Source organism: Cornus florida, unplaced genomic scaffold (assembly GCF_030987335.1).
Source record: "Cornus florida cultivar Cherokee Brave unplaced genomic scaffold, ASM3098733v1 CherokeeBrave_3.0.0_Hap2_Chr01, whole genome shotgun sequence".
Lineage (NCBI taxonomy): Eukaryota > Viridiplantae > Streptophyta > Magnoliopsida > Cornales > Cornaceae > Cornus > Cornus florida.
The window spans coordinates 31,252,985-31,397,163 of NW_026775571.1; the positions used below are offsets into that span (position 1 = coordinate 31,252,985).

General features: G+C 37.3%; 2 protein-coding genes across 5 annotated transcripts; one reads left to right on the forward strand and one right to left on the reverse strand.

Moving 5' to 3' along the window:
- The first annotated feature begins 31,688 nt into the window (after positions 1-31,688).
- Positions 31,689-33,982, forward strand: LOC132294309 (uncharacterized). Its single transcript, XM_059792120.1, has 5 exons — positions 31,689-32,041; positions 32,177-32,283; positions 32,396-32,540; positions 32,856-33,050; positions 33,544-33,982. The coding sequence occupies exons 1-5, from the start codon at positions 31,826-31,828 to the stop codon at positions 33,772-33,774; spliced, it is 894 nt and encodes a 297-aa protein (XP_059648103.1). The 5' UTR covers positions 31,689-31,825; the 3' UTR covers positions 33,775-33,982.
- Positions 33,983-34,283: 301 nt separating this feature from the next.
- Positions 34,284-73,834, reverse strand: LOC132294285 (probable inactive ATP-dependent zinc metalloprotease FTSHI 4, chloroplastic). 4 transcript variants are annotated; one of them, XM_059792095.1, is made up of 18 exons: positions 73,456-73,833; positions 72,303-72,558; positions 63,209-63,575; positions 60,617-60,875; positions 56,055-56,186; positions 49,462-49,536; positions 49,246-49,371; positions 49,037-49,146; positions 48,875-48,953; positions 48,648-48,785; positions 48,433-48,544; positions 43,226-43,389; positions 43,011-43,116; positions 42,714-42,790; positions 36,852-36,995; positions 36,597-36,764; positions 34,823-35,285; positions 34,284-34,566 (listed from the first exon to the last, which is right to left on the reverse strand). In XM_059792095.1, exons 1-16 carry the CDS (start codon positions 73,717-73,719, stop codon positions 36,621-36,623), a joined length of 2,553 nt encoding a protein of 850 aa, XP_059648078.1. In that variant the 5' UTR covers positions 73,720-73,833; the 3' UTR covers positions 34,284-34,566; positions 34,823-35,285; positions 36,597-36,620. The 4 variants fall into 4 exon arrangements, with proteins under 4 accessions (XP_059648078.1, XP_059648068.1, XP_059648086.1 ...); XM_059792085.1 differs by having other exon boundaries at positions 34,823-35,274; positions 73,456-73,832; XM_059792103.1 differs by having other exon boundaries at positions 34,284-34,587; positions 34,823-35,274; positions 73,456-73,832.
- Positions 73,835-144,179: the final 70,345 nt, after the last annotated feature.

Below are 144,179 nucleotides of genomic sequence, written 5' to 3' on the forward strand. Positions count from 1 at the left end.
AATGTTCCATGCTTTTGAATACAAGAAGCATATGCTCTAATATTGTGGTGTAATGGAATTTTGAGCTTAATGAAGGATTAATGACTAGTTATGATATGTTGTATCTTTCACATGTGTTTAGACAATTTATTCCTCTCCCAATAGATATTTTGCACCTCTCACATGATGTTTAGATAATGCATGTTTAACTAAATCATCCTTTTGGATTGCTTGGACTATGAGCTTAATGAAAGGTTCAATAACTTGAATTGTTATTTTGTTATCTTCACATGATGTTTAGACAATATATTCCTCTACCAATAGATGTATTGTGGCCTCACACATGTTGATTGAGACAATTTGCACTTGTTGAGTCACCCTTACCAATTGAATATCTTTTACACACACAACATTGTTGCAACACATTCATTTCCCTCATTAGTCACTTGATTATGGTTTGGAATAGTATTGTTTGGTGGTGATCTCTACACCCCAAGACCTTTCCTTCTTACTTACTCTTTATCTTATTGCATTGCTTTATTATAGTTTAGCTCATTTAGTATAATCAAACAACCAATCAATTGTGTGATCACTCGACCTACTAACCCTAATTACCATAGTTTCACAATTCGATACACCATCAAATCCCTTGGGACGATCCCTACTCACCCTATCTATATTTTATATAGAGAAAGGTAGTAGTGGCTTTCTATAAATGTAAAACTTGGCCACATCCTAAATTCACAACTCTTCAAGCTTGACTTGGTATCGCGACCCTTGTAAAGGACCGGTCAGTTTAATACCCAATCCAACAGTTTATGCAAGGAAAACAAACTTCAGTTATTTATACGTTAATCATTTTACAGTCCGGCAAACATGCATCAAACATCAGTTTTAAAAATTGAGTTAATTCCTAGAGACCATATAGAATGCATAGAACACAAGTTTACAGGAAGGAGATAAAATGAAACTTGCCTTTAGGTTTCGGTTTGAAACCTTACAACACTGTCTATGGAGTTTCCAATGAACGGATGACTACTGGTAATCTTCCTACTACTCAGTTCTATCTCACAGTAAACCATACCTTCCTCCTTGACATGAGCTTCATTCCATAGCCGAAAACCTTTCCCAATTCCCTTAATGTTTTCCCCTCAACCTCTCTGTTTCTCTCTTCCTCTAGTTACGGGGAGAAGGGTTTGTTTTGTTTTTTTTAAAACCCTTGCAGACACCTATATTGTTCTATATATATAGACCCATGAAAACCCCTAATTCTAACTCCAGCCCAACTACAAGTCGGCTACCACATGAAAATAAAACCCTAATCCTAAACTATAAATACAACACACATAAATGATATAAACTACCAAAACTTACACATCAATTTAATCACTAATAATCACAAATTTAAATTAACCAATAATTAAATTAAAAACCATTATAATTAATTTAAACAAACACAATTCCCAATTAAGCAAATAAAACCATTACACATAGCCAGATAATCATATTTAAATGCACACAAACCAAAAAGCAATTAATCAATTAAAATACACCTAAAATAAATAAATAAATTTCAGTTATATCCTTTTGAGAATTAGGGGTATTACAGTGGGCTTATCGGACGGCATATAAGACTCCCATTGGCATGTCTCCTTATAAACTTGTATATGGAAAGCCTTGTCATCTTCCAGTTGAGCTAGAACATAAAGCCTTGTGGGCGGTTAGAAAGCTCAATCTTGACCTTGATAAAGCAAGAGAGAACCAATTACTCCAATTGAGTGAGTTAAAAGAGTTGAGACACAATGTTTATGATAATATCAAACTCTACAAAGAAAGAACTAAAGTTTTTCATGATAAGCACATTGTAAAGAAATCTTTTAAAACTGGTTAAAAAGTGTGGCTCTTCACCTCTAGATTAAAACTCTTTCTGGGAAAATTGAGAACTAAATGGGAAGGTCCATACGAGATCATCTCTGTTGTGCCTCATGGGGCGGTAGAAATTCAAAGTTTGAAAAAGGGAAACATTTTTAAGGTTAATGGGCAGAGATTGAAACCTTACATAGAAGGACAAGTCTTTTAAAGGCATATGGAAGCTGCACATCTAGTAGACCCTATTTATGAAGATATTTAGTGTTGTGATGCAAAATGCAAGAATTGTTGCTTGTTTGATCGATCTCAGTATAAGTTTGATCGATCAAACACCATCTCTGCATCCAATCACCTCTCTGTATAATCGTGCGAAGAAAACCTACATATTTCAGCTCTCTATTCCATCGTGCGAACTTTAGTTCTAATCGATCTTAAGTTCCAAGATCGATCCAACTTCCTCTTGGATCGATCTTCAGTTCCAACACATAGAAAAAATTCTAACCCCATGAAAACAAGTTCTCTGTTGCATCGTTCGAATATGTATGCAGGTTTTTTGCATGTTCGATCTATCTGAGCCTTTTTGAGATCGATCTTGGATTGATCGATTTATGCTCTTTGTTCACTATTGACTTTTACTTTGACTTTGTTTTGAATTTTAAATTTTAAATTCTATTCAAAAAAAAAAAAAAAAAAAAAAAACCTCTTTAATGCAGCATTCCGTCTAGCTAGAGACATTAAACTTAGGACCTTCATGACCCATTGTGTCTCTTATGTTTTGTATTATACTTTTAAATTTTCAATTCTGCATTTTTCTTGCATTTTATTTCATTGTACATACTTTTATACAAACTTGTTTATTCAAAAAAAAAAAAAACAAACAAACGAACGAACGAACAAAGGCTTTTCAACATTGTACCCTTATGCGTAGTCCTCCATGCTTTATGCTTTAATTAGGGTTTGATCTCATATCTCATATCTCTCTCATCTTGTGTTACATTGCCTTCGAATGCATGATTTGATTATTCTTATCCCATTTGATATTTGATATAAGTTTGCTAGTGTGGTTATTTGAGTAGGTTGTTAATTCCAAGTTTAGGGGAGACGTCTTTTGACTTGGATCATGATCGGGCTTCATGTCTTCACCACCACGGTATACTCTTTCCATCTTTTCCATTATTCTCATTGCACATTGAGGATAATGTGCGGTTTAAGTTTTGGGTAAGGTGTCTTTGTTGCATTCTACTTAAAGTTGAGTTTTAAATGCATGATTGAGATTTGAGATTGATATTAGCGATGATTTTGATCTTTTGAGGACTATATTGCTTAAAATTTAAAAATTGCTTGACTTAAGAGTCCAATACTCCTTGTATGCCTTGTGGATACCATTTAAGAGTAAATTTTTTAAAAAATTGATATTTTATTTACATTTGTGGTCCACATCATCCTAATTTTGTGATTGTTTTAAGATTCACTCTAGGATTCTACACTAGCACAGGAGCACACTAGCATTCATTTGTGGGGTACATGCTTTGTTGATTATTGAATTGGTTATATTCCAATTTGGCTAGTAGTGCATTGAAAGCTTTCATCTTGATAAAAGTGGATAACAAACCCTTTTCATTGAGTAGTCGGGATTCTAGCCTCATCAAGCACTGAATTTCACGCGCTGAAAGGTGGAGGGCCCAAATTCTAGGTTAATAATTGAATTAAAAAAAAAAAAAAAGTTGCAAAAGTAATAAAAAAGTGAGGACTTCTCCCAAAAGGTGAGAAGTGGGAAATGATTAGATGGAGGTTGTTTTGATTTGTAGCATAGTTGATGTGATCTTATAAGTCCTTAGGGGTGTTTGAACACCTAGTGCCCTAAAGCCATCTGGTTTAGGAGTCATTGACCAAACGCTCGACCTCATGGATCGCTAGAAAGCTTAATAGATTACTACATTGCACCATGCTTCCATCTTTGATCCTATAGGATAGTTATGAAAAAAAATAATAATAATAAATAAATTCGAGTGAAAGAATAAGCACACCTAGTTTAATAAAGCTTTAATAAAAGGTCCACTCTTTGTCTTGATGATCGGGACTAGATTTGTGTGCTAGTTTGAGGGTAAGGATGTGATCATTTCTCTAGTTGGCTTAGATAGCAACATAATTGATGCTGGTCCACTCAAAAAGGATTCTAGAGTTGTTTTGATTTGCATGATCATTTTCTTGATGTGTGGAGGACCATACTTGCTTGCTTGATGTTATAATTTTGGGAGATTGCTTGGAAATGGTTGAAAAATTGCATACTTGAGGTAGTTTTCTTTTAATGCTTGCTTGCAATATTGTTGCCTCTTTTGTGAGAATGAGCTTAATGTTTGTGGGTATCATTTCTGGAAACCCTCACAAGACTTTACTCGTCCACTAAGGGTAATCTAGGGGTTTAAAAGGCTTGTTGCATATGCTAAATGCAATTGTGTCCCCTATGAAAGTGGCGTTATCTATTTATTGTTTTCTAGTTCATAGTTATATAGTTGTTCATTTCATTCCTTTACTTTCTAGTTCATTGCTAGGGACTAACAATATTTAAGTTTGGGGGTGTGATGAGCAATGAAAAGTGCGCATTTAAACCCGTTAAGCTTAGGTACTCTAGGACCTTTATCTATCTTATTTTCTCGCTTTAGATTGATTTCATGTTATTTCCATTTTCAGGTACTTATCCCTAAAATAAGCTAATTCGGCTAAATAAGACAATAATTGAAGCAATCTTGAGATGAATGAAAGAAAGGAGCAAAGTAGAAGCAAAATGAAGCAAGTGGTGGAAGATCAGCAAAATTCAATCGATCACAAAATTTCTTCGATCGATCTGACATAGATTGATCTTTGCACTCCAAGATACATGATGAGCACTGAAAAGTGCGCATTTAAACCCGTTAAGCTTAAGCATTCTAGTACCTTTATCTATCTTACTTTACCGTTTTAGACTTATTACGTGTTATTTATATTTTCAGGCACTAATCCCAAAATTGAGCTAACTCAGCCAAATAAGAGCTTAATTGAAGCAATCCTGAGATAAACCAAAGGAGGAAGCAAAGTGGAGAAAGCAAGGAGCAAAAAGGAATCAAAGTTGTGCAGCTGAAAAGTTCGATCGATCCAACTTAGAGTTCGATCGATCGAACATCTATGATCGATCACAGTACTTCTCGATAGATCCAACCTTGGCCTTTGCTGAAATTCCAAGTTCGATGGATCCAACATTACCTTTGATCGATCGAACCCTATTTTGTCCTATTCAAATGATTGATCTTATCCACAACTGTACGCCTACCAACCACTTTTGTCCTTTTCCCCATAAATATCTTCGAAATATCTCAGCCTTGTTCTTATCCAGAGGAGTCAGACCACTTCGATCGATCCAAGATGCAGTTCGATCGATCGAACCCAACTTCGATCGATCCAAGTTAAGGTTCGATCGATCCAAGTTAAGGTTCGATCGATCGAACTTCCTCCAGCGAGAAAAAGTTAAAGTCCAGCTCATTTATTCCGTCCTTCACCCAATCATTGGAGAATATGCCTTGCACGACCACAGCTCATCATAGGGTGTATTTGACCTACCTATATAAGGAATATGATACACTTTTTGGAGGGGAGCCTAGAGTCTCTTGTCACACATTGAAAATCATCTTGGAGGCTATTCTTGGAGAGGAAGAAAGGAGGAAGCTAGAGCAACCATTGGAGGAGATCTTCATCTACAAGGAGCAGCCATGGAGTTAGCCCTTCAGGGTTGGATCATCACTACCATAAGTGGCTAGACATCTTCTTGGGGCTAGAGTTAGCCCCAAGCATGCTTTCTATACTCTAATCTTGTGTATTATTGAGGGATTAGTGTTGTATGATACATCTTGATATTCATGTATATATAAATCTTGATTATTTCATGGTTTATATGGTTTAATGCTTCCAATTGACTATTCTATTCTACCCATATGTCTATGTATGCTAGAGTAGGATATTCATGTGCTTATCTCTAGATTTAGTATTTTTGATGCATGTCTATGTGTATTGATGCTATAGATCTAGAGATTATCATGATGATATGCTTAATGAATGCTATTTTGGTTCATTTGATGGTTTATGCCTATTCTTGATGGTTTGTGCCTCTCCCCTAGTCTAGATAGCTTTATTTTCATGCTAGTAGTGTAGATTTAGTGTAGTGGTAGTATAATGTTAGATGGGAGGACAATCTACTCTTGATGTTTGATGTTCCATGCTTGTGAGTCCAAATGGCATATTCCTCTAATATTGTGTTGCATGTGGATTGTGAGCTTAATGAAGGATTAATGACTTGTTTTGATCTATTGTGCTATCCCTATGTTGTCTAGACAATATATGCTCTATTGCTTAGATATATTGTGCTCTTCACATGATGTTTAGACAATACTTGCTTGATTTGTCATCCTTGCCAATTGAATCAAGCTAATGCCACACACCCTTATCATATTGCAACACATCCATTACCCTCAATTGTTCACTTGTTAGTAGTATAGAAAAGTATTGCTTGGTGGTGATCTCTACACCCCAAGACCTCTCTCTCTTGTTTACCTCATATTATTTTATTTAGTTGAATTCAATTTAGCCTAATCAACCAACCAACCAATTGTGTGATCACTTGACCTACTAACCCTAATTACCATAGTTTCACAATTCGATACACCATCAAATCCCTTGGGACGATCCCTACTCGCCCTATCTATATTTTATATAGAGAAAGGTAGTAGTGGCTTTTTATAAATGTAAAACTTGGCCACCTCCTAAACATACACAACTCTCAAGCTTTGTTGGTTGTGGCGACTCCATCAAGAAAACCGACAGCAAGTTTTTGGCGCCGTTGCCGGGGATTTTAAATTAGCAACGTCGAATTGTGAAATTCAATTAGGATTAGTACTCTTTTAATCGTGTCTTTACTTTCTTTTTATTTTCTGTTTTTGATTACTTATTAAGTTTGTTCTTCATTAACAAGGTGCATTGAGCAAGGAGCTAGCAAAGAACTTCCAAGCTAAGGAGCAAAGCAAAGCAAAGGAAAAATGCTTAAAATGAAGAGTTGCTAAAAAATTTTTGCTAAGCTAAGCTTTTAAATTTGGAGTTGAAGTGCTAAAGGACTATTGTGAGACCTTCTTACTCAATCTCCTTAGTTAAATCGGGGGCCCACGTGAAGGCATTTATTTGACATACATTGCATTTGAAAATTGTGGTTGTGAAGTTTAATTGCATTGTTGAGAAAGTTGTTTATTCATGTTGCATTGTGCATGCATGGTCGTCGTTCATTGAGACCTACTCTTGTCCCTCTTGATTTGCATTTAGAATCCACTATTAGGAATCCAAGGGGAAGAGGAAGTTCACATAGAACCAATCTACCAATGGACGCTCTCAATGATGATCATGTTGAAGACCTTGGTCACATAGACCAACAAGGCATCCTTCACCCTAATGTGCAAAATGATAATATGCAAGTTCCATTAGGCATGCCTAGGCCATACATTCATCAACCTCCTCAACAACAAGGCCAAATTCCAATGGGAATTTCAAGGCCAATGTATGCACCACAACCCCCCATCATTAATCAAGCTCAATATAACCAAGGTGTCCATGTTGCACCTCAAGTTGCTAATCCACTACTCGCATTGAGAGATCACTATGTGCCTAATGAGTATAATGCACCCACATGCATTCAATTGCCACCATTTAGAGCACACCATTATGAGATTAAAGCACAAACTATCCAAATGCTACCTAACTTTCATGGACTTCCTAATGAAGAACCTTACAAGCATTTGGATGAGTTTCTTGAAGTTTGTTCTACCGTTCGATACACGGACATACCGGAAGAAGTTTTAAGGCTGAAACTTTTTCCATTCACCCTTAAAGATAAGGCGAAGTATTGGTTCAACAACCTTAGGCCTTTTTCTATAACTTCTTGGGCAGAAATGCAACAAGAATTTTTGAAAAAGTACTATCCGGTTTCGAAGACCAATGCTATGAGAACCGCAATTAGGGAATTCACACATGGGGAGGGAGAAACTTTCCACGAGGCATGGGAATGCTTCAATGAATTGCTTAGGAAGTGTCCTCACCATGACATGCCTAAATGGCAATTGGTCCAATTCTTCTTTGAAAGCTTATCGGACAATTATAAAGGCATGGTTGATGCTTCAATGGGAGGTTCTTATATAGACCGGCAAGAGGAAGACGTGTGGCGTCTTTATGAGAGCATGAGTGAAAACTCTTTGCATAGAACATTTTCATCTAGGAATGGTAGAAATTCTCAAGGTAGGAAGAGTGTTGGCTTACATCAAGTTGACCACTCAAATGATATAACCGCCGAGATGAAGTCTTTATCTCAAAAATTTGATCAATTGATCAATCAAAACTCGGCGAATTAAGTGTCTTCCTTTCCTAATCATTCTCCTAGAGCTCAAAATGAATCATGTATGACTTGTTCTAGTGTTCTTCATTCTACTTCTAATTGTCCTCATGGACAAATTCAAAATGAACCCATTGAGCAAGTTAATGCAACATTTGTGAACCAAGGGAATAATCCTTATGGTAATCATTACAATCCTGGTTGGAGGAATCATCCTAATTTTTCTTGGAAAAACCAATGGGAGGGCTCAAACTCTTCCCAAGGCGGTTTTCAAGGGAAATACATTCCACCTCCACTTCAAAACCAAGGATCCCAAGGTTTAAGACCATATAACTCACAAGGAAATCAATTTGCTAATTCTCATTTTCCTAACCAATCATATTCTCAAGGAAATTCTAGAGGTTCCGCTTTTGAGGAAAAGGTTTTAAATGCTTTGGGCACTCTAGAAGCAAATACTCAATTGTTGCATTCTTATTCTCAGTCAATTGCCAAGCTAGAAACCCAAGTAGGGCAAATAGCTGAAACACTTAATGCTAGAGAGAAGGGAAAGATGCATGTGAATGCCCCAATCAAACAACAATGTGTTGTAGAAACCAAATTCTCATTGGAAGGGCATAATGTTGAGCATGTCAATGCGGTAACAACCTTGAGAAGTGGTAGGGTAGTAGACAATCAAGTTAGAATGCCTAATGAAGAGAGTGAACCGGTACAACCTCAAGTTGTCACCCGTCCCGTTCCACACACTATTCCTCCTTCATTGCATGTGCATGATCTTGAGAATGAGAAGCCCTCAAATTGTGAGTTGAAAGATGATTTCCAAAGAGATTCATTAAAAACAGTGTTGAAAAATGTGTTTGAGAAAAGTTCTTTGAAAAATGTTATTCATGATTCTTCTTTGAAAGGTGATTTGAAATCCAATGAATCGAACAAGTCCAATACTAAAAATTCTTTGAAAGAAAATGCTGAAAGAGTTTTTGAAAAAGCTCCATTTCCGGACGCCTTGAAAGGGTCCATTTCAAAAGAAAGGCAAAAGACCAAGAACAATGAGATAATGGATATGTTTAGGCAAGTCACAGTTAATCTTCCACTTTTGGATGCAATTAAGCAAATTCCGGCTTATGCCAAATTCTTAAAAGACTTATGCACCCAAAAGTGGAAGAACAAGAGCCAAACATCAAAAAAGGTGGTCTTAACCAAACAAGTGAGTTCCATTCTACAACACAACACTTTGCCAAAGTTTAAGGACCCCGGTGCACCTACAACATCTTGTGTCATTGGTGAACATGTCATCAACCAGGCACTTCTTGACTTAGGGGCTAGTGTTAACCTTCTTCCCTATTCGGTTTATGTCAAATTGGGCCTAAGTGAATTGAAACCGACGTCGTTGGTTTTACAACTTGCCGACCGATCCATTAAGAAGCCTAGGGGGATAATTGAGGATGTGTTGATTAAGATTGATAAGTTCTTCTTCCCGGTTGACTTTGTCGTCATTGACACGGAACCGGTGCCCAATCCAAAGAACCAAATTCCGGTTATCCTTGGCCGTCCTTTCTTGGCAACCTCAAATGCCAACATAAATTGTAGGACGGGGATAATGAAGATTTCTTTTGGGCACATGAGAGTGAAGTTGAACATCTTTAACCCCACACCCAATCCATTTGACAAATATGAAAAAGAGGTTAATGTGGTAGAGGAATATCATGATCTTGCTTGTGAAAGAAATGAGCTTTTGTGCATGAACAATGTTTCAAAGCCTTCATCTTCATCTTCAGCATTGCATGCCAGAAAAGTGATTTCGAACTCTTGTTGTGAAAGGGCGTGGAAGCCCAAGGAAGGTTTTGACAAAGAACTCAAGACGTCTTTTGAGTTTACCCCAACAAGTTCTTCTAAGAACCATTTGTTGGGAGTGACTCGAAACATCTCTCATCCCAAAAAGGAGGGGATGCATTGCAAGATCTTTGATACGGGCTGAAAGAGCCCAAGGTCTTGCTAGAGACGTTAAAGACTAGCACCGAAATTCGTAGGATGTCAAAACACTATTCCTCCCTCATTTCTATCTTGCATTTTGATTCTTGCGAAGTCTAGATACTGTTTTTGTGGTTCATATACATTGGAAGGAACTGAGTAAGGGATTGCATGAGCATTCAAGTCATTTTGAGCATTTAGACATAATTTCGATCGATCCAAGTCTTGGTTCGATCGATCGAACTTTGGTTCGATCGATCCAACTATGGACTCGATCGATCCAGCTCTCATTTTGCACCCAACACTTAGAAAAATTTTGGACCTACATCCAAATTCCAAAATGCATGCTCTCGGGATCTCCAAATTTTCAAAAGTTCGATCGATCGCAAACCATTTCGATCGATCGAACTACCTTTTGATCGATCCAACATGTGGTTCGATCGATCATGAGTCCCAACACTTAGAAAAATTTTGGACCTGCATCCAAATTCCAAAATGCATGCTCTCGGGATCTCCAAATTTTCAAAAGTTCGATCGATCGTAAACCATTTCGATCGATCGAACTATCTTTCGATCGATCCAACATGTGGTTCGATCGATCATGAGTCCCAACACTTAGAAAAATTTTAGACCTGCATCCAAATTCCAAAATGCATGCTCTCGGGACTTTTCAAAATTTTTCATGTTCGATCGATCGAATTCCAAGTTCGATCGATCCAAGGTTCCAGCACATATCAACTCTTGAACCCTTAAACTTGTACATTCTTTATCCTCTTCGATTGATCGAAATCTTTCTTCGATCGATCGAAATTTGCATCTCATTAAAAAAAAAAAAAAAAAATTCACAAAAAAATGCCATTAACAGTGGAGACCTAAGTTCGATCGATCGAACTCCATCTTCGATCAATCGAACTCTGCATATCATGTTTTTAAAAAATATAACCGAGTTGGATCGATCACTTTAGATCGATCCAACTTCAAAAGGAAACCAAACCCTAGTCTCCCTCTTCTCTCAATCTCATCTCAATCCGGCCAACCTCCATTCTAATCATCTTCCCCATCTCCGGCGAGCCAATTCCGGCAAGGTAGAGCCTTATTTTCACCGCGGCTTCGCACCCTCTCTCTCATCTCATCCCTCTCGGTTTTGAGGTAAATCACGAGCCATTTCTTGATTTAAAAGTTTAATCAATGCATGATTCATGATTTTCTATATTGATTTATGTTGTATGTGTATTAATCATCCATTTTGAAGCATCAATTTCATGATTATGGTATACATATTCACACATGCATTCGGCTGAACCAAATTGGGGATTTTTGATTTGATTTGGCATTTGGGGAGTGTTTGGATGTTGAGGATGGGCTGTTTGGTGTGTAGATGGGCCCACAAACACTTTTGTGTGGGCCCCGTGCTCTAGATCTCACAGATCTGTGACTTTTCAAATTCGGCATTCGCACAGTTCGATCGATCGAACTTGTGCTTCGATCGATCGAAGTAGTGAACTTCATTTCACTATCTTCGATCGATCTAATCTTGTGCACTTTCATGCTTCGATCGATCCAAGTGTTGGATTGATCCAATTCACTTCGATCGATCCAACTTTTGAACATTTTTCACTTCGATCGATCGAAAATTTCTGTGATCGATCGAACTTTCACAAATCATACATACACACTCCATTCATCTTGTGTCGTTTTCATGCTATCTTTATATGCACAATGCCTGTGATATTCCACATTGGATGCATTTCATACCTACATTGCTTAGTATGATTCACATATCATCATCATCATAGATTCATGTCATCCGTATTTTGTCTATCTTATTTGACATACATGTTTCTATTATGCACTTAAATTCTTATATCTGGCACTGACTTATATTGAAATTTTCTTGTCTTTTTACAGATCATGCCTCCGCGGTACAAGAGTACAACCAGGAGATCTTCGGGGCCACAGCGACCTCGCAGACATATACGGCCCAGGATAGAGATGGTTGCAGAGCCATCTCATGCTCCGGCGGAGCCCACACAGGCTACTCCCCCTCAGTCCCCATCCCACGAGGCTGAGGAGGGAGCTGACCACATGCCATCTACATCCCAGGCTCCTCCAGCCTTCACACCATCACCTTTTCCTGTGCGCCATCAGGCAGATGCAGCCGCCATGCCATCACCGCAGCCACCTCTACCGGCTCAGCGCCGTGACCAATTGCTGCCGAGATATGCAGCTATGACCGTGGCTCAGAAGTCATACTTTGATACTGCGTACTTCTCCGAGTCTATCCTGACCCGGTCTGGCTATCAGGATATCATGCAGCGGGGCCTCTCAGCCATCTTTGCCCCAGTCACCGGCCTTGTATACCCGCGACTGGTGCGGCTATTCTTTCAGCATCTCCGGCCCTCGCCATGATCTACCGCAGAGATGATCACTACACTGGACGGCCACGAGATTGTCATCACAGTTGACACTCTGGCCCGTGCTTGCCGGTGCCCACACCGGTGTCCACCTGAGCTTGCAGAGACATACCTGAGGCTGCATAGGCCTTCATTTTCTGACATGGCTGTCTCCTTGACAGGCCATCATGCCGGTGGTCAGACATTCGCCACTAGGACCTTCTTACCTAACGACCTCTGGTTCATCGACACAGTTCTTTTTCAGAACATTTACATGGCAGGCCACAAGATCCAGAGGCGTCATGACTACTTGACAGCTCTTTACGCTTTTTACACGGGCTGCTAGGTATCTATCCCAGTCCTCATCTGGAGCGTGATGAGGTTGCTGTATGATTCTTTTATTTCCAGGAAGGGCCCTAAGTGGTCCAAGGTCCTGCCCTTCGGACACCTCATCACGCAGATCCTTCTTGACCAGCGCTACAGAGTGCCCCCAGATGAGGAGCCCCTTGCACGGTCCAGCTTCTATAGGAGGAGCGACTAGAATAAGAGCTACAATGCTCTTACTCTGAGTCTTCAGGAGCCAGCTGTAGAGGCAGCAGCTGAACTAGAGGAGGAGGAGGCAGCCCAGGCACAGCCGGCACCTCCAGCAACAGCAGATATCGCAGCGGACGACGCACCAGTCGGTCCGGCTACCGATCACATGGACATTGACCTAGAGCGACCTGCGGAGGAGTATGCCGATGCTGCAGATGATGCTGATGCCGATGATACCAGTGATCGAGCCGCTGCTCAGGAGCGAGTTCGGGAGTCTTCTTCAGAGGCATCTCTGCTTGAGTCTCCAGTTCCCACTCCCGGATTCGGAGCACGCTTGCAGACACTGGAGGAGGACGTAGCAGCCATGCTAGCCGACATCACTGCCCACCGAGCTGAGTTCACCTCTTTCAGGGCGGATGTCATGGCTTGCTTTGCCGATCCCTCCAGCCGACTCCTTGCACCTGCGCCCGCACCTGCACCTCCAGCCACTGCAGATCTTCACGATCAGGCCTCCTGAGACTTCACCTCCAGTTGTTCTATGTTTTCATTTCTTTTATTCTGGATCTGTATTATACTGTCACTGTTACTGTATTATATTTTGCGGCCGGTCTGTCGGCTTTATTATTTTATTGATGTACCTACACTTTATATTCTCTATATATTGCTTTTTGATTATGGATGTCTCTTAGTATCTCATATTTGTATGTTTGACACCATCAGGTACACCACAGTGACTTCAGTGAGAGAGTGCTGCCTAATTTTTCAGGACCACTCTTACACCTCTCTCTCTATTCTCTATTTATCCCATCTTACACTTGCATATCCACTGTGCACTGATTATCCTATCTTGTTATCTAATGAGTTTATCCGAGTGCAAACTTTTCAGGACCATAGTTTATCCCAAGTTTGGGGGGGTCATGCCACCCACTTTGGATACTCTTATCCCGATCATTCATGTCTAAAGCACTGGTATACTCTTTCCTTTGTTCTCTTCACACATTGAGGACAATGTGCAGTTTAAGTTTGGGGGTATTGGTGTATATTTCAGTGTTACTTTAAAATTCAAATTTTGAGCATGTCTTGTGTATTTGAGGGATATTTCTATACTTGGTCCATTTCTAGCTATGATTTTGATCTTTTGAGGACTATATTGCTTAAAATTTAAAAATTGCTTGACTTGAGAGTCCAATACTCCTTGTATGCCTTGAGGATGCCATTTAGGAGTAAATTTTTCAAAAGATTGATATCTTGCTTGCATTTGTGGTCCACATCATCCTGATTTTGTAATTATTTTGAGATTCATTCTAGGATTCTACACTAGCACCGGCGCACGCTAGCATTCAATTGTGGGGTACATGCTTTGTTGATTATTGAATTGGTTATATCCCAATTGGGCTAGTAATGCATTGAAAGCTTTCATTCTTGATAAAGGTGGATAACAACCCCTTTTCATTGAGTAGCCGGGATTCTTGCCTCATTAAGCAGTGAACTTCTCGCGCCGAAAGGTGGAGGGCCCAAACTCTAGGTTAATACTTGGTTAAAAAAAAAAAAAAAAAAAAAAAAAAAAAAAAAAAAAAAAAAGGAAGAGAAAAGAAGTTGCAAAAAGCAATAAAAGTGAGGACTTCTCCCAAAAGGTGAGAAGTGGGAAATGATTAGATGGTTGTTGTCTTGATTTGTAGCCTAGTTGATTTGAGTTTGTAAGTCCGTAGGGGTGTCTTAACACTTAATGCCCTAAAGCCATCTGGTTTGGGAGTCATTGACCTAAAGCTCGCTACATGAATCTTCTAGAAAGCTTAAGAGATCAACACATTGCACAATACTTCCATCTTTGATCCTCAATAAAAAAAAATAAAAATAAAAAAAAAATAGAGTGAAAAGAATAAGCGCACCTAGAACAATAAAGCTTTAATAAAAGGTCCACTCTCTTATCTTGATAATCGGTACTAGATTTGTGTGCTAGTTTGAGGGTAAGGATGTGATTACTTCTCTAGTTGGCTAAGATAGCAACACACTTGATGCCGGACCTCTCACATGGATTCTAGACTTGTTTCGATTTTCATGATCATTTTCTTGATATGTGGAGGACCATACTTGCTTGCTTGATGTTGAGATTTTGGGAGATTGCTTGGAAATGGTTGAAAAATTGCATACTTGAGATAGTTTTCTCCCAATGCTTGTTTGTAATATTGGTGCCTCTTTTGAAAGAATGAGCTTAATGTTTGTGGGTACCATTTCTGGAAACCCTCACGAGACTTTACTCGTCCACTAGGGGTAACCTAGGGGTTTAAAAGGCTTGTTGCATATGCTAAATGCAATCGTGTTCCCTACGAAAGTGGCGCTATCATTTTACTTGCTTTCCAGTTTATACTTATTTAGTTGTTCATTTCATTCCTTTACTTCTTAGTTCATTGCTAGAGACTAGCAATATTTAAGTTTGGGGGTGTGATGAGCACTGAAAAGTGCGCATTTAAACCCGTTAAGCTTAAGCATTCTAGTACCTTTATCTATCTTACTTTACCGTTTTAGACTTATTACGTGTTATTTATATTTTCAGGCACTAATCCCAAAATTAAGCTAACTCAGCCAAATAAGAGCTTAATTGAAGCAATCCTGAGATAAACCAAAGGAGGAAGCAAAGTGGAGAAAGCAAGGAGCAAAAAGGAATCAAAGTTGTGCAGCTGAAAAGTTCGATCGATCCAACTTAGAGCTCGATCGATCGAACATCTATAATCGATCACAGTACTTCTTGATAGATCCAACCTTGGCCTTTGCTGAAATTCCAAGTTCGATCGATCCAACATCATCTTCGATCGATCGAACCCTATTTTGTCCTATTCAAATGATTGATCTTATCCACAACTGTACGCCTACCAACCACTTTTGTCCTTTTCCCCATAAATATCTTCGAAATATCTCAGCCTTGTTCTTATCCGGAGGAGTCAGACCATTTCGATCGATCCAAGATGCAGTTCGATCGAGCGAAGCCAACTTCGATCAATCCAAGTTAAGGTTCGATCGATCAAACTTCCTCCAGCGAGAAAAAGTTAAAGTCCAGCTCATTTATTCCGTCCTTCACCCAATCATTGGAGAATATGCCTTGCACGACCACAGCTCATCATAGGGTGTATTTGACCTACCTATATAAGGAATATGATACACTTTTTGGAGGGGAGCCTAGAGTCTCTTGTCACACATTGAAAATCATCTTGGAGGCTATTCTTGGAGAGGAAGAAAGGAGGAAGCTAGAGCAACCATTGGAGGAGATCTTCATCTACAAGGAGCAGCCATGGAGTTAGCCCTTGAGGGTTGGATTATCACTACCATGAGTGGCTAGACATCTTCTTGGGGCTAGGGTTAGCCCCAAGCATGCTTTCTATACTCTAATCTTATGTATTATTGAGGGATTAGTGTTGTATGATACATCTTGATATTCATGTATATATAAATCTTGATTATTTCATGATTTGTATGGTTTAATGCTTCCAATTGACTATTCTATTCTACCCATATGTCTATGTATGCTAGAGTAGGATATTCATGTGCTTATCTCTAGATTTAGTGTTTTTGATGCATATCTATGTGTATTGATGCTATAGATCTAGAGATTATCAAGATGATATGCTTAATGAATGCTATTTTGGTTCATTTGATGGTTTATGCCTATTCTTGATGGCTTGTGCCTCTCCCCTAGTCTAGATAGCTTTATTTTCATGCTAGTAGTGTAGATTTAGTGTAGTGGTAGTATAATGTTAGATGGGAGGACAATCTAGTCTTAATGTTTGATGTTCCATGCTTGTGAGTCCAAATGGCATATTCCTCTAATATTGTGTTGCATGTGGATTGTGAGCTTAATGAAGGATTAATGACTTGTTTTGATCTATTGTGCTATCCCCATGTTGTTTAGACAATATATGCTCTATTGCTTAGATATATTGTGCTCTTCACATGATGTTTAGACAATACTTGCTTGATTTGTCATCCTTGCCAATTGAATCAACCTAATACACACACACCCTTATCATATTGCAACACATCCATTACCCTCAATTGATCACTTGTTAGTAGTATAGAAAAGTATTGCTTGGTGGTGATCTCTACACCCCAAAACCTCTCTCTCTTGTTTACCTCATATTATTTTATTTAGTTGAATTCAATTTAGCTTAATCAACCAACCAACCAATTGTGTGATCACTTGACCTACTAACCCTAATTACCATAGTTTCACAATTCGATACACCATCAAATCCCTTGGGACGATCCCTACTCGCCCTATCTATATTTTATATAGAGAAAGGTAGTAGTGGATTTTTATAAATGTAAAACTTGGCCACCTCCTAAACACACACAACTCTCAAGCTTTGTTGGTTGTGGCGACTCTATCAAGGAAACCGATAGCAATACATCCAAGCTCTTTTGTCTTTATCCAAAGATCCCATAATGTTCGAACGATCCAACATTTATCAGATCGATCGAAAAGATTCTATCTTATCCTGTTGTACCACCCCACCTACCACCTTTGTCTCTCTCCCAAAATATCTCAAAAATATCTCAGATTTGTCTTTATCCAAAAAGGCGCTGCCATGGGAGGATCAATCCAGCCAAAGTTTGATAGATCTCAGCTAAGTTCGATCAATCTTAGCATAGGTTCAATCGATCAAACCCCTCAAGTGCGAATTAAAGTAATTTCCAGATCATTAAAAGTTATCTCATGGTGCAATCATTGGAGGAGCCTTTGTGTACGAGCTTAGACCATTAGGTGTGACATTTGAGCTACCTATATAAGGATTATGAGTCACTTTTATACATATGTTTTGTTTGGGAGATATAATATTTGATATCATTCTTAGAGAGGAAGAAAAGAGAAGAGGAAGCTAGAGACACATTCTTCGGAAGACTTCCATCTACCTCAAGAAAAAAAGCATTTCTACCATGGAGATAGCCCTTGAGGGTTGGAGGACACCATCCATGAGTGGCTAGACATTCTTTTGGGGCTAGAGTTAGCCCTAAGCATGCCTTATTTACCTTGATTTATGTATTTTTGAGAGGATTTGTGTTATAATACATGTTTTGACATTTTTATATACATAGATCTTGTTTATTCAATAATTTGTGTGGTTTAATTCTTCCAATTGATCATTTTATTCTATCCATATGTCTATGTATGCTAGAATAGATGTTTATGTATTTATCTCTAGCTCTTGTGTTATTGATGCATGTCTATGTGTGTTAATACTATAGATCTAGAGATTGTCAAGACATAGTACTTAATAGAATGCTCTTGTGGTTTATTTGATGGTTCATACTCATTTCTTGATGGATTGTGCCTCTCCCTTAGTTTAATTAGTTTAATTTTCATGTCATTAGCTTAGATGTAGTGTAGTTACCTTAGTCGTTAAATGGGAGGACTATCTATGATTGTTGTTTGATGTTCCATACTTATGAATGTAAGTAATATATTTCTCTAATCATGTGATGTGTTTGGATTGTGAGCTTAAAAGAATGATTAATGGCTTAGTTTGATATAATGTGCTATTCATTGTGTTGTTTAGACAATATATACTTAATTGGTCATCCATGCTTGTTGAAACAACCACACACACTCACTATTGTTGCAACATATGTTTTCCCCCTCATTAATTATAAATTGAGTGTATAGAAAGGTGATGCTTAGTGGTGACCTGTAAGTCCCAAGACCTCTCTCTCTTGTTTTCTCTATCCTTTAATTACTTATTTTATATTGAGCTTGTTTAGTCTTAATTGTAGTTTAATCAACCAAACCAACCACATTTTTATCACTTAACCTACTAACCCTAATCTTATTTCCATAGTTGTGATACCCCTCGGATCCGAGACACGGGTTGATCAGGCCCAGGCCCAAACCCGAGGGAATATCAAACAATTAAAGTATTTTAAAGTGAACATAGACGACAAAATGAAATAATAAAGATAGAAAAACAAACTGGAAGAAATACTAATTAAAAAAAAAACCCCATGCATAATGAATAATAAAACTCCAATCCTCAAAAACTTCAAAGTTACAACTTGGGAATCGACTGGTGGACCACCAAAAGTTCAACTGAAACTGAAACTGAAAACAGATAATGCCAGAAGCATCGAGAGAAGTCCTACGTAATCAGCTGAATGTGAGACTGTCCTCAACAAGCACGATCAAGCTCTAAGACTGGAACCGTCCTGTACCTGAAAAGAATAATAAAGGAGTGGGTCAGACCCACGAGCAAGTTCTAATCTAACTGCAATCTATACAGTGACCCGATACGCAGATACACCGTAGACACCTCACAATATCTATCTAATCCATACATATAAATATATTCACACTAAGGGACATTCACTGATCTATAATAGGGGTCTCAACCTGAATAGAAGGCAACATGCGAATACGCAGGCAAAGGTGGGCATGAGTACCTAAACCTAACAGGGTACACCTCAACCTATTATAACCAGCTACGCATCCACCGTATATACGCACCCTAACCAACGAGTCTGAGACTCAAGCTCAACTCGTGGTACCATAAACATATATATAAAATCCATCCAAATCCAGGGTATGTAGTTCAAATATTTAATAAACTGACATACAACAAACCAACTGGTTAGTCACTCAACTTATTCAGTTGATGTGACTTAACCACCGTCCATTAATCTAGGAAGCCACTCAACTTAGTTGTAGTTGATATAACTTAACCAAGATTAGGATTCAATATTTATAAATCCATTCCTTAAATCCGTTAGGTTAGGTTTAGGTGTTTGGAGCTAAACCGTCACCAGTATGTCACCGTCCCATACCGGTGCATACAATCCTCCATATCCTTGTAAATTACATCATATATATAACAGTTTAGTAATTTACAATCCAAAATTAATATCTAAATAATTGCAGAAGGAATATTAACAATCTAGCAATTAAAATCCAGTAGTAATCCATGTAATTGTATCGAAGAATTAAATATTATAACAATTAACATCCAACACATGCATAGTTTAAATTTAATAAAACAATGACCCTATCATGTATTTAAGATTAGTTCTATAATAATATTATAGTCCAATAAATCGCTAAATTAATTTAAGCGATCTAATTCCCTCCATCCGGTAACAGAGTACTAAGTCATATACTTATATTTTGTTGCATCCTTTAGCACAGAGCCCCCACTATGCCACAAGTCCAATATATTACTTTAAATGACTTCATCTTGCATCTAAAATAAATTTAAAATCATTTTATAGCACCCTAAATCGTCAGATTAAAATTAATCAACAAATCTCCTTTCAGCCATTAACTGTACGCAAAGTTGTCAAATAGCGTACTGTTAATTCTATTTAAAACTAAGCGGTAAATTTATGCAATTCAAGACCTTAGTTACATGTTAAACTTATTATTTAAAAACCCAATTAAAATTTTAAAACTGTTCAATAACCCAGAATGCCCAAACAGTGACTGAAAGTCACTTTTACGCACAAAACAAAGAAAGAGCCTGCTCTAAAAAAGTGGAGCAGGCTCAAGGTGACATAGAGCCGGCTCTACCACACCTTGGAGCCCGCTCTAACAGGTGGGAGCCTACTCTTGGCATTCCAGGGCCGGCTCTCTCTCCCCCTGGGAGCTTCCTCTCTGTTTCAGCTTTGTTCTGACCTCTGTTCCAACTCCGGCCAACTACAACCCTTCTATTTGGTTTCTTAAACTGATCTTAAGCATCTTATTAACACCCAAGAACATCCCAAAGGTTTGATAACAACCATTAGACCAAATCACAGAGATTAAATTTTGCTACCAAACTAACATGCGATAGGAACAAATCTGAAACTATTTGACGAATTGAAACGGAACAAATTGCAACACATATTTAAAACAGAATAATAACAACCCTATGAGTTTTATATAACCCCAATATTGTTCCTATATTTTGTTTAATGTAGTTACAATCAAATACAAAGACTAAAGTTACAACAGAAACAATATAACGACCCAGTTATTTGCCTTCCTTTCCTTTTTCCTGAAATTTTACAAATGAAATTTTTTCGTTTAATTTTCTTTTCTGAGCTCTGTTTCATGTCGCTTAGTGTCATCTCGAGTGCTCGGAATTGGTTCCTGAGACTCTTTTCCGTGGAATTGGTTCCTGAGACTCTTCGGTTATTCATATTTTATCATTTTGAATCTTTTTCATTCACAAAGTTTTTCCATTTGAGCGCGTCTGCTCAAATTTTACTTTTTCGGACCTGACGGGCCCATTCGGGGCACTTTTTGAGATTTCTATAAAAGGGGGGTGAGATATTTCATTTTTCATCTTCTCCCCTCTTCATGCACGACCTGGAGCTCCCATGGCAGCCCAAGGGGTGCTGCCATCTTCTCTCTCCTCTTTTGGTTCACTTTTCCTTGATGGAAAGTGTTCGGCCTTAATGTTTGTTGTTCCCCTCGCCGTGCTCTACCTTTCCCCCTTATTATAATTCAGTTTTGACCATTTCTTGAGTTTGGTTTTGACGTCAAGTTATAATTTTGATGGGGCTTTCATGGGGGTTATGTTCACGGCGTTGTCCCCTACAAAACCTAGTAGTTTCGTCGGATTCGGAGCCGTTCCATTTTGGTGGGCCTTTGGGATTTTCATCTCAAATTGAGTTAGGAGATGTTTTATGTTTAAATTCTTGTTATATAGTATGCTTGTGATGCTTATACTACTTGTTTGCATGATTTAATATAAAATCCAGAGATTTTATTCTTTATTTTTCTTATACGGGATCTAATTTTTCCGGTTGCTCATGACTTAGTTTCAACATGTAGCATGATTTTATATTGGTCCTTGATATGCTCATTGTTGTGTATTAAAATTGGAACATTTGAATAAGTATTAAATATTTTATTTAATATTTATCTTAGGTGAAAAATTAATTCACATGGCCTTAACTAGTTCAAAATTAATATGTGTTAGCATATTAAATTAAGCCTTAGCATACTCTCCAACATAGTTGAATTTGAAAGTGATTGGAGGTGTTTTGAAAATTAGTAATTATTAATTAATTTGATTAATTAATTTGCCCCGAGTGCACTATTCACTCTATTTAAATTCCGACTTGATATTCTTGATTTACATGCCATATAGTTTCGCATATATTTGATTTAGAATATTCGGTTAGGTTTTGAAACCTTTTATTTAATTAAATTCCATGTTTAAGATTTAATCCTCATGGTGATATACAACTTGGAATTATATTGTGGCATGCTAGAAAATTAAGTTTTGGTATGGTTGTTCACATGTATTAAATTGGGATTTATTGCATGAGAATTACAACTTTTGTTTTATATTTAACTTTAGTGAAGGTTTAATTCGCATGGTCGTAAATTGGATGAAATAAACTTGTAATGTGATATTACATTAGTCCTTGGCATGCTTTCCAACATATGTTAAATTGAGAGCATTTGGTTAAGTTTGAAAATCTAGAGATTTTAATTAAAAGAATTAATTAAAATCTATTTTGTGGTCCCATTAGCTTAATTAAGATTTTAGCTTGATATTTGTTTTGGCCGTGATTTGTTTACTAGTATATATTAATTGTGAACCATTTGAAATTGCTTTAGAACCTTGGTAATTAAATTAGCATGATTTAATTAGAGTTCTACTTTATTGTTCCAATAACCTAATTGAGTTTTAGAATGGATATAGGTGATGATCTTGCCATGCCCTTTAACATGCATTAATTGAGGTTAATTGAAATTAAATCGGAAATCTAGAGAATTTAATTGTGTTTATCTATTTAAATTCTATTAATTTGCTCTATGATCTAGTTGTGTTTTAGAAGTAGTTTCTATATTCAAATCATGGACTTAGACTTGCTGTATATTCATTTGTTTATGTTTTGAACATTGGATAACATAGTTGCTATGTTTGTACTCATGAGAATATGTTTTTCTTATTGAATATATTGTTGCCTTGTGTAATGATTTGCACACTTCGTATTTAACATCATTCATGCATAGCGTGTAACGAATCGCACACTGAAAATTCGACTTTTATCACATCAAATTAGTTGTGGACTTAGAGCATGTATTGTATAGGTTTCCAAATTTGGTTGTGCTTGGTAGATAGTTGATTATCTTGCATAATCCTGTTGATATATGCGTTGTTGCACAACTTGTTGATTTTGGAAACTTGGGGATGTCGTTGTTTGGCTATGGCTAGGACGTGGTTCTAGTACGGAGGATAGTCCCTCTATATATAGTCTAGTGCGCACATAGGGAGGTTAGCCATGGGCTAGTAACCCTAAAGTAACTATGTTGTCGGTCTGATCCGGCATGACGTCCGAGTATACACTTTGTTTGATTTCGCATTTCATTTTCAAGTTGATAACTAGATGATGTTGTAACTTATTGTTTCTTATTTGTCCTTCCATTTTAAGCTACATGATGTTAACTTTACGAAATTGTGCTTTATGCGTTGTATTGGAAGTTCCAATGTTGGTTAAATTGCATCGATATTGAAAATTGTGTTTTGACGTTCTAACAAAGCTTAGGAATGATCCTATTGATTCATTTATAACTTAGACGTTAGGTGGCATGACCCACTTCTGTTGTTTTCGTGCTTTAGATTTCAAGCTGATAGCTTTAAGAAATTATATTTTGTTGCCTTGTATAATATGCTTTTATGTGGTTAGATTGCATTGAAATTGTAAATTGCGGTTTGATTGTTCAGCATGGCCTAGAATGATTCCTTAGACTTATTTAGAACATAGACGTTAGGTGACATGATCACTTTAGTTGTTTCTGTATTCGAGATTGCAAGTTAATACCTTTAAGAATGTATATCTTGTTGCTTTGTATAACGTGCTTCCATATTGTTTAAATGGCATAGATGATGTGATTTATGCTAGAAACACTCTAAGGTAGCTTAGGATGCTCCCTAAGTCTCATTTCGATATAGACGTTAGGTGGCATGAACCATTTTAACATGTTTCACCTTAAGGTAATAAATTTGTAAAATGTTAGGTCGATGCATGCTCATCTCCTACGAGTAGCTTTATGTTACTCACCCCTACGCTACTGGGGCATATTTCAGGTACGAAGACTTGGTTCGTGACGCCTAGCATTCCTTGGATGTCGTGTAGCTTTCAAGTTTCCATTTCATGCGAATGTTAGCATGAAATGTCATTTTGTAGACTTATATGTCAAAATATGTATATTTGATTCCATGTATGTAATGTGTACTTAAGTACACTCCTTTCAATGTATTTGATATGTATGAGATGAGGCCGGAGGCCAATGACCATTATATTGTATTCTATGTATTTTTTAACTTCATGAAATATTGTGAAAATCTTGAAAAATCGCAAGTCATTGCTTCACCATGGTTGCATCGGGTGTGGGAATTCCATTCTCATTCTTTCATAGGGTCTTATTAATCTTGTATGAAGTGTGGTCAAGGGCCAAATGGTCATTTGACCCCGTTTTGTGTTTTTGGATTCTGAGTTTTCATTCCAAGTTCCATTTTTGCCTTTTTGCCCGTTGGGGGGTCGGATATTGTATCGGTGGTATTTTTAAGTCGTGGATCATTGTAGCATGTCCAAATAGGTAAGTTACGTTTGCGTGCATGGTTGTTTCCAGGTAAAACCTTATCGTTTGTGTTTTGAGCCTCCTACGATTTCATTTTGCGTTTTTGTTGCATATTCTGATCTAAGGGTATTCTAGACTTTTAAATTCAGTTTTATTTCCTTCTTTCAACATGGTTGAATAGAAAACATGATTTTAGGGGGGGGTTTCTTTTTCGTGTTTTTCTAGAAAATATCGTCTTGGCATCGGAAATCGCTTACGAAGTTCAGCTTTCAGTTTTCTATTAAGCAACTTTTTCGACCCTCTGGACCAGATTTTTTGGGAGGGCATTTTGGGCATTTTACATTGCGTTTTTTTTTAATTCTTTCACGAGTCACGTAGAAAGCTCAATTTTGAGGGGGGTTTCTTCTTTGTGTTTTTTGCAAAAAAATTCATCTAGTCCTCCAAATTCAGCCTCTGTTCTGGATTTTTCTGAAAAATAACCCCACAGTAGCTTTATGGGCTGCTGCTGCCAGCCATGGTGCACTCAGTGCGTGCGCGGCGTGCATGGGTGCGCGCATGGGCGTGCGCATGGGGCTGTCATGGCCCCTCGTCGGGCCACCGCGACGTCAATTCTTGTTTTGTGCTTTTCTCCTTCGTCCAGACTCCGATTCAAGTGAATTTTTTTTTTAACTTGACTAATTTTTTACTGTCTTTCCAACGGTGTGCTCGGTTGCACCCGGTTCTTCCTGTATAATTACCAGTTTGCCCTTTTTGCCTTAAGTGCTCGTTTTTCTTCGTCATGCCGTTTCTCCTTCGTCCGGACTCCGAATCATGCGATTCTTGAGTCCATCTTGATTAGTTTTTCATTGCCCTTCCAGCGGTGTGCTCGGTGGTGCCCAAATCTACAATTTTCAGAAATGACTATTTTGCCCCTGGGGGCTTATTTGTCATATTTTCGATCTTTTGCTTCCGCATCAGTTCTTGTTAAGTTCCATGACCTCATGGAAGGTCACTTTGACTTCTTAGAGTCTTGTTTTCTGTTTTCGCTTCCGCATTCGGATCCGTCATCGGATCATCCTTACGGTTCATCACAAGACACGCTGGCCTAAAAACCAGGGTCGTCACAAACAGCATGCTTGAAGGACAGAAAACTGGAACGAAACTTGTATGCACTATAACAAATTTATTTTCAACACCACAGATCATCAATATAGCATAAGTTAAATAGGTAAATTCCAGTTACTGATTGATTAAACCCTAAAGATTATCTAGGTGCACAGAACACGAGCCAAAGAGAAGGAGAAAGAGAAGAACATGCATGTGATTTCAGTTATGAAATCTCGGCGTCGTCTCTAAGTTTTCGGCAACTACTGAACACCGATAAACCTTTTATTGCTCCGAATCTAACCTCAATCAACCTCCTTGGTCCTTTCTGTAAAATTCCCCTCAAGCCTTGCTCTGTTTCTCTCACGTCTCTGTTTTCTCTATGTGTTTCTTTCTTGTCTTTGATACGTGAACAGGAGTGGTATAAAGACTTTTTAAAACCCTAAATTGTCATAATGATATATTTATAGGTTTTAAACTAAAACCCTAATCCAAAATTTCTATCCAAGAAGGAAACACAAATACTGATATTCTCTACCTTAGTCAAAAATATGAAACCCTAAAAGAAAAAAAACCCTACGATAAACATTAATTTAATTAAATTTAATAAAACAAATAATTAATAATACAATTAATTAACAAACCAATACAATCAAAATGCCAATTCATTCAAACAGCAAGCAAATAAAGTTCAAATAAATCAACCAATGAAAACAAAACAAATAACACACACAATTAAACAATTAATTAAATAAAAATGTAATTAAATCAATTAAACAAATAAAAATGCAAATAAAATGTAATTTAAACAATAAATGAAATATCAGGATTATCCTTTTGAAATTAAGGGTATTACAATAGTAACACGACCCACCAATCCCTTGGGACGATCCCTACTCACCCTAACAATATTTTTAGTTAGAGGTAGTAGTGGCATTTATAAATTTAAAACTTGGCCACATTGTACACTTACACTCTTAGTTCATCTCTTTGCAAACTTTGGTGCAACGCGACCGGAGGACACTAATCAGCAGGTAGGAGGCCGGCCTCCTATGCCTCTAACCTATAATGAAGTGGCTTACAAACTGCTTACTTAGTTCTTCGGAGGTGTTGATGGTTCCTGGCTTCAGCTTATTGAACCATACGCGTGCCAATCCCTTAAAGGTCATAGGAAAGGCTTGACACATGATTTCATCCGGCACAACGTGTAAATGCCTAAGAGCATGAAAGGTCTCCAGGTGGTCGAAGGGATCTTTGGTCCCATCAAAACTTTTAAACGAAGTCATCTTAAACTTGCTAAGCACAGGGCATTTCATAATGGTGGGGTTGAACGGTAAGTTAGTCCTCTGCACTAGGTCATCTATAGCCGCAATACCTTTCCTCTTCATGGCCTACATTACATCTTCCATTTTCGCCTTGAGATCTTGGATCTGTGGGTTAAAATGGGTAACCTCCTCCGTCTTTTCATTGACTGTTGTGTCTCCATGAGGTCGGGGACTCCGTGGAAGAGATGGATGAGCCACCTCTTTATATTGGTTCCTAACCTGGCTTTGCTCCACTTTGGTCTCATTTTGGGGAGGATTGTTATCCCGCTCCTCAAGGTTTCCATTCCCATTATTTGGGTTTGGGAGATCTTGTCATGGGAAATTCTACTGAACCGGTGGACCCGCTGGGACAAGATGTTGCAAGACCACTACATTTTGTTGAATCAACTGGTATATACCCTGATTCAGAGTTTGGACCTGCAGTTCCAACGCTACAAGCCGTTCCTGGTCGTTTGGGACGTCTGGGTGTTCACCCAACCCTTCTCTTTGACCAGATCCCTGCAACGATGTTTCTTCTCTAGTAATCATACCGAACCATAAACGCATATACCCAACCGAGCAACTTATTGATTTAAGGGAATCATCGTTCCCACAGACGGCGCCAGCTGTTGGGGAAAAAATCCACACGGCCCGGTATGACACTGTTTCCTACAAAACAAAGACGGCTAAGTCGGGCACCGGTGTGGTGCCGGCCGAAGACCCTCCAACGATCAAGTTAGTGGGGGTTTAGGAGAGAGAATAAAATTGTCGTCAAATGAGAGGGTTTTTCCCATACCTTCTTTAATGGCCCGATGCCCTATTTATGACTATCGATTGGAATCAAGTTGGCTCAACCGATGTCGATGGTTGATATCTCCTTCATCATTAATGGAGTTCATTGAGCAGATGTCGATGGTTGAGATTTGCTCTATCATCAATAACCGATTTCATTTATCCTCGTGAATATAATGACAACATCTTTATCCTCAGCAAGTTGACGGGAAATAGTGGTTGGAATTTCATTGTTTAACAATCTACTATCATGTATGATATTGTTACTTGTCTAGTGTCCCCTGCAGGACCGGTCTTAGGGCAAGGCAACCACTTGGTTGCCTAGGGCCACCAATTTGAAAGGGCCTCAAATTTAGTACCATAATGTATTATAGTAGTCTATGTCTGAAATATCACTATTTCCCATAATTGAATGTAACTAACCTTTTAATAAATTAAAAGACATCCATTTCAAGCCATAATTTCCATTATTAAAAAACAATACACAATCATATACCATGTAAATTTATGGTAATAAATAACTTTTAAAAAAAAAATTTATGACAATAAACACGTACTTATAATAGCAATTTATATATGTAATACAATAATTTGTATGGTAAAAATAATTTGTTTCTATTATTTAAACAAGAAACTAATTTATTTTACCAAGATAGGGGAAATAAGGGAAGTGTTTTTTTTTCTCTTTCCCTCATCTTTTATATCCCTTGCTAAAACTGCAAGTCAAAAAAAATAAAATATCATAATTAAATGTTCTAGTTGGGTGGTATTTTCTCAAATTCTGAAATAAAAGATCAAGGGTTGATGTTCATGGTACATGATTCTTGTCAAGATATAAATATTATATATATATATATATATATATATATATATATATATATATATATCAAAATTATTCTCTTGCTCCCTGGTGTACAAGAAAATGCATGCACACCCGAAGTAATAACCGTTAAATTCTATTTGGTAGTTAAAAAGGTAGTTTATGTTTTTATATCCAACGGTAATGATTTAATTCGTGTATAAATTCCTTGCACACCAGTGAGTAGGTGAACAGCCCTCAAATATATATGTAAAAAAAAAAAAAAAAAGTTAGAATACTACAGTTGACTTTTCAAACTGATTTAATTATAACCATTCGATCATTTTTGAATCTGCATAAATAAATCTCGACCATAGTTGAGTCGTTTTAGGAGGTGAGGTGTTTATAAGCGCGAATCCTCTGAAGTGAGCTTCTCTTATTGTTCGATGCGGTGAGTTTTAAGTGGTCTATATTTGGTCACATTCTTCTTCATTTAACAATTTTTGAGACCGCATTTGGCAATTACAAAAAAATAAAATGTCATACAGATCTTTTAGTAAGCTCTTTTTTACTACCATTTATAAGTTCATAAGAGTTTAAAAAGTAACATCACCATTTACAAGAGGGTAACATCACCAATTAAAAAGTGAAAGTTGTTGATAGCCAAATACCTAATAATCCCCTTCAAAATCCTCTTTAAATTAACATGTAACTATTTTTTTTATGTTCTATTTTTTTATGATAAAATTTAACTTAAAAAGTATATAAATAATATTTTGAAATGAATTAGATTTATGTGTGACTATTAGTTATTCAACACTATGTGAATACCTTTTTTTGATAGTGAAGGTGGTGAGTGTGATAATTAATATTAAACTTTGTCAAATATTTTTCAAAGATATGTTAAATAATTTATACCTAAGTATATGTTTTTTTAGTATTTGAAAAAAAAAAAAAAAAAGATGTGACTCTTTTTATTATTTTTGGAAACATCAAGTGTTTTGTTTGTTGTTTATAGTTAATCCAAATGACTTTAATTTATTTAAATTCTTTAAATTAACAAGTTAAAGTGTTTTTAAAATACTTTAATTTCAAATAATAACATAAATGATATATTGAATTGAGTTACGTTTATGTGTGACATTATTTAGTCTGCATTATGTACATATCTTATGTTAAGAGTGAAGATGGTTTTCACTTTTTTGTAATTGCTGCATCCAAACGCTATCTCATTGTATGTTAAATGAAGAAGAACGTGGCCAAATATCGACCACTTCAAACTCATCGTGAGACAGTAAGGGAAGCTTGGGTCCGGTGTTTATTGGGCAAAATATTGATTATGTCGGAAGAAAAATAAAATGACTACTGTATATAGTACTGAATACTTTTTTTTATAAAAAAAATAATGACTTATTATTGGTCGGAGCATAACATTGTTTTACTTATTGATTTGTTTAGGGTTAATTACAATGACACCCCCTGAGGTTTATCGTATTGACAGTCATATATAAGTTAGGCCTTTTTTGAACAATAACACCCCTTAAGTTTGAAAAAGTTAACAAATACACCCCAATGGTCACTTGCCACCTATGAATTGACATTGTTGTCCTTTGACTTTTAAATTGACAAATTTAAATAATGAAATTACCTGGCTACCCTTGTATAATATTTATAAAAATAAAAAATCCAATCCCAATACCATCTGTTACCAGTCATACAGTGCTATCTATCACCACCATGAAGCTCTCTCACCTAAAATCACCACTTCAATTGATCAAAACCGGAATATTCAACACAAACACACACACATATATATATATCCCAAACCTTCAACATACATACATATAATGGTGGCCACTGCCGTCGGCACCGACTCCACCACCGTGAAGCCCTCACACCCAAATCACCACCAGTGGTCCAAAACCCGAATCTTCAACACACACACATAAATATATACCATCACTTTAAAAAACCTAAATCTTCAAGATACATACATACATATATTTATATATATACACCTCCAAGATCGAAACAGTGGCCACGGCAGCGGCAACGGTAGCGACGGCGCTGACTCCACCACATCCTTTACCCCCAAGCTCGAGAAGGATCCAAAGAAGCACTTGGTCATCACAGGGATGTGCCCAACGTCGATGCTGCGGCCAGATCCGAGGGTTCAACGGCGACGGCTTTCTTGGTGGTGATGGAGGCAACGACGATAAGGGATTAAGGGGTAGAGAGGTCTAGGGATTTGGTGGTGGGTTTGAGGGAGAGGCCGTGGGTTTGGTGGTTGCTTGATTAGGGTTAGGGTTTGAGAGGCCATGGCTGTTATTCGTTGCCTCTATTTTTTCTTTTGTGGTGGACCGTGGAGGTGAGAACCAGCGGCTGTGGTGGTGGTGGTCGATGTTTGTCTATGGTGATACAGGGAAAAAACCTTGATGCTTGATCTGTTGTCCCAGTTCTTTTTCTTAGTGAAACCTCCTTACCCGCGAGTGGATTGTTCTGGCACCGAATATATATATATATACTATCCATTACAGTTAGAGAGAGAAAATAAAGAGAGGTTGGTTTGGTTTTGTGATGGAAAAGTTGAGAGGTGAGAGTGTCAAGGGTAAAAACGTCATTTAGAATTTTTAATATTTAACCATTTAAATTAATAAAATATTGAAAGGTAATCTTGACTTTTTACATCTTTTAAGGGGCTACTTGGATTTAATTTGTGATAGGGGTGTCATTGTTAAAAAAATACCTAACTTATATATAATTGTAAATATGACAAACTTCATTATTTTGTTTATCAGAGACATAATACTAGTACGGGAAGAGAACTAACTGCGTACAACTTGAGCCACTCTGTTTATTGGAGACACGTGTGTTGCCGATGTAAATGTAGCGACTGCAGAGATTTCAGCCGCAGAAAATCCACTCCCAAAAAGTGACCGTTGCAGCAAAGTCCAACGTTCCAGTTTCAACTTTTTCCCTTCTGTATTTTTTTTCAAAATTTAAATTTCAAAGGAACCGCAAAGAAATATTTACCTCCCAACTGAACGAAGAAAAACATTACTCCCTCTCATTGCCAAAACCCTACTCCCCCCTTTCAATCAAAATCTTCCACACCATCTCTCTCTCTCTCTCTGTTTCTCTCTCTAAGAAATGGCCCTGAGATCCCTTGATAACGCTCTACCCATAACACCAGAAAGGCCCAAAAAGCAATCAAAAGTTGCAATTTCAATCCAAAAACAATCTGATCCCGCTGTAAATGACGAAAATAGGGCTCCATTGCCGCCGCCACCAACTGCAGATGCATCCATTGATTACATCTCCTCTGAGAACCTCAAACCCTTACCTGATCCAGAAATCAAGATCCAAGTAACCCCTCTCTCTCTCTCTATATATATATATATCATATCATATGTTGTGTTTTTACTTTTTTTGGACTTATAAGATGTTACAGAGAAAACCCATTTGTGGTTTTTATTTAATTTCTTTATCCTGAAATTACAGAGCCTAGTTGAAGCTTTAGAATCAAAGGATTGGTTGATGATATGTGAGTCACTGAACAATGCTAGGCGCTTTGCACTCTATCACTCCACTCTCTTGCTCCCCAATTTGTAAGATTCTTTTTTTTTTTTTTTCTGTTTAATTTATTCCTGAGTTAAAATATATATATATATACCATGAATTGAGAAAATGAGGTGTGATAAAATGTGGTGATGTCTACAGGGAAAAAGTTGTGTTGATTCTGGTGAAGTCAATGAAGAATCCAAGAAGTGCTCTGTGCAAGACCTCTATCATGGCTTCATATGATTTCTTCAATGCCTTTGGTGACAAATTGGTAGAGTCCACCTCTGATGCATTTGACCACTTGGTATGGACCCACAACATAAATACATACATACATACATATATATATTGTTATATTTTATAGTCCTTGTATATATGAAATGTACATTATGCTGGTGTTGGGAGGAAAGATTTGAGGCAGACCCAATCCAATTTTTTAGACTTGTTGTCATGACAAAGTTTTTACATGACAAAGAAACATAGGCCGAATTATAGTGACCCCTTAATATATATATATATATATATATATATATATATATATATGGTGATGATAAATTTGGAAATTTTAGTAAATATGTTGCTTGTTTTGTGATGAATGGTTTGTATGGTGGGTCCACAGCTGGTGCAGCTGCTGCTGAAAGCTTCACAGGATAAGAAGTTTGTGTGTGAAGAAGCAGACAGAGCACTGAAGGCCATGGTTGGGTCCATCGCGCCTCTCCCTTTGCTCCATAAGCTCCGGGCGCATGTTAGCCACGCCAACCCCAGAATCAGGGCCAAAGCTGCTGTCTCCATCTCACACTGTGTCTCTCATATGGTAAAAATACTAGTATCAACTTACTTAATATGGACATGTTGGGCTTTATTCAGTCAATAAGCCGGGCCGGACTCGAATCAATGGCCCATCACGGCTGTGTTTCGAGATTCTGGACCCGGGCCGGTTCTCCCGGAGAAGAATTGAAACCTAACTGAGTTAACAAAAAGTCCGAAATATAAAGAATCAAAATCCTCTCCAGTACACTCCTTTCTCCAGCAGTCCAAACTTTACTATGGTTAAAAAAACTTTACTGTGATATTTCCTTGCCTTTTAAAGTATAAGTTTAGGTTCCAGTACTCTCCTTTCTTTTGTCATCCAAACTTTACTTTGGTTAAAAATACTTCACTGTGATACTTCCTCGCCTTCTTAAGTGGAAGATTAGGTTCAAGTTCCCGTGGTTAAAAAAAAAAATGTTGTGCCATTTTGAGGTTGAAACATCTGAATGATGTAATGTTTGATCCTAATGTGGGTGAATTTCTTCATTTGTTTTTAGGGGACAGAAGGAATGAAAGAATTTGGGTTGGCTTCATTGATCCAAATGGCTGCGGATTCGTTAAGCGACAGGCTGCCGGAAGCAAGAGAAGCAGCTCGAAGTATCGTGATACGAATGTATGAATCCGTCACTGAAAATGAAGAGAAGCAGGACTCATGGCAGAGCTTTTGCCAGACTAATTTGCCAGCTATTCACGCACAAGCTATGCTTAAAATTGCCCCTTCTTCATAGAGGTTGACTGGTAGCAGAATGAATTTTAATAGCTTTTCGGTTCATGTAAATGTTGCCATTTTACATGATTATTGTAATGGAGCTTAATAATGGATCTTAATATGTGTTCAGAAAATAACATAATTTGATGTGTGTGTGTGTGTGTGTGTGTGTGTGTGTGTGTGTCTCATTAATGGCACGTTCTTTTTGCTTTTAGCTTGAAATATTGGACTTCCTCGTGCTCTCAATTATTCTATTAATCATGTCCCTAGTGGATCTCATGCCTTTCTTTATATTACATGAAGGAACAAAATAAAAAAAAAAGGTCCCGGACCAATCACATGACACACAAGCACAGATCAACAACCATATGAACTGATTGATAAAATCCTCAAGCTCTTGAGCCGGTTCGAGACCAAAAACCACTTCTCAACGCGGAGGTAACGCTACATATATATCTAACCCTCTCCAAAACTTGCAACAGCGGGAACTTCGTGCACTGGGCTAACCTACTATAAAATTGCCTCTAGTTTAATAAAACCATTGCACCCATTCTCATTGAATATTGCAAACAATAATAACAAAGTAGTTTCTTAACTACCTTCAAATTGTACACTTACTGCATAATATAAATGGAACCAATCTTATATATATATATATATATATATATATATATAATATTTTTACACGAACATATAATTTAAGTGTGAGAAAACAATGGCATCCTTGGTGCAAGTAATGACATCTCAGATCATTATCCCTCCATGGGTTACTACAGTGGGCAACAGAAAGTTCGAGTTCACCGTGGCTGCACTGGAGTTCAAACACCGATTTCTGTTAGTTCGTCAATGGCTGGTGTTATGCACGCTTTTAAGCTAGAATGTAATGAAAATAACAATATGATATAGAAGCTTGCTGATGCAGTCTGAGTCATAAATATACTCTGGCTCATAAATCAGTCAAAAAATAATTTCCCAAACTGCTCGAGGTCAGTCAAATCAATTTTTGTCATCTTCGACACAAGATTAGTTGAAAGTAGCAACTATTTTGAACAAAAATGAGTACTTACATTGTTCTTGTAATCCCTCTCACCTATGCAACGCAGGCTGTGAGCTGCTACGTAACATTCTTATTAATCACATCAATCCATCGGTGCTACCATTACTTATAGCAGTTTGTATCTTTGTGAAAGGGTGGTCCACTGGTGACTTCTCAGATTTAAATTATCACAATTGATGATTTAAGACCTGGAAGACTGCAAGAGCAGAAAGCGTCACACCAATCACAGGAACATGTAAAATCTTCATTGGAATTAAACACTTTCTAAGCCCCCTTCAGCTGAGCCTTCAGATACACCAGTTTATGCTTTGCAATCAGAGAACTATAGCCTGGTACAGATCCAAACGGATCTCAATAAATGAATGCAGAACTACTACCCGAGACAGTAGAAACCTCCCTTTTTCACTTGAACAAAATGTGTTTCTTTGTATATCTAATGATTCGAACACTTGCGAGTGCAGCCTGCAAATGGTCTAACATAAGAGTGAGAAATGGAGATCATTAAGAAAAAGGAACATAAAAAGGAAAGACATTTTAACTTTTTCATGCTTAGTTATAGGTTGGTGCCATGACAGACAATAATTTGAATTTTCTATGCCGCATCTTCAGGTACTGTGGCTCAAGGTGTACCAGTGCATGAAGTCTGGTGAACATTAGGAGCAAGCCTCAAGACTAGGTGCTAGCCTGAGCAAAGGTCACCCCATGTTTTATAAAAGTTAATAACTATCTTTTCACCAAGGGCAACAGTATCTTTTTTCATTTTATGACTTGAAGTGCTTGAAATGCAATCATATGAATCAAAACTATTTTTTAAAAAAAAAAAAAAAAAAAAAAAAAAAAATTGATATATATATATATATAAATAAAGGAAGACAAAAAAAAGTAGAAAAAGAAAAGGATTTCTCAAAGGCTTGCTTTTCTGGTGCCTTCGCTGACTAAATTTCACACTCATGCACTACAGAAGGAGCCTAGCAAGATGTAGAAGCAGCCCTTTGGTGTGTGTTTGACTGGACCTTGTGCTTTTCTTGTGTCTAGACGCGTTTCTCATTACTATGCCATTGGCATTGTCACCACTAAAGGTTGTAGCCTAGTGGTATCTCATTTACCTCTCATGTGATGAGAGGAGAGGGTTCGAGTCCCCTAAGAGGTAAAAATGGGTGTGAGTTTCTTGCCAGAGAAAAAAAAAGGCTGTCAATCAATCCTGCTTGAGGCTCTTTCACCTCCATAGAGATCATGGCGACTATATGGTGTTTAAGTGGGCTGGTGTATTCGGCCTTATGCTAGGCAGGGGCAGAACTTTGTGGGGACTATGGCCCACCCAAAATTTGGTAAAATCCCTAAAATACAGGTTACCTAAGAGAATTTCAAATACTAATGAGATTTAACATGTTGCCCAGTCAATTATATACATATATACATAAATATATAATCTCAACTGAATATTCATTTTAGGTCTTATTTTTGGAGGTCCACATTTACAGAGAAGTGCAAAAATTCCAAATATAGCTCCTGTATCTATTATTTTTCTCATTTTATGAACTTTGTGATTTATGAAATACTCTCAATTTATAACTGGCCTTCATAGATTTACTTTCCAAAATTCCATTGTCAAGAAAAACATACACAATAAGTTTTTTAAATTTATGTTCATACTACTAATTTGGCTCCTACAACCGAAATTTTTGGGTCCCTTGATCCTACGTCGATTTAGGCAACTATATGAAGATGTCCCATAACTACTCAACAGGAAGTACTATTCGGAACATAAGAAATTGCAAACACACCGATGAGAATATGTATGCTGAATGTCATAGGAAATGACTGGCCATCAAAAGCTGTGGCTTCTCCTGGTCTTCTTCAATCTCCATGGAGGCTTCAGCTTTAATTTCATTAACCCTTTTATCCCAAATATTATCAACTAGCTTCCAAGTTTCATCACTAATGATTTGGGTCTGCAAATGGAAATGAAAAATACCAGCATTGGTCATTATGAAACAAATCAGTGGCATGGGAATACCAAGTATTGTACTTTCACTTACCTGCATGGGACGAGGTGCACCAAAAGTTGAAAATCCAACATTTCCAGGGGCAAAAGTCACCCTTCCTGGAAGTGAAATGCCATGGATTCCCCATCTTCCAGCATATATTAGAGCAGCATATTCATCAACTGGACTCACAGCAGACTGAATAACGAGCATCAGAATAGAGTACCCAAGTTCTCATCATGTAATATAACATAAAATTTTCACTATCTAAAACTGTGATATTATTGGGTAAAAACAAAAACTTAGTGTCTTAAAATTCTTAACCACTAACTCCACAAACTGTTTTTTTTTTTTTTTTGATAGGTAAGAATTTATTAAAAGCGCTCAAAAGGGGAGTGAAGCCCAAAGAAAACAAAAAGGGCCAAAAGGCACCTTAGACCTTCAGAAAGGCCAAGAAAACAATGATTTCCTCCATAGATCTATAATCACTCCTTGAAACCCAACAAAAAAGAGTAGAAGTAGCAGAGAACTTAAGCATATAAATAGGCTTCTTTTTTCCGTCAAAATATCTCCTATTTCTCTCGAGCCAAATACACCACCAGATACAAAGCGGCGTAGCCCTCCAAGCATCCTTAACACCAACCCCAACAGAGACGTCTCTCCAAGCTTCAATCAACCCTCTAGAGGAATTGGGCATGGCCCAATGGACCCCAAATAAACGAAGCATCAAATCCCAGCAGTCTCTGGCCATACTACAATGTAAAAGGAGGTGATCAACTGATTCCTCATTATACAAGCACATATAACAATGATTGACCACCACCTGATTCCTCCTCCTCAAATTATCAGGAGTTAAAATCTTACTCAGGACAGAGGTCCAAGCAAAAAAGGCGACCTTGCGGGGAGCCTTAGAACGCCAAATAGACTTCCAGGGGAAGAGTTCACCTTGACCATCCGAAAGACATCTAAAAAAAGACCTAACCTCAAACCGGCCTTGCGAGTTAGGAATCCATAGCCACCCATCTGGCTCCCTAAAAGAAATCACCTGGCTATACAAAAGCTCCAGAAAACGAGAAACATCCTCGATCTCCCAATCCTGAAAATGCCTGCTGAACTGAACATCCCACGTCAGTCTCCCGTTATCAAGATGATAACAGTCAACAACCATGGCCTGTCGGTGAGAAGCAATCCTATAGAGCCGTAGGAAAGCGAGAGCAAGAGGGAGCTCCCCACACCAGAGATCCTTCCAAAAACTGATCCTCCTTCCATCTTTAATGCGAAAACGAACATGCTTACAGAAGTCATCCCAACCCCAACCCCTTCGAATGAAGTTCCATACTCCCACCCCCCTTGGACAACGCATCGCCCGAGAGCACCACCCCCCACGACCTTCCCCAAACTTGCTAGCAATAACTCTCCTCCATAACCAATGCCTCTCGATTCCAAACCTACAGAGCCATTTACCAATGAGAGCCTTATTAAAAGGCAACAACCTCCTTAACCCTAAGCCTCCAAACCGAATTGGACGACACACTTGATCCCACCGAACCAAGTGAAACTTGAACTCTTCTCCACAGCCGAAATCCACTCAAAAAAACCCAGCTCCACAGCCCTCTTCAGCAATCTACTAAGAGCCTCCATCACAAAAAGGAACAGGAAAGGGGAAAGCGGATCCCCTTGTCTCAAGCCCCTCGAGCTAGAGAAAAAACCCGTTGGCGCTCCATTCACAAGGACAGAGAAACGAGCGCTAGAAATGCAGAAAAGAATCCATCTCCTCCACCGCCCACCAAAACCCATCCTCTCTAACAGATAGAGAACGAAACTCCAGCTCACATGATCGTATGCCTTTTCAATATCTAGCTTGCAAAGAACACCCGGAACACCACTGCTCAAGCGGGAATCAACACATTCACTAGCAATAAGAACTGAATCCAGAATCTGCCGACCTCCCACAAAAGCATTCTGAGAGTCAGAAATGACACCATCCATCACCTTCTTCAACCTAGAGGCCAAAACTTTCGCAATCAACTTGTAAAAACATCCCACCAAACTGATAGGGCGAAAGTCTCTAACATCCATTGCCTCTCCCTTCTTTGGAATAAGGGCAATAAAAGTTGCATTTAAACATTTCTCAAAAGAGCCCTGCACATGGAAGGCATGAAAAGAGGCCATCACCTCCTCACGGACCACCTCCCAACACTCCAAAAGGAACCTCATAGAAAAACCATCAGGTTCAGGAGCTTTATTCCCATTATAGCTCTTCAGAGCAGAGAGAACTTCCTCTTCAGAAAAAGGCTCCTCTAAAATAGAGCACTCCTCACCTGAAATAGAATCAAATTGAAGCCCATCCAGCAAAGGGCGCCAATCGGCTGACTCAGTGAACAACCTCGAAAAGTACTCAGAAAAACTCTTACATATCTCCTCCTCTTTACTAATCAACACCCCATCCACCCTTATCCTCCCAATGTGGTTGCCCCTTCTGTGAGCATTGGCGAGCCTATGAAAGAATTTAGTGTTATTGTCTCCTTCCTTGAGCCACAAAGGTCTAGATTTCTGTCTCCATGAAATCTCCTCCATGACAGCAATCTCAGCAAACTCTGCTTGACACTCCACCCTCCTGAGCTTCAAAGGACCCATCAAAAGACCCTGATTCTCCATCTTATCAATGTCAGCAATCTCAGAGAGAACCCGGTTCTTTCTCCAAGCCAAATTACCAAAAACCTCTTTGTTCCAGACTTTGAGATCATTCTTCAAAAAACGCAACTTGCCTGCCAAAGAATGACTCGGAGTGCCAACCACTCCATACCCTGCCCACCAGGATCGAACTCGCTCCAAAAAGCCTTCAGCTCGGAGCCACATATTCTCAAATCTAAAAGGGGAACTTCTGCTGCGCAGCCCGCCACAGTCTAGCAACAATGGAACATGATCAAACAAAGGACGAGCCAGGGTGGCCTGAACAACATCAGAAAACTTTTCCTCCCAATCACTCGACACCAAGAATCTGTCAAGACGAGAGAAAGTGGGAGGAGAGCGTCCACTGGACCAGGTGAAAGGCTCACCCACCAAAGGCAAATCAAGCAAACAGAAACCATTAATAAACTCTAAGAAAGCCATCATATCAGCTGTCCATCTGCCCCCTGTCGACCTCTCAAAAGGGGAACGAACAACATTGAAATCCCCCCCTATACACCAAGGCAACGACCATCGCTTACAGATCTCCCCCAACTCCTCCAGGAACAAATGGCAATCACAATCCTCCGTAGGCCCATACACTCCAGAAAAAACCCAACGAAAGCCATCCTCCACCATGGATAGAACACAGGATGCCGAGAAACGCCCAACCTGAGAGTCCAACAAAGAGATCCAACGTACATCCCACATGATCAGAATACCACCCGAAGAGCCAATCGCATCCAAAGCAAACCACTCCACGAATCTCCCACCCCAAAAACCTCGAACAATCACATCCGTCATAGAGGCAATCTTGGTTTCTTGAAGACATACTAAATCACCACCCACTTTCCGAATCACCGATTTCACCACTTTCCTTCTAGCCGGGTCGTTGAGACCCCGGACATTCCATGAAAGAATTTGTAGCCTTATAGGGAAACAGTAGAATTGACCACCTCACCCCTCCTCCCACTGGACCTCTCCCTAGACCCCTCCTCCTTTCATAGGTAACAAGAGTCGAGGGACTTTGAATCCCTCTCTCCTCCCTCTCCACTGGAACATTCCCACTAACTCCACAAACTGTTAGCAATTGTGTAAGGTTCATATTAGATGGTACAAAATCTAAGAAATCAAAAACCATGTCTTTCTACCTTCCAGAAGAAATTTGATGGTTTTCAATCTGTACTTCTACATAATTTAATACTACAAAATAATTCCCCTATTTAATTACCATGTTGGCGCACACAATAGTCTAAAATTATCACTTTTCTGTAATTTTGGTATCATGAGAAGGTAACAAGCAAGATCACACATGCACGCACTCCTGTGGTGGTGTGCATGCGCACATGCGCGCACAGAGACTAACAAGCATTAGCAACTAAACTAGAAATTGAGGAGCCATGAACTACATCCAAAAGCATAAACATGGTAAAAGCAAACTTTGACGAAGTGCTTGTGGAGAAAAGTGGTGAGAATAATAATGGAGTAAGGAATTAAATATCTTAAAAGGTGATTCCAGCCATGGACTAAATGTATATAACTCACAAGGATTTTTCTGAAAGGGTGGGTTTAAATGGAACCTACTAAAAAAGACCAATGTTGGCGTGGGAGTATAAAAAAGACCAATGGACTAAATGTATATGACTCATGAGAATGACGTGTCTTTCTATGTTTGGAGATCAACTAAGAGAGTTCAAGGGTACTGAACAGACTTAGGTTGTGCATCTCTTACCTCATAGTGGATTAACTGGCCTGACTAGGTCCGGTGGTTATTTGATTCGCTGAAAGGGGGTTTTTCCACGTAAAATCTGGTGTCCGTCGTCTTACTTATTTTAATTACTGCACTTTAAATTGCTTATTATTGTTGCATGATTGATGTGATGACAACCATGATTAAATTATGATATCAACCTACATGTGCTTAAGTAGCAATTTATCAGATTATCCACAGAAGTGTGATTTGTTTATTTTTTTAACACCAATTAATTTATTAATTGGTGTTGCCTATGCAAGCAAGATGGTGAGTCAGTTAATCATATCCTCATGCATTGCCCTGTGGCGCACGACTATTGGAATCTTATTCTTGGGTCGTTTGGCATGCGTTGGGTAATGTCACGTTCTTCTAAGGATTTGATTCATGCTTGGAGAGGGTGTCGTGTGAGAAGAGGTGTACGCGATTACCGGAGAATTGTCCCACATTGCGTTTGATGGTGCATCTGGAAGGAGAGAAATAGCAGAATGTTCGAAGGGAATGAGTCGTCTACGACGATGCTGAAACTTTATATTATTCGTTCTCTTTTCAATTATGTGAAGAGAAGTTCTTGCTCCTCTTCCGATGATTTTATTATTTTTTTGGATTCTTTGGAGCCTTAGCCCCCGGTTCCACTTTTGTATAAGGGACGCATTCCCCTTTTGAACGCCTTTTTATTTATTTATTACTTATCAAAAAATAAATGTTCCATACCTGATCTATTCCTCCCTCCTCTTCTTCTTAGTTAGTTATGATTGCGATACTCATCATGTTCTTGATTGTTACCTTACCGTCTCAATTGAGACACTCTCAACTCATAGCTATCCATTTGAGTTGTAAAACTAGTTGGTAGCAGGGATATAGCAAATTATCAATAAAAATTGTCTTTATTTTACTTTTCTTTCTCCTTGTATTTTTCTTTTTACTTTGTGAAAACATTAATTTTTTTGCAGATAATTAGGGTGAGCCTTCGCGCAACGTTAAGGCTGCTCCATTTTGACCTGGACGTCACGGGTTTGAAATGTGGAAACAGCCTCCCCGCATGCTAAGGTAAGGCTGCGTATATCTGACCATCCTCAGACCCTGCAATAGCGGGAACCTCGTGCACTGGGTTTTCCCTTTTTGTTATAGAAAATTCTTCTATGTATTTGAACCCAATATCACTCTATGGGGTTCAGTGTCATGAAGTGATAAACAACTAAGCTGCTTCAAACAATGATGATATAAACCAATGATTGACAAAAGACCCCAATATTTAGATATGTCCAATTTACTCCTACTAGAATCCAAATTGCATTATGATAGAAAGATTATTAAGTTCAGAATATATATTATGAACCACTTCTCCTTTAGAAGAAAAACATGAATATCATTTCCTATAAGAATTTGGAAATTAAAAAATCTGATAATTAAAAAACTTATATTTAACAAGGTACAATGAAGCCAGGAGAACCAAACATACCATGAAAATTAAGATATTTAAGTTCAAGAACTACCTGAGGGTTCCGAACAGCCCTTCTATAAATTTCCCAAATTTCATCAGCTTTAATCTCTCCATTTTCAAGTAGAGTATCTACACAACATGGAAGTATGAAGACAGCCCACCATTAGAAGAAGAAGGAAGAAGAATGTAGTCTCATGATTCTGTTATATGAAATTTTGACTTATTTTATAACCCAGTAGTCACTTCAATTCATTTTAAGATAACTACTAAGCTTCATGGTCTGACTGGTAAACCCAGAAAAGTTATGACTAGGTGACTCAGTGAGGTAAGTAAAATGAACTAAACCAACCTGTGATAGTCTCTACAGCGGAACGGTATTCCCTCAGAACAGATGAACACTTCTCCACGGCAAAACGCATGTATTCATCTCTGAGTGCTTCAAGTTTGGCTGCAAGCTGCAAAAGAGGCATAATGATTTCTAATGCTATCTTGATTCAAAACTGACAATGAGCTACTACTCAAACAATGAGATTTTGGTGCTTAGAACCCATCCCATAAACTCACATTAGGCACAAGATCACCCTGATTTCTGTAATACGCTTTCCCAAAAGCTGTCATTCCTGTCTGCAAAATTAAAAACTCTGCAAGCCTTGAAGCTTCGAATGTAGCCTTTGCGGATATCCAGCACAAATTATCGACCCCAAACATCTCCTCCTCAATTACTCTGGCTACAGAACAAAGCCATTACTGAATAGTGGAAGAATTACAGAAACGGGAAATGAACTACGTAGATGTGTACTGTAACTAGCCGAATACTTTCCCTATGGTTGATTTAGAAAAAGTTAACATAAAAATGACTGTAACGCTTGTGTTTGAGATCTCAACATGAGCGTGCAACTCAAAGTTGAAGTGCACATGACAGAGTACCTCAAGTTTTGAGCCTTCGACGCCAATCATATCTCATACAAAATGCAAGCATTTGATACATTAACCAAATATAGAATTCTATCCTCAAAAGCACATTGTAGGCTCCAATACAACACAATGGTGCAAAACAACGCAGTAGTTAGTAGGAAGGAAATAATACACAGAAATCAAGAAATAAGTAGGAAATAATTCATAGAAAATCAAGAAATAACAAAATATTATTAGGATGAAAAGAAAAATAAACACTTGGCCATAAATGCTTCTCTGCAAGGTCTATGACAATAGTAATTACAATTTATATATTCAAAAAAAAAAAAATGCTGTCTCCGAAAAGGAGTCCTTAGCCATAAAAAAAGGAAAAAATAATAAATAAATAAACAAATTACTGTTCCTTTTACTCTCAAAATGGTCTAAAAATTCCCAACACAAGACCAAAGGAAATCTAAGAACACAAATCGATTCAGCACATAACTTCTTCTCTGGATATTCCTTTAATCATCACTCAACCCATATCATTTTGGTTTTCCCTTCAACCTTGCAATGCCTTCATGTGACACCCTGGATTTTTAATTAGGTTTCTATCATTATTAGTGGCTTGATTTCACTTGATTTTAATTTTGGAGACACTTGTGTGATTTTATTTAAGTATGCGATTTAAAGTGGAGGCCTTGGTGTCCATGATTTGTTGGTGGGATTTGAGGAAATAAGAAAAATGAGTTAGCGGTGGATAAAAATATAAATATAAGTATGGGGTTTCTTTGATGGTGGACATGTGTCACATCATAAGATTGTTAGAAAATCTTATACATGTAGTCTAAACACACTTACACTTGTGAGACATACATGTGTGCCATGAGATATATATATATATATAAAACAAGGAAACAGCTTTCTTTGGAAGCTTTGACAGATCACCTGAGCGTCTTAAGTTTTTGACGCGTAGCATGTATACATGTAACTGTATGCTAGTGTATAGAAAACAACATGAAGTCTATTATCTCTTATGAACCGAGACACCTAGCTGTGGCTTGTTGGAGAAAAACTAAGAAAACAAAATGGGAGATGAATGAACAGAAAGCTTAGAATGGACAGAGAAAGAAAAGGAAAGGAGAAAGTTGGAGAAGGAGAAAAAGGAAACTTTAAAAGGCAGGGTTCTCTATAACTTGAGTTGCTTGGAGTGGTTTTGCTTTTAAATTCCTTGGTTGAGCCGTGAAAAATATTTGTTTTTGTTGTTGCATGTGTTTTTACTCTAATTGATGTGTCTATTTAAATCTTGTTGTTTCTCCATCTAATTCTTGAGCTTCTTGTTCCAATTTTGGTGAAAATATATCTATGCTCCGTATAAGTGAGTATTTGATGTACAAAGAAATATGTGTGTGTGTGTGTGTGTGTGTGTGTGAAGCTTACTCGCCATCAAACCTCTTAGAAACTCTTGTTATGGCTTTTCTTACTAGGCTTTGTCTCACCAACCATTTTCCAGGTACCAAGGAGCTAAGTGGAAGGATTCGGGAGTTGCCGATTTGCTTTGTTTGGAGACTACACTGTTTTGTATGTAGGTGTTCGACGAAATGCCTGTATATAGGTTATTTGGTTATTATGATGTATTTGAGGCTAGATTGTATCGTGTATATATATTTAAGTTCTTATAATTATGTTTTTCGTGGGTTTTGGGAATTTTGGGTCATTACACTTCAAGTTGGAGCATGCCACTTATTTATCATCCTAGAGGCTATAACTATTGCTGGATAAGGAGGGAGAGGGCTTATACAACAGGCCATTTCCAGGTGCACACTTCAAATAACGCAGAATGCAACAAACAGCCTCAAAGTGAGGTCGACGAGGAGCGTGCCTATACAGACTAACCACACCAGCAGCATAAGTAATGTCGGGACGAGTAACAATAACATACATCAATTTCCCAACCATGTGTCGGTATCATCCAGTATCGGTAAACAACTTTCCCCATTCACCATCAAGTTTGACCATGGAATCCATAGCAGTATCAACAGGTCGAGCACCTAAAGACCGGTGGTCTCAACCAGAAAATCAAGAACATATTTCGGATGAGACAATGAGATGCCCTGACGAGAACGAGCAACTTCAGAAAATAGCGAAGAGCACAAAAGTCAGTAGTATGAAATTGTTGACCTAAATGTTATTTCAATTTTGCAATGCCCTTTGAATCACTCCCAGAGATAGATAATATCATCAACGTAGACAACCAAGACAATGGTACAGCAGAAGAGCGACGAACAAAGATAGAATGATCAGAAGTGGAGCGTTGGAAGCCACACTAATCACCACAGCACTGAATATCACCACAGCACTGAATCGATCAAACTAGACACGAGGAGACTGCTTTAGACCATAGAGAGCCTTTCGCAGTTGACAGACTAGGTGCTCACTACCCGCAACAACATAACTAGGAGGCTAATCCATGTAAACTTCCTCCTGAAGGTCGCCATGAAGAAATCCATTCTTTATATCAAGCTGATATAAAGGCCAAGATCAACAAACTGCCACAAAAAGAAGAACCCATTTAGAGTTAAGACAGGCTACAGGAGAAAAAGTCTCTGAATTATCAATCTCATAGGTTTGCATATGCAACGAAACGCGCCTTAAGATGCTCATCAGGATTCAGGAAGATACTTAACAGTGTAAACCAACGACATCCAACAGTTCGTTTCCCAAAGGAAGACCAGTAAGCACCAAGGTTTGATTCTTATGAAGAGCACTCAGCCACAGAACCCCAGTTATCGGATCTAATCCTCCACGAAAAGTAAGAAATTCTGCATATTTTGACCAATTCAGGGTGAAAAACAGGGTTGCTCCCTTGGCAAAACTGGGAAGTTGAGCCAAAAGATCTTTCCTCATCTATAGCATGTTTCCATCCAGCTATAGATGACATAGATAAAGTAGGCTGATAAGACGAGGGAATAAAGACAGAGGAAAAGGTAAAAGCGAAAGGAGGAGGAAACACGATCATAAGACACAAAATTAGCAAGGGGATGTTTAGTATAAGTATGTTTACCTCAACATAACACAAGTGGTAAATCATCAGTAGCAGAAGTGGAAGATGGAGGGAAATGAAGATGTCGTGTCCGGATCATAAGAAACAACAGGGCGCATTGTTTGTTTTTAATTAGGAAAAAAAAAAAACAACAGGGTGAGATCGAGATTGCTGATAAACCTAAAAAGGAGGATTAGAAGGTGGATACTATAGCATTGGAAGCAAAGGCGGATTAGAAGGCGAATCCAATGGCATTGGAGGCAGAGGAGGATTAAAAGGTGGATCCAATGGCATGGAAAGGTAGGAGAAGATAAGGAAGGCTCCCCCTCACAAGCAGATATGAGATCTAGTAACAAACTACGAGATGATGAAAAGAAAGTGTAAAACTCAAAACAAGGTAACATCTATTGTCCAGACTCAGGACTATAACCTCAGTATCCCTTTTTATTATGAGAATATACAAGAAAAACACATTTACAAGCATGCGGAGAGAGTTTGTCTCAACCAAGATTCAAGATATGAACAAAGGCTACACAACCAAAGAGACAAGGAGTGAGTCGAAAAGGAGAGGCGCCAGATTAAAAATGTGAACAAGATTAAAAACCTACTGCCTTGGCAAAAATACAGGTCCATATTAAAACCAAAATCCAAAAGTGAAGCTGAATTGCAATCTCAAAGGAAAATCTCGAAGCTACAAGCATCCACGAACAAGTTCGGAAGCAAAAGAACAGTGTAGATTCAATTTTGGAAACACAGAAGACCTGTTCAGCTCACCCTTAGAGCCACATAATTTTTTTCCAGAATCAATAAATAAACCAAGAATCAACCACTAAAATCTTTCCCAGTCCAAACACATCAAATAAGATGAAGCTTCACATGAACAGTAGCAAAAACACCAAGAACAGCAGCCGTCCAGATTAGCTAAAAAAAAAACTATGTGACACCTCGAATCTTGCAACCAAACTCAAGGCAATGATCCAGATAAGCAGAAGGCATCCATCTGTGTTGGATTGAAGCAAAGGAATGCATCCAAGAGATAGTTGATGTGTATTTCAACGAGGATGAAATGAGTTTTAGCCATATGCAATGAAAACAAATAATGGAACCTAACTGAAGGGGAGGCCGTTTTTAACATGGATTAATGTAGCAAGGAAAAATGTGATAGCACGTGGTTTAACTGAATGATTGGCTTTAAGAGCAGATTAAACGAAGTTAGACAGGAGTAGCAAAACAAGATTCATTTAGGCAATCCGTATAAATGGGACAATAATCTATTGGGTTAAGTTTTTATAGGGATGACAGAATAATACCATTTTTTTTTTTTTTCATTTTTCCCCCCTTTTTTGGTAGGTATGTCATAATACTATTGGATATGTTATATTGTCCTCTCACACCACATATGAATGCTAAATTTTGTGATACATCATTACATCAAGCTACAGTATCATGCTTATTCTACTCGTCCAGACACTACCTTCTCTTATATTACGTTTTATAGTTTAATGACTTGAGAGAAAAAAATTTACTAAAAAGAACTTTGTTTCTGTTTTAGGTTGCAAATATAAAAGATCAAGTGAAACCCAAAGGCAGCCATAAAGTAATCTTTACAACTTCATCCAGTGCAAAGCTAAACTAATAGGAACCTGCTTATGTAGAAATCTAAGTCTACTTGTATCAATGGTAAGATTTAGGAACCAAGTACCAAATACTCAATAGTAGCAAGTCAAGCTGAAACATCCATTGTACGAGGAAGCAAGAATTATTAGATAAAGAGCAAGGACAAATTTGACTTCTAAGATGATGTTGAATAACAAGATATATTTGCATAACTTACGAGCACATGCACAGACTATTGAGTTCACATAATCTTCTTTCCTTTTGAAAACCCTGCCCGATATTTCCATATAGCGCATATTTGGCTGGCTATGGATGGAATTAATATCAGTCTGCAAAATAGACAAGAGAAGGAGATCGTCATGGGTCTAGATATAGAATGACTTGAGGAAGCAAAAAACATAAATGCTGAAGATATTGTATCAATCCATGGACCTCAGTGAAAGGGCGGTAGGGATCTGGGAAGTAGCATGCAAGAACAGCAACAGCTGCTTCTCGATATGCTAATCTAACTTTCAACTCCTCAGGGATTTCACTACTATCTTCTTGGCCAGTTTCAAATGTGCCTTTTTGCTGCAACATGAAATTATAAAATATGAAAATGCATCAAATCGAAGTCATTATAAATGTAATTAAGGGAAAAGGTGTTTCTAGCCACCTACCCTCTTCACGGCCTCAAGAAGTTCATCTCGTCCTATGTAGTCTAAATCCTTCCTCGCAGTCAAAATACCAGCTTCATTCCTGTCATCAGGTTAGCAAATGTTAGCCTATCTCTCCTGACTTGATGTTAAATTGAACAGACTAAAGCTTTGGGCAGTAAATACAGTATATTCTGCAGTTCTGCTCCGGTAAAATCTTCTGCAAGCTCTGCAATTTCTTGCAGTAGAGTCTCCTTCTCCTCCTCTGAACGGAAAAATTTATTTCTAGCATGAACCTAAAGTGCAGACAATGAGAATCATAATACATTAATATCACAAAACAATCTTCGCCTGGCTAGAAATTTTAAAACCAAAAACATATCAATGAAACATACCTTTAGTATGGCCAATCTGCCATCTTTAGATGGCAAACCAACCCTTATAATTTTGTCAAAACGGCCCTTTCTCAAGAGAGCAGGATCAAGAATATCCAATCTGTTTGTCGCACCAATAACTAACACCTGACAATCCAAAGTTAGACATTTAAATCTAAATTTTTTCCCTCTTCTTGGGCAGGGAAATCCTCCTAAATGTAGAATGTGTAAGCATACCTGTGATGTTGATACTTTAAATCCATCCATCTCAGTTAGTATCTGAAGTAGGCCCTGTTCCCTTTCTGCACCACCCTATGGAAAGCAAATACACATATCAGGCTTTTAGGCAGGTAGTTTGTCAAATTGCATATAGGGTGATGCAGCAGCGGGTAGGAGAGATTCAAAATCAAAATTCAAGTAGAATAAGAAAGAAATTGAGAGAGAAAGGGAAGAAGAATAGAGGGAAGAGAAGAAGAATTCAGAAGAGAAGAAGAATTCAGAGGGAGAAGAAATCACGATAATCTCAAAATTCAATATCAATAATAATCAAGAAATCACTATAATCTCAAAATTCAATACCAATAATAATCATCAAAAGCTGTCTTTCACAATGTCTTAACCAACATTATATAGGGATCGAAGAAAAACCCTAATCAAACTATTACCATAAATAGAAATCCTAAAATCAAATAATAATAATAAAAGTCAAAATCCCTAATTCTATCTTTCCTTCCCACATCTCCAATAATAGGTGTGGGCCGTATGGACTTCAAGCTCTCAGGCCAAGCCCGGTTCTTCATCATTCCCTCCCGGTTGAGAAGAACTATCCTCCGGAGAGTAAATCCATAAGTATATCTCCAAAAAGTATGAGTCAATACCCCATCTGATATTTGAAACTAGAAAACCCTTCCATCGGACAAGGTAATACTGAATGTCTCCAAGATGAGGGACATCACTATGATAGTCAAAAATATCCTCGGTCCAATCCATATATTGCAGCTGAAAAGTTGGAGGAACTAATACCGGTGCTGAGGAAAATGTAAATCTACCTGCATGAACACATGCCAATAAAATAGGAGGCTCAAAGGTGCCTCGATCAGATAATAAATACTCCACATCAAAAATTGAGTTAGTACTCAAATCCAATGACCAGTCAAAGAAATATGCATTAGGTCCTGATTTTTTATTGATGTGGAAAATTCCAACAATTTTTGCATGTTTTATTTGGAAAAAGTTTTTAGGATAAGGTTGAGGTAGTGCACAGATTATAACATAATCTCCTTCAATTAACTCATGATTCCTATGATGAGCATGTGCAATAAGTTCATAATTCTTTTTACTTAAGACAATTTTTTGTCGCATATCAGTGTGAAAATCATGAACAAATTGAATAAAGGAATCAAGAAACTCAAATGAATACATACATGGAGGCGAAGGATTATAATCAATGGACTAGCATGGTAAAGAATGGTAGATAATCTCAAAAGAGCAACTTCCAGTACTTTGATTAGTTAAACTTGTATAAACATACTCTATGATGGGTAAAAACAAGTTCCAAGTGTCTAGGTGCATGCTAGTAATAAAACTAACCAACTTTCCTAGACCTTGATTCACAACCTCAATTTTTCTATCATTCAAAGGACAAGATGCAAAAAGAAACTTCAAATTTGTTCCTAAGAATATCCAAAGTGTCTTCCAAAAATTACTGCTGTACTTGACATCCTTGTTTGACACAATGGCAGTAGATGACTCATGAAGTTTACCAATCTCTTCAATGCAATCTTGAGTGATCTCATTTTGTGCAAATTTATCATCTGCCTCATTCAGTTCAACATCTTCCCTAGGCTGTGTATGGTTATTTAGGACATCAAATGAATATGATCCTGGGGCTAAGGCAATGGTGTGTTGCTCGATATTCATGAGTGGCAATTTAGTTGGAGGTTCCTTAATTGTCCCATTTTTAATTTCATTAACACATTTAGGTGGCGGAGAATCCAACACCTCCTCATATGTGATATGGGGAACATCATGAGTCACTTTTTTTTCTTTTGCCAACACAAGTTTGTGGTCATTAGGTGGAGAAGAAGAAATTTGTAGTGTTTTAGAATCCTTTTCTGGTCACTTTGCAAGCCTTAACATGAGAGTTTTGCCATTATATTTGAATTGGTAATGATCCTCCTTGCTATGGTGAGTCACATTCAAGTCACAAATCCATGGGAGACCAAGTAACACATGGGCTGCAGTCAAGGGTAAAACATCACACCAAATGTCATCAAAATAAACTCCCATTTGAATAGGAACTAAACACCTTTCTGTGACAGTCAAAAAAGTTCCATCAACCCATGCCATCCTATATGGTTGTGGGTGAGGTTTAGGTTGAAGTTTCATTCTAGCAACACCTGATTTCGACACTGCATTTATTAAACTTTCTCCATTTATGATTACTTTTCAAACTCTTTCTCCAAACCTGAGATATGTATGAAATATGCCGGTTCGCGTCCAATCATCCTTTCTCATAAGGATAGATGGGATACACATCACTATTGTAGGTTTCATCTTCCATATGATTTTTCCTAAGGTCTGGAAACAGTCCACTATCATCTAGGTCATGTAGATACTCGGGTGAATATCCATGTTCTGAGATTTGATAGGGTTTGACAACTGGAGATCTTCTAGTAGGATATTCGATTCGACTCTCCCTAGAATAAAAATTCCTTTGTTGAGGGGTTTGAGATGACTCTGGCACATGGTCAAGACCACGACGAAGGTTCAAAGGCTCAACTAAATAATCATGATGACGACCATTAGGATATGTCCCAAGTTTTGGAGAAAATGACGTGTCAACCTTATGGTCATCACTTGGACGCTTACAGTTGGGTATAGAATTGGTTAATGTAGCCTCCTCCTCACTGAGTCGAGCTATGGAGTCCACATAAGTATTCATGTTTTGTTCGATGTTTTATACTCTCTCGCCCATTACAGCTTGGGCATCATATGGATCTCTAGTACTCATGGTGGATTAAGGTACTGGGATAAGATAGAGCAATGGCTATGAAAGACATGCCGACATTTGACTGTAATTGAATCAAGTAAAATCAAATTATAACTACCACAATGCGTAAAATCAAATTATAACTACCACAATGCACAATCAAGAAATCTTAATGCAATTAAAGTGATTATGCCAAATTCATGCACTGTGATAGGTGTTTCTGTGCAAAAAATATCAATTGAAGTAAATAATTTGGTTCAAGAATCAAATGGGTTCAATTAGGACCTTTTGCAATTTCTAAACTAGCAAAATAGATAACAGTACTAACACATTTTAGTTGAAGTATTAAGTACCTTTTTCGAAGTCCAAAGTAGCTCCCAATTGAATTAGGCTCGACCCTGTGACCTAGCAATGACAACAACAAACAGCAGAATCAACTCTGACGACGGCCAGCAACTATTCCGGCGACGACCAGCAATTACTCCAGAGATTACTATTCTGGCGATGACAACGAAAACTAACGATGGCGAGGGCAACACAATGCGATTCCGATGATGGTTTCCGGTGATGATGTTTGTAGCAGATTCCGTCGAGGATTTGCAACTGCGGTGAAGGCTGAAGACGACAAGAACGAACAAGAAGCTCTTTGACAAAGACAACTGTCGCAGATTCCGGCAACTGTGGCAGATTCTGGCTATGTGCAGAGAATATTTTGGTTAGCAAGGCTGTTGATTATTGGCGTGAGGGGCAGTGGATTGCACTGGTGGGTTTGGATTCGCTTCAGAAGTCTATGGGTCTGGGTCGATGGGATTTGTCGGCTCGATGGGTATGGGTTTTACAATTGGGTCTTGCTGTTAAGGTTTGGGTCTTATGATTGTTGGCTTGGTTACTGGCTGAGTTGGATCCAATTACTGTTATGGATTCAATTGGCTCAGGTCTCGTTGTAGATGGTGGCGCAGCTAGGGTTTGGAGGGTGGTGGCTGACAGCTACGATTTGAATAGGTGATGGCTGTTGTTATGGGTGGCAGTAGTCAGGGTTTTGGTTGAGGTGAACAGTGGGTAAATACTATGATGGTTGTGATGGATGGTTTGTTTGGATTGCAGACGGCGGCAGCAGCTAGGGTTTTGTCTGGGTTGATTGTTGATGAACAGTAGAGAAATATATGGATCTTTGCTCTGATACCAATTGATGCAGCAGCGGGTAGGAGCAATTCGAAATCAGAATTCAAGTAGAATAAGAAAGAAATTGAGAGAGAAAGGGAAGAAGACTAGAGGGAAGAGAAATTAGAAGAGAAGAAGAATTCAGAAGAGAAGAAGAGTTCAGAGGGAGAAGAAATCATTATAATCTCGAAATTCAATATCAATAATTATCATCAAAAGTTGTCTTTCACAATGTCTTAACCAACATTATATAGGGATCGAAGAAAAACCCTAATCAAACTATTACCATAAATAGAAATCCTAAAATCAAATAATAATAATAAAAGTCAAAATCCCTAATTCTATCTTTCCTTCCCACGTCTTCAATAATAGGTGTGGGCCGTATGGACTTCGAGCTCTCGGGCCAAGCCCGGTTCTTCATCACAGGGTGATAAGTCCATTAAAATTTGCAAAACCATTACCTAGAGCTGGAAAATACAGTACATTCTAAGTTCAAGATGGATTAATTGTCACAGATATCATAAGGAAGTTTCACATTAACATGAGCTTCTCAAAGAAATTGGATTTAAATTGGACTTAGAGAAGGTGTATGACCATGTTCATTGGGCCGTTCATCTATAGGTCAAGGATAAGATTGCACTTTGGGAGAAATGGAGAAAGTGGATGAACTTTTGCTTCTCCACAATCAAGTTTTCTGTTGTCATTGATGTAAATCTTTGGTTTAGCAGCTTAGGGATCTTAGACGGTGGACCTCCTACTGTTTTTATCTTTTATCTTTTTTCAATTTTCTTTTACTATATTCACAGAGGCATTTAGTTGTATAGTGGCTGTAGAAGTTTACCTGCTTCGAGGGTTTTGCTAGGGTAGATTTGTTAGCTATGTCCTATCTTTTATTTTATTTTTTTTGGCTGGTGACTAGGGCTGTAAATGAACCAAGCCAAGAAGTGGGCTTTTAGAGCTTGGCTAAGCTTTGTAGCAGGGTGTTTGAGCTCGGCTCAAGCTCGAGCCGAGCTCTCACCTCAATGTTCTAGCTCGGCTCAAAAACGTTCACAACACATTCGAGCCAAGCTCAAAGCTCATTAACAAATAGTCAAAAACAATTATTACACATCATATATATATATATATATATATATATGTATATACATATATTAATTAACACAGAAATAGATCACACGAGAATCATATATATATATATATATATATATAAATACAAGTTAGATAGATGTATTCAGGAAAAAAGAAGTATATTATAGAGATCTTCCAAAAAAATTATATACAAAACATTACAGATTCATAACTTATCTTCACTTTAATCTTCTCTCATATCTTCAAAGTGATGTCCCTGCTTTCCATCTCTGCTTGAGTTTCAATTAAAGACAAGTGTGTGTGTAAGAGAGTCCTCTTGAGTCATGATATGGGTGTGTGTGTGTGTGAGAGAGAGAGAGAGAGAGAGAGACGCAGCAGCTGTAAGTGGCGATTTGAAAGAGGAATGGAAGAAGAGGTAGGTTAGAATAATGTTAGGGCTTTGCATATATACAAATGGGCTCATGGGTTATTTATTTATGGGACTAAGTTGGTCTAAGATATTTCACTTTAAATGGGCCTCATATAAATGGACCTTAGGTTCTCATTTTTAGGTATATATTAATGTATAAGTTCTCACTATCATGTATATATCAATGTGTGTGTGTGTATAATTATATGTGTTTGCGAACAAGTTTATGAGCTTTGTTCACGAACAGACGAGCCACACGAGGAGTTGTTTGAGATTGGTTCGTTTACGAAACGAGCCTGGAAAACTTGTTTGAGCTCAGTTCATTTACAGCCCTACACACCATTGTATACTAGTGAGGCAGAAGAAGTTCAGCTTTGATGTGCATCATTCCGCATTTTTAGGCAGTTTCAATTCTGAAGATTTACTTGAACAAGAGCAAATTGACCCTACCGGAGGAAATGGAGGGATAAAGAGTTCAGTAGGCATTTTGGGATGTGGGTTGATCTGTGAAGCCTTCCAGCTTCACATTTGCTCTCCCCGGACTCCTCTTCCAAAGCTGTCAGTGTTTTTTCAATACAATGATAGAGTGGTTTGAAGGAGATCCACAGATGGAACAGCCAATCTGACTTGGGGGAGAAGGCTCTCATCAAGAGCACCAGCCTGCCCACATATTTTAAGTCCTTGTTTCCATTTTCTAGCCTCCGGTAGTGAAGAGGCTGGAGAAGTTTTACAATGACTTCTTGAAATATGTGGGAATATTCGTGTGGCAAGAATAATTTGTGGGTGTAATTGGTGGGAATTACCATATGGTGTATAAAATTATATTTTTGACTAACATAAATAGATTGGTGCAGAGAAGCCAGTATCATTCTTCTTTCTTACTTTCTCTTCATACCCTAATCATCCAAACCCTAAAATATAATTTCAACTGAAGCACGTATTGCAAAAAGTCATACAAGTGCCAAGCATGTTACTACACTAGTTAGACAGGGAAAGAACAAACAATTAAAAGAAACCACACACTATAAGTTTATTTTTAAGTTACTTCAAAACAGCTTTTTCAAATATTTAGCTGGAAGACAATCACCATACTAAATTTTGAATTATTACTATAAAGCTTGTTCACCCTATAAAAATAAGAGGATGTAAAGAGGGAAAGAATAATTTGCAATTACATACCCCACCAATATCAGGTCCACCACGTTTGCTACCAATAGCATCTATCTCATCAATAAAAATGATGGAAGGTGCAAATGATCTAGCACTAACAAAGAGATCCTTCACGCGAGATGCAGCGACACCAACAAACATCTGCAACAACAAACTCTTAAGTAAGCCAGTTTTCTACATATTCTAACATTTTTGAGTAACTCTATTATTATGTTTACCAGAAAATATATATACGGCAGAGAATTTCTGAAGCATTTATTATAAAAACTGCGCGTAAGATTGTAGAGATTAAGAGAATATGGCATGTTGAACAAAACAAATAGACTTACAAGAGGAGCTTTAAGTGCTAAGAAACAAAGGTGGTGTTTGATAAAACTGAAAATTAAATGCTGAAATTTATAAGTGATGGATTTAAGTGCTGAATTTGTAAACTTAATAATCTGTTTCGTGTCATCTAAGTTCGCTCCTTGCTTGTGGGGTGGCATGCCGGGGAACAAAAAATATCAAGATAAAGCCATTCCACAACCAATTCCTTTTCTAACTACAAAACTGGTTTGAATTGAGCATATCCAACCAAGGACACCTTATTGAAAGCCACTCCATCAGTAGGATCAACTTCTACAGTTATATGATGGGCAATTCACCCTTTTGAACTATGAACTTGAGGTATTTAAAGCATACAAGTCTTTCTGTTGGAAGGCTTATACATAACCAAAGGAGAGTGCTGAATATTTTGAAGTAGTTTGATAGTCCAAAACACTGAAGACTGAAAAATATATAGCTGACTATTTAACCTACAATATTCATTTTTTATAATATATTTATTGAGTATTAAAGTTTTCAAATTCAATAATATCCTAACATGCACAATGATGAATACCAATGGTGAAAGAACTTGAGAAAAGGTAAAACAATTCAGATTCTTTTTTATGAACCAACCAATCTTCCCTTTCTCTCACATTAGTTTCTCTTTCCAATCACATGTACAGCTTTTTTGCATTTCCACCGGTACGATTCATTCAACCCAGGAACTTCCAAGCACGGGTGGACCCAGAAATTTGGGGGGCGAACTTATAGTGCAAAAGAAATTTTAAAAAATTATAAATTGTAACATATATATGTTTTACTATAGAAATCTTAATTCTTAATGTAAAAGAAGATCTAAAATAAGATCATTTGGAAATTAAATGGATTTCGTAGTTCATTAAGTACTTACAAAAATATGTCTAGTTAATTTGGGCATTGATATGTACAAAGTTGGATAAAAAAATAGTTGTCATATATCTAGTCAAGTATGACATAAATTTGTATAAAAACTGAACGTAAAAATCAAATATCTACTATCAAAGTTGTGCCAACGACATTTCACAGAAGGTGACATGACACAAAAAATAAAACATATCCAAATAAATCCAAAAGTTCACATGTACATAGCATCAGAAATTTATAAATAAATAATAGAACACATAGTAAATTATTAATTTAGAAATGTCGCAGAAAATTAGACATTTTTCCTTAGTCAAGCATCACAAAGACAAATCTAGCAAGAGTAGAGCTAAAAAATCAGAACAGGCACATAAAAGAATGTACTCTTGTCCTCTTGAAAAATATTAAATTAATAACAAATAATAGACTTTAGCATAGCAAAAAAGAAAACTTACATGTATTAGACATGTGGAGAAAAATAATTAAATTAAACAAATATTATACTAGCAAAACATAGAGATAAAACAAAAAAACACATACTGACATACACACACACATTAGCTTTTGATATTGTGTATATGATGTATTAGAATTAGTTGATGCATATTGAGTTTTGATATCGTGTACATGAGGTATATTATGGGTTTGAGGCTATTGATATGATGTGGGTTGTTATCAAATGGGTTTGATTTAGGGCCAGATTTGAAATATTCAAAGTTCAAGACTTAATTGGAGGTACTTAAAAGATTTTGTTAAATTTTTGGGGGGCCAAATTTCAAATATTCAAACTCAAGACTTAATTGGAGGTAATAGATAGATTCAAATTACCTTCCCGAAAAAAAAAAAAAACAAAACAAAGAAGATAGATTCAAATCTTTTTTTTTTTTTTTTTTTTTTTTTCGAGGTAATATTGATATGATGACTGTAATGTCTTACTATGCTATGGAATCAATCAGCTGAATGATATTTAATTGGTAACATCAATGATCTGTAATTGTTTGATCTTAGATTTTGATTTTATGGTTCTGTGATCTGATCTCTCATTAGCTTCAATCGATTGAAACTTAAATGATGGAAACTTAAGCCTTTTAGAATTCTAATATACAAAAGTTTCATAATAGTTCACGCACAGGTCCATCAATCAAACAATCAATCGAACCTCGTTGGCAATGCTTCGATTGATTGACTTCAATCCAAGCATTCTTGACTTCAACAAAAACTTGGATAGAAATTGTCAATTGACTGACACATTGAGCAAGGCTTACTTTTTGGTTATAATTTTCTGTTTAAATATATTTATGCCTTTGGCGGAAGCCTCGTGCACTGGGTTTGCCTTTCTAAATATATTTATGCCAAAAAAATTGGGTAAATTACCCTGCCATCCCCTGAGGTTTGGCCCTTTGGGTTTATCACCATTAAATTGAAGTTTTCAAAAAATTACAGTGACACCTTTGCCAGAGTTAGCAAGTCAAACGGCTCCAAACGTTTTATGTAACTTTACATATTTACCCTCTGTATACTATATCATACTTGGGGAAAAAAAAAATAAGAAACCATCAATATAACAAAAAGACTAAAAGCCCCAAAACCCTCTTTGTTCACCGTTTCGCTATTCAATCCGCCACCTCTATTTCATCTCTCTCACACACACATCTCTCTCTAACTGTCGCTCCACCCCTGCCCCCTCACTATCTCCTTCCACCACCATTGTCGCCCTAATTACCGCCACTCAATTCAACCCGAAGCCCCACCACCGCCTGCCATCTCATTCTACCTCCATCCACGGGTACCTTATTTGATTTTGACCCCCTCTCTCTCCTTTGTTACTGTTTCACTCTGGTACTCTTCAAAAACAAAATGAAAAATTGCAGAAACCCTAAACTCTGTAAGCAATAAATTTACAGGAGGCAAAATTTTCACCACCACCACCACCAAATCAACATCCAAAGAGGTCAATTAATCAACTACCATCTTCAGCATTCTCTGTCCACCATAACTGCGGGCACCAACACTCCACTGTATACCCGTGCTTTTGGCAGAGCTGAAGATGGTGACTTCAAAGTTCAATACCAACATGCTTCGAGATCATTGTATCAAAATCTTACGCCTTCCAAACATATTGCAGAGTATTTTTTAACCAAAACTATTCATACAGACGCACTGTGTGTGTGTGTGTAAATATATATATGTTAGCACTCTAACAAAACCCATTTTTGGCATATATATTATATCTATACATGCAGATGGTGTAATTAGAGGAATTTGGGAAGATTAAAACCAATTGCAGATCCTGTTCAAAGGGATGCTGGAGATAGATAGTAGAGAGATGACAAAAACAGGTCCAAATGGTTTCTAGAGAAGAGAGAGAGCGTGAGAAAAGTAGGAAGAATTAAGTGGAGTGGTTGTGGGTATGATGATCATTTTAGAGATGATTAGTAAGGGTATTTGAATCATTTTGTTTTCATGAAGGGTATTTTTGTCAACTGATGAAAAAATATTTAACAGGTCAAACGCTGGGGGAATTTGAGATTGTCCAAAATTTAAGGGAGGTCGGCCAAAAAAAATTCAGAAGTTTAATGTGATAGGCCTAAACCACACGGGAGGTTATGGTAATTTACCCAAAACAATTTCATGCATTCAAAACACCTTTTTCATGAATCAAAACATGTATGCTTGTGCCCCTAAAATGACAATGCATTATTTTGAACCCTAGTTGAAGTGTGATTTTACCTTTTTGCCCTTTGATGTATCTTCAAATGCTGATTCTTCCCTTGGACATAGATACCACCACTAACTAACTAAAAAGACTTTCGAAAATAAAACATAAGTAATAGACTCTGGTTTCTGTTACGAAATCTGCTAGCACTAAGTTCTAATCCTAACAAAGATGATAATTTTTAAGATTTTGTAAAGTATAATGATATTTGCACTCCTCTTGCTTTTAAAAAAAATGAAACGACATAATTATCCTTCAAAACCACATTCACACTCCATAATTTTTAGATAAAGGACAATTGCACTCCAATATTGAGGGATATTTAGTCCTTTCAATTATAAAAACATTCAAGCGGAGTGCAAATGGTGAAAGTGGAATGAATATCAGCTCCCTTTTGTAAATTCAACTAGTTTCAATCTTTTACTAACGGTTGAAATGATGACTTCGTTTTTCAGACAGTGACATCCAACGGATTGAGCTGCCCTTTGGCTTCCTTGAGATGCTATGACAAACTGCAGCCTCAGCAAGTTATCAAAAGGACTGACAGCATTCCAAGATGCATATTTCATTTGAGTGGCAACTGTTAGGATCATTTTCTCATTAATTCATCATTTTATATAAGAACTGTCCTAAGAAAATCAGGCCTCACCTCGACAAAATCAGTGCCATTAGCAGCAAAAAAGGGAAGTCCTGCTTCGCCAGCGATAGCTTTAGCCAGAAGTGTTTTACCAGTTCCAGGAGGCCCATGGAGCAGCACACCTTTTGGGCAATAGATGCCTTTATTCTGGAATTCCTCATCGTTCTTTAGTATTCGAACAATCTCTTGCAGTTCCCTCTTTATATATTCCTGACCAGCAAAATCATCGAAGGTAACTCCAGTAGTTTCTTCTGCAGATATGAATTTTGCCCTGGGAGTACAAGATGGAGCAATAAGATTCCAAATGCTTTATTGGCAGAAATCATCAATTGACAACATTGTTATTATAGCTTATCAAGATCAAGTTCAAAGATATCACTCTGCATAAAAATGTTGGACAATATAGACAGTTCAATGAGTAACAAAGGATTAACCCTGCGCTTATTTCAACATACAGCACTGTGAAAAATCAAAGAATATATTTCAGGATATGTTCATATCACAAGATGAATGAGAATTCTCAGTAAGATGCAAACAGCATGGTAGTTTTGGTATATACATATGACAGAACTCACTGCTTTTCTTTCATTTCCTTACATTTCTCTTACAAGAACTAGAAGATGGAGGTTAAAACTTAAAAGTGGGAAAAGAGTACGAAAGTGAGGATAAGAGGTTCTTGAAAATCAAGAGAAATAGAAGGGCCAGAAAATAGCACTCAAACAACTCAAAACTACAAAACTCACTTCTTCAGCAGAGAAAGAGCATCTAAAACCTATATAAACATCTGGACTTATTCATCCAAAAGAATGTAAAATATACTAATTCCTCCCTCCCAAATTCCCAGTTAAATGTGCCTTATGGTGATTTCAACTTTTTAAGAAAGTGACATTTAATGCATGGCCATTTGAAATAGAACAGTTTAAAGATTATACAGTCCAATTTTCAAATCAAAAACCATTTCCAGTATTCACACACTTTAGCTAAACATTTGGATTCTTTTTTTTTTTTTACCAATTATTGTCATGAATACAACTCATAGTCAACTATTCCTTAATTAGGGGTATGATTGCTGCTTTCATATTTTACACATGATGTATTTACCAAAACACACAATAGGTCTAGATACATCCCTTGCACTGCACTCACCTATCACCTTCCTTATTTTATGTTCTCGAGAACATTAGATATACCTATTGTAATCATCCTTTGGAAGATGAAATGATACACAGTCAATTCTTCTCTCTCCAAGATTTAGCTTTCAACTTTCAAGGTATTTTGAATTTTTTTTTTTTTTTTTTTTTTTTTTAATGATAGGACAGTATTATTGAAGATTTCATACCAGCAACACATCTGATTCATTCGCAAACGCAAAACGTTTCAATTTAAAGGAAAGCTCGTGACAATTGCCATTAGGTGCACCTCATGACAGAATTGTTCTATTATAACACAAGGAATTGGCTCTTAATTAGGAGAGCTGAATGTTAGTCCTTGTTATTGAATTTATTAAAGCTAATCTGACATTTAATTATCCAAAAGGGATGTTATAAATCACATCACCCAGAGAAAGCAATATGATCCAGATCATGATGCATTTGAAACGAATATAATACTGAGAGTATATTGCAAAACATGAAATACTAGCTTAATCTTTATTCTCTGCAAGCCTGGTCAACCCATTAGCCTGTTTGAAAGAAGAAACAAACTTATAACAAGAGGTTTGGGCCAAATGGGCTCTGTAAAACTATACTGAGACAGAACCTTGCATTGTCAGGTGTAAATAATACAAGTATGTCAATATTTTTAAAATTCAGTAACTAACAAATAAAACTTAAGCACCACAAAAATAAAAAATAAGTGTCATGATAACAGGCCTTAAGAAACACAAGAACAAAGAAGAGATAATAGCCACAACGCAGGGTGGTGGGGAGCGTTATCATTAAGAAAGTGTTTCATGTAGAAGGACGTCTTCAACACAAATAATTTTTTCAACTTTATGGATAAAACTAAATTTGACATCAAAATTTCTTGCATATATTCTTTGAGGATTTTAAGGCTAAAAAGCCAAAAAAAACCCTATAGAATCATCAATCCTCAAAAGAGACATAAACTCTAAAAATAAAATAAAAAGTCAAGACAAACTGAAGTGTGCATTGTATAACATTTACTTTAGTAGTTATCACTAACTAAATTGAGCATAAAAAATTTTATTAGAACTTCAAGTAAATGGCTGAATCCGTCTGCCATTTTCTCCTATGCAAGTAACCAAAGGTGTCCTGCGCACTCATTAGGAGGCAGTTTTATTAGATTGATGTAAATCCTGTAATAAAATACAAGAGTTCTGGCAAAGAACTTGTTAACGAACATAAAAGCAGTTACTAACTCCAGCGCGGTGTAATTAATCTCCTCCAGATTCTCTCTCAAATATAGTACAAGAAGCCTTTTTCCCCCCTACTTCTAATGTTTCTTTCCTTTTTTCTATTAACAATATAGCATATATAGTTGTGAATAAGTTGAAAGAATGACATTAACATGCTGCCAAAGATATGGAAAAAATTAAAATACACATCTACCAGTTAAATCACAAAGAAATCACTCTCCACTTACCGACTCTTCCCTAATGATCCAAGAGCACGGCGCTTGAGTGGCTGCCTGGTCTTTTTCGGAGGAGTTCCCAGATCACAAGGTATTAATTTTGCATAAATCGGTCTCATCATATTATCAATCCAGAGATATAGTACAATAGAAAGAGCAAGCCGCATAGACCACACTACTGCAGTTGCAACAGTAGAATAGACTTCTGCAGGAACAGTGTTCACATTAAGAACATCAACATTTACTAGCTGTTGATGCAACTTCCGCCACACATCGTTCCAAGAATCAATTGGCATACGGTCAACCACATGGCGCTTGAACACAATTTTCTCTTTGGAATCGCCTTGCTCGTGTTCATCTTTTGAATGTGGTAGAATAACTGGAGACAGAGAACAAAAAAGATACATAATTTTCAGCATGAAATTTTAAGAATTAAGGATGACAGGAAAATAAGAAATAAGAAATAAGTTTTAAGCAATATGCTAGCAAGTCCAACAGTCATAATGAATAGATTGACAAAGGCTAAAACACAAGAAGAGTAACATGATTCAGATGACAATCAAATTGTCGAATCATTAGAACAGATCTACCATATAGATACAGCAACGGGAACTTTTAGAAAATAATGTCCTGAAACTAGTTATGGGACAATGACTTAAAGGCAAATCAAAGAACATGTAAAACATATCGGATTGACAAACAAAGAAATAAATAGCTGCAATTATCAGAAGCATAAAAATAGAGAGAGAGAGAGAGAGGGGAAAAAAAAGTCGACAATAAAGAAGATATGAAGGGAAGAAGGGAAAATGCAGGATAAAAGCCATTATCTTCAAATAACATTTCCGCATATAGGCTCCCGTAAAAAAACTCACAGATGCCAGTACACCACTTACAGGTTTACTACTTTTTTTTTTTTTTTTCTTTCACTCGTATCACTTCACTAATATTATGTGAAAATTTCAGACTTCCTTCTTCCCTAAATTCTAGAGAGGCTGGAGTTAAACCTAAAGTTTAAGTTCTAAACCTTGTAAGAGACTGATGTCATGCAAATAATATCTGCCAACTGGAACTCTGAAAGACGCCAGAACTAAATTCATTTTTAAAAGCTTTAGAAAACAATTGGCATCTAAGTCAGTTAATGTTACGGTGCATGACAACAAAAAGTCAAAAACCAAATGTGAAGGAGATGCATGATGATGTGATTTGAGAAACAATGGATTCCTTCTTTTCACCAGCCTATACCATACAATTAGTCGAAGTTTGAACACTGGCAGAACAACCATCCAGTGTATGCTAATGTTAAGACCTTCTGTTACCAATAACTTTCCATCAGTTCATAGCACAACTATCAAAAAACAACAAAATAAAAAAAGATGGTGGAAAACCAAGAAGGAGTTGGGAGATTGATAACAAATTAAGACACGGAATTCATATTAGGTCAAATAATGCAAATATTTATAACTGAATACTTGCTTCAAATTGGGTTGCTCGCAATAACACTGTTTTTGAACCTGGTATGTCCCCTGTTCTCTACTCTCAGGGCTCTCTGTCTGCTCCTTCTTCTACTCCTCCTTGTGGGGTGTTAAGGAGTGCAGTGGGGGAGGAGAATGATGGGTTGTCAGTGGTGTCTCGAATGCTTTCACCTGCAGTAGAGGCGGTTTTTGAGGAAGAGATGATTGAGAATAGTCCAATCAGGTATGGGGGTCCTGGGCTGTCAGAAAGGGATGTGACGTCAGGGAAGGACGATGACCTGAATAGCATGGGGGATGCAGGATTTTTTTCAGATGTTTCTTCTTCTGTTCCGTCTTCTTCTTCTTCTGGTAGGGATTTGGGGACGCTGTTCATTTGAGAAGGGATGAGAGTGCTGGTCTGTGCAGAGCTGATTGTGGGACTGTGTTGAGGCCACAGAGGGATGGTTTGTATGGGAGTTCAGAGAGGATGACTATTTGTGTTGGCAAGGATATCCGTATCACCCTCAGCAATGAGTCGGCTGCTTTGCTGGTCAAGGAACTGAAAAGGCACAGTTTTTTGTCAGATGATATGATTAACAATGCTACGGACACTCAGCTGGATAAATCAGAGGGTGGGTGGGATAGTTCCATCGACTGGATTTCATGTGTTGATGACAAGGAGGGGCTGGGGGGTGGTGCAGGAAGTGTGGAGATGGATCAGCACGTTGGACCACTTGATAGCTTTTGCTTAAGACATCAAGTATAAATTTATAATATATGGTTAATTGGTTTATGTTTTGCTTTTTTTGAATCTTTCTTATGAATAAATAGCTTTATTAGTTTAATTGTTCTATTTTTCTAGTTGCTTTATTGATTTAATTGTGATATATTTAGACTAATTTAGTGTTTTTATTATTGGATGTTCATTGTTTAATTGTGTTATTTTTGTTAAGAATTGTTGTTTTAAAATTTTACTTGTGCGCCTCACATCACTCAGGCTCGCGCCTAGGCTCCAAGGGACCTTTAGCGCCTCGGTGCGCCTTGGGCTTTTAATAACTATGTGGGCGGAGGAGGATCATCCAATTTTGGGGGTGGTTGACCCCTTGGCTGTGGTGTGACCGGAAGGATTGGAGATGGATGTTATGAAGCAGGATGGGTAAGGACTGGGTGAAAGAGAATATAGGTGTTATGAGTGAACTGTTGGGTGTCTCTTTCGAGGGAAACAAAGGGCAGTCCTTGTCGATTCTCCATGCGACGGTGGAGGGGCGAGAAGGGGACTTGAAGAAGAAGCCTAGAAGGGGGGTTGAAAAAGAAGGAATCACCCTTCTTGGAAAGGGGAGAGGGAGGTGAGGAATCTTATCTCTTATGTCAACTATGAGGGGAAGGAGGGGATGGAGAGGGAGAGGGGAAGCATGAGGGGTGGAGGGAGGGGTAAAGGGAAGGTGAACGGCATTGTTTCCTCATGAAGCTACGAATCATTTCTTGGAATATCCGCGGTCTCAACGCCCGGATAACAAGGAGGTGGTGAAGTTGGCAGTGAGAATATGGGGAGCTCATGTGGTGTGCCTTCAAAAACAAAGATTGCTTCAGTATCGGATAGGGTCATCAGGAGCCTATGAGGAGGAAGGTTTGTTGAGTGGGAGGCGTTGGATGCTACAGGATCTTCCGAAGGCATTCTCGTCATGTGGATTAGAAGATGGTTGTCGAGGGTGGACATCTGGAGAGGGAGGTTCTCTATTTCATGTGTCTGTGTGTTGGAGGAGGATGGTTTCAGATGGATCTTTTCTGGGGTTTATGGGCGGTGGATGACGGAGATAGACCTTTGTTGTGAAAGGAGCTCAGTCGCGTGAAAGGGTTGTGGTCTCTTCCTTGGTGTGTGGGTGAGGATTTCAATGCAGTTAGGTCCCCGACAAAGAGATCTATAGGTGGGAGGTGGTCTTCGGCTATGAAACAGTTTTCGGTATTCATTGATGGCCATCCTCTCATTGATTTACCGTTAGAAGGGGCGGCCATTTACTTGGTCCAGTAGTAGGGATTCGCCCACTCTCTCTTGGCTGGACAGATTCCTTATTTCTGGGGACTAAGAGGAGAAATTCCCGGATGTTGTTTAGGCAGCTTTGGCTAGGGTGACCTTTGCGTTGGTCCTGGATTGTAGGGGTTTGAGATCCCGAAGTATCCCGCTTAGATTTGAGAATATGTGACTTAGAGCGGAGAATTTTCAGGGGAGAGTTCGGTTTTGGTGGGAGGAGGCTACGGTGGTTGGTACCCCGAGTTTGGTTTTGGCTAGGAAACTTTGTTTCCTCGAGACGGAGCTTAAGAGATTGATCAGCTGGAGGGGTGGGTGGTATTATGGAGATTCAGCGCACAAGGAGAGCTGACTGTCAGGCGAAGATTGCTGAGATTGCTATTATGGATGAGATTTCATGACGACAGAAATCTAAGGCTTTATGACTTAAAAAGGGAGACCGCAATACAAAGTTCTTTCATAGGGTTGCAAATGCCCTCGGGGGGGTAATCATATCGAGCGGATTTGTGTGAATGGGGTGGAGTTGTGTAGGGAGGAGGAGGTGTGTAGGGGGATTGCTTCCTTCTATCAGAGGCTTTACTCTGAGCCTCTTCGGTGGAGATCTAGGCTTGGTGGTCTTCATTTTGATGCAATTTCAGAGTTGGATAGGGATGGGCTCGAGATTCCTTTTTCAAGGAGAAAATGTTGAAGGCGCTCAAAAGTTGTAATGGTGACAAAGGTTTAGGTCCGGATGGTTTTACTATGAGGTTTTTGTTGGAAAGCTGGTAGATGGTTAGGAGTGATGTGATGGGCACTTTTCATGAGTTCCACTCTCATAGGCGGTTCGAGAGGTCGTTGAATACATCTTTTATCACCCTCATTTCTAAGACGGGTGGTGCTTCCGATGTTAAGGATTTTAGGCCTATAAGTCGGGGTGCATTTGATGGAGAACTGGGCCTAGCCCGAGAGCTTGAAGTCCATATGGCCCACACCTACTATTGGAGACGTGGAAAAGAAAGATAGAATTAGGGTTTTTGCTTTTCTATTTTTTTTTTTTTTTTTTTTTTTTTTTTTTTGATAAGTAAAAATATATTAGAAAAATGTTCAAAAGGGGAACATGTCCCTAATACAAGAATAAAAAAGGTCCAAGGACCAATGGAATCCAAGAGATCAAAGAAATCATCAATCGAGGAGCATGCACTTCCTCTTACATAAGAGAATAGAGAACGAAGAATATGAATTTTTAAAGTAGCTAAAGACGATTCTTTTCCTTCAAAGGATCTGTTATTCCTCTCACGCCACAAGCACCACCAAACACAATGTGGAACAATCTTCCAAAAATCCCGAGCTTGTTCTTTGACAGGACACCTTTTCCAACCGTTAATCAATTGAGAGGAGTGCTTAGGCATTACCCAAAACACGCCAAACATGCTAAAAATAAAACTCCAACAATCAAACGTCACAGGACAATGCAAAAGAATGTGACACACGGATTCACTATCAACTTTACATAAACAACACCAATTAACAATGATGTTGCCTCTCTTTCTCAAATTGTCCAAAGTCAAAATCCTCCCCAATGTGGCAGTCCAAACGAAGAATGCAATTCGAAGAGGAGCTTTAGAGCGCAGACAGACTTCCAAGGGAACTCAGGACCAACGAAATTGGACAAACAGATGAACATAGAGTGGACACCATACTGACCATGAGCTAAAGGAACCCACAAAATATCATCACACCCTCTGCCAATATCCTTCTGTCTATACAACGTATCCAAAAAAAACAGAAACTTCCTCCATTTTATTTATGGTAATAGGAATTTTAGGGTTTTTCTTCGATGCCTATTTATATGTTGGTTTAGACATTGTGAAAGACAACTTTTGATGATTGATTATTGATTATTATTCAGAAATTATTGTGGTTTCTTGTCCCTCAATTCTAATTTCTCCCTCTGTTATTCTTCTCTTCTCCCTCATTTTGATTTCTTCCCCTATTATTCTTTTCTATTTCTCTCTCAATCTCTATCTTAACATCTTTCTTATTTACTTGAATTATGTTCTTGAATCGCCCCTACCCGCTGCTGCATCAGCATTTATAAGCTAATTGCCAAAGTTCTTGCTATGAGATTGAGGGAGGTTTTGGATGGGGTCATTTTAGAGTCTCAGAACGCCTTCGTTGGTGACCGGAAGATTCTGGACTCCTTTCTTATTGCCATCAAGTGTGTGGATTCCAGATTGAGGAATGGTGTCCCTGGAGTTCTATGTAAGCTTAACATTGAGAAAGCTTATGATCATGTTAGTTGAAGCCTCCAGTTGTATTTGCTAGGGAGATTGGGTTTTGGAGAGAGATAAAGGAGATGGATAGAGGCTTGTATTTCCTCTGTCAGTTTTGGTGAATGGGCCTCCTATCGGTTTTTTTGGTAGTTCTCGGGGCTTGAGGCAGGGAAATCCTCTTTCTCCGTTTATATTCCTCATTGTCATGGAGGCCCTTAGTAGGATGATGAGGAGGGCAGTGGATCTAGGTTTTATCAGGGATTTAGGGTGGGTAGAGATTCAGTCCATCAGATAGAAATCTTTCATCTATTGTTTGCAGACGATACTCTAGTTTTCTGCAATGTTGGTGTGTCCCAATTGAGATACTTGAGGTGTGTTCTGGTGTGTTTCCAGGCGGTTTCTAACTTTCTGGTCTAAAGGTTAATGTGGGGAAGAATGTGCTTGTCCCGATTGGGAAGGTTCAGGATATTGCTTCTCTTGCTGTGGTTCTCGCTTGTAGGGTGAGCTCTTTTCTTATCTCTTGTTTGGGTTTGCCTTTGGGGTCTTCGTCGAGGAGGGTGGGAGGCTAGGATCCTGTGATCAAGCGGTTTGAGAAGAGATTGGTTGGATGGAACAAGCAATATTTGTTGAAGGGGGGGAAGTTTATTCTCATGAAGAGTATGTTGTCGAGTCTCCCTACATACTTTCTGTCTCTCTTTCAGATGGCGTCCTCAATAGCTAGAACGATTTAGAAGATTCAACAGAATTTCCTTTGGGGTGGGGAGAGGAGTTCAAGTATTATCTTGTCCGTTGGGAGCAAGTTTGCAGGCCTATTCAGCTGGGTGGCCTTGGTATTAGGAGGTCAGTCCCCTTTAACAGGGCTTTCCTTGGTAAGTGGTTGTGAAGATTTGGCAGTGAACGACATCGTCTTTGGAGGAGGGTTATTTCATGCCGTTTTGGGGAGAAGAGAGGTGGGTGGTCCTCTAGTCCAGTTTCTAGTGCTGGTAGTGTGGGTGTGGATGTGTGGAAATTTATTCGAAAGGGACGGGATGAATTTTCTAAACACATAAGATTCATAATTCGGGACGGCAAAGGGGTTCGGTTCTGGGAGGATTTATGATGTGGTGATCGCCCATTGTCTTGTTCTTTTCCAAGACTCTTCAGGATTCCTGTTGATAGACATGTCCAAGTGGCTAACCGTTATTAGCTTGATAGGGGATGTGTGGTTTTAAAGTTCTTTTCAAGATTGGAAGGTGGATGAGGTATGTGGCCTACTACATCTTCTATATAGACAGGAGGTGGAAGGCAGAGGCAATGACGTTTTACTTTGGGTGCCCTCTACTCAGGAGAGGTATGAAGTCCGCTCCATGTTTATGTGCCTTTTCGATTTTTTTGGTTCCGATTTTCCTTGGAAAACAGTTTGGCGAAGGCTTCTCTCAGAGTGGCTTTCTTTGCTTAGACTGCAACTTGAGGTAAGATTTTGACCATGGACAATCTGAGAAAGAGAAGACAGAATACTATCAATTAGTGTTGTTTGTGTAAAAGTGATGGAGAGACCGTGGATCACCTTCTTTTGAATTGTCCCGTGGTTCACGACTTTTGGAACCTTATCTTTGGTTTGTTTGGAGTCCAATGGGTTATGCCTCGGTCATTGAGGGTTTTGATTGATGCTTGGAGGGGTTGCAGCGTGGGGGCCCACGCCTGGGATTTCTGGAGGGCAGACCCCCTTTGCATGATGTGGTGTATTTGGAAGGAGCGGAATAGTAGATCTTTTGAAGGGAGGAATCTTCTTCCATTGAAGTTTTGAAATTCCATATTATTAGTTATTTTCTTTGTTGGCTGATGGGGAGAAATTGTATATCTATAGATAAAATTGTTGAATTTTTGGGTTCCTAGGGACCTTTTCTTTGGCTTCGGCTCTTGTATAGTTCGTGGGATGCGTTCGCCTTTTGAACGCCTTCTATTATATTCTTACTTATCAAAAAAAAAAAATTACCAATCCTTAGTCTACAAAACTATCCTTGGTACCCGTTCTTTTTTTTCCCTAAGTAACATTTTATTAATAAACAACCAAATAAACAAGGAGAAGAGAGGAGTACCTGTCTAATAGAAAACTAAGAAAGCCCATTTCCAGAAATTGGCAATCAGAAATAACAAAGTAAAAAAAAAAAAAAAACTACAAAGAGACTAACAAAGCACAAAATCAGGAATAAACTCTCCCACACAAACTAATTCCAGCTAACACTACAAGCATTACAACTCCTACAATTAGTAAGAAAACAACCCCACCATGCTAATAATATTGAGAACCGTGTGCATGATAGATGTATGTCAAGGGTCAGTAGATTTTTTAGAGTCTATTTTAGCTGTGGAACCCATTGAAATGCAAAGAGATTGAACATATTGATGATAGTGGCAACATGTTGACTGGTATCCATAATACAGGTATGCTCTAACCCCTTTGCTCTCCAGCATAGAAAGGATACTATCTATTTCAAAAATAATTCCTCTTAATAAAATTTATTTATGGTTAAAAAATAAAATAAAAAGAAAAAAGTGCAAACCTGACGAAGTGGAAGCTATGAAAGTTCACAAATGAACGATAAACAGCTTTGGATCCACAGAGTTCAGAAAAAAAATTGCAGAGAAATCTGACGTATTAGTGATAACTGAGTTTATTGTATATCCCTGCTCTTACAATACATGTATTTGTAGTAGAGAACTCCTAAAACAGAAGGAAACTTAAAAATAGTAAAATTTGAAACTCTTTCTTATAAATTATGATAAAATAAAGATAACATCATAATCATTAAACTAAGATAACTATTAAATTTCAGAACAATTTGAGTTCATTAGACCTCCCACAAAAATCTCAAAATATTGGGCAGTCTCCCAATAGGACTAAAAGGCGTGATTTCAAAATCCTAAACGACTGAATTTGGCTGAAAAGCTACATGAGCCACTAGCTTTAGCTAGTGGGTTTTGCTAATTGGGTCGTTTCCAATTGGAAATGGGTCTCCTCGGGTTGAATTGATATGATGACCAGTTCCAAGAAAAAGTCCATAAAACTGTCCTACATCAAAACCACACTACTAAATAAAATATATGAAAAAGGAATAATAATCCCATAAGTTACATAAAAAGGATCCGTACTTATTGCAAAGTTTTACACATGGGACCACTAACAATTATTCAAAAACAAGAGCTGCGCAGGAAGCAATGGTATAAGAATCTATTGAGATACTGTTGAACGCACATTGGCTAGCAAAGAAAACATTCTCTCAATATCTGTTTATTCCCAAGTAAGAAGCAAACTAGTTGTCATACATTTTGTCACCAAAACCACGACATGCAAATCAACAAAAGAAAAAGAGCTGCCCATGAAGAAGAATTCCTACCTGTTACTGTTTGACCGTAATTTGAGTACTCCATAAACTGGACATTATTTGAGTTAAGAAGTCCCAAAAAATCACTGTAGTCAATTGTGTACGATTTCTCAGGGTTCCACTCTGTTCCCTTCAACTTTCCCTGCATAGTCAACAATACCCTGCTCCACTCTGAAGCCATCACAAGCTGCCTCTCTAACTGAACATTTGCCTTTCTTTCAAGTTCTTCTAATTTATTTATCCGTTCTCTTTCTGCATCCTTCAGCTTCTAAAAAAACATATAAGACCAAAGACTAAAAAATAATATCCATAATATAAATCTAAAATCAAATATCAAAAATTCAAAATTCTTTATGCAAATTTTCAACATCTATTAATTACAAAAAGAAAATTCGCATGGACCTCAAGAAATCATAAGCATCAGTAGCATATAAATCTACAGCGGCACAAGTAAACACAAGCTATTAGATCCTTATTTTCCAGGACAACCCTAAGTATAAATGAATGAAGGCCACGTTCAGCTGCATGGAATTAGAGTCTTGGAATTAGAATTGGTGGAATTGGAGAAAATTTTTGTTCAATTTTTTTGAGTTGCTTTCCTCCAATTCCACCAATTCCAATTCCATGCAGCCGAACAGCTGAAGTACAGTTGCAATTCTACAACAATCTGCAAGTTCTATCACACAACTGATCCATTCCCTATCCTCAACTCAATTCAACAAATCCCTTTCCCCAACTACTTGGGGTCGCTACATGAATCCTATTTTTCCATCCCACTCTATCTAAGGTCATAGCCTGATTGCTTCGTCCCTTAGAGTAACTGAATACAATAATATTGATAATTAAGCGCCTATAGGTCATTTCCCAATTTTAAATTCTGGGTATTAACATTTAAACAATTTTGAATTAATGATTTAAAATTGAAAAAGGGTTTTTTAATTTCACAATTTTCAAAGCCAAACATACATATCTGTAGCATAATTATGAACAGGTTCACTATAAATGAAATGTATAAATTTCAGAACCACCCAAGCTTTCTTCAGACAACCACGTTAACAGAAGAACTACTCAATTTTTCTTTCTTTTTTACTAAGATTTCCCAGCAACCAAACACTGCGTTTCTGATAACATAAATATAAGTGCAAAAATTCAACTTGAAACACACCTCGAATAGCTGGGCTGACTCGGTGTCATCTTCTTGAGTTGCTGAAGATACGAGCGAGTTCGAACTCGAAGTTGAAGCTTCACAAGCCATAATATTAAGTTTGCTGGATTTAGTGAGAAGTTGAATGTTGGACTTGAACGGTAATTTTCTTCTGAAAACATGTCTGGAAGAAGAAAGCAGAAATGGATTAATTAGGGTTTTAAAAGGACAAAATGGTGTTTGAATTTGAGTAAAATCGAATGTGGTTGAAACGTTGGATATCATCTTCAACAATGAAGATGCTCTCTCTCCCTGAGTTTCTCTCTCTACTCTCTCACTAATTTCTCACTCTTATCTTTCATGGTCTTCGCAACAGTATACGTCTGGAAAGACAGAATGGAACTGTAATTTTTTTTTTTTTTTCCAATAAATTTTATTAAAAAATAAAATAATTATAGTATGCAAACAAAAAAGGGACCTGAGACTCAGGCCCAAAGGGCCAGAACTGAATGCCCAGCTACACAAAGCCTAGAATATAGAACATTACCGGATAAACTTGAAAAATAATTCAAACTTTTTTTTTTTTTTTTTTTTTCATAGGTGATACTCACACACACATACCTCCATAGAGACTTGAATCCTTGACCTCTCTTTGTAAGGTAAGGGTCTGATACCGTTAGGCCACTGCCCGTTGGTAAAAAAAAATAATTATAATTCAAACTTCAAAAAATTTAAATAAATTTTGTAAATTTTTAGTAGCATAGTCAAATATTTAACAATCATAATAACAAAATGTTGTTAAAATTTAAAATTATCAGAAGAAATAAAGAATGAAATATTTATTTATATATTAATTATTAATCGAGACTTTACGGATTTTAAATTTTTTTTTCAAATCTATTGATTAGGATAATCTCAAAACCTCATGTCCCAAATAGGGGTGAGATGAGCAAAGACCAACCCGTGGATTAAATTTATACAAACAAAAATGTTGTTAAAATTTAAAATTATCAGAAGAAATATTTATTGATATATTAATTATTAATCAAAATTTTACGGATTTTAAATTATTTTTTCAAATCTATCGATTAGAATAATCTCAAAACCTCATGTCCCAAGTAGGGGCGAGACGAGCAAAGACCAGCCCACGGATTAAATTTATATCCCTAATTACAATGGCTCTAGCTTGGGAGAAATTATTGCATGGTCCTAGTCCACCACGTCAAATTGCTTATTTGGTGGACTAAACTATATAATCAACTTATATGAGCTCTTTATATAAGTTGTCATGTCAGATATTAATATAACTTGCCATGTTAGCATAGACAAGTGAAAGAATTTAACGAAGAGAAACAGACGTTATCTCTCTTTCTGATTTTGTTTTCCCGCTTGGATAAATTTCTCTCTCTTTCTAATTTCGTTTTCCCGTTGGATAAAATTCTCTTTCTAAGTTCAAATTTTGATTTCAAAATTAATCAATTCCAAGAATCTATTTTGAGACAAAATCAACCAATGCCTAAAATCTCTCCTCAGCATTTCATCCCCTTTTCTTCTTTCCTTTCTCATAAAAAAAATCCCAATCATCTCTCACCAGAGTCGTTCTCTCTCTTACCAATTCGTTATACATACACCAGTCCGTCTATAGACATTACCCCATCCGTTTGGTGTATTTCCCCTAGAAGTTTTTGGTGCAGAAATCGCCATTGATGACATATCTTTCATTGGTAGTGTTGATGTGGTGGAAGTGACTACGGGTTGCAGTTTGGGATTGGCTAGTTTGGGAAACGGGTGGAAACACCGATGGTTCAGTCTGTCTTGCTTTCTCTCTTTAGAAATCTCTCTTCTTTTGGCTTCATTCCTCTACAGAAAGCCTTTTTAAGATAGATGGTTGTACTAGTTGTTCTTCACTAATGAGTTTAGAATGGTAATACTCAGTAATTATTATTTTTTTGTATGACATACAATTCTCTTTTGACAAGTATTTTTGAAGTCTTTAAACCCTCAATTATTGAATTGGATTATTACTACCTTTTATGATTTTTAATCATTGCATGAGAAATAAAAAGAGGCACTTGAAATATGGGGGGGCAGGGGGTGGACAATTATTCTTAATAAGATACACTGCAACATAATTAAGTGTGATGCCAATCCAATGCACCTCTATGATGGTGACTTTTTGGTATAAGCCAATTATGTATCCTAATCTATTCTTAAATCACTCTTCAAATCTCAAAATCTATAGTTTGGTTACAATATTTATTCTGGGTTTGTGTTTAATTCTATGGTTGTATCAAAAAAAAAATTGCATAAAAAGTTTGGCTTTTGTAGGTGGCATCCATGTTATCATATTCAAGAACTTTAGTCCCATCCTTAAATCATATTTGTTGGTGAAGAAGTAAATTGCCCAGGTTTAGCACCATAGTAGTCTAATGGCACCTTGTTGATTATAGTTGTGGGATGAAATTACTTGCAATGCAAATCCAGAATACTTATCCCCTGCAATGGCTAATTCTATGGTGTGCTCAAAGTTCAAAATCTCACCTTCCTCCAAGAACAAGAAAACGCTCACAATTGTCACCTCTTATAGCTCCATAGTGGTGTGGCTTTGGAGCCTTAGGTTCTAGGCAAGAACACAAAAAGGAATGTTATTGTATTGTTCTTTGGCCATCCAATAATATCTCCCTCAAATAGCTAAGGTTATGAGTAATATAATTCGATTTTTCTTTCTTGTTGCAACAAGAAATGCATGAATTCTCTTGTATTGTTTTCCTATATTGAGAGAGGATAGGAAATAAGGAAAAAGATATATTGCCACCCCTCTTTTGTTATTTTGAATGATATGTGATAGAAAAAATAATTAAGTATTATTTTGTTATTTTGAATTATATGTAACTTCATGAACACTTTTCTTTTGGATGATACTGAGTAGCAAGTGCGTAAATTTTTTTAAAGAAAGGAAATGTATAACAAACTGGGCTTAACCTACCACTATAAAGGAGTATTTGAGGATCTTTACTTTCTCCATCCAAACAACAATTCAACAAGGCATTTCAATACTGAAGACAATACTTGGGCTTCGAATAAAAAAAAGAAAAAAACAAATATATATATACACACACACATATACCACTCACTATCTCAAGCCTACAAAACTCCATAGCACCTAGATTTAAGCATTAGCTTGAAGATATACTAGTATTAAGAGAAATTTAGCCTAGAGCAAGCTCATAACAGTGTTTGAAAAGCAAAACTTTGGCTTTGTAACTAATCCTTTGTCCAGGTTTTTGTTGAATGTCCATGAAGCTATCATTTGAACCTTCCATCTCCTTGAAGGTTTCATAATTACACTCTTACATACTTACGCGCACACAAACACTTTTGGAATAGAAAAGGAAATCCTTAAAACAAGAAAAAAGAAAAAATGCTGCATAACTAAAAAAAAAAAAAAAATTAAAACATTTTCATTGTAGCTATAATTTATATTAATAAGAATCTTGTACAACAAAATAGGGGTTCATCTTCCGTTTCAAAAACAAAGTCTATGAATCTATGGACTATTGAGCAGCATAGCCAAGAGCAAAAGCATTGAGTAACATAGCCAAGGGCAAAAGCATTGAGCAGCATAACTAAGAGCAAAATGAACTTTTTTTTAATCAGGAAAGCCAAAAAAATAGAATTATCAAGCCAAAAGGAATAGAACAGATGCTCATATAGCTCTTAGGAATTCCCACTATTTTCCATGGCATCATTTCTCGACAGCTACAAAAATAACATAAATGATTAAAAAACATAGAAGTTAGAATATAAAAGACAATTAAAACATTTATTCACGCTTAAAATGAATGTGAAAAGTTCATACCTGATTAATGTTATCAAAATTATGGTTTGTTTGATTCTGTATAACATTGTTGTATGACACCTATAAATACATATATGAAAATGATGTGTGTAAAAATTTTATGTCTAACTAAAACACACAATTAAGTTTTAAAAAAAAAATTACCTGACTCCAATTTGGCAAAAAAGAGTTTATTTGTTGAAAGTTTCAAAAAGGGCTGTTATGATATCCAAAAACCTGTATGACAAATAGACCTAACAAATAAATAATTATTATAAGATAATCTCTATATGACTACACATACACGTTGTGCTATATTGTACCTGATTGTGGGAGTCAGAACTCATTTGTTGAGAGTCGGCAGGGACATGTGAAATATCTTCTCTTTGGGAATTTGTTACCCTTTTTTTTGCCTTTTTCTTTCGCTTCTCCAAACAGCCCTTAAGCATACCATATGTTACCCCTTTTGGCCTCATACGTAGAGGATCTAACACCACTTTTTCACCAATTGAGTCATTTACTTCATTCACAACATCAACTCTATCAGAATCACAACTATCCATCACATTCCTTGATTTAATCTTTCAGACTTCTTGTACAATTTGGTCTAGATGGCCATTAACAATTGCAAATGTTTCCTCATCATATGCACTTAAACTTATAACGCTAAAAGCTTTGCAAATGAGCTTATTCAAGAATATTGTCTTTGATGATGATACCGCCTTCTGGGATGGCTCGCGATACTCATCAATGATAATCCCTTCCTTTGCACCTTTTGCCCACCTCGTCAATATATTTTCACTTGGAATATTTTTTTATGGCATTAAGATTCAATATCCTTAAACTATGTCGACACAACAAGCCCACAGATTCAAACATTTTACAACTACACTGAATAATGAAATTAGAATAATGAATTTAACCAATTCCCAAACACCATTTTTCATATTAAATTGATATGTGATATTTGTTTACCAATTAAAATAACCACTTGCAATAGCACAAATAAATGTAAAATAGGGCTATTATAAAGGTTTGTCGAATCACAAGGATTGCTAGTTTATGGCAAACAAAGTTGTAAAATTACTTTAAGTTTGATAAAAGATATGATGGTTTAATTTGTTTGTCACTTAGAGTTATAAATTAAAATTGCATAAAAGCAGTGAATAAAATGAATTCAAATGGATTAAACTTAGAAAGAAAAAGGCTAGGGAGGTGACTTCACCACAAGCCTCATAAATATATTTAATTGCAATTAACTTGGGGACTAACTATGTATACAACCATAATATGTAAAAATGCATGATAACTACAATATCTTCAAGAAGTTCATACATTCAAGAGTTAAGCATAATCCATCAAAGATTGGTATGATTCATCTACCTAAACTAGGGTGTAGTATGAAACATTTTTCTTAAGTCATGGACTATCAAATCCGTTACATGTATGGTAAATGCACATGAAGTCAAAGACTAAGTCATAATCCATCAAAGGTTTTCCTAAGTAATGGACTGTCAAAATCTTCATACAACATGCCAAGAACACCATTGCATAATTTCATCTTCATTCTCACTATAAAGATGTAAGAAATATAATTATGAAGAAATGAATTCTAAGACAAGATAAACAATTCGACATAATCATTTATTTGAATGAAATCCAATTACAACATATGTAAATCTCTAAATTATGCAATTTGCAATATACGTCTTAAATCCCCAAATTGAAATACAATTACCACATATCTACTTGTAATGAGCTACATCAACTCCCTAAGAAGGGAGTTAGTTCCTCATGGACATGGCAGTTGCTTCAATGATTGAAGAAGAAGAAGTCCTCCACTCCAGCCCCATGGTTGCAGCTTCTTTCTGCCAGAAATTTCATGAGACATTGAACTCCAATTTTGACCCCTTAGATGTGCGAATTTGCCTCCCATTAAAACATAAAGTATCTAGGGCTACGAATCGGATTTTCACAGAATCAAACTTTGCATCAATTAGATTTTTAACCAAAGAGTTATGCCTTTTTTCCACAAGTGTGCAATGCTGAATTTTGACAGCCTGGTAGTATTCTAGCAGCAGTAACATACAACCTTGTTCTCCAATTTTAACCTCTTAAACATCGAAATTGGACTTCCTTTAAAATATAAGCCACTTAGAACTCTGAGTTAGCTTTCCATAGAATCAAACGGTTCATCATATGGAGTTTGGAGTAGAGAGTTATGGCCAAAATGCTACAGATGCGCAATGCTGATTTTTGCTAGAATTACTCCTTGCTTCTTAATGGGCCAAAATATGCTTGACATTGAACTTAGGCCAACGAATTCAACCTTTTCCTCTTTGTAGTGCTGAATGTGTCCATGAGATATTGGGCCATCTTTTCTTTGTAAAACTCTGTCAAATAAGCCACATATGCTTTTGTTCTTCAAGAGCCCATAAATCCTTATTTTTATTTATTTTTGGAACATCAACCTGAAAATACACAAAAACACACAAATGAAGATAATCTATATAATAAAAACAAATAATAAACTTAACTAATGCAATTAAAGGCGCTTGAATAAGCCCCATGGCTAATGCTTCAATTAATTGTCGAACTTGGTGATGGATATTTCTTTTGGAAATATAAAGGTGAAGCCCAACATCTTCAATGCCTCTCAACATCTTTCAGATGAATATGAGTGCTTCTCTCTTAACACCGTAGATGAAGTGATCGAAGAATCTCTCCCATTCATTCTAGGTCAAGATCCTCTTGAAACTTGCTTGGCTCACTTTGACTTCAAAGATTACGATATTAATTAATCTATTCGTGAAGTTAACTCTTTGCTTGATACTAATGAAATCTCAGACTTTCCTTCTTGGAAAGTGCCAAAGGAACGTCTTCCATTAATTTCCATCACTCCTCCTTGAGTTAAAGCCATTCCTAGCTAATCTCATATATGTATTTCTTGGTATAAACAAAACTCTTCCGGTCATTAGTGCATCAATCTTTCCAAAGACCAAGAAAACAACCTTTTAGTGGTGCTACAAGAGCACAAAGAAGCTATTGGTTGGTCGGTGGCTGATTTAAATGGAATTGACCCCTCCATTTGCATGCACCGCATTCTTTTGGAGGAAGACGCCACACCTTCCCGAGAGGTGTAGCGCTAGTTGAATTCTAACATGAAGGAGGTTGTCATGAAAGAGGTAACTAAGCTATTAGATGCGAGAATCATCTACCCCATCTCAGATAGCAAGTGGGTAGGCTCCACTCAAGTTGTTCCAAAGAAATTCGGCCTCACCGTTGTTGAAAATTCAGCGGGAGAACTTGTGCCACAACGCACTACCACCTGGTGGCGTGTGTGCATAGATTACCAGAAACTCAATTTTACAACTAGGAAAGATCATTTCCCACTTCCATTCATTGATTAAATCCTAGAAAGGCTAGCCGGCCAAAGTTACTATTGTTTTCTTAATGGTTATTCTGGCTATAACCAAGTGATTGTAGATCCTCAAGATTAAGAGAAGACCACATTCACTTGTCATTTTAGAACTTTTGCTTATCATCACATGCCCTTTGGGTTATGCAATGCACCGACCACTTTTCAAAGGCGCATGATGTCTATATTTTTTGATATGGTTGAAAATTTTCTTGAAGTGTTCATTAACGATTTTTCCTTCTTTGGAGCATCCTTTGAAGATTGTCTCTATAATCTCTCGCTTGTTCTCAAAAGGTGCAAGCAGAAAAATCTGATTCTAAGCTGGGAAAAGAGCCATTTCATGGTTCAAGAAGGAATCGTCTTGGGACACATTATCTTTAAAAGGGGGATTGAGGTTGATAAGGAAAAATTTGAATTAATTTCTAGCCTTCTTCCTCCCTCTTCAATGAGACAAATTCAATCATTTCTTGGTCATGCTGGTTTTTACCAATACTTCATCAAGGACTTTAGCAAGACATCCCAGCCTTTGTGCCATCTTCTTATTAAGGACACTACTTTCAGCTTTGACGAAGCATGTTTGAAAGCTTTCATGAGGCTTCGTTCATTTCTCAATTCCGCCCCAATTATGAAACCACTTAATTGGCCTCTTCCCTTTGAGATCATGTGCGATGCATCCGATTATGCATTAGGTGCTGTTTTGAGCCAGCATGTCGAGAAAGTTCCTTATACCATCTGTTACGCTAGCAAGACCCTCTCAGATGCTCAATTGAATTATACAACAATTGAGAAAGAGTTGCTAGTTGTTGTCTATGCCTTGGACAAATTTCGTTCATATCTTCTTGGATCCAAGGTTATTGCTTTCACCGATCATGCCGCATTAAGGCATTTGCTTGCAAAGAAAGAGACCAAACCTCGACTCATTTGTTGGATACTCTTACTCAAATAGTTCAACCTTGAGATTAAGGACAAGAGAGGCATTGACAATGTCGTAGCGAACCACCTCTCTCAGCTTCTCATTGAGAAAACTTCTGATTTTTCTCCAGTTCATGATTCCTTCCCAGATGAGCAACTGTTTTAGATTTCTCATGTGCCGTTTCCTTGGTTTGCTGATATTGTCAACTATCTTAAGGTTGGAAAAATTCCGTCTCAATAGTTTAAGCAAGAGAAAGACAGGTTCTTTGCTCAAATCAAAAATTTCTTTTGGCAAGACTTGAAGCTTTTCAAATATTTCCCAGATCAAATAATTAGGAGATGTATCCTTGAAAATGAAGTTCAAAATATTTTAAAATTCTACTACACTCTAGAATGTGGAGGGCATTTCAGTGCTAAGAAGACTTCATCTAAAGTCTTTCAAAGTGGATTTTATTGGCCTTCATTATTCAAGGACACTTATAATTATTGCAAATCTTGTGAGCGATGCCAAAAGCTTGGGGCCATGTCTAAAAGAGACAAGATGTCGTTGAACCCCATCTTAATTGCTGAAATCTTCGATGCATGGGGAATCGATTTCATGGGACCATTTTCATCTTCATATGGCCATGAGTACACACTTTTGGTAGTGGATTATGTGTCTAAATAGATAGAGGCCAAGGCAACCAAAACCAATAACCACTCCACTATGGTCAAGTTCATTCAAACGAATATATTCAGTCAGTTTGGTACGCCTAGAGCACTCCTTAGTAACGGAGGATCTCATTTCTGTAATCGCTATCTTAGATCCGTCCTCCTAAAGTACTCTGTCACTCACAAGGTTGCCACACCTTACCACCCTCAAACGAGTGGTCAAGTGGAAGTCTCGAACCGTGAAATCAAAAATATTCTCGAAAAGACACGACTAAACAATGCGATTTGGGCTTACCGAACTGCGTTCAATACGCCAATTGGCATGTCTCTATACTGGCTCATCTACGGTAAGGCATGTTATTGCTAGTGCCTAGCAATGAACTAGAAAGTAAATGAATGAAATGAATAACTAAACAACTATGAACTAGAAAGCAATGAATGGATAACGCCATTTTCGTAGGGAACACGATTGCACTTAGCATATGCAACAAGCTTTTTAAACCCTTAGGTTACCCCTAGTGGACGAGTGAAGTCTCGTAAGGGTTTCCAGAAATGATACCCACAAACATTAAGCTCATTCTCACAAAAGAGACACCAATATTGCAAACAAGCATTGGGAGAAAAATACCTCAAGTATGCAATTTTTCAAACATTTCTAAGCAATCTCCCAAAATCTCAACATCAAGCAAGCAAATATGGTCCTCCACACATCAAGAAAATGATCATGCAAATCAAAACAACTCTAGAATCCTTTTTGAGTGGACCGGCATCAAATGTGTTGTTATCTTAGCTAACTAAAGAAATGATCATATCTTTACCCTCAAACTAGCACACAAATCTAGTACCGATCATCAAGACAAAAAGTGGACCTTTTTATTAAAGCTTTATTGTTCTAGGTGCGCTTATTCTTTTCACTCGAATTTTTTATTTTATTTTATTATTATTTTTTTTTAATTTTTAGGATCAAAGATGGAAGCATGGTGTAATGTGTTGATCTATTAAGCTTTCTAGTGATCCATGAGATCGAGTATTAGGTCAATGACTCCCAAACTAGACGACTTTAAGGTATTAGGCGTTCAAACACCCCTACGGACTTACAAACTCAAATCAACTGGGCTACAAATCAAGACAACCTCCATCTACTCATTTCTCACTTCTCACCTTTTGGGAGAAGTCCCCACTTTTTTTTTTTTTTTTTTTTTTTTTTTTTTTTTTTTGATTAAGTTCAATTATTAACCTAGAGTTTGGGCCCTCCACCTTTCGGCGCGAGAAGTTTAGTACTTGATGATGCTAGAATCCCGGCTACTTAGTGAAAAGGGGTTGTTATCCACCTTTATCAAGAATGAAAGCTTTCAATGCACTACTAGCTCAATTGGGATATAACCAATTCAATAATCAACAAAACATGTACCCCACAAATGAATGCTAGTGTGTGCCTGTGCTAGTGTAGAATTCTAAAGTGAATCTCAAAACAATCACAAAATCAAGATGATGTTGACCACAAGTGTAAGCAAGATATCAATCTTTCGAAAAATTTACTCATAAATGGCATCCACAAGGCATACAAGGAGTATTGAACTCTCAAGTCAAGCAATTTTTAAATTCTAAGCAATATAGTCCTCAAAAGATCAAAATCATCGCTCATATGGACCAATCATAGACAATCTCTTAAATACACAAGTTATACTCAAAATTTTGAATTTAAAAGCAAACACTGTAACATACACCATTACCCCCAAACTTAAACGGTACAATGTCCTCAACGTATAAAGAGAACAAAAGGAAAGAGTATACCGGTGCAATTAAGGCAAAGAATGGCTGGGACTGAAGTATCCAAAGTGGGTGGCATGGCCCCCCCAAATTTGGGATTAACTGTGGTCCTGAAATTTGGCACTCGGATAAACTCATCAGATAACAAAAAGGGATAATCAGTGCACAGTGGACATGCAAGTGTAAATGAAATAAAACAGTGAGAGAGGTATAAGAGTGGTCCTGAAAATTATGTAGCATTCTCTCTCACTGTAGTCACTGTGATGCACCTGATGGAGTCAAACAGATAGATATGGGAACATAATAGATGACATCCATAGCAAAAACATATATAAAGAAAATAAAGTATAGAGTACATTAAAAGAGCAAAGCTGACATATCCGGCTGCAAATAATATATAGTGACAAAAATGAAGTATAAATTATAGAGATGTAGTATAAAAAGATAGAAGAAAGTGGGAATCTCAAGTGGATGAGGCAGGTTGGGAAGGGCGAGCTCTGCGGATATCGTTAGATAAGTCTCGGAGTGCAGTCATGACATCTGTGCGGAATGTAGCAAAATCAGCTCGGTGGGCTACAACATCGGCTCGAATGGCAGCAGTATCAACTCTGATAGCAACCACTGCATCCTCAAGAGCCTGAAGACGCTCTCCAAAGCTGGGGGTCAGACTAGGAGCCTCAGGTATGGATGAATCAGAAGAAAGATCCTGAGTCTGCTCCCCCTCGTGTACTGGTGACCCAGCTGGAGAGTGCTGCTCTTTCTTTATCTGTAGGTCGCTCTAAATCAATGTTTATGTGCTCGGCAGTTGGACCTACTAGTACATCATCCGCTGTGGGGTCTGCTGCTGCTGCCTTTACCTCCTTAGCCTCGAGCTCCTCTGCAGCCACTACTGCGTGGTCCTGCAGTTTGGTGATAATAGCATTGTAGCTCTTATCCCAGTCCTTCTTCAAGAAGTGACAGGAACCTCTCTCAGGGTGCTCCTGAGGATGGAAATGATAGCGTTGATCAATTAGTATTTGGGTGATGATGTGGCCAAATGGGAGAGATTTAGCCCTTTTGGGCTTCTCATTGCTGATATACTCATCGAAAAGCTTCCTCATCACGCTCTAGATGGGCGCGGGGATAGATACCCAGTGGCCTGTATAAAATGCGTAGAGGGCTGTCAGATAGTCTCCTCGCCGCTGAATCTTGTGCCCGGCCATATATATGTTTCAAAAGAGAACGGAATCAAAGAACCATAGGTCATCTGGAAGATAAGTGCGGGTGGCGAAAGTCTCGCTATCGGCATGGTGACGTGTCAGAAATACTGCCATGTCGGCATAAGAAGGCCTGTATAGCCTAGGATAAAGCTCCTGTAGCTCCAGAGGGCATCGGTGTGGACAATGGCATGATCTGGCTAGTGTGTCCACGGTAATAGAAATCTGATGGCCATCTATGGTAGTGACCAGCTCTGCCGTGGTACGCGGGGACGGTCGGAGGTTCTGGAAGAACATCTGTACTAGCCGCGGGTAGACTGGCTCAGTAACTGGGGCCCTCTAGATAATATCATCATAAGCTGATCGGGTCAGCACCGATCTGGAGAAGAAATCTGTGTCGAAAATTGACTCATGGTCCACTGTCATATATACATATCTAGGAGCGGGCCTGTCACACTCTCGAGCTGGCTAGTGTGGTGGAGATGGTAATGGTGAATGCTCAGCCTCAGCCTATGATGGAGATGGAGATGGTGTAAACGCTGACTGAGCCTCAGAAGTAGATGGAATATGATCAGCCTCAGCCTCAGCCTTATGAGAAGGTGATTGAGGTGGAGTAGGCTCTAATGGCTTCTCCTGTATATGAGAGGGCTCTGCTGGCTCCTCTTTCCTCGGTCTGATACGTCTCTGAGGCCCGTGTTGCCTCTTGGCAACAGACTTGTGCTTAGTTATGGCCTGAAAAATAATTTAAAACTTGCAAGGGGAGTCAGTGCCAGAATAAAGAATTGAAAGCACAAAATAGAAACATGCATGTCAAATAAGATAGACAAAACATATATGACATGAATCTATACAAGTGACAAGAGGTGAACATGCTAATAAATATGAGTATAAAGTGCATGCAATCTGGAATATTATAGGCATTGGGCATGAATGAGATAGTATGGACACAAGATAAGATGCATGGAATGTGTGTATGAAATATGTGAAGTTAGATCGATCACAAAAAATGTGAGATCAATCTCAAAACTTTGATCGATCTGAGAAACTGAAAAAGATGAGTTTGATCGATCTCTCAAGAGCAATCTGAGATAGAAGTTCGATCGATCAAACTGTGCGAAGATGAAAATTGAAAGGTCACAAATCTATGACGTGGATGGCACAGGGCCTTCACGAACAGTGTCGTGGGCCCATCATCACAACAATTCCTCAATCCTACTCATTTTACAAAGCCTATACTCCCACAAAACAAATCAAAACTCAAATATATACAAATATATACAAACACATGTATACACATATATACACAATGTTTCAAGCTTCATCAATGGTGGATTTCATCATCAAAATATCATGGATTTAGCATGTAAAGTATAAATACATAAAATAGAAGCTTAAATCACAAAGTGGATCTCGGATCTCACCTAAAATATGAGAGAAGTGGATGAGATGCGAAGGAGGTGATGGAATCCGAGAGAAGAGAGAAGTCAACGCTCACCGGATCTCGTCGGAGATTCGCCGGAGAAGATGATGAAGATGGGTGCACAGTGGTGACGGGAATGAGGGACAAGGGTTTGGAAGGTTGGATCAATCTAATGAATTGATCTTGAGACCCTCAGGTTCTATTTTTAAAAACTTTTCCTGTTCAGTTCGATCGATCGAACTGAGATTTCAGATCGATCGAACTGTGATGATCTCTCTTCAAAGTATTTTTGGAATTTTTGAAAAATTAAAAACTAAAATCAAAAAAATTAAAATTAAAATTGAAAAATAGAAAATATTATTGGATTTTTGAAAAATAAGAGTAAAAATAAAATAAAATAAAATAATATCTTTTTGGATTTTTGAAATAAATAAAGTAAAATCCTTTTTTTTTTTAAAATAAAATAAAATCTTTTTGGGATTTTTGAAACAGAAAATAAAATAAAAATATTTTTGGATTTTTAAAATTAAAAAGTTAAACAAAGTCAAAGATGGTGAGATGAAGAACTGAGATTGATCTGAACAAAATGTTCGATCGATCAAACAGAGAGCAAAAATATGCAGGTTTTTGGTTCAAAAATTTGGTTAAGCGTTGGAACTCAAAATCGATCGAACTTTGAAGTTTGATCGATCTAAGGTCTTCTGATTGATCTGAGAATAAGTTCGAACAATGGGACAGAGAGGTGATTTAGATACAGGTGGATGTAGGTCGAAAATTTTTCTAAGTGTTAGATGCAGGTGGAAGTTCGATCGATCAAACTTTCATTTGAGATCGATCGAACTTATGTAAAATGCTCAATCACAACATAAAAGTTCATGCAATCCTAATCACAGTTCCAAGCAATGCATATGAACCAAAAACAAGTATCTAGATTTCGCAAGAAATGAAATTTAAGATAGAAATGAGGGAGGAATAGGGTTTTGACACCCTACGAAATGTCGTGCTAGTCTTTAGCGTCTCTAGCAAGACATTGGCCTCTTTTAGCCCACATCAAATATCTTGTAATGCATCCCTTCTTTGTTGGGGTGATAGATGCTTTGAACTCCACCCAACAAATGGTTCTTTGAAGAACTTGTTGGATTAAGTTCAAAAGATACTTTTGATCCCTTGTCAATGCAATCATAATCTTTGGGCTTCCATGCCCTTTTAAGGCAAGAATTTGAAACAAGACTTTGAGAATACAAGGTTGAAGATGATCCCTTTGAAGTTTTGGTCTTACACAAAAGTTCACTTCCTTGACATTGAAGATCATAGCATTTATCTACAACATTAACCTCTCCTTCATATTTGTCAAATGAGTTGGGTGTAGGATTGAAGATATTCAATTTCACCATCATGTGGCCAAATGAGATCTTCATTATCCCCATCCTATAATTGATGTTGGCATTAGCGGTTGCCAAAAAAGGATGGTTAAGGATAACGGGAATTTGGCTTTTAGGATTGGGGACCGGTTCTGTGTCAATGACAACGAAATCAATGGGGAAGAAAAATTTGTCAATCTTTATCAAAACATCCTCAATTATACCCCTAGGCTTCTTCATGGATCGATCGGCAAGTTGTAAAACTACCGATGTCGGTTTCAATTCACCTAGGCCCAATTTGACATAAACTGAGTATGGAAGAAGGTTAACACTTGCTCTTAAGTCAAGAAGCGCCCGATTAATGATATGATCACCAATAATGCATGAAGTAGTAGGTGAACCAAGGTCCTTAAACTTTGGTAAAGTGTTATGTTGCAAAATTGAGCTCACTTGCTCGGTTAAAACCACTTTTCTTGGTGCTTGGCTCTTATTCTTCCGCTTTTGGGTGCACAAGTCTTTCAAGAATTTGGCATAAGCCGGAATTTGCTTGATTGCATCCAAAAGTGGAAGATTGACTTTCACTTGCCTAAACATTTCCATGATTTCATTGGTTTTTGCCTTTTGCTTGTCTTTTGAAATGGATCCTTTTAAAGCATCCGGAAATGGAGCTTTTGGCTCAAACAATTTTTCAGCATTTTCTTTTGAAAACTCTTCCACACAAGAATTTTTCAAATCACTTTGTTTCAAATCATTTTTCAACAAAACCTTTTCAAATTCATTTTTCGGCAAATCTTTCTTCAAATCAATTTCGAAATAATTCTTCAAATCACATTTTGAAGCTTTCTCATTCACAAGATCATGTATATGCAATGAAGGTGGAATGGGAAGTGAAACGAGACGGGTGACAACTTGAGGTTGCATTGGTTCACTCTCTTCATTGAACTTTTCGACTTGATTGTCTATAATCCTACCACTCCGCAAGGTCGTCACCGCATTAACATGCTCAATGGTGTGGCCTTCCGATGAGGAATGGGTTTCCATAACACATTATTGCTTAGGTGGGGCATTCATAGGCATCTTTCCCTTCTCTCTTGCATTAAGAGTGCTTGCTATTTGCCCTACTTGGGTTTTTAGCTTCGCAATAAATTAAGAGTGGGAATGAAGCAATTGTGTGTTTGCCTCAAGAATGCCCAAAGCATTCAAAACTTTTTCTTCAAAGGTGGGACTTCTAGCATTTCCTTGGGAATAAGATTGGTTGGGAAAATGAGAGTTAGCAAATTGATTCCCTTATGATTGATAAGGTCTATAACCTTGGGATCCTTGGTTTTGAAGTGGAGGTGGAATGTACTTCCCTTGAAAACTGCCTTGGGAAGGGTTTGAGCCCTCTCCTTGGTTTTTCCAAGAGAAATTCAGATGATTTCTCCAACTTGGATTATAATGAGTACCATAAGGATTGTTCCCTTGGTTCATAAAAGCTGCATTGACTTGTTCATTAGGTTCATTCTGCACTTGTCCATGAGGACAATGAGAAGTAGAATGAAGAACACTAGAACAAGTCATACATATTTCATTTGATGCACGATGAGAATAGTTAGGGAAGGAAGATACTTGGTTCGCTGAGTTTTGGTTAATCAAAAATTGATCAAACCTTTGAGATAAAGACTTCATTTCGGCAGCTATTTCATTTCAATGGTTGACTTGATGTAAGCCAACACTCTTCCTACCTTGTGAATTTCTACCATTCTTAGATGATAATGTTCTGTGCAAAGAATTTTCACTCACGCTCTCATAAAGATGCCACACATCATCCTCATGCCTATCAATGTATGAGCCACCCATGGAAGTATCAACCATGCATTTGTAATTGTCCGGTAAGCTCTCAAAGAAATATTGAACTAATTGTCATTTGGGCATGTCATGATGTGGACACTTCCTAAGCAATTTATTAAAGCATTCCCATGCCTCATGAAACATTTCTCCATCCCCATATGAAAATTCACGAATTGAGGTTCTCATATGATAAGCGCCGAATATTGCATATTCAAGCGCCCTTAGCTGCATTAGTTAAATCCATTATTTGATTATTCTTTATAAATTATCTTTATTTGCACGCTTTTATTTATTTTCAGGTTCATTGGCCAAAAAGGAGCAAAAATGGTGTTTTATTCAATCTTTGAATAGCAATGTGCTCAAGGCTAAGTCCTGGCAGCAGCGGAATCTGACTTTGCTCGCCATTTTTGACCGATCAAACTCGAGAACTGGACTTCCATTAAAACATGACATATTTAGAGCTTCGATTTAACTTTCCAAATGGCTGTTATACCAAAGTTATGCAATGCAGGTCAAGAGGAAGGAGCTCACTGGACTAACTTCGAGTGCTCGAAGAGCTTAGTTCGAGAGCTCGAAGTGCTAGTTCGAGCGCTCGAAGTGCTTAGTTCGAGCGCTCGAACTCTGGGCAGATTCCTATCCGGTAACCATCACTTCAGCCCACTTGCACCTTGTTTCTCTCATCTCTGATTTCCATCTTTATTAGTTGGTTGGAGATGTCTTTTGGTGGTTTTTTGTGCCTTGTTTGGTGGAGAGGAATGTCTACACAAAGGAGGGGAACCACACAAGGAGGATCATATCTCATCTTTGCAAGATTTTTGGAGAGAGAAAGAGGAGGAGAAGATAGAGTTCTTGAAGCCAAGGAAAGGAGCTCGAAAATGGAGGTTGCAACCAAGCTTCTTCCTTCTTCTAAGGCTCCCATGGGTAACTAAACCTCCATCTAGGGAGGTGATGAGGCCCCTTCCTTGTAAGCATGTTCTAATTTAGGTTATATTTTGGGGATTACATTATATATTTTTATGGTCTTTTCATAACCAAGAGCACTTCATTTCTTGTAATGAATGTTGATATATGTATGGATGATTTCCTTAAGTTGATTATCTTGTTTTAGATGATGTCTTATATTAATCATATTGCTTAAGTTTTCATGGTGAGAATGGAAGCAAGGTTATGAAATGGTTTAATGGCATGTTGATAAGGATTTTGATAGATCATTGCTTAGGTGAAACCTTTGATGATTTATGCTTATTTCTTACCTTCATGTGCTTCACCATTTTTTCTAGGGCTTGATAGTCTTTCATTCAAGTAAATGTGGTTAAGCTACACCTTAGTTAGGTAGTCTAAACATGTTAACCTTTGATGGATCATGCTTGCTTCAGATTTAATGAACTTCTTGAGGATATTATAGCAACCAAGTGTTGCTATGTATCATAACCATAGTATATATTGTTTTTCCCCCAATTTAGCTCTAACCTAGCATGTGTATAGGGATGGAGGCAGATTCACTTCCCTAGTCCTCTTTACTTATATTTCATCTCCTTTAAATTCTTGCAAGCTTTTATTTGATGCACTTTAATTTCATAGCTTAAGTGACAACCAACAAATCCTCTATGAACACCTCTATCATTCTAAAAAGACTCTAGACACTTAGGTTGCCATAGATTAGCGCAGTCCCAGTGGTTCGACTTACCCGACCAATAGCCCTATTTTACAATGATTCATGCTATTGCGAAGGTTCATTTATAATTGTAATCGACTCAACCGATCATCATAGCATTGGTCTTAGAAACCGGATAGTACTTCTTCAAGAATTCTTGTTGCATTTCTGCCCAAGAAGTGATTGAAAAAGGCCTAAGATTGTTAAACCATTACTTTGCCTTATCTTTTAAGGTGAATGGAAAAAGTTTGAGTCTTAAGACCTCTTCCGGCATGTCCGTATATTTTACGGTGGAACATACTTCTAGAAACTCATCCAAATGCTTGTAAGGTTCTTCACTTAGAAGTCCATGATAGTTAAGAAGCATTTGAATGGTTTGTGACTTAATTTCATATTGATGTGCTCTAAATGGTGGCAATTGAATGCATGTGGGTGCATTGTATTCATTAGGCACATAGTGATCTCTGAAAGCAAGTGGAGGATTAGCAATTTAAGGTGCAACATGGGCACCTTGATTTTGATTTCCTTGAATGATGGGAGGTTGTGGAGCATACATTGGCCTTGACATTCCAAATGGAACTTGGCCTTGTTGTTGTTGTGGTTGGTGAATGAATGGCCTAGGCATGTCTAATGGTGCTTAAATGTTCTCATGATGCATATTTGGATGGAGGATACCTTGTTGGTCTATGTGACTAAGGTCCTCTACATGCTCTTCATTATGGCCTTCCATTGATGCAATGGATTGGGTAGAACTAGAACTTCCTCTTCCCCTAGGATTTCTAACTACAGATTCAAGATGCAAATCAAGAGGGACAAGAATTGGTCTTAGTGATCTACGACCATGCATGCATAATGTAAAAACACACAAACACAATGAATGAACAAACACTTCGACTTCACAACAATTCAATGAATCTTCCTCCACAAACACTTAACCGATACTCCTATGCTTTAACAACAATAATGCAAAGAATAATTAAAAATGCCTCTACGCGGGCTCATGATTTATCTAAGAATTTAAAAACAAGCCTCCACGCGAGCCGACGATTTAACTAAGGGATTGAGTAAAGAAAGTCTCACAAAGGTTCTTTAGCACTTCAACTCCAAATTTATAGCTTAGCTTAGCAATTTTTTAAAAATTTTTAGCATTTTTCCTTGCTTGCTTAGCTCCTTTGCTTGCTTCCTAGCTCAATGCTCATTGTCAAAGATGAACAAACACAATAAGTAATCAAAAGAAAAATAAAAACAAAGTAAAGACACGATCAAAAGAGTACTAATTCCTAATTGATTCCACAAATACGACGTTGCCTAATCCCCGGCAACGGCGCCAAAAACTTGGTGGTGTGATTCGTCGTCGCTACACCACAAGCTTAGAAAGTGTGCATTAAGGCAAGGGCCAAGTTTTAAATTTATAAAAGCCACTACTACATTCACTAAAAATATAGTTAGGGTGAGTAGGGATCGTCCCAAGGGATTGGAGTCGAATTTGGTTGTGGAATCACTATTAGGGTTAGTAGGTCGAGTGATCAAACAAATAATTGGTCGGTTGATTAAACTAGAGAGCAAATTAAATTAAATAACTGAATGCAATAAAGAGTAAGTAAGAGAAAGAGATCTTGGGGTTTAGAAGTCATCACCAAACAATACTTTTCTACACCCTTAACAAGTGACTAATGAGGGAAATGTGTGTTGCAATATTGATGTGTGTGTGTGTTTGGTTGATTCAACTAGCAAGGATGACCAATTAAGTATATAATATCTAAGCAACATGTGAAAAGCACACAATATATCTAATAATTAAGTATATATTGTCTAAATAACATGTGAAAAGCACAATATATCTAGCAAGTCATTAATCCTTTCATTAAGCTCACAAGCCAAATACACCACAAGGTTAGAAACATATGCTACTTGCATCAAAAGTATGGAATATCAAATAACAAGCATGGATTGTCCTCTTATCTAACAACTATGCTACCACTACACTACAATTAAGCTAATGACATAAAATTAAACTAATTAAGCTAAGGAAGAGGCACAATCCATCAAGAAATGAGCATGAACCATCAAGAAAATTATAAGAGCATTCCATTAAGTATAATGTTTTGACAATCTCTAGATCTATGGCATTAATACACACAGACATGCATCAATAACACAAGAAATAGAGACAAACACATGAACATCTATTCTAGCATACATAGACATATGGATAGAATGAAATGATCAATTGGAAGTATTAAACCACATAAATTATTGAATAAACAAGATCTATATATATAAAAGTGCCAAAACATGTATTACAACACTAATCCCTCAATAATACACAAAATTAAGATGTAGAAAGCATGCTTGGGGCTAACTCTAGCTCCAAGAGGATGTCTAGCCACTCATGGTAGTGCTTCTCCAACCCTCAAGGGCAAACTCCATGGAAGTAATCTACTCCTTGGTTGATGAAGAGCTCTCAAGCTTGTGTCTCTAGCCTTCTCCTCCTTTCTTCCTCCCTAAGAATAGCCTCTATTGTGATAAATCAATCTAAGTGTCTCCTAGCATCTCCTCCTCAAAAAGTGTATCATATTCTATATATAGGTAGGTCAAGTGACACACAAAATAAGTCGGGGTCGTGCACAAAATATTCCCCAATGATTCGATAAAGACAGCTTTCAATGAGCTGGAAATTTAACTTTTTCGCACTGGAGGAAGTCCGATCGATCGAACATGGTTGAGATCTATCGAACTGAAGTTGGATCGATCCTCAATGGCGGCACTTTTTGGATAAAAACAAATCTGAGATATTTCAAAGATATTGTTGGGAAAAGGACAAAAGTGGTTGGTAGGGTAGTACAACTAGATAAGATCAATCATTTGGATAAGGACAAGGTAGTTCGATCGATGGAAGAATGATGTTGGATCGATCGAACTTTTGAGATCTCTGAAAATGTCATCATGGCTCTGATCCATCTTGGAGTGCTGAGATCGATCATATTGGATCGATTGAACCTTGATCTGAGATCGACCGAAGATGTTGAATTCCACCTTTTTCTTTCTTTTGCTTCCACTTGGCTCCTTTCTTTGATTCATCCCAGAATTGCTTCATTTCTGCTCTTATTTAGCTAAGTTAGCTTATTTTCGAGATAAGTGCCTGAAAATGGAAATAACACAAAATCAATCTAAGATGGTAAAGTAAGATAGATAAGGGTACTAGAATGCCTAAGCTTAAGGGGTTTAAATACGCACTTTTCAGTGCTCATCACATATCATCTCCCAATCGAATTAGAGCACCGAACCTTTTGGGCCATAAAAAGGTTCAATTTCAATCTTGATCAGGCCGGCTATAACCGAAAATTACAACACAATGAACTTGAGGAAATCTAAAATGATACTTATGAGAGTTCTAAGATCTATAATGCTAAATCAAAAGCATTCCATGATAAGCATATCGTTCAAAAACCTTTTATACAAGGCCAAAAAGTTTGGCTTTTCAACTCACGGTTGCGACTCTTTCCTAGCAAACTCTGTTCATGGTGGGAAAGTCCCTTCCTTGTCACTTCTGTCTTTCCTTATGATGCAATTGAGTTGTAGGATCCAAAGAATGGGAATCTTTTTAAGGTCAATGGTCAGCGGCTTAAGCCCTACCTTGACAGCCTAGTCCTAATTAAAAATGTGGAAATCGTCCTCTTGACGGATCCAATTTATGAGGATTAGTTAGATTCCCATCTCATTTAGCTATCAACGTTAAATTTAGCACTCATAGGAAGCAATTCTTTATATTCCAAAGCTTCTTTGTTTCTTTGTTGCTTTGACCAAAAATCTGAAAATGACTAAGTTTGGCCCCAAAATTTGAACTTTTTCGGAAGCATCTGGATTTTCATTCCAAGGGTCATTTTGGGTGTCTCTAGTCATACTAAGGTCTTGGTAACAATTTCAGGAATTTTCGGACTCATCTCGCCCATTTTTTTCCAAAATATCCAAATTTACGAAAAATTTGGACCCTAAAAATAACCCTTTCATAAAAAGGCTCCAATTTCCGTTTCGGTGATTGTTCTAAAGGTTTAGGGTTTAGGGGAGCTTAAGTTTGTAATTAGACAATTTTTATGGCTCGGCCAGGCCCCCGTTTGGCCGAATTAAAATTCCAGCAAGTAGTTGAAACTACTACCAGTAGTAGCATGCCAATCCTATTCTTGCACCGCGCGCGAATGGCTTGTACTGTGTGCGCTACAGACACCTTACTGCTGGTAGCAATGAGCTACTACTGATAGTCCAACACAGACCTCAGCCCAGCCCTATTTTATTTCTCCACTCTCAGTTTGTTTAGCCATATGCCTCCACCATTCTTCCAAACTCTAATACTGGTCTTTCCACCTACAGTCCATCTCTCTCAACCTCATTAAACTCTATCATCTTCCTCTTCTCGCTTTGCCATCACACCCCCAACTGTAACCCTCAGCATCTCTTTTGGCTGTGCATAGGCTCTCGGTTTTGAACTCAGATTGTGGTAAGTCTATTTGTGATTCTCTCCTTTGGTTTCTCTTCTTGATATTTCCATTGTTGTGTCTTTATGTAGAGATTTCTTCATTCCAGTAGTTGTCTCTGAAGCAAAAGTTTTGCTTTGAAATTCTGAGTATTCTTGTGTATTAATTGGGAGTACGGGATGAATTTTATGGTGTTGTGATTAGGAATATTTGTTCTTCAAAGCATTGCAGGGAATTAATCATAAAATTTTCGAGTTTCTAAGAGTGTTACCTTCTTTTGGCCTTTGTTTTTTGCAGAGTGCACACCACCTGCTTGTTGAAATTCCTGAACCAAATTATGTTCTTCAAATGGCACCAAAAGGCTCTAATAAATGAACTAAAGGGAATGAAGCTCCCCACACCGATTGGGAAGCTTTGCCATTTAAATATGAAACTAAGTTTAATGTCCATACTCAATTCAAAATGCATTTTGAAACCAAATGGGCTTTCAACAATCCCAAGTCCCGGATGCTTAAACCTCTATTTAAGCCTTGTGGGACAGTGGTCTATCCTAGGATTGTCCGGTTGTTCTACCAAAATCTGTCCTATTCATGTGAACACCCTACAATCCTAACAACTTCAATCAATGGCACCAATTATGAGTTCACAATCATAGATATTGCCACGGGCATTAATTGCCCCATTACCTCTCAATTGCATGCAACTACTCGTGCTCCTCTTTTTGGGCCTAACCCGGATGATATATCTTTGTTTGACATTGTAGAAAGCATTTGCCACGATGTCTATACGAATAAAAAAATGCAATAGCACTAACAAATCTTTCTTGCCTTTCCATGTATGGTTTATTGACGCCGTGCTCTTTCATAATGCTTGGCCAATTGGAAGTAATTCCGAAAGGATAGGAGATTTATTAACGGCACTTTATGCGGATGAAATGGGCGCTTGGTTCTCTGTTCCTCACATGATTTGGAATTCCATTCTTAAGGTTTATGATGAGCTCATCCTTAAGTAAAATGAAAAATCATTACCTTGGAAATTTCCCTTTCCTTATATGATCACAAAATTGTTCCAAACAAAAGGATTTGTTGCTACGCGGGATGAGGAGAAGGAAAATCTAATTCCTCGTTTCACTCTCAAGGAATGGAGGAAAAGTGTAGCTCAAATGAAAAGGGCAAGGGCCCTGAAAATTGGTAATGTGCTGCAGTGGGGGAGTGTGGGAGAAGTTGCAGCAGAGGCTACCAATGCTGCTGCAGCTCACGTACCACCAATCCAGGCTCCACTACCGGCTATGCCTCCGCACGATTTTGATCGTCTCGACACTCGTTTGGATACATTGCAGCTGAAGGTTGACATTATTACTGAGGGGAAATAGATATTGTAGAACATGTTGCAGAAGATTCTTGATAGGCTGTCTAGAGGTGTTGGTTTGTCCTTCTCTGCACCTGCATGGATGGAAAAATAAGCATACTTTTGCTCCATTGTGACATGTTTTTCTAGTTTTGCTTATAGATGATATTTCGGGCCGCTTTTGGCATTTATTTTACTCTCTGTTTTTAGACGTTGGTTGCGCCTTTCTATATGCATAATTGCTATTTTGGGCGTGTTTTATTGTTCTAGTCAGATTTTTAATATGCATGCATGTTTGTTTGTTTATTTTTCTTGTGATTATTATTATTATTATTATTTTTTATTTTTATTTTGATGAGCCCTATGCTGCTTTGTGTATAAGTTTGTTTGACAGGTTCCCATAACCAAGTTTGGGGGAAGAATTTTTTTGGGAATCACTTAGCGACATATACTCATGACCGCCTTTGTAATGTTATCAATTTTTCCTATTTTCTATTTTCTGGAATTTATTTGATTTATTTGGATTATTTTAATCCTCACCTCGTTTTGCTTATCCCCCCCCCCCCCCCCCCCACACACACACACATATATATACTTTTATCCATATTTTAAGTAGACATTTATGGGGTAAGAATGTCATTTCATTGGAAGAGGAGGGGTATAATAGTAACTTAGCTTGAATTAGAAATCAACCAAAAGTTGACACATGGTAAGCCAGTGACCACAAGGCCAAATTTTTACCATACTATCACCTTTCCTCCTCCTCCATGTTTCGGCAAAATGCTCTTTCTCTCTAACCATTCTCTTTCTCTCTCCATATCTATTTATATATACTAAATGTCTTCCATACTTTAAGCTTGTTAGAGCTTTCATTTGAGACCAATATTGTAAGGGGTTAAGGATTTCAAAATTTTGGAGGCCTTAGGGCTTGTTTGGCTTGGCTAGCTTCTTTGAGGTAGGGGTTGTCTAACTTGTGTAGTCCTAAGTCCTTGTAAGTGAATATTGTGTTTCCCCTTAAAAACATGCTGAAATTTTACATGAATTGGTTTAATTGGATTATAGGTTTCGCATTTGATTATTGTTGTTAAGTTGTTGTTTAAATTGATATCAATGTTACATATGTGTTGCTTAGTGTGATAGTTTTGTGGACGTGATCATTAATTTTGGCAAAAGATATAATTGTGCTAAGTGTTTATTATATACTGTAAGTGGTTAATTAGGAATGATGATTTATTAATTGAAGTTTAATGCTATGTTGCTTAGTTGTTAATGAGGACTTTTTGTTAAATTATTGCTAAAGTAAAGTCATTGTTCAGACTGTAATTGTGTAGGTGATGATGGAAAATGTGCTGAAATTCTTTCATCTTATTATGCTCTTTCGTGTTATGTGCCATGCTTACTTGACTTGAGGAAACGCCATTTAGGTATCCTCTACTGAGCGGTGGTGTTTACCCCTTTCATCTTAAACATTTTCAGGGTTTTAGGAGCAACGGAGTGGAGAGATGCCTTCACATGCTTATATGTAGTTAGAACGTTTATAATTTGAAGTCCATGTATCCATATTTAATGTAATTCAATTTATCTTGATGTATAATGATGTAATTCAATCTCATTATAATATATGAATGTTATCTTATCAATGTGAGCATGTTTATGGTTGTTTGAAATAAGGATTTCATCAAATCAAAAGTTTCAAGTACTAACCATGTGATGCCAAGTTGTTCAGGCATTTAAACAGTGAGAAAAATGCATTTCTGGGCTATTTCGGTCGATCGGTATCATTTGAAATTGAATCCAGTAGCCTCGGACACTCCAGAGTCACAACCGGTCTCATTTAGAATTATATTTATTACCATACCTTAGTTGACTGTTTTACCCTTGGATGTTCTCGGGTTTGGGTAAGGACCCGGTTGGCGAATCGGACCCACAGGTTCGGGTCGTTACAGCCTTTGTCGTGACTTCACTACTTGGTATTATTGTTTTTTTTACCCTATCCGCTCTTACTTTTATTTTCTTGTCTTCACACGTTGAGGACAATATGTTATTTAAGTTTAGGGGTATATTTGTGTGTTTTATATTGCTTATGGTGTTATATTTTAAAATTTTGAAAAAAATTATAAAATTGAAAATTTTGAAAAAAAATATAATTGGAACCAATGATTTTGTAATCTTTGAACTTGTTGAAGATTGAAGCATGTGTTGAATACTTTTTGTATAGTTATAAAGAATAGTTGTGAAGTGATGAAAAATTGAAATGGACATGTGGATTCAAAATAGCTTGTATATTGCTTCAATTGGACTATCTTTGAGTATCATTCTCTAATATGCTTTACACTTCACATATGCACACCGGAAACTTATTTGTGAGGCATGCAACCCAATTTACCTTGCACTATGTAAAATTTGATTTGAGTTGATGATCTTAACGTATGGATATCTTTGGCATGATAAAATAAAAAATATAAATAATAAAAAATGACCTGTTTAAGTTTGTAACCTAACTAACTCGAGTTATTAAGCCCTTTGAAGTGTCTTGACACTTAGCGCCCTAAAACCATTTGGTTTAGGAGTCGTTAGTCTAACATTTGCTACATGGGTTAGTTAGAAAGCTTAAGGGACTTAAACGTTACACGGTCGTTAGAAAAAAAAAAAAAAAAAATTAATGGTTTGTAGCCTTGCTAATTCGAGCTATTAAGCCATTTAAAGTGTCTTGACACTTAGCACCCTAAGACCATCTAGTTTGGGAGTTGTTGGCCTAACGCTTATTCCATGGATTAATTAGAAAGCTTAAGGGACTTAAACATTTCACGGCTATTAAAAAAAAAAAAAAATTGTCATTTCATGTTGATGAATAAATTCATGCCTTAGGGAATCTATTTCAAAGGAAAAATCAATGATTTGAAAACTTGAGTTCTTGAAATTGAAAAAGATGGTAAAGTCGCATAATGAGAATCCGGTTCATTTTGAATGAAATTAGAGATGATTTCTATTATAGATATGACATTTGAAGTATATATATTATTGGGATTAAATTAGATTTGTTTCATTAATTAGGCATTACAGCCGTATTTCCATGTATTAGCTATTTGTATTTGTATTTAAATTATTTTACATATATAGTTTGAGGTAGGTAAGATCTCTAGGAATTAATTCAGATTTGTATAGTTATTATTGATTCTGTATAGCTGGCATATTTATTTTTTCTTAGTATAGAGTCTTGTATAAATAGAGGCTGGGTCTTATCCTCCATAAGAATCAAATAATACAAATTATTCATCATCTCTTCTTCTTCTTTTTATTCCGCTAATATGGTATCAGAGCTGGAGTTTTGAATCTGATATTATTTTTTACTCTTGCTAGCCCAGCCTTTGTGCCTCTTTGTGGCTATTTTTTTTCTATCTAGTTATTTGTTCTAATGGCAGAAACCCTTGTTCCAGCCACTGTGGTGACTAAACTTGTCTCCACTTTGATAACCCCATTACCAAATTACCCCTGAGAAACTCAATGGAAAATTTTTCCTTGAGTGGTCTCAATCGGTGCAGCTATTCTTCAAAAGCAGAGGAAAAATGGGGTATCTTCGGAGGACTATTAAAGAACCCAAAGAATCAGATCCTTCTTATGATTCCTGGGAAGCTAAAAATTCCCAGATCATAACGTAGGTAATTAATTCCATGACTGTAGGAATTAGTAAACCATTTCTCTTCATTTCCACAGCAAAAGAAATATGGGATAGTGTGACTCGGAGTTACTTAAAAAAAGGAAAGGCTCCATGAAAGTTTGAACTAAAAAGAAAAATCCACAACACCAAGCAAAGAGACTCCTCCATGACAGAGTATTTTAAATCTCTTATGATATTATAGCAAGAGCTAGACCTTCACCAACACTTTGAGATTAAGGACGCTGAAGTTCCTAAACAACTTGCTGAGATTTTGGAGGAAGGTCGAGTTTTTTGAATTTCTTACTGGACTCAATTCTGATTTTGATGAAGTCAGTGGGAGGATTCTAGGAAAAGAGCCTTTTTGCTCTTTGGAGGAAAGTTTTTCATATGTTAGTAATGAAGAAGATCGAAAAGTAGTTTTCTCTAAAACTGCTGCTCCCGAAGTTTCTGCTCTCAAAACTGAAGGAGTTCAGTTCAATTCTGGGCAGTATTAAAATCAGAATAAAAAAAGGAGAGACTGAATCAAGGTGGTGTGATTTTTGTAGTAGACCAAGGCATACAAGATAAACTTGCTGGAGATTGAATGGGAAACCTTCTATTGGAGACAAAGGAAATTGTCCATAGCAAAGGAAGGCCTTTCAAGTAGTGACTGATTCTATGGAAAGCAATATAGAGGATCTCTCTAATGACCAGATCTTCTCCAAAGCATAACTTGAGGCTTTACAATAGATGCTAAGATGGGCTGGTCCCTCTAGTATATCAAATTCTAATTCAGTTGCCATTAGCCACTTTGTCCAATCAGGTACTACCCCTACTACCCTCCGTAGTAGCACCAATAAACCTTGGATTATAGACTTTGGAGCCTCAGACCACATGACCGGTAATTCCTATGATTTCTTAACATACAATCCATGTTTAGGCAAAGATAAAGTTAAGGTTGCTGATGGGTCCTTTATTCCTATCCATAGAAAATGTTTTATTCCTATTTCCAATACTCTATCTCTTTCATCTGTCCTACATGTCCTTAGTTTTACCTGTAATCTTTTATCCATTAGCAAGATCATGAACAATCTAAATTGGTCAGTGACCTTTTTCCCTACTTATTGTGTGTTTCCGGATCTAACCTCGAGGAAGAAGATTGGAAGTGGTGAAGAGAGAAACGGGCTAAATTATCTTCATCCTGGTAAAGAGATTACTTAGGCCCATACTTCAGTCAGTAATAAAGAAAATCTGATATGGTTGCTCCATTTTAGAACTAGTCATCCAAACTTTAAGTCCCTTAAAGTGTTATATCCTGGTTTGTTTTCGGGTTTAGATCTTTCAGTCTTTTAATGTGAAATTTGTGAACTTTCTAAAAGTCACCGTGTTCCTTTTTCAATTAGTACTAAACTTTTTGCAATTCCTTTTTTGATGGTTCACACTGATGTTTGGGGACCCTCCCATATCCTATCCTTGTTTGCTTTAGATGGTTTGTCAGTTTTATTGATAATTGCACACGTATATCTTGGATTTATTTGCTTCGAAAAAAATCTGAGGTTAGTAATATATTTAAGTCCTTTCACGTGATGGTTAAAAATCAATTCCATACCAATATTTAAGTCTTTAGATCTAATAATGGGAGGGAATGTTTCAATGAAACTCTGGGAACCTACCAAAATGAAAATGGGATTTTACACCAATCATCATGTATTAATACCCCTAAACAAAATAGGGTAGCAGAGAGAAAAGTTAGACATTTACTCGAAGTTGCAAGAGCCTTATTGTTTTCTAGGAGTGTACCCAAGTGTTATTGGAGCGATGTTATTCTAGCAACAGCTTACTTGATCAACCGAATGCCCTCTAAAACACTCAATATGAAAACTCCGATTGACTGCCTTAAATCCTTTTCCACAAATAAAAGTATTTTCAACAGTTATCCTTTGAAAGTTTTTGGGTGTGTAGCCAACATTCACCTTCCAAGTAGAGAAAGATCTAAACTTGACCCTAGAGCACAAAAATGTATCTTTCTTGGTTATTCCCCAAATAAAAAAGGTTACAAATGTTTTCATCCTCCTACGAAGAAATATTTTGTCACTATGGATGTAAATTTTTTTGAAAATCTCTCCTACTATCCCAAGTCCGATCTTCAGGGGGAGATTGGTGATGAAAATGAAGATCTTTCTTATGATCTCTCAATAAATCTTGACCAAATAAATCTCGATTCTACTCATACTCCTACGCCTATTGCTTTACTAGAACAGCCGAGTCTAAGGGAGGATATTCAAGTTGAAAAACTAAAGGGAAACAAAAATATAGTTCAGCCAAACACTCCACTTGTGTACTCACGAAGGAAACCTGGTCAGACTATACAACCTGATACTCTCACCCGCAATCAATCTTTAACTCTGGAGTTGGAAAATGAGCACTCTGTAAGTCCTCGATCAGGTAGTTTACATAATCCTTCTTTGCCTCAATCTGATACGGATTTAGATATTCCTATAGCTATCCGAAAGGGAGTAAGGTCATGTACCACTAAATATCCCATTGCCAATTTTCTATCCTATCACAGAATTAAACCTTCATTTCAGGGTTTTATTTCTCAAATTTCTACCGAAAGTATTCCTGCTAAAATTTTTGAGGCACTAAAGGATTTAAAATGGAGAGGAGCAGTTCTTGAGGAAATGAAAGCTCTACAATAGAATTAAACTTGGGAAATTGTTAATCTACCTAGAGGGAAGAAACCTGTGGGTTGCAAGTGGGTCTTCACTATGAAGTATAAATTAGATGGGTCAATAGAAAGATACAAGGCAAAACTCGTTGCCAAGGGGTTCACTTAAACCTATGGTTTAGACTACCAAGAGATATTTGCTCTGGTTGTTAAAATGAACTCAGTAAGAATTTTGTTTTCTCTTGCTATTAACTTAGATTGGCCTTTACATCAATTTGATATAAAAAATACATTTCTGTATGGCAATCTAGAAGAGGAGGTTTATATGGAGTTACCTCCTGGTTTCTGAGATGCAAGTAGTGAGAATGTTTGCAGTTTTAAAAAATCTTTATATGGGCTGAAGCAGTCTCCTAGAGATTGGTTCGAAAGATTCTTAAAGTTTCTTATGAAGTGTGGCTTCTCACAGAGTCAAGGAGATCATATATTATTCTTCAAACATTCCCCTCATCAGAAGATTATTGTTCTTATTGTCTACGTTGATGATATTATTATGACTGGAGACAACTTTGAAGAAATTAGAGATATGAAGACTCAACTGACAAAAGAGTTCGAGATTAAGGACTTAGGAAATCTAAGATATTTCCTAGGTATGGAAGCGGTAAGATCAAAGGATAATATGTTTGTTTCTCAAAGAATACGTTCTTGACTTGCTTAAGGAGACGAGATTTTTAGGAAGTAAACTAGCAATAACTCCAATCGATCCAGATCGTAGATTGGGACTTAACAGTGAAGATAATCCATTTGATAAGGGGAGATATCAAAGGCTAGTAAGGAAACTGATTTTTTTATCCTACACAAGACCAAACATTGTCTATGCTATAGGGGTGGTAAGTCAATTTATGCACTCTCCCATGGAGTGTCATATGGAAGCTGTTCAAAGAATTATGAGGTATCTAAAAGCTACACTAGGAAGAGGTCTTCTATTTAAAAAATTTGAACATCTCCTAGTGGAAGTTTACACAGATGCCGATTGGGCTGGTTCAATCACAGCTAAGAGATCTATTACTGGTTACTGCACTTTTGTAGGAGGCAATTTGGTTACTTGAAGGAGCAAGAAATAGAATGTAGTTGCCAGGTCCAGTGTAGAAGCAGAATATAAGCTATGGCTTTGGGAATTTGTAAGATTCTATTGATACATAAGTTACTAAAGAAATTTAAACTAGAGTCTACATTTCCTATGAAAGTATTTTGTGATAATAAGGCAGTAATCAGTATAGCCCACAACCCCGTTCAACATGATCGAACCAAGCATGTCGAATTAGACAGACACTTCATCAAAGAGAAGATTGAAAGTGGGCAGATCACTACACCTTTCGTAACAACTCATCAACAATTAGCTAATATTCTCACAAAAGGAGTTACAATGGTACTCTTTGAAAATATAAGGAGCAAGTTGGGAATGGTTGACATATACTCACCAGCTTGATGGGGAGTATTGGGATTACAGCAGATTTGTTTCATTAATTAGGCATTATAACTGTATTTCCATGTATTAACTGTTTGTATTTGTATTTAAATTATTTTCCATATATAGTTTGAGGTACGTAAGATCTCTAGGAATTAATTCATATTTGTATAGTTATTATTGATTCTGTAAAGTTGGCAGATTTATTTTTTCTTAGTATAGAGTCTTGTATAAATAGAGGATGGGTCCTATCTTCCATAAGAATCGAATAATACAAATTATTCATCATCTCTTCTTTTTCTTATTTCGCTAATACCAACGGGCCAGTGGCTTAGCGATATCAGCCTCTTACTTCTCAAAGAGAAGTCAGGGGTTCAAGTCTCAAAAGAGACAAGTGTGTGTGAGTATTAACTAGGGAAAAAAAAAATTTTCTTATTCTGCTAATATATATAGACTATGATGATGATGCTTAAAAATTGAAAGTTGAATAATCATTTTGTTCTATCAATGCTTCATATACTTACAGTAGTCTTTGTAATGATTCATTCTCCAATGTTCTCTATGTTCCAAGGTAATAAATGAGCTTTATGCATCATCGTGCACAATTTTGATGTTTGTGGGTAATATTTCTATTAAACCCTCATGAGACTTTACTCATCCTCTAGGGATGCCTAAGGGTTTAAAAGGTTTATTGCATATGCTAAACGCAACCGTCTCTCCCACGAAAGAGGAGAAATGTTGTTATTGTATTTTCATTTTGTTTTGTTATGGGACTAGCAAAATGTAAGTTTGGGGGTGTGATAAGCGCCCAATATTGCATATTTAAGTGTCCTTAATTGCATTAGTTAAGTCCATTATTTGGTTTTATTATAAAAATTATCTTCATTTGTGTGTTTTTGTGTATTTTTAGGTTGATGTTCCAAAAATAAATAAAAATAAGGATTTATGGGCTCTTGAAGAACAAAAGCATATGGGGCTTATTTGATAAAGTTTTACAAAGAAAAGATGACCTAATATCTCATAGACACATTCAGTACTACAATGAGGAAGAAGGTTGAATTCATTGGCCCAAGTTCAATGTCAAGCATATTTTGGCCCATGAAGAAGTAAAGAGTAATTCTAGCAAAAATCAGCATTGCACACCTGTGGCATTTTGGCCATAACTCTTTGTTTTGAACTCCAAATGATGAACCATTTGATTCTGTGGAATGCTAACTCAGAGTTCTAAGTGTGTTATGTTTAAGGGAAGTCTAATTTTGATGTTTGAAAGGTCAAAATTGGATAACAAGGTCACATGTTACTGCTACTAGAATACTGTCAGGGTATCAAAATTCAGCATTGCACACCTGTGGTAAAAAGGGCATAACTCTTTGGTTAAAAATTAAATTAATGCAAAGTTTAATTCTGTAGAAAACTGATTCATAACCCTAGATACTTCATGTTTTAATGAAAGTAAAATTCTCACATCTAAGGGTCAAAATTAGAGTTTAATGTCTCATAGAATTTCTGGCGGAAAGACAACAATGAGCTATCCCACTCTCTTTTGGTCAAAAGTATTCCCTTAATTTAGGGAAGGTTCTCCACTGCTTTTAGGAGACTAAGGCCACAAAATTTGGGGTCTTTGTGACCCATTTTTGGATTATTATGGACCATTTTATATTAGAAAGATTTTATTGAATTATCTTGGCAAAAAAATGTAAGAGGGTGATTTTAAGGGTTTTATAACTTTTCTGCTGAAGGACGCTGCAACCATGGGGCTGGAGTGGAGGATGATGAGCATTGAATATTGCATAATCGAGCCACTGAATACGTATATGTTAAGACCTAAAGTGATATATCTATCCTGTTTTATACTAATTTATGTTTATTTCGTGTTTTTAGGTGATTTCCCAAAGAAACGGTTAAAACTGAGCTTTTATAATGAAAAGATTGATAATAAAGTTTACCGCGTCGTTGCCGGTCATCCGAAGCAAGCCGAGAGTCAAAATGGTGAATTTTGGAACAGTTTAGGTTCAGAAGCTCGAGCCTTAGTCTAAAGCTCAAGCTCGAATCAGAAAGCTCGAGCCTAACTTAAGGGTGCTTGAGCCTTTGCCTAAAAGCTCGAACAGATGATGCGTTGGAATGTGAAAAGTTGATCCAAGCTCCTAGGACCTTGTGCCAAGTCTCAGGGATCGAGCACTAACACCTAGAGCTCGAGCCCGTAGCCCCAAAGCTTGAGCCCAACTCCTTGGGATCGAGCACCATGAAGAGGGGATCGAGCACCATCAATAAAAAGACGTTCTAGATAAATTTTGCTCCTAGAGCTTGAGCTTGAGTTTTAAAGCTCAAGCCCTAATTTAAAAGCTCGAGCACCACCACTTCGGGCTCAAGCATGGCTGAAAACTCTGAACCCGCTTTAGTATTTTGGGCATAACCTTTGACTCAGAACTCCAAATTGAGCAAACTCAGCGGCTCTAGAAGGAAGACTCAAAGCTTGCTGTTTTTGTCTCTAATAGCCATCTCCAAATTCGCACTCTAAATGGGTCAAAATCGCGTTACAACGTCGAAATAAGTTGCTGGCAGGTGATGCTTGAGCCTGAACCTCAAAGCTTGAGCCTGAACTCAAAAGCTCGAGCCTGGACGTTCTGGAAGTCAAAAATACATGCGGGATCTTTCTTTATTTCCTTAAGAGCACAATTGTTACCAAAAGCTGTAAAACCAATCCAAAGGGGATTGAGACTGAATTTCTCCTATAAAAGAAGAGAAGAAGGCCATAGAAAATCATCCGTTGTCTCATATCTCTCTCTCACAGCTGCTTTTAGGGTTTTAAAAAAGAAGATCCAAAAGGAGTTTTGGTGGTCAATGGCGATAAAGACCACAACAACACAGATGATATCTTGCGTGGTCATGAGTAGCTAATTCCTATCTTAGGGCATTGATGTAGCCGGAATCCGAATACTATGGTTTGATTGTTCTGTACTTTGGGAATTTAATATATTATGTATTTTGATTGCATGATTTTGACAATTGCTTAATTCAATTGGTGTTTTAATTATTAAATAGTTTTTGAATGATTAATACCTTATCCTAGCTTTAATTATTCTTAAATTATATTCAACCCATTCTTATTGGACGATATCTGGAGAAGCCCTGTCGGACATAAGAAAGGAAATCATGCAATGGAGTTCAAACGTTTTTCATGAATAAATGTTTTCATAGTTTATGCCTAGGGAAGACGAGTTATACTGTAAAATTAGTTAGAAGTAGGTAGGTAGATAATTCGTGCCAACCAAAGATAGATTATTATTAACTGAAATTCATGAAATATCTTTCTTTAAATCTGAATTAAATAAATGTTATTGAGTTTAATTCTATATGATACATAATTATTGAAATCCTAAGACTGAACAGTTGACCATAGTATGAGGTTCGTGGTGAAGTCAATCCCTAAGTATTTTTTCTCTTAATCCTAATCATTTTTTTTTTCGTTTATTTTCTATTATGTTATTGAATTGCAACACAACACACAAAATCTAATCTTCCTTCTAAATTAAAATAGCAATTAATTGAAGACTCAATAAACCACCACAGTCCTTGAGGTTCGACACCATTAACATAGCCCTATCCTACAAGGATTCGTTCTATTGCGAGTGGAATTTTATTATTGGTAAATAAAAACACACATCAATTTTTGGTGCTGTTGCTGGGGACTGTGTCACGGATTTATTGTGAGACGGCCTAAGTTTTTCAACCCGGTGCGTCAGTGATGAACCGAAAGATGACCCAATAACGGATCCGAAATGCGGAAGCAAAAGACAAAATAACGGTCTTTAGAGATACAACATGGCTCTAAGACACCATTATGACCTTCAACGAGGTCACGGAACCTAAATGAATCAAATGGGGAAGCAAAGTTTCAAAAATGAACAAGAATGAACCTAGGGGCAAAATCATCATTTCCAGCTTAAAAGTGGGTGCCACCAAGCACACCATTGGAAAGAAAACGAAAAATTAATGAATTTAGACTCAAGTATCACTTGATTCGGAGTCCGGATGAAGAAGATATGGCTAACGGAAGAAGAAGAGGCAAAACGGTCAAAAAGTGCAAACCCTAGATCATCTAACCGGTTAGGAGACCTTCCTAACCGGTTAGGAGGCCAAAAATCATAAGAAATACACTGCCCACACTCATCTAACTGGTTACGAAACCCCTCATAACCGTTTAGATGTGAATGCGGCAAAATGGGTAGCAAGAAACCCTGGCAACAGGGGTTTTTCCGGAAAAAATGGAAATTTGAGGGCTAAGATGACATTTTCTAGAAAAACTCAAAGAAGAAACCCCCTCAAAATCTAGTTTTCTACGTGATTCATGAGAAAAATCAAAAAATACACAATTTGAAATGCCCAACATGTCCCTCCATGAAATCTGGTCATGGAGGTTCAAAAAGCTGTTAAATTTAAAAACTAAGAGCTGAACTTCGGAAATGGTTTCCGATGCCAAGACGACATTTTCCGGAAAAATACGAAGAAGAAACCCCTCCCTAAAATCACATTTTCTATTCAACCATGTGAAGAACGGAATTTATTTCCCAAAGAAAATTCTCAAAATACCCTTAGGTCAGAATATGCAACAAAAGTGTAAAATGAGTCCGTAGGAGACTCATTTCACCAAAGAAGAAGCTTTACCCGGAAACGACCATGCACGCAAATGTAACTTACCTAATAAGATGTGCTACAATGGTCCATGTCCCAAAAATATGGCCAATACAAATATGACCCCCCAACGGCCAAAATGCAAAAAATGAAGTTTGAAACGAAAACTTGGAATTTAAAATCATGAGATGGTTTCAAAATGCCGTTTGACCCTTGGCCATACTTTATACATGATTAATGAATACTAATGGAAGAATCAAAATGCAATTCCCACACCCAATGCAAATATGGTGAAGCAAAAACTCAATATTCTTCAATACTTTCATAAAACTCCATGAAGTCAAAAATTACATAGGATACAAATTACATGTCATTGACCTTCGGCCTCATCTCATACATGTCAAATACATTGTAAAGAGTGTACTCATGCACACATTACATAAATGGAGTCAAATGTATACATGTTGACATATAAGACTACAATTGGCATTCCGAGCCAACCTTCACAAAAATGGAAGTCTTCAAGTCCACAAGTCATCCAAGCATAATGGAAGTCTCAACTTTAATTCTTGTACCTAAAATATGCCCCAGTATCGTAAGGATGAGTAACATAAAGCTACTCGTAGGAAATGAGCATGCATCGACCTACGTTTTACAAGTTTACATGATTTAATTATTGTGATTCATTCCACCTAACGTCTATGTCAAAGGTGAGACTCAAGGAGCATCCTAGCTACCTAAGATCATTTTTAACATCAATCACCTCATTCATGCAATTTTAGCAACATAAGGTCATGCTTACACAAAGCAACAACATAGGAGCATGCTTACACAAAGTAACAACATATAGATTCTCAAGGTTATCAACTTGAAGTCTGAAATGCAATATCAACTAAATATAGCAATTTAGCACAATTAGAATATCTAATACCACACATCAAGACATAGATTCTCTAGGTTATCAACTAGAAATCAACTAAATATGTCAATTTAGTATGGATGTACTTAACAATATCAAAATCGCCAATAGCCAAAACCACAAGTCAACAAAGTAAACATGATTGTCAACTTGGAATTGAATGCGAAAACAAATAGTGGAAGACTTGGACATCACGCTCGGAATTCTGCCGAGACCTCAATGGTTATTCCGGGCACTAACCCGCAGGGAAGACCACCCTAAGTGCGCACTATCTTAATGACTTAGAGGACTCACGTCCCCGTACTAGAGCCAAACCCTAGCCATCTCAACTTAACAATGTTCCAAGATTCCAAAATAAGCCAAATAAGTTCATAACTTATACATATTACTACTACATAGTAACAAGTTATCAATATAACTCTCAATTGTGCATAATAAGCATTTCATATCCATAATGCTACGAAATCACAAGCCAACAATATATTCATATTAGGCACATACTCTCATGAATATAAATTTAACAACAATGCCCTTCAATGCATATAACACAATCAAGTGAATACTTCACAAGTCGAAATCCATGATCTTAAAATAGAAGCACCTTCTAAAATATGATTAAATCCATAGATAAACAAGATAGAATCTAATTACATCAAAATAATTAAACTCTCTAGATTTCAAATTATTTCCAACTGGCCCCAATTTAATATATGCTAATATACATATCATGGTCATTACATATATTCACACAAAAGCTTAATTAGGCCCATGAAACCACAAAAATAGATTTTAATTAATTCTCTTAATTAAAGTCTCTAGATTTCCAAACTCAACCAAATGCTCTCAAATTAAAGTATGTTAACAAACATGCCAAAACTTAATTTAGAAGTATAATACAACTCAATTTCATGCAAGGTATGGCCATGAACTTTAATCTTTCACAAAAGATGAATATTAATTAAAAAGAGCAATTCTTATTTAATTAATCCAAATTTAATATATGTTAATTAATATGTTAAAATAAGATTTTCTACCATGCCACAATTCAAATCAAAGTTATATATCATCATAAATTTTAAATCTTATACAAAGAATTAAAAATTACTAACTTTCTAGATTTAATACAAGGCACATATATAAGTTATATAATCATGCTAAACACTCAATACAACACACAAAAACCTAAAACATTCCCTACCTCCATTTGAGATGAAATCTTAAATCCCCACCAAAATAAATCGGCTCCGAATCCGACGAAACTCCTAGGTTTTGTCGGGGACAACACCACGAACATGAATTCAAAGGAAGCCCCATCAAAAACACAACTTGACTTCAAACCCAAACTCAAGAAATAGCCAAAACGAGATTCCAATCGGTTGGAATTGAAGGCCTTGCCAAAGGGAACAATAAACACTAAGGAATTAAGGTATTTCATTAAAGGGAAGAAGCTCAAAAGAAGAGAGAGAAGATGGCAGCCATGGCTGCCTCTAGATCCGGCCAAGAGAGAGGAGAGAGAGAGCAAAAATTTGATTTTTCACTTAAAGGCCCCCTATTTATAAAAAAAACTCAAAAAGTGTCTCGAACGGGCCCCGTCAGGTCCGGAAAAGTGAAATTTGAGCAAATGCGCTCATACGGAAAACTCTGTGAACGAAAAAGATTCCAAATGAGAAAATATGAACAACGGAAGAAACAGTGTCGAAAACCAAGTCCCGAGCAGAGAGTTATGCCCAAAACAAGTTTGGCGCAAACCGGGGCCAGAAACCTTGAAACTGGAAAACATCGTCCAGGAGGAAATTCTAAGAGTCCACGACTCGACAAAATGTGAAAATAAATCTCATACGAGGATCTAGGATCAAAACGAGGCGTTGAGCAATAACTTTCATTAATTGCACAATGACCCCTCCAAAAAGTAAAAATTGCGAAACTGCCCCAGAATGAAAATATCTTCCAAACGATATTTTCTTAGATACCCCTGAAATAAAATATCTTCAAAAGATATTTATGAAAAACACCCCAAGAAAAGAAAAAGTTTCCAAAGAACTTTGCATTTATGCCCCTATGGACACCGGGAGCAACCAGAATACTTTCTCACGAAAGTAAAGATACGTATCTCATAGAAATCATTGGGAATGAAGATGCGTGAAGTCAGAAACCAACTCCGAACACAAGAAGTGTGGTTACTAAAACAGAGTGACAAATGAGGAAAAGACGGAATAGGGAAAAAGACAAAAAGTGAATAATGTCGAAAAACGAAAAATGTGGGAATGACTCGATCCTCAAAGGAAGTTGTCAATTCACAGAAAAGAGTCTCAAAAATCACTCCAGAGCACTTGAGACGACACTAATCGATAAGAAACCAAACTCAGAAGGAAAAAGACAACGGAAAAAATTTATCTGAAAAATCCGGGTTATTACATATTGAGTTCGAGATTAATTCCAGTTTAATTTATAGTTTAGGACTTTGTATATATTTTTCTTTTGATTTTTTGTTTTTGTTTTTAGGTGCAAGATTTTAGGCGTGGGAGCAACAAAGCAGAAAGAATAGAATTTTCTGAACCTTTTGTGAGTTTTTCTTACTCTTATCCTTGCCCTTATTTTTGTTGTATATTATTATTATTATTATTATTTTATGTTGAAGAGGATTGAGCGTGAATGGAGGAATTTTTCGATCTAGGTTATAGGGACCATTATATCCCTTCTACTTATAACCCTCCATCATGTTTTGTTCCTTATGAAATTAAGTCCAATTCACTACAAGCATCACTATCTTACTATGGACTTGATTACTCTTTTTATCCTTCTTATAACTACTACCCTCCCCAATAATGCTATGTAGAACCAACTCCATCACCTTCTAGGTACTTGCCTGGATTTGAATATAAAGTTTTAGCTCTGTTAGATAAGCTCGAAGCAAGTACCCAACTTCTTCATTCTTATTCTCTATCTATAGCCCAGCTAGAAGATCATATTGAGAAAATAGAAGTTCATGCTAAGCAAATAGAAGTTCACGTTGGGCAAATATTGAGTACTCTATCTCGTCAAGAGAAGGAGGAAGTGCCTAATCTGCCAATGGCCAATCCAATAGAGCACAACATGATTTATGAGGATATTCCTTGTAATTTGGGTCATGAAGTCATTGAGACCACCTTAGAGAGGAAGGAGAAGGTGATTCATTTAGATGAAGAGAGTGAGTTTCCTAAAGATCCAATTGAGTCTTTGAAAGATACTGCTTTGCTAAATAACAAAGGAAGTAATTCTTTAAATATACTTCAAGAGTATAACAAGAATGCAAGGTAGAACACTGTTGATTTTGTTTTCAAGACCGTGGATGAAGGGAACAATATTAAATCTTCCATTTATTTTCAAATTATTCCTTTGGAAGATGATTTCAATGTTTTAAGTGAGGATGTAATGGGAAAAATTGATAAGAGGTTAAACATGGGTGTTCTATATCCCGTTTTTGATAGTTTTGACTAGCGAGTCGCCCCCACGTCTGCTAGAGACGTTAAACTTAGCACTTGTATATTAATTTATTTTTTATTTTTTATTTTTATTTTTATAGGTTTATTTTTATTTTTTGTTATTTTTCTTTTTTAGATTAGTTTATTTTTATTCTTTTTAATTTTTCTAGGTTTTTAGTTTATTTGTGTATTTTTCAATTAGGTTAGTTTAGATTTGTTTTTATAAATAAAAAAAAAAAGAAAAAAAAAGGTTAGTTTCTTTGTGTATTTTTCTTTTATTTTTAGATTAGGTTAGTTTTGTTTTTAAAAAAAAATTTGATTGACTTGTGTATAATGATATATATTTGTTTTATTCTATATACTTAATACTCTGATATTCGCTGTGCAGAGTGATTATTTTGTCAGGTACAAAGGACTAAGTTTGGGGGTGAGGTGACGATTTCATTCCTCTGAGCTATCAATTCTTGATCCTTATTAGTTCTGCGTATTTGGTAATATCTTTATAACTCTACCTCTATTTTCACACATTGAAGACAATGTGTATCTTAAGGTAGTGCCTTTTAAAATTTTGTTGTTGCTATATTGTGCACAAAAGGATGCAATTTAATTGTTTAAACATGATTTTAAATCTGTTGATTGTTGTGATGTCCATATGTAGTCTGATATTGGTTAAAGATGGCTTGTATGCCGAATTCATGCTAAATAGGGATTTTTGAAATTTTTTGATATCAGTTGGTGGCCTGTGGTTTACTTTGTCAAGATAGTTACAATTTGATGATTTTGATTCCTAGAATACTTCACTTTGCACATGTTCACACTTACATGAATTCTGTAGGGTATAAACTTGAAGTCTTATTCTGATTTGTGTTAAACTAAGATTAGCAGGTGAATTTGATAATTTTGAGAACCAAGGTATAAATAATAATAATAATAATAATGAAAGAAATAAATGGTATGTATGCAATGACATAATAATAATAAAAATAATAATAATAAAGTTCTTCACCAATATGAAAGAAACAAATAAAAAGAGAGAAAAATGGTCAAGTTTGGGTCAGTACCTAGATTGCTTGAGTAATTAAGTCCTTAGGGGTGCATCAACACCTAACGCCCTATGACCATCTGGTTTGGAAGTCATTGACTGAAAGTTCGTTACATAAGTAGTTTAGGTTGCCTAGTTACTTGTGCAATTAGGTCTATAGGGGTGTTTTAACACCTAATGCCCTAAAGCCATCTGGTTTAGGAGTCATTGGCTGAAAACTCGTTACAAGAGTGATTTAGAAAGCTTAATAGACTTGAGCATTGCATAGTACCCTTTTGAAAAGAAAAAAAAAAAAAAAAAGAGTTGAAAAAAAATTGAGTGATGAATAAAATAAATGCATACCTGTAGAAAATTAGAAAAAATACCTTGGGGATCAGAATTTGAAAGGTTTACTAGTGAATTGAGGGATAACATGAGTTAGATGTAAGTATGGATGGTAAGCCACATGTTTAAAATTGTAACTTTACTATTAAAAAGGATTTTGGGGATCAAGATTGTTAAACATGTGATTAAACTGACATATGGGGACCATGGCTGCTGATATGATATTGGGAGTTGGAGATTTTTCCTATTTAATATAGTTCCTTGTTGTAGTTGACTGATTGGTGCATTGTCGGGACATTATGATATAAAAACGGGTTTGAATGAGCTTACCGTGTAATTAAGGCACTAATTTGAAGTTTGTGGGTATCTTCACTGGAAACCTTCACGAGACTACAACTCGTCCACTAGGGGTAATCTAGGGGTTTAAAGGCTTGTTGCATAAGCTAAATGCAACCGTGATTCCCATGAAAGCGGCTTTTTAGTTCTGTATTGCTAAGGGACTAGCAATATGTAAGTTTGGGGGTGTGATGAACGTTGAATATTGCATATTCGAGCCCCTAAATACGCATATGTTAGACATAAAATGATATATATATCCTGTTTTATACTAATTTATGTTTATTTCGTGTTTTTAGGTGATTTTCCGAAGAAACGGTTAAACCGAGCTTTTATGATGAAAAGATTAATAATGAAGTTTACTGCGTCGTTACTAGTCATCTGAAGCAACCTAAAAGTCAAAATAGTGAATTTTAAAAGAGTTTAGGTTCAGAAGCTCGGGCCTCAGGTCTAAAGCTCGAGCCTCAGGTCTAAAGCTCGAGCCCAAATCAGAAAGCTTGAGCCTAACTTAAGGGTGCTCGAGCATTTGCCTAAAAGCTTAAGCATATGATGCGTCGGAGTGTGAAAAGTTGATCCAAGCTCCCAGGACCTTGTGCTAAGTCTCAGGGATCGAGTACTAACACCTAGAGCTCGAGCCCAACACCTTGGGATCGAGCACCATGAAAAGATGATCGAGCACCATCAATAAAAAGACGTTCTGGACAAATTTTTCTCCCAGAGCTTGAGCTTAAGCTTTAAGGCTCGAGCCCGAATCAAAAAGCTCGAGCACCAGCACTTCGTGCTCGAGCATGGCTGAAAACTCTAAACATGCTTTAGTATTTTGAGTATAACTTTTGACTCAGAACTCCAAATTGAGCAAACTCAACTGCTTTGGAAAGAAGACTCGAAACTCTGTCAACTAGTAATTAATTACCACTTTTTATTTTGGGGTGGTATATAAACCCGTTTATTCATCTTTGCAAAATTTGAACTTAATTAATTCATTTTTTAAAACGGGGCCTAAGAGAACTCAATAGCCATACCAGCGATTTAGAGGACATCTCTCATCATAGGAATTGCAAAAAAAGGGTCTTGTTTTTTCGTATACTTATAGTCAATTCTTTCATTTTCATTTTGATAGTCTCTGCGATTTACGTGGGCGGGGGGGGCATTTTACCAGAGGTTTCTAATCTACCCTTGTGTGATTCCTGTTGAAGCAATTCATCCTATTTCATCAGATTCGAGAGTGGTATCTCACTGATGGCTCGGGCCCCCCCGGAATTGGGTTAGCTATACACTTCACGTGTTTCTAGCGATTCACATGGCATCATTAAATGATACAAGTCTTGGATAAGAATCGACAACGCACTAGCCCGATGTTTTTGTCTCTAATAGCCATCTCCAAATTCGCACTCTAAATGAGTCAAAATTGCGTTACAAAGTCGAAACAAGTTACTGGCAGGTGATGTTTGAGCTTGAACCCAAAAGCTCGAGCCTGAACTCCAAAGCTCGAGCCTGGACGCCCTGGAAGTTAAAAGTACATGCTGGAATTACCGAAAATCATCTTTCTTTATTTTCTTAAGAGCCCAATTGTTACCAAAAGCTGTAAAACCAATCCAAAGGGGATTGGGACTGAATTTCTCCTATAAAAGAAGAGGAGTTGTCTCATATCTCTCTCTCACGTCGGCTTTTAGGGTTTTGAAGAAGAAAATCCAAAAGGAGTTTTGGTGGTCCATGGCGATGAAGACCACAACAACACAGATGATATCTTGCATCGTCATGAATAGTTAATTCCTATCTTAGGGCATTGATGTAGCCCGAATCCGAATACTATGGTTTGATTGTTCTGTATTTTGGGAATTTAATATATTATGTATTTTGATTGCATGATTTTGGGCAATTGCTTAATTCAATTGGTGTTTTAATTATTAAATAATTTTCGAATGATTAATACCTTGGCTTAGATTTAATTATTCTTAAATTATATTAAACCCATTCTTATTGGACAATATCTGGCAGTGCCCTGTCGGATATAAGAATGGAGATCATGCAATGGTGTTCAAACGTTTTTCATGAATGAATGTTTTCATAGTCTATGCCTAGGGAAGAGGAGTTATACTACAAAATTAGTTAGAAGTAGGTAGGTAAATAATTCGTGCCAACCAAAGATAGATTATTATTAACTAAAATTCATGAAACATCTTTCTTTAAATCTGAATTAAATAAATGTTATTGAGTTTAATTCTATATGATATATAATTATTGAAATCCCAAGGCTAAACAGTTGACCATAGTATGAGGTTCGTGGAGAAGTCAATCCCTAAGTATTTCTTCTATGGATCCCAATCCTTTTATTCCGTTTATTTTCTTTTATGTTATTGAATTACAACAAAACACATAAAATCAAATCTTCCTTATAAATTAAAATATCAATTAATTGAAGACTCAATAAACTACCACAGTCCTTGAGGTTCGACACCCTCAACATAGCCCTATCCTACAAGGATTCGTTCTATTGTGAGTGGTATTTTATTATTGATAAATGAAAACACACATCAGAAGACTTCTTCTTCTTCAATCCTTGAAGCTACTACCATGCACATGAGGAACTAACTCCCTTCCTAGGGAGTTGATGTAGCCCATTCCAAGTAGATATGTGGTAATTGTATCTCAATTTGGGGATTTAAGATGTATATAGCAAATTGAATAATCTAGAGATTTATGATAAGCGCCGAATATTGTATATTCAAGCGCCCTAAATTGCATTAGTTAAGTACATCATTTGATTATTTAAGTAGATTATCTTCATTTGTGTGTATGTATATATTTTCAGGTCCATTTGCCAAAAAAGGAGCAAAATCAAGGCTTTGTGGAGCTTTGGCCATCAAAAGGCACAATTCTGAAATTCTGGCAGCAGTAGAACCTGACTTTTGTCGCCATTTTCAACCTAGCAAACTCAAGAACTGGACTTCCATCATAACATGAAAGATTTAGAACTCTGAATCAGCTTTCCAAATTTTTAAGTGGTTTGTCATTCGGAGTTCGGAGCAGAGAGTTATGATCTTCTTATTAGAGGTGCTCAGAACTGCCTGGCAGCAATGAAAGTCTGCCTTGTTCTTCAATTTCGACCAATCGGACTTGAGAATTGGATCTCCACCAAAACATAAAGTTTTTAGAACTCTGAATTAGCTTTCCAAATCTTTAAACGGTTCATCATTTGGAGTTTGGAGCGCAAAGTTATGGCCATTTTACCAAAGTAGGTCCGGGCAGAGCAAACCAAGCATAGGGCATTCTGGCCAATTTTCGAGTGCTCGAAGCCTTATTTCGAGTGCTCGAAATTAGGGCAGATTGCTTCACGAGATCAGCCACTTGTGCTCAGAAATTTGCTAACTTTGTATGCTCTCTTTATGAGTTGGTTGGGGATGTTTCTTGGAGGAGAGAGAGGGCTTTTTGGGTGGAGTAACATGTCTACAAAAGAGGGGAGCCAATTCTGAAATTCTGGCAGCAGTGAAGCTCGATTTGATTGCCACTTTTGACCCAGAAATCTCGAGATCTGGACTTCCAGTATAAAATGGCATATTTAGAGCTCTGAGTTAGCTTTCTAAATCTTCAAACGGTTTGTCATTCAGAGCTCGGAGCAGAGAGTTACGGCCTTGTTACCAGAGGTGCGCAGAACTGCCTGGCAGCAATGAAATTCTGCCTTGATCTTCATTTTTGACCAACCATCCTTGCAAATTGGATCTTCACTGAAACATAAAGTATTTAAAGCTCTGAATTATCTCTCCAAATCTTCAAACGGTTCATCATTCCGAGTTCGGAGCGCAAAGTTATGGCTGTTTAACCGAAGTAGGTTTGGGCGGAGCAAGGCAAGAATGGAGCATTCTGCTCCAATTTCGAGTGCTCGAGCCCTTATTTCGAGTGCTCGAAATTAGGGCAGAATTGAATCCGGAAATGGCCCATTTTCAGCCACTTGCATCTTGGGTTCCTCAATTCTAATTTCCCTCTTTAATGGTTGGTTGGAGATGTTGGTTGGTGGGGGTTTTTTGAGCCTTATCTCTAGAAGATAAGAGAGGGAATCAACACAATACATTAAGCTTCATTTTTTTACAAGATAGAGGAGAGAGAAGAGAGCAAGAAAGGTGTGTTCTTGAAGCTAGAAGAGGGGAGCTCGAAAATGGAGGTCAAGGCTTTGCTTCCTCCTTCCTCTAGTGCATCAATGGGTAACTAAACCTCCATCTAGGGAGGTGATGAAGCCTCCTTTGTAAGCATGCTATAATCTTGTTTTAATTTGGGGAATGAAATGTATTTGTGATCTTTTCATATTCTAGAGACTTACACATGTTGTAAATGTTCTTCAATTCAATAAATGATTGTGTTAAATGTATCATCTTGTCTTAGATTGTATGTTTTCGTGATTATAGGGCTTATATCTTCATAGTGAGAATGGAGATGAGAATATGAAATGGTTTTCTTGGCATGTCTTGTGAAGGTTTTGATAGTCCATTCCTAGGAACGATGAACCATACTACACCCCTAGTTTAATGTAGTTAAGTAGATGGTTCATACCAACCGTGGATGGATTATACTTAGTCTTTGATTACATGTGCATTTACCATACAAAGTAAGGGATTTGATAGGCCATTCCTAGGGGATTATACTTAGATGGTTTATACTTAGCTCTGATTGTATGAACTTCTTGAAGATAGTGTAGTTATTATGCATCTCTATATATCATGGTCATTTACATAAGTAGTTCCCCAAGTTAACTGCAAGCTAGCATGTTTATGAGGTGTGTGGTGGATTCATTTCCCTAGTCCTCTTCACCTAAGCTTCACTCCTTTTAATCTCCTTCAATTTATCGTTTTATGCATTCTGAATTCGTAGTTTCAGTGACAAACAAACAAAACCTCTATGAACACCCCTTATCACTCTAAAATGACTCTAGACACTTAGGTTGCCATAGATTAGCGCAGTCCCAGTGGTTCGACTTACCCGACCAATAGCCCTATTTTACAATGATTCGTGCTATTGCGAAGGTTGATGTATAGTTGATCAACCGATCAATTTTTGGCGCCGTTGTCGGGACTGCATACGGTTTAGCGACCAAGGTTCTAGGGTTAATTTTAGTTTGATTGTTAATATTGTGTCTTGTGAATATTCCTTGTGTGTTTTGACCATTTTCGTGTTGTAAGATTCTAGGGACTCGAATCTCGCCGTGGGAACGCTAGCAAAGCGTAAGTCTAGAGGACCCCAGGTAAGTTTCTTGACCTTTTAGTTTCACATTGTAAGATATCGTGCATGTGTTAAGTTTAGAAGTAGTTAATTTATTTGCAAGCCTTTGTTGAGGCTATATTATTGTTTTAATTCTGTGTATAAGCATCGGTCCTTGTCGTGGCCATTTATTTTCTGTCTTGATAATTGAGGAGAAAGGGAACATCGTATGTGGAGTTGTGGATAATTAATTACTTTGTTGATTATATGCTGTGCTGTTGATGTTCGGTCGTAGGTCACTCTCTCTACCCACAATTGATTCGCCCATTAATATCAATTCTCTTGAAAGAACTCTTAGAAGAAACCTTAGGGAATTTACTCTTACAAGGGATCTTGAAACTGAATTTAATACAATGGGAGATAATATAGGAAATCCGGGGAATGAAAGGGCTGAAATTCCTAATATCGAGCCAATGACTCTTAGAGATCATTTCATCCCTACCACCTATGCTTCTCCTTCTTGCATAGTAATGCCAAACATCGATGCAGCTCAATATGAGATCAAATCAAGCACCATCCAAATGCTTCCATCATTTCATGGCTTTGATAATGAAGATCCATATAAGCATCTTGATGAGTTCCTTGAAATCTGTTCGACCATCCGGTTGAGAGGTTTTCCGGACAATGCACTCCATCTCCATCTTTTCCCATTCTCCCTAAAGGATAGGGCAAAATATTGGTTGAACTCCCTCGCTCCCAATTCCATTACTTCTTGGGCTCAATTGCAACAAGAATTCCTTAAGAAGTATTATTCGGTGAGTAAAACCAACCAAATGAGGCGTTCCATTCTAAGTTTTTCTCAAATTGATGGAGAACAACTCCATGAGACTTGGGAAAGGCTACAAGATCTTCTTCGGAAATGTCCTCATCATTTGATCCCAAAATGGCAATTAGTGCAAGCTTTCTATGCCGGCTTGACCGAAACCCATAGATTCATGGTTGATTCTTCTTGTGGTGGGATGTTCATGTCCAAGAATGCGGATGAGGCTTGGACCCTACTTGAGAATTTAAGCGAAAATTCACTTCAACATAATTCTCGTAGGGCTCCGGCCTCAACCAATGCAAAGAACACCAACCTTTCTCAACCAAAATCTATAAGGGAGGAATCATCTCAAGTGGATGCCATAGCTCATAAATTCTACCAATTGATGGCACCACATCTTCCTCCTTCATTGTCTCAAAATTCGGCAAGTTCGGTTTGTGCCTCATGTAATAGTCCATTTCATCTCTCGGAAGATTGCCCCGCACCGGAGCAATTTCCCAATCCCAACCAAGAGTAAGCTAATGCCATGTTCTCACGGCCCGGGAACAATCCATATTCCAACACCTACAATCCGGGTTGGCGAGATCATCCGAATTTCTCGTGGCGGCAACAAGCCCCACAAAATTCCCAATTCCAAAACCAAGGGTAGCAAAATCAGCCCTCTTCTCAATATCAAGGTAGACCATTTCAAGCCTCTTCAAGCTACCGTCCTCCTTACAATCCAAATGTTTCCAATCAACCTCTTGTGAATCCAATTGATGAGATAGTGGCTGCAAACAAGCAAATGATGGAATCATTAAATGTGCAAATGATGGAATCATTAAACAAGCGAATCATAGATTCCAACAAGCATCTCTTGACATCCTTGCAACCTACTCTCCAAATGGTTCACTCCCATACTCAATCCATAGCTAGGCTCGAAAATCAAATGGGACAAATAGCTAACCAAGTGAACCAACTTCTTCAAAAAGACAAGGGCAAGCTTCTTGCTCAACCATTTGAAAATCCTAGAGGAATTCATGTGATTGATGAAACCCCTCCTCCGAGTAGGCCGACTCATGAACAAGTTCAAGCTATCACCACCCTTCGGAGTAGTAAAGTGGTTGACAACAAGGTTGATGGAGACACAAGTGAGAAAAACCCTCCTTTGAAAAATCCGAATTCAAGCTCTTCAAGTCCAAATTCAAGCTCTTCTTGTCCAAATACCATTCACGGAAAGCCCACTCATGTCACCCCAAATGTGGAAACTTCTTATGAGCCAAAAGCTCCGTTTCCTCAACGTTTTCAAGAGTCGACACATTTTGGGAATAAGAATTGCAAAATTCAAGACATGTGGGAAGTTTTCAAGCAAGTAAAGATCAATCTTCCTCTCTTGGATGCTATCAAGCAAATTCCTCCCTATGCAAAATTCCTTAAGGATTTGTGCACTCAAAAGCGCACTTCCAGAAGTCATTTACTAAAGAAAGTGAGGTTAACCGAAAATGTTAGTGCGATCATTCAGCACAGCACTCCTCCGAAGTATAAGGATCCGGGTGCCCCCACAATCTCTTGTATCATTGGTGACAACAAAATCGAGAAGGCCCTCCTTGACTTAGGAGCTAGTGTGAATTTGATCCCATACTCGGTTTACTTACAACTTGGGTTGGGAGATCTAAAGCCAACTTCGATAGTGTTGCAATTTACTGATCGATCTATTAAGCAACCACGGGGAATTATTGAAGATGTGATCATAAAAGTGGACAAATTCTACTTCCCGGTAGACTTCGTGGTTCTTGATACGGAACCAGTCCATGATCCAAGAAAACATATTCCTATAATTCTCGGACGTCCTTTTCTAGCTACAGCTAATGCTTCCATTAACTGTAGATCCGGATTGATGGATATCTCTTTTGGGAATATGAATGTTAAGCTCAATATTTTTAATGCTGTGCATCTTTCTCTGGATGAGAGTGAGTGTTTTGCAATCACTATTGCTGATGAACTCATTGAAAATCCAATTCCACCTCCTTCAACGGAGGATCCCCTACAAGCTTGCTTGGTCCACTCTAATTTTGAGGATTTTGGTGTGGACAAATCCATTCGGGAAGTCAACTCCTTGCTTGATATTCCATCACCATTTTCCTCTCCTTTATGGGAAGCACCAAATCCATCTCTATCTTGGGATTGTCCATCTCCTTCCATTTCTTCACCGGAGTTACCTCAACATTTTGAAGGTGAACCACCGGACAAGGGTAAGGAGAATGTTGGCAAGTTGCTGGAAATTCTTCCAATCATTCCGGCCCAATCTAGAATCATTGTCCATGATACTCAACCTATGAACAAACCATTTGAGTACAATGAGGTATATGACTTGGAGATTACAAATATGAAAGGTCATGATCCTCCCATTGTTAGTCAAGACAGTGACATTCAACGAGCCTCCATAATCTCGAACAAGCAACACCTTTGCTTAAATCTGAAAATAAAATAAATGAGATTAAAAGCGATGCTCAAATCCTCTAAGGCCAAACTTGTTTCTCTTCGGAAGGATCAATATCCCTCACCATTCATTGATCCAAGTTTGAGACCATATGAAGAAGGCAAGTTGCATACGGAGCGTTAAGGATCCATCTCTCCAATGGGTCCCGATCCTGGTTCGTCTAGCTATCGACATTAAATTTAGCAAAGCAAGGGAAAAAATTCTTTCGATGTTCCAAGCTTCCCTACCTTCTCAAATTGCTCGTGCCTTGAAATTTTCTGGGAAATGGTTAAGAAAAGCCAAAAATTTAATTTTTCTGGAAATCTCTTCAGTCGTGTTCCAAAATTTTAGACTGGCTTCTTAGACCTTCTCAACTCTAATTTTCATTCCCGGAAGTTTCCATCGCTTTCTAGAAATTTCACCGCATCTTGGGAATGCTACTCATGTGCATAATGTCTCATTTTTAATGCATTTTTGAAAAATTTTCCCAAATTCCATCCATGCATTGAAACTCTTGCACCGTTTAAAATTTTTCCATGCATTTGCAATGTTTGAAAATTTTTCAATATTCTCCATGCATTAGAGAAAAATTGCAACTTGTGAACAATTTTCAAAATTTTCCATACATTGGATTAAAATGAAGTTGCAAAGTTTTTTTTTTCTTAAAAAAAAATTTCCATGCATTTGAGATGATGTGCAATTTCAATTTTTCCCTCCTTGCATTAGAATGGACTGAAGTTCAAAAGTTTGAACATTGTCCATGCATTAGAAAGAAGTTGAAAAGTTTTCAAAATTTTCCATCCATGCATTACATTGGAATGAATTTGCAAAGTTTTAAAAAATTTTCTAAAATTTAATTCATGCATTGTGTGATGTTGCAAAGGTTTAAAAATTTTCCTACATTCATCCATGCATTGGAAATGTGTTGCATTTTGAAAATTTCTCCAATTTGATTCATGCATTAGCAAGATGTTGCAAAGTTTGACACATTTGTTTCAGCAATTGCATCCATTCAAAATGCTCACTGGGCCAAGATTCTAGTGCTCGAATGATCTAACCAAAATTCCATGAGCTACTGCCCATTTTTGGAGCACTCTAGCTTCCATTTGGATTACTCCAAATTACCACACCAATTTTGCATGCTCACTGCCAAAAGTTTGGAGCGCTCTAGCTTCCATTTGGATTGCTCCAAACTTCTCCACCATCATTCCGAGGCTGCTGCTTGTATTTAGAGCACTCTAATTCCATTTTAGAGTGCTCTAAATGTGAACCAATCTCATCCCAAGCTACTGCCTTCATTTAGAGCACTCTAGCTCCCATTTGGAGTGCTCTAAATGTGAACCAATCTCATCCCAAGCTACTGCCTTCATTTAGAGCACTCTAGCTCCCATTTGGAGTGCTCTAAATGTGAACCATCAATCAGGCAAGCTCACGATGCATCCATGCAAGCTCACTACCTTCACATTGCAACCATTCAATTTCCATGGTGTGCAACTTCATTTCCGCACCTACTGATGCCAATTTCGTGCACTCCAAAGTCCAGTTGAGTGCTTGAAAATTCCAACCCAAAATTTCGAACCCTCTGCCTCAATTTCGAGCAATCTCAGCTCCATGTTGAGTGCTCGCGGCTGCCCTCCTCCAAGTGCTGCACCCACTGCCGGATCTTCGAGCACTCAAAGATCCCATTCGAGTGCTCGAAAAGCCAGCAACCCACAACCCCATGCCTGCAACTCATCCACACTCCAAACCATCACCTACCCTCGTCACACCACCTTGCACACACTAAACCAACCCACCACCAAGCCACCACCCACAACTCCACATACAAACCCACCTCACAAACCATGCTCGAACTCCACCAACCTGCACACCTCTCACTCTCGGCATCCACCTATAGACCATGCCAACCCAATCCTCACAGCAAACAATCCCCTCTCGGCATTTCTGCATACCACCACATCAACCAAACCAACTCCCAAGCCCCATGCATGCATGCATGCCCCTCACCATGCACCAACCATATCAACCAAACCAACCTCACCTTCTCCATCTCCCTCACCTGCAAACCACCAACTCAACCTCAACCCCACACACCATCCTCCTCCCTCTCGGCAACTCCTCAACCAAACCACATCAACCCACAACCATGCATGCACAACCTTCATCTCAAACGCATCAACCTCACCTCATTATCCTCAACCAGCATCTCAACTCCCCAACCAACCACTCATCCCTCTTAACCGAGCCTCACCAACATCCACACAAACCAACCAACCCACACACAGCCCATCTTTCCCTCTCTGCAACTCAACCACTCCATCCCTCCATAACCAAACCACCACACAAGGAAATGCATTCATACATGCACCACCACTTCCACCCCACATTTCCCACCATGCATGCATGCATGCACCTCTCCATACATGCTTATCCATTTCCTTCCACTCTCCATGCATGCTTACCCACCCATCCATCAATCTCTCATCCATATCTTCCATTAACCACAAATAATGGGCCTTGTGTTCTCCGTTGTTGGGTAAGTGTCTAACCCTCTTTTTCTTTCAATTTTTGATCAATGGAGGATGGGATTGCTTGTGTGAAGGATTTGTGATTGTTTGGGAGTTGTGTATTGCATTTGCAGGGCCAAATTTTTGGATTTTCTCATCTCTAATCAACCTTTGGCCCTCTTCCTTTTTGTCTTGCACACCACGTGTTTGACGAATTGCCTAAGCCAACTTCATCTCTCTAAATGCACGGCTTTTGGCATTATTTTGTTTTCCATTTTAAAGTTATGACTCATGTGTGCCAATTTGTATTTTGTATGGATTTTTACCTTGCAATAACATTCATCTTAGTGTTTTCATTTCTGTTTTGATTTTTCTTAAGAGACCTATGCTTTTACCTGTGTATATTCGTTGTATTTTGATAGGTCTTCATGTCCAAGTTTGGGGGACGCAGTTGCGCACTCACATAACTGAACATTTTCGTCTTTGTCACTTCACTTGGTATTATTGTTCCTTTCCCCCCTCTCTGCGCTTATTTTGATGTACTTGTCTTCTCATATTGAGGACAATGTGACATTCAAGTTTGGGGGTGCATTTATGCATTTTTGGTTTCATAATTTTTGCTAAGCAATGATAGTGTAACTTGGAACTTGTTGGAGACGAAGCATATGTTTAATACCTTGTGTATAGAAGCAATTGACACTTTTGAAAATAAAGAAAAATTTGAGTTGAAATGATCATGTGGATTCAAATTAGTCTGTATAAATGTCTCGATTAGATTCTCACTGGATTTGATACTCTTTTAAGCTTCACAATGCACAGATGCACATTGGAAACTTAACTGTGAGGCATGCAACTTAATCGACCTTGACCTTGGCCTAGTTAATCTGATTTGATGAACCTAATAGATGAATATCTTTGGCATGATTTAAGTTGTCTAAAAAAAAAAAAAAAAAAAAAAAACTGAGAAAGAAAGAAAAAAAATGACCAGTTGACGTTCGTAACCTTTCCAACTCGAGTTATTAAGCCCTAGGAGTGTCTCTACACTTAACACCCTAAAGCCGTCTGGTTTGGGAGTTGTTGGCCTAACGCTTGCTACAAGGGTTGGTTAGAAATTTTAAAGGACTTAAACATTGCACGGTCATTCAAAAAAATAAACTGGTAATAAACATGGTTCGTTGGAGTTCGTAGCCTTTCCAACTTGAGCTATTAAGCCCTATGGAGTGTCTCTACACTTAGCACCCTAAAGCCGTCTGGTTTGGGAGTTGTTGGCCTAACGCTTGCTACATAGGTTGGTTAGAAAACTTAAGGGATTTCAGCATTGCACAACCATTCTATGTTTCGCTTATGAGTTACAATAAATTGTTAACAAGCAACAAAAGTTGTCTTGTAAATAAAATCATGCCTTAGGGACCTCATTTAAAGGGGAATTCAATGATTTGAAAACTTGTGCTTTGGAATTGGAAAAGAAAGTAAAAGCCGCATGTTGAGAATCCAATTCACTTTCACTGAAGCTAGAGTTGATTTCCATTCAAGAGATGATAATTGAGTTATTTATATAGACTTTGATGTTGATGCATGTATGTGGAAATGTATTTAGCCAATTTTTGTATCAATGCTTCATATATGCAAGGTAATTTTCCCAATGACCCCATCTCCAGTTTTTGTCTGTTTCAAGTTGTATTTGAGCTATGTATCTATCTCATTTTACCATGGATGATATTTTTGTAGTAGCACGCCCATGGTTGTCTTTTCATTAAGTTTTTCATTGTAGTTTTGCTAAGGGACTAGCAAAATGTAAGTTTGGGGGTGTGATAAGCGCCGAATATTGTATATTAAAGCGCCCTAAATTGCATTAGTTAAGTCCATCGTTTGATTATTTAAGTAGATTATCTTCATTTGTGTGTATGTATATATTTTCAGGTCCATTTGCCAAAAAAGGAGCAAAATCAAGGCTTTGTGAAGCTTTGGCCATCAAAAGGCACAATTCTGAAATTCTGGCAGCAGTAGAACCTGACTTTTGTCGCCATTTTCGACCTAGCAAACTCAAGAACTGGACTTCCATCATAACATGAAAGATTTAGAGCTCTGAATCAGCTTTCCAAATCTTCAAGTGGTTTGTCATTCGGAGTTCGGAACAGAGAGTTATGATCTTCTTATTAGAGGTGCTCATAACTGCCTGGCAGCAATGAAAGTCTTCCTTGTTCTTCAATTTCGACCAATCGGACTTGAGAATTGGATCTCCACCAAAACATAAAGTTTTTAGAACTCTGAATTAGCTTTCCAAATCTTTAAACGGTTTATCATTTGGAGTTCGGAGCACAAAGTTATGGCCATTTTACCAAAGTAGGTTCGGGCGGAGCAAACCAAGCATAGGGCATTCTGGCCAATTTTCGAGTGCTCGAGGCCTTATTTCGAGTGCTCGAAATTAGGGCAGATTGCTTCACGAGATCAGCCACTTGTGCTCAGAAATTTGCTAACTTTGTATGCTCTCTTTATGAGTTGGTTGGGGATGTTTCTTGGAGGAGAGAGAGGGCTTTTTGGGTGGAGTAACATGTCTACAAAAGAGGGGAGCCAATTCTGAAATTCTGGCAGCAGTGAAGCTCGATTTTGATTGCCACTTTTGACCCTGAAAGCTCGAGATCTGGACTTCCATTATAAAATGGTATATTTAGAGCTCTGAGTTAGCTTTCTAAACCTTCAAACGGTTTGTCATTCGGAGCTCGGAGCAGAGAGTTATGGCCTTCTTACCAGAGGTGCGCAGAATTGCCTGACAGCAATGAAATTCTGCCTTGATCTTCATTTTCGACCAACCATCCTTGAGAATTGGATCTCCACCAAAACATAAAGTATTTAAAGCTCTGAATTAGCTCTCCAAATCTTCAAATGGTTCATCATTCGGAGTTCGGAACGCAAAGTTATGGCTGTTTAACCGAAGTAGGTCTGGGCGGAGCAAGGCAAGAATGGAGCATTCTGCTCCAATTTCGAGTGCTCGAGCCCTTATTTCGAGTGCTCGAAATTAGGGCAGAATTGCATCCGGAAATGGCCCATTTTCAACCACTTGCATCTTGGGTTCCTCAATTCTAATTTCCCTCTTTAATGGTTGGTTGGAGATGTTGGTTGGTGGGGGTTTTTTGAACCTTATCTCTAGAAGATAAGAGAGGGAATCAACACAATACATTAAGCTTCATTTTTTTACAAGATAGAGGAGAGAGAAGAGAGCAAGAAAGGTGTGTTCTTGGAGCTAGAAGAGGGGAGCTCGAAAATGGAGGTCAAGGCTTTGCTTCCTCCTTCCTCTAGTGCATCAATGGGTAACTAAACCTCCATCTAGGGAGGTGATGAAGCCTCCTTTGTAAGCATGCTATAATCTTGTTTTAATTTGGGGAATGAAGTGTATTTGTGATCTTTTCATATTCTAGAGACTTACACATGTTGTAAATGTTCTTCAATTCAATAAATGATTGTGTTAAATGTATCATCTTGTCTTAGATTGTATGTTTTCGTGATTATAGGGCTTATATCTTCATAGTGAGAATGGAGATAAGAATATGAAATGGTTTTCTTAGCATGTCTTGTGAAGGTTTTGATAGTCCATTCCTAGGAACGATGAACCATACTACACCCCTAGTTTAATGTAGTTAAGTAGATGGTTCATACCAACCGTGGATGGATTATACTTAGTCTTTGATTACATGTGCATTTACCATACAAAGTAAGGGATTTGATAGGCCATTCTTAGGGGATTATACTTAGATGGTTTATACTTAGCTCTGATTGTATGAACTTCTTGAAGATAGTGTAGTTATCATGCATCTCTATATATCATGGTCATTTACATAAGTAGTTCCCCAAGTTAATTGCAAGCTAGCATGTTTATGAGGTGTGTGGTGGATTCATTTCCCTAGGCCTCTCCACCTAAGTTTCACTCATTTTAATCTCCTTCAATTTATCGTTTTATGCATTCTGAATTCGTAGTTTCAGTGACAAACAAACAAAACCTCTATGAACACCCTTTATCTTTTTAAAATGACTCTAGACACTTAGGTTGCCATAGATTAGCGCAGTCCCAGTGGTTCGACTTACCCGACCAATAGCCCTATTTTACAATGATTCGTGCTATTGCGAAGGTTGATGTATAGTTGATCAACCGATCAATTTACATATGTTGTAATTGGATTTCATTCAAATAAATTATTATGTTAAATTGTCTATCTTGTTTTAGAATTCATTTCTTCATAATTATATTTCTTACATCTTTATGGTGAGAATGAAGATGAGATTATGCAATGGTGTTCTTGGCATGTTGTATGGAGATTTTGATAGTCCATGACTTAGGAAAACCGTTAATGGATTATGACTTAGTCTTTGACTTCATGTGCATTTACCATACACGTAAGGGATTTGATAGCCTATGACTTAAGGAAAATGTTTCATACTACACCCTAATTTAAGTAGATGAATCATACCAACCTTTGATAGATTATGCTTAACTCTTGAATGTATGAACTTCTTGAAGATACTGTAGTTATCATGCATTTTTACATATTATGGTTGTATACATAGTTAGTCCCCAAGTTAATTACAATTCAACATATTTATGAGGCTTGTGGTGAAGTCACCTCCCTAGCATATTTCTCTCTAAGTTTAATCCATTTGAATTCATTTTATTCACTATTTTTATGCAATTTCAATTCATAACTCTAAGTGACAAACAAATCAAATCATCATATCTTTTATCAAAGTCAAAGTGATTTTACAACTTTGGTTGCCATAAACTAGCAATCTTCGTGGTTCGACAAACCCTTATAATAGCCTTATTTTACATTGATTTGTGCTATTGCAAGTGGTTATTTTAATTGGTAAACAAATATCACACATCAAAGATCTAAGTCAATCACTCATAATCATGCAATCAATATATATAAATAATGAAAAATCCTAAAGTTGAAGAGCAATCAAACCATATTAATCGGATTTGGGTTACATCAATGCCCTAAAAGAGGATTTAGTTACTTATGAAGATGCAGAATATCCTCTTTATTGGTGTGGAAAACATCTTAATGGACTGCAACTCCTCTTCTTGGGATCTCCTTCTTCAATCTTTAAAGAGAACTCCAAAAACCCTAAAAGCTGTCACTAGATTTGAAAAATTGCAAGAGCAAGAGAGTGAGGGAGGAGAGATCTTAATGAGTTTTCTCATCTTCTTTTATAGTGGAGAAAAAGTCCTAATCCCCTTTGGATGAGTTTTACAACTTTTGGGAACAATTGGACCCATAAGAAAACAAAAGAGGGGTGATATTACATCATTCCCACATATATTTTTAACTTCCAGGAGGTTCGTGCTCAAGCATAGCCTCAACGCTTGGTTTTTTTTCAGCAAATTTGTTTGACATTTTAATGCTATTTTGGCATATTTAGAGTACGAATCTAGAAATTGATATTAGATACAAAAACGTCGAACTTCGAGTCTTCTTTCCATAGCCTCTAAGTTTGCCCAATTTGAAGTTTTGAGTGAAAAGTTATACCCAAAATAATGAAGCAGGTCTAGAATTTTCATCAGTGATTGAGCTCTGGAGGGTTATGCTCGATCATTTTTTAAAAATGCTCGAGCTTTAGGACTAGGAACTTCTGAGGCGTCTTTTCATCTTCCTAAGGGTGTTTGCTCGAGCACAAAATGTTATGCTCCAGCTTTTTATACTTAGCCAATTTTGCACTTTTTCTTCACTTTGTGCTCAAGCTCTGGGACTTGCATCTCTTCAATTACTCCAAAATAAGCTCGGAAGGTCCGGTACATCTCTAGCAACCCCGGAAACATCTCTTTAAGCTCTAAAATAATGATTTTGTCCTATTCGTCGGGAAATGACCTACGAAAGGCAAATATTTAAAAACAAGTATAAAACTTGGATAAAAGTATCACTAAGGTGTTAGCATACGCATGTTTAGAGGTTTGAATATGCAATATTCATTGCTTATCAACGATACAGCCCAAAGTATGAAACTTTACCAATTTAGTTTGTGTGGTTGGATATGGATTTATAAAATAATTACTCTAGTTGGGGAAAATTTTATACTAGGTAGGACATTCAATAAATTATGCTCGAAAGAGCATCAGAAGGAGCCTTTGTCCAAAAGTTTGAAGGTTTTTCAAGTTAGATTTAATCTCTTTCAATTGCTCATTATAAAGGGTGATATTTGTGAATGGATTCTCAATGGTCATCCTTGGCTTTTCAATACTCATTTGCTAGTTATTCGCGAATGGACGAAAGGCCTGCTTCTCTCTGACGTTCAGTTCCAAGTGTCTCCCTTATGGATTCAAGTACTTGAAATGTCTGTAGAGCTGTTAGCTGAAAAAGTTGGCCAACAAATTGCTAATACCTTTGGACTTTGTATGAAAGTGGAGTTACGAGATAAAGGTGGTTTAGAAAGCAAAGAGAAGTCAACGACTAATGGTTGGATTTTTCGCTTAAATATTGAACTGTATATTACTAAACCCCTTCGGTGTCAAATATTACTCACTAGCCCATATGGTCTTGATATTTGGGGTACGGTGAGTTACGAGAAGCTTTATTCATTCTGTTTTAATTGTGGGATCATTGAACACCACTGGAAACAGTTTTCATTACTTGTGATATCCCTTAAACCAATTCACATGCGTATGGTATGCGGTTAGGTGTTGAGGGTTTTATTGGTCGATTTTTTTTTTTTTTTTTGACCCTTTAAAAAAAATTCCTCAATCTTTTTTGAGGTAATCTCCAAAACAACATTGAGCCATGTTCAAGAGAGATGGTTGAGAGGCATGGGTTTAAAAGTTTACAAGATTGAGATAACGTATTAACATTTGTTTATGAATGAGAGACATCCACAATAACATTTTTAAGTGAGTTGAGTGTTCTATGTGTTTTCACACAAACGAGAACAATTTTGAGAAATGCTAAAAACACCTTTTAGTAGTTCTCTAAAAATTCCACTTTTGTAACTCTAGTTTTCCAAAAGCTGTTTTTCAAGAACACATCCAAGCAGACCTAATAACTAGTTTTTGAATTTTGTCACTCCTAAAACAAAAAACTATTTTGGGAGTTGCAATCCAAGGAAGACCTTAATGTCCTCAGATAGATGAGGTGAGTAAACAACTAATCTCATACAAAAATTGTGGCATCATTCTGTCCAAAGCAACAAAAAATGGTAGCCACCATTACTTAATTTTTATTATATTCTCTTTCTCTCTCTTGCTCCCTTTCTCTCTCATTTCATGTTAAAATAGTGCTTTACAACCCATTAGTACTATAGGATGATAAAGTTTGACACGACGCAACAACACGACTCGAACACGACATGAGTTAAGCGGGTTTTGGTTGATGTTAAATGGGGTTAAATCGTAAACGGGTCAAAACAATTAACCCGTTTAATTTATCGTGTCGTGCTTTGGTTGAGGTGTTCAACCCATGAAATCCGTTTAACTATATGTGTCATAAACACAATTTTATTTGGATTACATAATTGTTAGGGAAATGTAGTTTTTTAAAATTTAGAAGAGGGATTTTCATTATTGGACCTTGATTCATCTTTAGAAGCTAGTATAATGCAAAAATAAGATGATACTTATCATACAAAGTGATAGGAAACTCATATAGAGGTTTGAGTAAACCTCACAACTCTCCTCAAAAGTGAATGTTTTCACTTATAGAAACTTGATCTCCACTCCTTAGACCTCCTTCTTCCTCGTGTGTGATCTTGCCTTTAAGAATCACCAATATACCTCCCTGAATGACCTTGGATACATAGCTTGTTGCAGCTCTTTCAAGATGAGTACACTCAAACCCTAATTGTATAGAGAGAAAGTATTTGGTTTCACAGTGCCCAAAGGCTTACTAACAACACATGTCATATATGTATTTATAAATACATAGGGTGAAAATAACAATTCTCAATCTCAAAAAATAAAAGTGATAACTCCAAATTTCATGGCATCTAATATCAAGTTGGGCTATTGGTAAGAATCATTTGGGCTTACTATTATCTTGGCTCCAATGAATTAATAATTGTTGATTTGGTCCAACAACCATGAACCCATTTCAATTAATTCATAAATTAATTTTATTTCACTAAAAGAAATTAATTGACCTCCAATCAAATAGTAAATAGCTCACTAAGTCAATGTTGCACTTTGACCCCTCTATGCATAATTAGCTACCGAATAATTAAAGCCATCAATCAGAACGCATATTTAATATATTTATTTTGATTCCTTGATTATTTCCCAGCTTGATCACAATAAAATATTTGTTTGGCAAAAATAATAATTTAGTAAATAAATACATAAAAATTATTTTGTCTAAAACATATGAAGGCCTTCAAATTTATTTTGTGATCAATCATAATCAATACAAAATAAATACAAGTAGCAGCGATCCAAATATTGAGATTATAACCCTCTAACTATTAATTACATAATTACCCAAAGTATCGGTTAAGGAATCCGATGAGATCCGCCGAGCAAATCAAAGTAATTATTAATTAATAAAAGCGTTTATAATTCCCTCATACTTGAGAGTCATGTCATGACGATTATAGGGTGTAATTGCATACGACGGCTCTCACAATATATCTCAACCCATCGTGGAATTGTTTCAAATCTTAGTTAATTAAGAGTTCGTCCTTAATTATCGACTCTGAACTCTTTATGATTACTATTTATATTATTATATTTTTCGTAATGACATACATATAAATATCTCTTGAAATTCCATAATAAATCAAAACATAATATATCTGCATTCACCAACTATATAATACATAAATGATATTTAGATAAGTAACAATGTCTTTACAATCCAAATGAGAACTCATTATATCGAGACATACAAATCCTAACAATAATAACTATCTAAACTTGTATCTTATAATTTACTCTTTTATGTATTAGAGACAATTTTGTAATTTGGTTGGATTGAAACATATATTTTTTCTAGAATTTTATTTAAATTGAGTATTATTAATAATCTAAATAATATATATTTTTGTAATTATGTTATTAAACAAGTTATACGAGTAACTCATTTAATAAATACATCGGATTAATGTCGAAGGTTCCTAAAACAATTATTAAACGGATCGTGACCTACTTAGTAAAATATCTTTAAGTCGACATTCGGATATCAGCCACGAACACGAATTGCCACCCTGATACTAAAGTACCATTTGTTCCACTTAAACAATCCCAATTAAAATAAATTTAAAATGAATAGAAGAAATAAATTAAAATTAAAATTAAAATGTATGGAAGAAATAGAAACAGAAATGAAACCAAGAAGATTGAAATTCCATTTCTATTTGTACTACCAGTTTGGATTGGAGGTACCAAAAGTTGTTTACTTTCTGTGATAGAATTTAAGCGTTAAAACAGCTGAATTTTGTCATTTTATTTGGTAAAATATTTAATCCAATGCAAGAGGAGACATGTAAAGTGTTAATATGGTGTTCCTTTTTCAAATTGACTCGTTATTTAACCCCATTTTGCTTTAAATTTTAAAAATTTGCAGTTTTTAATCAATGCAGTGTGTGGGTTTTCGAAGAATAATATCTTCTTTCTTCCTTTATTTCAAATTAATATTAATTAAAAATTCATTTTACCAAAACCAATAATTCCCTTGGGACTCCTTATATGTTATATATATCGTGTACTTATCTTGCATTAATATTATTATATTAATTTAATAATATTATTTTTGTTGAATTTTTTCTTTAATTAATATAAATTGCCTTATAAAGTATCTAATATATATATAAGTTAATATCTTTTCACAAAATAGTGAGTTACCAATGGTTAGTTGCCTGAATTGTGTGACTAAGGGTGGTGGTTTTAAAAAATAAGGAGTAAGATTCTAGTTTTGATTCTATCAAAATTTCAATTTTACCCTTCTAATTTGTGATTATAATATTTCTATTTTTGTTTTTTAGTTTATCAGTAATTTCTATTTATTGCTTATATTCTTTTGAATTTAAAGTGAATTAATGGGGATTACATTGTGAGTTTAATTTTGAGTAGTATTGCTTCTTTCTTTACTAAAAATTTTGCCAAAAAAAGAAAAAGCAAAATAAACCATAAAAGAAAAATAAAATCTTATTATTTATTTTTATTAAATAATTTTTATACTTTAAAAAAATATTTAACAATTAAATTTGTAAACTGATAAAATAATCCAATTTCTAATAACAATATTTTAAGGATAGGACTTGCGAGCCTTATTAAAATTTGACATGACTTACTGATTTTTTTTTTAAAAAAAATTATAAATAATAATAATAATAATGATAAGATGAAGAACATCAAGAATGCAGCACACCTATTCTTCTTGTTAACAATTGTTGAAGGATTTATATATATTTACACCCTCTTTAACAGCTTAATTTTTTTGTAGATATATATTTTGTTGGGAAACGTGCAAATTTTAAAACTTTTTGAGGGATTTGCAATCATAGATCTTGATTCATTACATGGAGACAAGTTTTATGCAAAGATAGATAAAAGATGATGCATAATTCAATAAACAGATTGAATACTCACATCAAAGGTCTGAGTAAACCTTTTGAACTTTCCTCTAAAGTGAATGTTCTCACTTATTGTAGATCCCTTTAGCAAGATCCTTTCTCCTTCTTTTTGATTATTATCTTCCCTTTGGGAATCACCAATATGCCTTGATGAATGACCTTGGAATCTAGGCTGGTGGTAGCCTCCTTTAGAAGAGAAACAAAACCCTAAAATCTAGAGAGAGAAAGTGTATTCCTTTTTCTTGTTCTCCAAGTCACCCCTAAAATATACATGAACTCATGTATATATAGGCAAAATAAAATAAGAATAAGGAAACAATAAATCATTCTCCATCTCTAATTCAACTTTCTCAATCCTAACATGACTCCAATATCAACTTGGGCTATTGGTGAGAATCCTTTTGGGCTTACTATTTTCTTGGCTCTTATAAATTAATAATTGGTCCGGTCCATTAAACCATGGACCCAATTCAATTAATTCATAAATTAATTTCTACTCCACTAAAAGAAATTAATTGCACTCCAATTAAATAGTAAATAACCTCTAAGTCAATGTTGCACTTTGACCCCTCTATGCTTAATTATTTATCGGATAATTAAAGCCATCAATCCGACAACATAATTAATATAATTATTTTGTTACCTTTGATTATTTCCGGCTCGATCACAATAAAATATTTATTTGACAAAAAATAATAATAATTTATTAAATAAATATATATATAAAACATTTGTCTAAAACATACGAAGGCCTTCGAATTTAATTTGTGATCAACCATAATCAAAACAAAATAAATACAAATAGCACTGATGCAAATATTGAGAATATAGACCTCTAATTATTAATTACATAACTACCCAAAGTGTCGATCTAAGGATCCCGAGGTATCCGCCGAGCAAATCAAAGTAATTATTAATTAATAAAAGAGTCTATACTTCTCTCATGCTTGAGAGTCAAAAGCCATGACTGTGATAGAGAGCAATTGCATACGACAGCTCTCGCAATATATCTCAATCTATCGTGGACTCGGTTTAAGTCTTAACTAATTAAATGTCCATCCATAATTACCGACTTTAAACCATTTATGATTACTAATTTATATCATAGTATTAATTGCCATTACATACATATATAAATATATTTTGTAATCAAGCGGACACCATCAATTCCATAAAGAATCGAAAAATAATACATTCCATTCACCAATTGTATAATGCTTTAATAATAATATCCAGACAAGAAACCATGACTTCTACAATCCAAAATTAGAATTTGCTATGCTAGGGCACACATATCCTAACATATTTAACATGGTATCATAACCAAAAGTTTCGAGTTCAAATCTTACCGTCACTCTAAATAAAAAATTAAAAAAATACGTGTTGGACCAAAAGAAGGCCACACGTGAGAGAATGTGTTAGATTATATACAGCTTAAGTTTTTAGAGTATAGAGGTAGTTAAACAGTTCTCAACCATCTGATCAACATTAAGAAATGCATGTGAGAGAGTAACCTGATTCCAACATAAAAGAGGAGTACGGGTGATTATCTTGATCTTGATGCTTCTTGTTAACAATTAAGGATGGCAATTTAACCCGCCCCCGTGGTTACCCGTCCCATCCCGCACCGTTTTTGGTAATTTTGGGGGACCATTTTACTTATTTGGGCGGGGATAGTTTGATGTAATAAAAATCCGTAAGGGTTTGTTGCGGGGGCGAGGGGAGGTCGCCCCGCACCACCCTGCCCCGTTTAGATAAACAAATCACTTAAATACCCATATTTCATTAGTATATATATTTCCCACTATATATTAAGTACCATATATAACAATATTAAAGTAAAAAATAAATTTGATTAAAAAGAAATTTGCAATGGTGAAGAATTGAAGATGAGGGGAAAAAAAAAGAAGAGCAAATCTATTTCAATAATAAATAAATTATAGTCTTAAACGGGGCGAGGCGGGTACCCGCGGGAGTAAAAATATTAAATGGTTACGGGAATGGAGTGGAAAGTATCCCTATTTTTGTGATTTTGGGCGGGAACGGGGGCGGGATTTTTAAACAGTTTTGAAGGCAGAGGAGGGTACACCCGTTCAAACCCGCTCCCGTTGCCATCCCTATTAATAATGAATAAAAATAGTCAGCATTATTTATAGTTGGCTCTTCACGTTTGTTAAATAGTGACGTGGCCAATCCAGTCCAGTCGGTACGAATATCAGCAACCGGCCACTTTTGTTATTATTATTATTATTATTTTTTTTATTTGGATAATTTGCACTCACCACCTCCAAGTTTGAGTTTAAGACACCCATATACAACTTTGACACTGTTTGAGCAATGACACCCCCTAATATTGATAAAGTTTGACAAACACACCCCAAACCAATTTTTTGGACATTACTACCCATTGACTTGTGAATTGACCAACAAAAATACCATTTTACCCATTCATTTAATAACATTATGTTCTATGTGTTCATCTCACTGAAAACTGGGCATACCCAAGTCCCAAATGTTTGCACACACCTAAGTCCCAACACAGAGGTATATATATAGGAAAATGATATTAGGGCCGATTGTTTTGGCAGATTTGTTAAACCGATGCCTACATGGGTAGCCACGTCATGATTTCAAAAGCCTTCCCAACCTTTGTCTAGTTTTCTATCTCCTCAATCTCTCGCTCATCTTCACCTCTGGTATAATTTATGTTGCGGCTCTCTCTCACTCTTATGGTGGAACCCTCTCATCTCTTGGCCATCTGTTTCCCCAAAATCGTAAACCAATCTCTGAACCAACACTCCTGATCTCCCCAAAATCGTAAACCAATCTTCGGCCATCCGTTTTGCACTTCAATATGGAGTCTCCAACAGCACCTTTAAGCCCTGATTGTGCCTACTTCGCTAGCGATAGGTACTATAAAGGCGAGCAGAAGCCAGAGCACCGCCGTCGGCGTCGATCAAAACGGCCTAATCGGCACCACCATCCCCAACCCCCCAGTCTGCAGCAGAAATAGATGGAGAGAAAAAAAAAATTAACATTCTCTCTCTCTCAACCACAAGTAACCACCACTGGAGGACCACCATCTGGTCCATCCCCATTCGGTGTTGATCGACGACGTGGAGGGCGTACACAGAACTTCAACATCTACAGACGCCGACGAGTGCACAGAACCTCAAGCAACTGATTTTCGGTGATCAAACGAACACCAAATTGGAAGCTTCAGTGATAACCCAACTGAATTGAAAGCTCCATTAGCAATGAGCTTTAACGATCCACGCCGACTAGTTTGTTGTTGGTGTGAATTGGCGACGTCGTTGTCGCCGAAAAAGAGAACGTCAGCGCATGGTGGGCGTTTGGGCACGCGATTTGGAGGAAGAAGACGCGTGAAATACCATGAGAACGTGGGCGCCGGATTGAAATGAAGAGAAGCTTTCAAACCACGAGTTCAGTCCGTGCCGGAAGAATGATGATGAAGAGGACGTCGACATTTGGTGTCGGTGATGACAGGTCTTTGTAATCAGTTTGTTATAAGCTGAGAACATGAATAGATGACGTGTGATGATGTTGATGCCAAATAGGATTAATTGTTTGCCACATGTTTTCTGCCTAACAAGTAGGTCAGACGTTTCTGCCTGAATATCACGACCCATATATGTATGGGTATATATGTGGATATGTATTTGTGTGTGTGTGTATATAGCGGTGCAGAGCTTGGACCAGTCACCACCACCACCACAAAGGCGGCGATGCAGATCTTGGACCGTCATGCCCGCCGTTTTGGGGAAGCAATCAGAGGTGGAACTGAGTTTGAGGACCATCGTGCCCGCCGTTCGCTATCGGCGGTGAACTGCGGCGGTCGGGTGGTGACGTCGGCTGAATTACGGCGATGACGAATGGGATGGACAGAATCGGCGATGACTGTGGTGGTGAACGATGGTTGGTTGGAATCGGCTATGGACGGTTTGCGGCAAAGAGCACGGAACAGTGGTGGACGGGCGGCGGAACAGTGATGGACGGCCGTAAATCAAACCCAATTCTCTCTTTATCTTGCCGTTCTCCGAGAGTATGAAGTTCCGGTGAGTTTCTCAAGTTCTCCAGATGGAGACTTCGTTATCTTGGCATTAGCTCTAGGCGATGAGCTTCAGGCCAGGCAGATCTACTTCGTCCTCCCAACCTCTAAGCTTCAGATCTACAATTTTATAATTAACTAAGTTCATTTTGATCAGATTATTTTCTCTATTTGTAACGTACTCTTCCTATCTATAAAAAAAAATTGTGTAGATATGGATGGATATGTGTGATTTTTTAGCTGGAGATTGATGTATGGAATACAAATTTTCCATTAATGTCAAATAGAGAGAGAATTGGGTTTGATTTATGGATTGGGGGTTTGAGGGTGTGGAAGAAGAGGAGGGAGTTAAAGTAGTTTCCTCGGGCTTTGCACTATCGTTGAGTTTGGTGAGGATTGAGAGGTTGTACTTAGGAGAAGTTGGGTTTGGGGTTGATGATGTCACGGACCGAGAGAGGATGGAGGTTGCGGTGGTGGATGTGGCGATGAAGGCGTTGTGGCGACAAGAATGTGGATGTGGTGGTGGCAGTGACCATGGAAGTGGTGGAGGTAGGTTACGGAAGGAGGTCCGGTTACGAATCAAGAGAGGATAGAAGTTGCGGTGGTAGAGGTGGCGATGAAGTTTTCGGTGAGATGAACGCAGAGAAGGTTAGGATGAAATGAATGGTTAAAATGGTATTTTTATTGCTCAATTCATAAGTCAAAGGGTAGTAATGTCCAAAAAATTGGTTTGGGGTGTGTTGGTTAACTTTCTCAATATTAAAGGGGTGTCATTGTTCAAACAGTGTCAAAATTGTATATAGTTGTCTTAAACTCAAACCTGGGGGTGGTGAGTGTAATTTACCTATTTTTTGTATTTTAAAAAAAGGAAAGTTGCACTCACACCCCCAGGTTTGGATTAAAAACACTCATATACAACTTGATCACTTTTTGGACAATGACACCCCCTAAGTTTGTAAACTTGAACAATAACACCCCCTAAGTTTGCAAACTTGAATAATGACACCCTATTTTATAAAAACGGAGCCAAACGCAGCCTTAAGTGATATAAAATGTCTAATATGCCCTAAGATATATTTTAATTATCACCTAAAATGACCACCCGCTCATTTCATCTCTCTCTTTTATTCCTCGTACGCAACTTTACTCTCTCAAACCCAATCTGTCAATCCTCACCATCATCCTTTAACCAATTCATATATACACACAAGGGAAAAAAATAATAATAAAAATCCTCGCCAAACTCAATGACCGGTGCCGCGTCGCTGCCGCTGCAGTTCCAAGCTCCGCGCCGCCACCGTTGCAGTTCCGAGCTTTGCCTTAAAGACTGACGAGGATGCCATCGAGCCGTTATAGGAATTGCGAATCGTGAACCAAAAAATCGTCGTTGGAATCACGACTGATTCCTCACTGCCGGCTCAAATTCTAATTTACCCGGCAACGGCCTCTAGCCAACAAAAACTCCGGCATACTCTCCGGCAACGGCCTCTACCCGGTGGAGAGCTTGACTGTGGATGGCTTGGCCATGGAGGACTTGCTGTGGCTGGTGAGGGCTTGGCCGATGAGGCCTTAGTAGTAATGAAGACGGCTTCAGCTGTGGGCAACGGGAAGACGACAACTCAGCCGCGATAATGTAAGCAGTGAACTTCAGAACTGCCGACGGCGAGCAAGGAAAACCCAGTTTCTACAATTGTAGGTCAATTTGTCACACCCGAACACTTAAAGAAATAAATCAAAAGGAAATATATGAAATATGGAAGAAGCATTAGACAATTTTTTAAGAGAGGAATAATGATGGGAATTCGATGATTTTCCATTCTCATTCATGCTCTATTTATAAGCTTTGTGCAGAGAATTACATGGAGCCGTTGTTGGCAGTTTTCTAGACATGGGCGTTTATGCTTATTGATTGTGTGCCCCTTTCTTTTATGGCGGGTGTTATGGAGTTATGGGCTAACCGTGATTGGGCTGACCCTTAGTCCGTTTTATGTCAAGTGGAGCTTCCTTCATTAATCGGGCCGACTTGACATGTTTGTGGACTTTTCGTTATTGGGCTCCCAGCTAATAATGGGCTTCTGGGTGGCTTTAGTTAGCAATGGGCTGCACTTTTATTGCCACGTGGTATGTTATGGTTGGTGGAGAATTTTCCCTCCACACTTTGCCCCCAATTCCTTTTATAAATTCAATTCATATATGGAATTTATAACTATTTTCAGGAAGTGGAGAAGTTTTTATGGCTATTACTGCTTATCATTCCTATTTGTGCTCCCAATTTTTGGGGTCCCGTGCTTGCCTTTTCGTTATCTGCTTCATCTTGTCTATATATGTTGTGCCCTCATTACTCGGATATCTACATCTGCAATCTTGTTCTTGATTCTAAGCAAGAGTCTATCCGCCACCGCATAATCCTCTTCCCGTCCGTTAAGGTTAGTCACTTTTCTTATTCCCTTTCTGTCATTATGAGTCAGCGAGTAGCGAACGAACCTATAGCGCTCATGCGTTTAATTCCGAATCGGGGACGCCGGTGGTGAGTTCGAGTGGTGATGTTGAGGGGCCGATAGTACTTCCCCCCAATATTGTAGAGAGGAAGTCTTTCTCTATTGCACAGTTGAGAAAGAAGAATCATGTCCCTTTGGATGTTACCCTTGAAGAATATGATCACAATTTGAATTTTAGTACCGGCGAGGGTTTGGAAAAGGGCGAGATGCTTTTTTTGTCTTTACATTTCCCTGCCTTTCGATTTCCCCTTAACTTTTTCTATCTTCCCCTTCAGGTTAACCCCATTTTTTTTTGTATTCTT

Bases quoted from the DNA above. Each gene is read 5' to 3' on its own strand.
- LOC132294285 (XM_059792095.1), bottom strand. From the start codon at position 73,719: ATGATATCCAACGTTTCAACCACATTCGATTTTACTCAAATTCAAACA. The intron at 72,559-73,455 runs GTGTGTTTCAAG...ATGTTTTTTTAG, and splicing joins AGTCAGCCCAGCTATTCGAG to AAGCTGAAGGATGCAGAAAG. The intron at 36,765-36,851 runs GTAAGTGAAAGT...TTCCATTTGCAG, and splicing joins GTGCACCTCGTCCCATGCAG to ACCCAAATCATTAGTGATGA.
- LOC132294309 (XM_059792120.1), top strand. From the start codon at position 31,826: ATGGCCCTGAGATCCCTTGATAACGCTCTACCCATAACACCAGAAAGG. The intron at 32,042-32,176 runs GTAACCCCTCTC...CTGAAATTACAG, and splicing joins ATCCAGAAATCAAGATCCAA to AGCCTAGTTGAAGCTTTAGA. The intron at 32,541-32,855 runs GTATGGACCCAC...GTGGGTCCACAG, and splicing joins CTGATGCATTTGACCACTTG to CTGGTGCAGCTGCTGCTGAA.